At 42.9% G+C, this 144,179-nt stretch overlaps 1 protein-coding gene, 1 long non-coding RNA gene and 1 pseudogene across 6 annotated transcripts; 1 reads left to right on the forward strand and 2 right to left on the reverse strand.

Moving 5' to 3' along the window:
- Nucleotides 1-44,908: 44,908 nt before the first annotated feature.
- Nucleotides 44,909-46,579, reverse strand: LOC137219887 (uncharacterized). The gene is made up of 4 exons (XR_010941299.1): nucleotides 46,497-46,579; nucleotides 46,081-46,193; nucleotides 45,509-45,627; nucleotides 44,909-45,001 (listed from the first exon to the last, which is right to left on the reverse strand). It is a non-coding gene; the product is annotated as an uncharacterized lncRNA (long non-coding RNA).
- Nucleotides 46,580-56,617: 10,038 nt separating this feature from the next.
- LOC137219884 (membrane cofactor protein-like) lies at nucleotides 56,618-110,823 on the reverse strand. Of its 5 annotated transcripts, none has more exons than XM_067729114.1 (14): nucleotides 110,559-110,823; nucleotides 94,478-94,666; nucleotides 94,039-94,141; nucleotides 87,041-87,126; nucleotides 86,012-86,209; nucleotides 75,249-75,431; nucleotides 74,815-74,859; nucleotides 74,659-74,703; nucleotides 72,866-72,913; nucleotides 66,907-66,957; nucleotides 65,400-65,435; nucleotides 64,842-64,902; nucleotides 59,675-59,736; nucleotides 56,618-58,951 (listed from the first exon to the last, which is right to left on the reverse strand). In XM_067729114.1, the coding sequence occupies exons 1-13, from the start codon at nucleotides 110,677-110,679 to the stop codon at nucleotides 59,676-59,678; spliced, it is 1,227 nt and encodes a 408-aa protein (XP_067585215.1). In that variant the 5' UTR covers nucleotides 110,680-110,823; the 3' UTR covers nucleotides 56,618-58,951; nucleotide 59,675. The 5 variants fall into 5 exon arrangements, with proteins under 5 accessions (XP_067585215.1, XP_067585217.1, XP_067585214.1 ...); XM_067729116.1 differs by lacking the exon at nucleotides 59,675-59,736 and adding an exon at nucleotides 64,229-64,272; XM_067729113.1 differs by lacking the exon at nucleotides 59,675-59,736.
- On the forward strand, nucleotides 89,456-89,991 carry LOC137219018 (ubiquitin-ribosomal protein eL40 fusion protein-like; annotated as a pseudogene).
- Nucleotides 110,824-144,179: the final 33,356 nt, after the last annotated feature.

A 144,179-nucleotide genomic window follows, 5' to 3' on the forward strand; every position in this document is an offset into this window, starting at 1 on the left:
AGTTAAAAAACCCAGTATGGGCAGTACAGTGTTGCCATTTCTGCCTTTGTGTGTCATAGGTAAGTTCATTCATGGAGGGGTGAGGTTGGGGGGTGGTGAGGCCATGCCTTGTCCCAGGGGACAATGTTGATTGAACATTGGCCCTGTGCCAGGCTGGGTTAGATGCTGGCCAGCACCGGAAGGCACCGCTGGAGTGGAAGGGGAGAGCCCTTGCGCTCCTGCACCCGAGTGTAGCAGGGGACAGGCTCGGGGGTCTTGGGAGTAGCATTGTCCAAACCATATGGCGGGGAAGGGCTTGGTGGTTGCTGTGCAGGCTCTTCCACCCCTCTGCTGACGTCCCCCACTCATGGGATTTGGCTTTGTGGGAAGGTTAGTCTGTGACAGAGTTTTAAAAGTTCTTTCGAAAAGAAGAACCCCTCCTGTTTTCCCCAGAGAGGTGTTCAGACTGCAAGACCAGACACCTTAATGGGTGGTGAAATCAATCAATTTAGTGGGTTGGGACCAATGTGAAAAAAAAAAAAAAAAGACTGTAACAGAAAATATTAGATTGCATAGTATGTAGTAAAGATGAGTATGATTTCATGAAAGTCTCAGTCATATATATATATTTACAGATATATGTATCTGTATACACACAAGTGCACATGTATGTAAGTACCAGGCCACCAGGCCACCTTGTAAACTTTTTTTTGTTTTTTAAATTTTTTTTATTTATTTATTTTTGTCTGTGTTGGGTCTTCGTTTCTGTGCGAGGGCTTTCTCTAGTTGTGGTGAGCGGGGGCCATTCTTCATCGCGGTGCGCGGGCCTCTCACTGTCGCGGCCTCTCTTGTTGCAGAGCCCACGCTCCAGACGCGCAGGCTCAGTAGTTGTGGCTCACGGGCCTAGTTGCTCCGCAGCATGTGGGATCTTTACAGACCAGGGCTCGAACCCGTGTCCCGTGCACTGGCAGGCAGATTCTCAACCACTGCGCCACCAGGGAAGCCCCTAAACCTTCTTTCTTACTGTGGGTTAGGGTCCAGAAAGTTTGAGAAACAAGCACTGGAAGGATTTGTTTGCTCTTAGTGTAGAGCATGGGTTCCAGCCGCTTCCCCAGAGGCCATCTCTATGGAGACTTTTTTTTTAAGAGCAGCAGAGTCAGGCTGTCACAGCATGATCTGAGGTTGGTCTGTGGCTGCTTACCCACTCCTGCCCCCACTTCCCTGTGCCTGGTGTTTCCTGCTGTGGCGAACTGGGGAGAGAGGCCAGGCAGACCTCACCAGGGGTGGGAGCAGAGGTCGCCTCCCCTCCCAAGTCACCAGGTGTGACCCCCTGGAGTGCAGCATCTCCAGCCCCTTGCCTCTTCTCTGGCTTCTTGACTTGATTAGCTATTTCCATACCAAGGGCAGGGAGAGGAAGGCCATCCTGACTTATTACTTTGCCCCGTTGTTCTCTGTTTCTCAGGGGCATTGGGTGGGGAGGTTAGAGTTCACACTGTCTGGGGGGTGGATCCCTGGTAGGCTGAAGTGAGCCAGCTCCCCCCTCAGAATGACCACTTAACTCGGTAATTCTCTGGCTCCATCTTTCCCACAGAGGAGAGGAGCCTTTCTTGGATCGTAGTTGCTTCTTCCATCAACTGTGCTGACCGGCCTGCAGAGCGCTGACCCACTTGTGGTACCTCAAATAGAGGTTTAAATTAGGACCTTTAATCTGTAAGAGGCTTACAGCCTGTTGGGTGGCCAGCTGCTCTGGACTTCTCTGTGGGCAGAGCTGGGCTTGGCCAGGCTGTTGTTGGGTTGAGGGAATCATGGGGGTCGGTGGCTTCCTTGCAGGAGTGACCATATGTGTGGCCTCACTCATGGAGGCCTGGGAACAGCAGGAGTCCCAGGGAAGCAGAGTTGTTTGCCCAACACTCCTTTTGCTGTTGGCACTCACACAGTCCCTGGGAGTGGGTGGGTACCACCTCTGGCTATGGGACAGGGTGGTGGTCTGTCCTTGTAGTGATGGAGTGGAAAGCCCAGAATTCCATGGGCCTTGGGTGCTGGTGCTGCTGCTTCTGGGCACTGAGCCTGGCTCCTTGCCGAGGTGCAGTTAGCTCTGCTGGCTCAGTGTGTATTTCCATCCCACAGATGCCTATTAACCAAGAGCTGTGTGTCCAGTATGGTGCTGGGTGCCATAGGGGCACACAGAAACACGAGACTTGGGGCCTCCCCCAAATCGCTCCTTGTCTTTTTGAGGAGACCCGACTAGTACATATCAAAGCATTCATTTGTCCCACAGACACATACTTACTTGGCTGGTAGCTGTTCCCAGTAGCAAATTATAAAGTTCCAAAGTAATAGGCATGGGGGGAAGTTCTTTGGGAGGCCTGGGAAGGGAGAGAGCTATGGGGTAGTGAGAGCTGGGCCTGAGCGGTAGGATTTAGCAGGATGGGGAGAGGGGAGGTCGTTGAAGGTGGGAGGAACAGTGTGAACAGAGGCCAGGAGAGTGCGTGGTCTTCCACTAAGCGCAGGCTGCTGGAGCCTCTTCCTCCCCTCCCGCTTCTTGAAATAGTCCCAGTTTCAGTCCTAGAAACTTACTCCTTCAATAAAGTAGAGACAGATCTCAGGTTCCCTCTTTTTTCTCCTGTTTATCATTATAAAAACAGTAATGACTCCTGACGTTTATTGAGCGCTTACTGCATACCACTGTTCTGTGTGCTGTAGGTGGATTGTCTCGTTAAGTCTTCCCAGCAGTGCTCTGATATCACTGTTACATATTATTATGTGCATTTTACAGTTGATGAAACTGAGGCATAGAAAGGTTAAATGACTTGCCCACGGTCACATAGCAAGTTGGGTCAGAAGTCCACCTGAGGCAACCTGAAAGCAGAGGCCATGCTCTTAACCCGCTGGTTCCCAAACTTGTCTGAACATTGAAATCACCAGGGAATCTTATAAAATTTCCAAAGCCCCAACCAATTACGTTACATGCAGACCAGTTACATCACGGTCTGGGGGGCGGGGGGGTGGGGTGGGGAACTCTGATATGAATAGTTTTTGAAGTTTCCCAGGTGATTGTAATGTGCCAGGTTTAGAAACCACTGTCTTAACCTCTGAGTTTTAGGGCCTGTGAGTATTTGATTGAATACATTTTTATACTCAAGGCAGAGGGGCCTTCCCCCAGGCCTGTATCACCTACCATTTCATAGGGAGTAACTCCAGCTTCTTGTCTGAGGGAGCAGGACCCCTGTCACCCCACAGCATCTGGGACTCCCCAAGAGTGAAGCCTGGGTGGGCTGGAGTGGGCAGAGGGAGGATGGGTCGCTTGGCATCAGTGCCCGCTTCCCCCTCTGAGTGCCGCCTTGGGGCAGAGACTGCTTTCAGAGCCCTGGAGACCTCCGACCGTGGTTTCTCACGCCTTCTGCTCCCCTGGGCCCCTGAGTTCATCGGGGAAGGGAGAGGGTCACATGAGGGCACGTCGCTTCTCGACAAGTCTCGCTCCTCTCTGCCTGTCCCCGGGTGAACCTGAAATGGACACGAAGTGCAGAGTCCTTTGGGTGACTGGGAACAGCACTAAATTTAGCAAAACTAGCTGGTGGGTGGCCGGCCTGTAGTGAGCCAAACCCAGCCCCAAGTGGACTAGATTTTATAGTTGGCAATGCAGCCAGCGTAGTCTGTGCTTGGGCAAGTCTGTGGTGAACACGGGGGGATCTTTCCATTTCTAAGGCCCGGCAGCTTGTCTGCCATCCTGCAGGATCCCAGGCTCTGTCCCTGCGAGACTTGGGTCCACCCCCAACCCCGCTTGGGACTGGTCTTCCATCCTTCCCTCCCTCATGTGTCTGGAAGCTCCACTCCAGTACCTTGGCCTTGGCCTACACGCTCTTCTAGGCCTCTTGGCCTGCGTTGCCAGCCTTCATTCCCAAGGCCCTGGAGACCAGGACCTGAGCTTCGGTCAATTTTTCATAGGGTATCTGGCATCTTAGGACACTTTTCGGTCACGGTTGTTGAGTGGAGGTAAGGAAAGAGCTGGGCTGGTTAGTTGAACAAGGTTGTGAGGGACTGAGATGTATGTTCCTTCCTCCCAGAAGCTCAGTCAAGTACGTGGCACCAGAGTGAGTCACGATGTGGAGTGACTGTGGGTGGGCTTTGGTGCTCTTTGACGCTTGGGGCTCTCTTTGCTGGGCTCAGTCTTCTGCCCTGTTGTGGACAACGTCTGGGAGGACGTGGGTTTTGCGGAATTGGGGAGTGGAGGTCTGCTGGTGACAGAACATCTTCCCCTTCTGGGCCTCCTCCTCCCCCGTCTCAGATCTGACAGTGGCGGCTTGCCTGGCGGTGCCTCTGTTGCCTTAATGTCCTGAGAAATAATGAGCAGGCTACGTTTTCTCAGCCCTTTCCAAGGCGGACCATTACACTTTGGCCAGGGCTGGGGTCTTGTCTTTGTGACACGATTCGTGAGTAGAAGGCGGCGGTTCTCAGCCAGGGGCAGTCTTGCCTCCAGGGGACGTTTGGCAGCGTCCAGAGGCCAGGGATACAACGAAATACTGTATAACGTACAGGGCAGCCCTCCCCACAGCAAAGAATTATCCAGTCCTAAACGTTGATAGGGCCGAGGTTGAGAAACCCTGGTATAGGGGGACAGTCTTTTACAAATGGCCCTAAGAGGTCGTATCATCCAGATCCCTGCTTCCATTGGAAATGACTTGAGACCAGGAGCTATGTAGACATTGCCTTCCCCCTTTGCCCCCCGTCTCCCCCCCTCCTCAGCATGTACAGTGCCCTCTAACAATCGTGTTCAGGAGGTTGTTTCCAGGGAGTCTCTTCAACCGCGTCATGGCCCAGTTTCCCATAGAATCCCACTGTTAAGCACCCACGTGCTGCAGGTGGTCATCTGGGAGGCTTGGTGCAGCTGTATCCTTGGTGCACTTGCACGAGCTCTGAGATGAACTTCAGGCACACCAGGGAAGCCGTCCCATGCAGACGTCCCGTGTGAGTGATAGGAGTCTATCCTGGAGCTGTTTTCCTTCACTCTTCTATTGCTCTCCTTCGCTCTCTGCCTTGCAGAACCGAGTTCCACTTGCTAAAGTTCTCTTAAATGCAAGAAACACATACTCATTGCCCCGGAGAACATGATGTCGCTTCCCAGATAAAACATCCAATCTGTTGCCAGATACCTCAGCAGCCCAGTGATGGCTCATCTGCCAACACCATCCTCCTGTAGCTGGCAAGGCTGCCTTAAGGCCAGAACGGGGAAGTGAGACATCCCCCAACGTGAGGACCTCAGCTCACTCTACAGGATGCGGGGAGGGCAGCTGTGGGCGTATTCTAGAATACGCTGGCTTTTTACATTTCAGGACAAGCCTCAAGGTTCTTCCCATGTGACTTCACTGCCTGGACTCTTTAGTTGTGACGCCAGAGAGTGAAGGTATGATGTGGGGGAAGAAGTGGCGGAGGAGGTGGGAAGGGCAGAAGCCAAGGTAAGGCCAAGCAACCAGGGAGATGTACAGATGCTCTCCTGAGTGCATTTGACATTCTTGCCCCAGGTCGCTTCTCAGTGTTGTTCCCCTGCCCCTGACACAGTCCCTCAGTTTCCATGAGTTCGAGGGAGACCAGCATATTTTTGGATGGGCTCAAGCCAAACAGTGAGGAAAGTAATGCTGCTTAGTGGACTAAATACCAGTGATGTTGGAGTTACCTGCTTTTGGTTGTTGTTGTTTTGTTTGTTTAGAGTTTTCTGTCTCCTTTTGTTCATAGAAGTCACTTGGGGGATGGATTATCTGATAAATCCTAGTGTTCTGGGAGTTCACGTTCACGGCTTCCCTTATCCTCACGTGAAGGACTAAGGTGATGATTGTGGGCTCCAGATCCATGTTTTAGATTATTGCTGTCTGATCCAGCAGCCAGGACAGTCGAAACCAAAAGCCTCTGAAGTCCTGTTCAGCGATGGTAAACATTTGAAATGGATTGAACGGATGACTGTGTGTATGTTTAGAGGGTCACACCCCGTAGAGAAAGCACCTCCGGGTAAGCCCGGCTTGCTCATCCCAGCTGCAGGTCTGAGCACACCCAGGGTCACATCCTTTTATTCCATGATGGGCTGAGGTCACTTCCTTATGTACCCAGGGCTGCCCACACCCAGCCACCGTTTCCTGCACTGGGTCAGGGCGTGCACTTCACTCTCTTCATAACCTCTTTGGTGGCTTATCGTCACCTACCAGCCTCCTTTGGTCTCAGTCCCTGAGCGTCCTTTCAACTTAGTTACCACCTCTTGCTCTAGGTCCCGAGCATGGCTTTGAGTCTCTGGCTTCTGTGTGGACTTCCTGGCTCCTGGGCCCCGAGCTACCTCAGTGCTCCGGCAGCCACTGGACCCATAAGCCGTGGGTTGCTGATTTGGAGCCCAGCTCCAAAAATCAGTCTCAAAATCAAAATCCTCAGTCGTCTTGGTCTTCACTCCGTCAACCCTGGCCTCCACCACTTCTGTCTCATTAAAAAATCTCGTTTCTCATAAAAATTACTCCATATTTCAATATGCATCTGAAAAACCCAAATGCATTTTCAGACTCAAGTCTCAGCACATGAAGCTTGACAAATTAATTTGGAGTTTTGAAAACGTGTTTATTTAGTATGGTTTTGAAGTATTGTAGAGTAACGTTTCTGCCATTTATTACAAGGCAATAAATAGGAAAGTGATCAGAAACGTATACGTATCTTTTAGATTTCATGAGCAGAGATGGCAGGCACTGAAATCTGTTGGTGTTGGGGTGACCACCCATTTGGATAAAAGTCCATTGTCCTTAATTTTTTTTTCTCATTAGCTATTTTTTAAGGAAATTTTTAATTGACATGCAACACACATACAGAAAAGTGAGCGCATCCTAAGTATTAGGCACAAAGTGCCCCCAGCCTGTAACCCGCACCCACGTCAAGCAAAGGAGCAGAACGTACCCACCCCGTTCCAGAATATGCCTTGTGCTCCTTTCCAGCTGCTGACCATGCTTCTGAGGGTAACCACTGTTTTGACTGCTAAAATTACAGATGAGTTTTGCCTGCCTTTCAGCTTTATATATATATGGAATCACACAGTGTGTTCTCTCTTGTATTTGGCCTCTTTCACTCTTCATTTTATCTGTGATGTTCATCCTTGCAGTGTGCCGTTTTAGTTTCCTATTCTTGTGGCTGTATAGTATTCCGTTTTATTAATAGAACAGTTTATTATATGTTGTATGGTTGATGCATGTTTGGGCTGTGTGCAGAGTTTGGCTGTTTCAAACAGTGCTACTGTGACTATGTTTGAATATGTCTTTTGGTGAATGAATGTATGCACGGACACACATATGTCTGAGTGTATGTATGCATAATTTATGTGTGTATGTTTCTGTTGGGTATGTACCTAGGAGTGGAACTGCTAGATCATAGTTTTAGCAGATAGTGCCAAACATTGATGCCAGTTCTACTTCCACTAGCAAAGTTCTGGTTGCTCCATGCCCTTGCCAGTATTTGGCATTATCTCCTTTCTTCGTTGTACTCGTTCTAGTGGGTATGAAGTAATATTGTACTGGGGTCTGAATTTGCCCTTCCGTGATGCTGACCATTTGGGTATGCTCTTCTGTGAAGTGCCTGTTCAGGTCTTTTACTCGTTTTTCTATTGAATTGCCTCTCTTTTTCTTATCGGTTTGCAGGAAGCTGTTCATACATTGTTGAATATATGCATTGCACATATTTTCTCCCTTCCATAGCTTTTGATGTCCATACCTTTAGTGATATCCCCGAGGTTAATCCACATGAAAGCAGTAGGATTATATGTAATACTTTGCATGGGGATCTTTTATTCTTTGTTAGTGATATTGAAGTTGGGGCTGCATTCTTTCAGTACTTGTCTACAAAGGCACTATTGCGGTATTGGCTGTGTAGAATGGGACAGGGACTCTTGAAGTTCTTGGTGTATGTAGGTGTTGGCACCTTTGAGATCACATAAAAATTGTTCATATCCAAGTGCTTGCTGTGCTCCATATACTGTTCTAAGCTTTTACGTGGACAATCTCACTTATTCCTCATACATGCTTATCAGCTGTCACTCTTATTAGCCCCATTTTCAAGTGAGGAAACTGAGGCTCAGAGAGGTTTTGTAATTCCTGAAGGTCACATAACTGTGATTTTGGCTGCAAAACTCATGCTCTGTAATCAATTGTATTGCATAGAAAATTGCAGTTCCTAAAATCGGTGTTTTATTAGAATGCCTGGCATAGTGCCTGGCACATAATAAGTGCTCAGTAAATACCTGTTGAGTGAAAGGATTTGACAGTGGTGAGTTGGATGGTGTCTTCATTGAGTAGGGAAGTTTATTCTGGCAGTGGGGCATGTTGGTATGAGAAGCAGTTGTTTTCCATCCTGATGTGTCATCTCGTGATGATGTCACAAGTAGACATCATAGTGGACATTTGTGGAGTGAATGACTCAATCTCAGACAGGTTGTAAACCCTGCTTAGCAGAAGGGGTGCATTCAGAGGACGCTGCAGGGAGGGGCCCAGGGCCAAGGCAGGCATATGAGTAGGGGCCATGGTCATGGCCCAGGGAGAATGCAGAGTCCAGCTCGCAGCATCCTGATTGTACAGCCACAGGGTAGCCCAGTTTGTGGAAGCAGAATGGGGTCCAGTGTCAGCAGGCAAGGCTGTCCCAGTTACAGGCTGTCGGGTCAGAATAGGTCCCAGCAGCAGTGCAGGGCTGGCAGGCTCCAAAGTCCGGTAATCTAGAGTCACAAGGTTGCAAGCAGTAAAAGTTCAGGCAGGCAGGAAAGAGAGCCAAGGAGCGCTTGCAGGGAGCCATTTCCCCGGTCGACAGGTATTTGTTGCAGGGAGCCATTTCCTCCTGAATGAGGCCTTTCTTCTCAGGCCACTGAGGGCCTGTGAGGAATACATCAGACCTCAGGCCGGGCAGGGTGGGGTGACCCAGAGACCAGCCTGTGCTGGAGCCAGAAGGAGCTGTCATGAACGTCTTGTCAAACTCTTCATTTAACGGGCAAGGAAATTAAAGCCTAAGTGTGAGATTACTCAGAGCCAGGGGGAGAGCCAGCCTTGGAACCAGGCACTGCGAGTGTTTCCTGCTTCCTCATGTTTTCCATCAAAAATTAAGAGGTGGAAGGAAGAAGGACCATGGTGAAAGGCTTAAAGAAGAAAGATGGAGAGTCCTTGGATCTGGGGGGAGAAGGAGGAATCAAGCGGCTACAGTACAGAGCCTGGGCGAATGGCAGTTCCAGTGATGGGAAAGTGGGAAGGAAGCTGGCTGGATGATGATTGTGATCTCAAGTCTAGAATGTAAGTTCCAGGAAGACAGAGGTTTTTGCATTGTTATTGAAGCATAACATACAGAAAAGTACACAGAGAGCAAGGACCTTTTTTGTTCTATTTTTTTTATTGTGGAAAATACATATAAAATTTACCATCATAACCATTTTTAAGTGTACAGTTCATTGGTATTAAGTACATTCATATTCTTGTGCAACCATCACCACCATCAGAATGCTTTTCATCTTGCAAAATTGAAACTGTACCCGATAAAGAGTAACTCTCTATTCCCCCTTCCCCCAACCCCTGGCAGACACCCATCTACTTTCTACTACCCTAGGCACCTTATAAAGTGGAGTCATACAGTATTTGCCTTTTTGTGACTGGCGTATTTCACTTAACATAATGTCTTTAGGTTTATCCGTGCTACGGCATGTGTCAGAATTTCCTTCCTTTTAAAGGCTGAATAATATCCCATTGTATGGATAGACCACATTTCATTTATCCATTCATCTGTTGATGGACACTTGGGGCAAGAACTTTTATATGGGCCGCTTACCAGTGAATGGAGTAGATCCTGGCCTTAGTATGTGCTCAACAAATAATTGTTGAATGAATTTTAGTTATGTTGAACGTGAACTGACAGTGGGCTACCCAGGTGGGCTGTCCAACAGGTGTTCCAAGATGACTCAGGACCAAAGGTGAGGTGAGAGATGAGGCCAGCGGTAAGAAGGTGCTCCCAGGGCACCGGGGCCGAGATGGGAGCAGGGGCCTGGGCTCAGCACAGGTGGGAGTAGAGCAATGAAAGATGCAGGAAAGGTGGTCTCAGGGAAGTGCCCTGTACTTTAAAACAGGAGAGAGGTTTTAAGAAGGGGGTGCCGAGCACCGTCCGAGTCAAGAAGGATGGGGTCTGAGGAAGGAACGCTAGAGCTGACAAATAGTGATGGAGCCGAGATGAACTCGGCTCCTTGTTGGCCTTGGAACGAAGTTTCTGTCGCGTGGTGGTGGAGGTACAGGCCAGAACATGAGATAGGGGGAAACACATGTGAAATAGCCAGAGCTATTAAATGCTGGGCACTAGGAAAGGCACCAGGACTAGCAGCAGGTGAAGCAGCAGCAGAGAAAGGTGCATGAAGCACACACCGTTCTTAGGCTTCACGGAAGTCTTGAACTTGAGTGTGGCCTTGGAGTTGGCCTCTGTGCAATAAAGAGGAGAGAGAAGGGCATGCCAAGTAGATAAGCAATGAGAAAAAGAGCTTGGTGGAAAGAATGGGGACGTGCACGGGGACAACAAGGAAGCCAGATCGATGAGGCAGAGGATATGTGGGGGAACGTGGGAAATATGGTGGCACTTCTATCCTTTCCTCCCTTTTAAAGTTAATTAAGAGATGGCCATTGGGAAGCTTGAGTAATCTACGTCTAAACACTACATCTAGCGTAACTTAGCAGTCTCACTTACAATTACTGGACACCAATCCCCAGGACAACCCCGTTACCCTGTAAATGTAATAGAAGATTTTATTATGGACGCTGGTAGTTGTAAAGAATTGGTTGCATGTGACAGATACACCTGGCTCAAATATGAGTGTAGCTGTTTCCGAGTTGTGTACTGGAGAATCAGAGCCTCCATTCCGTGTAACTACTATTCACTAAGCTCCAGCTGACGGCCGTGCCTGATACTAGATGCTCAGATGTAAAGACAAAAAGGTTGAGATCTAAAAAGTAAGGCTTGAGCCTGAACTGTTGCTAGACTTAACCTGAGTCCTAAAGGCTTTCCTTTCCACAGAGCCTGGGGAGATGTTGAGCTGAAGGCTGAGAAAGTAGATGCCACATCTGCCGCCATCTCACTCTTCAGCAGTTCCACACAAATGCTGAGCCGCCACTGCTCTACCCTGGGGCCAGGCAAAAGCCTGTACTCTCATACAGAGCCCCCTCTGAAAATGCAGTTTGGTAAATTCTTATGTACACCCAAAAGGTTGCCCCAGATCTCAAGGAAATATTTAGAAATGCTTTTTAAAGGTAATATCCCAAATCCAGGATCCCTGGAAGCTATTTATCTCAAGGAAAATGCCTAGAGCATTCCCATAGGATATAAATGAAGGATCCAAGTGTGGGGGAACACATATCCTCTGTACAGGGTACCAGTCAGATGCCACCCCTGCCCCCTGCCCCCAGCACAGGAGCCAAGGCAGAGGGCTTGAGGCAGGAGAGGCCAGAGTCCTTACCTCTTTCTGAGTACCAGAGTTTTCCTGGCAGAGCTGGGAAGCACGAAGTATTCTCCCTACCTGCCTCCAGCTCTGAGTTGCTGAAAGGGAAACCAGGACCCTAAAGGAGGTTTTCGGATCTCTGCACGCTCGGCCTGCATTATCTGTGGCACCGCTGCTTACTCCAGCCCCATAGCAGGTTCCCTTAGCACCCAGCCTAGTCTGGCCTGACGTGGGTTTTAGGGAGCCTTATATACGTAAACAATAAAATAATAATGATAGCTAAATTTACTGTGCCCAGATGTGGTTCTGTTTTCTATGTATTAGCTCATTTAAACCTTATAGTGACTCTGTGGGACAATTGCTATGTTTGACAGATGAGGAAACTGAGTCACAGAGAGGCATGGTCTCTTTCCTGAAATCACTCAGCTAGTAACAGGTGGAGGTCTAAATTGAACCCGTGTGCCTCCAGAGCCTGTGCTCCTCAGGGAAGACGGCCCCTGTGGGATGTGTAGGAACCACCAGAGGTCAGAGCAGAGAGGTCAGCTGCTGACCAGTCAGACTCCGAGATCCGGTTTCTCCCTGTTGGAGCCGGCTGCCCCCGCTGCTTCAGGGACGGGACTGCCCTGTTGTATTACCCAAGTTTGCCAGGAGGATTAGCCTCTTCCTCGTGTCAAAACAAGCCAAGCAGGAAAAAAATCAACAAACAACTCATGACTTCCAGCAGAAAAAGCTCTGCAGCTTCTCCAGCAGGAGGGAGATCTCTGCTGCGGAGGCTCAAACGTCCCAGGTTACGTCCTAGCTGTAGGCGTGTGCCGAGAGGGACTGAGACCCTTGGTTTTACAGGTCGGTGCCCCGAGGCCCGGCCCACTTGGTGCTCAGTCCCTGCCAGCAGCTCTCCTCCTTGGCTCCCCGTCACGCTGCGTGAGATTTGCTGGTGTCCTGTCGCTGAGCCTGACTGGTTCTGTTTCCATGCTTTTCTGCACATCATTCCTTGCCCCTTGGGTTGCCTTTGCTCCTTCCATTTTTATTGGAAGTTTTAGATTCTTCAGAGCCCCCTTTAGCTTCTGCCTCCTCCGTGGAGCCTCTTTGCCTCCAGTGAATCCTGCCCCCTCCAGGTTCCTGTTGCATTTATTAACTCTTTTAATCACTGTGCTCCCCAATACTGCCTAGCGGTGGCTTCAAAAAATTTATGTGTGTATGACATTTGCATATTTGTGTATGCACACATCATGCATTTGCATACACATTTGCATGTATGTATATATATACATATTTCTTATTTATAAGGTGGGGGATGGTAATGCATGCCTTCCACAAGTAATATTTATTGAGTGCCTGCTATATTGCAGGCACTATTCTGGGCTCCAGGGATTTAGCAGTTTACAAAGCAGACAGAAGTCCCCTGTTCTCATGGAGCTGACACTCCAGCCAGTTTCAGGAAGAGCCCCCGCCCCCTCCAGAGTTGCTGGGAGAAGAGGAGGAGGCAGAGGGTCCCTGCTGATTGATCAGAAGTGGAACCACAACCTGGGTGGGACTGCAGCAGGATGGAGGCTGCTCTGGTGGCCTGCATGGGGCACAGGGACTCCCAGGGTGAGATTTCTGCCGTGAAAGAGAAGGAGGAGGAGGAAAGGCCGCCTGGGTTGCCCTGAAGGGGCAGCATATCTCTTTCCCCCTCCCCAGTCATAACCCGTGCCTGACCCTGAGGCTAAGCCCACTCCCAGCCCCTCACACAACCCCAGTGGGCAGGAGGGGCAGCACCAGGTGGAGGCACCCCGGTATCGGCTGCAGCCCCAGAGCCCTGTGCCTCACAGCTGTGCCACCTCCCCCGCCCCAGCCCTCCCGTGTGCTGGTGAAGGCTTACCTGGCACAGAGGCAGCCTGGCTGGCAGGGGCACATGGAGTCTTCCTGGCCACGCAAGGCCACTGAAAGAAGAGGTCATTCGACAGACCCCAGAGATCCCCCTCCCCAGCTTGTACCAGAGGCAGGACTCTGGAGTCACTGAGCCCCCAGCAGATCTGGGGTCAAGTTCCCCCACCTAGTGGCCTGGGGTAAATGTAGATGTTGAGTGGATTTGCCGTGGATTTGGGCTTCTCATCACCTCACGCTGTGACCATGGGCTATTGCTCATACATAACATCCCTTCCTGCTTTCTTCCTAGGATGAGGGAGGGCAACCTTGAGTGATGTTTTATCCCTCCATGCATCTCTTTTCCATGTGGGAAGTATCCGTTTCCAAGGTATCTCTTTGGGAAGTAGAGAGAGGGGGCCATGGCTGTGGCCATCCCTGCATTTGGCTCTACCCGTGGCTCTGGTCACCTCTGACTGCCCTGCTGGGCCTCAGAGCCCACACCAGCCTCTCTGCGAGGGGCAGGGTGATTTTGAGTAAGTTTTACTTGACCTTTGCTTTGATTCAATTCCCTCATCTATGATATGGGACTGGTAATAATTACACCTACCTCATGGAGTTATTGAAAGGATTAAATGAGCCTATAAATGAGCTTAAAATAGAGCCTGGCTCACGGTAAGTGCTCTCTATGTCTGTTAATCCTAGATTACTCACCACGTTTGTGAAGTGGTGGTGGGCTTGTTTGCTTAGCTCTGTGACCACGAGCTCCCTGTGGGCAGGACATGTCTTATGTGTTCCTGTAGTCTCAGTGCCTAGCCCACCCAGTGCCTGGCACATGGTAGGCATTCAGCAAACGTGTTAACAGTGACCTCTGGATTTGGGCCAAGGTGAAGGGCAGACTCAGCATATGTGGAGGCATACAGGAGGGAGGCCTATGGAAGGGCAATTAAGCAGGATCAGAGGTTGCAGAATGGGAGAGTGTGGAAACAGGTTGGGGGGGTGGATTGGGACCAGATGCGAGGGGGCCTGGAACGCTAGCAGAAAGCCACGGCAAGGCACTGGGGAACTGTGGAGGGTTTCAGAACAGGAGAGGGACATGCAGGTCCAGGATTTCAGGGAAGATCCTGGTAGAAGAATCTAGACTACACTGGAGGAGAGAGAGCCTGGAGCTAGCAGGGCGACCGGTTAGGAAGTGCTGGGGACACACGGCTGAGAGTCAACAAGGCATGTGGGCAGGCGGCATGCTATCTGCTCCCCTGCCCCGCCTGGCCCCTGGCGCCACGAGGAACCAGGCCAGCCTGTTGTGACCTTCGCCATCCAGCCCTGACTGTTCCAGCCCTGGTGCTTGTCTATTTGCAGCCTCCTCTCTCTGACACCTTGCGCAGGTTGCCAGGTTACGGCAGCCCGTGCTGCGCAAGTCCTCGTGCCCCAGCTCCGATGCCACTTGCGTCCCCCTCACTCTCCAGCCTCTGGATGTCGGTGTTTATTGTTTTAATCTTAAAGTGAGAAACAGTGAGGTTGCTGGAAATAGGCCATGTGCTTTTATTTGTTCTTCTAACCAAGGACAGGCATGTTTCCCAATCCCAGGAGCAGGACCTGGAGCCCAGGATGGAGATGCAGGCAGAGTGCAGAGGATTCACCAGGGAGGGCCGAGTGCTCTGGGGGTCTGGACCAGAAAGTGACTGTTTGATCCTGTGGCGGGAGCCTGTATCTGCCTGCTTGCTGGTCCCGGAACAGGTCCATCAGGGCAGATACTGCTGTTCAGAGCCACCATGGCAGGGCTGGGTCCCAGCCTGGCCGGCGGGAGGGCACAGGTCTTGGCCATTAAGGACACTGGCTTATCCTTGCGACCTGTGCCCTTGAATCTGGGCCACACTCTTATGAGGTGCTGGCTTGTGTAAGGAAGTTGCTTGTAGCCAACCTGTCTTAATAAGCATCTGCTGCATATCTGGTCTCCGCTGTAACAGCCACCTGGGAAGCCAGGGGACACCGCAGGCCTGCCTGGGCAGTGGAGTGCAGTGACAGTGCCCGCCATTTAATGAGCGTTTACTATGTGTTGGCCATTGCGCTGAGCACTCTGCATACATTATCTCATTTAACCCTGAGGATAACCACATGTCGCAGTTGTTATTAGCACTGTTTTTTGGATGAAGCAACTGAGACAAGAGGAGGTTAATTAACTTGCCCTGGGTCACACAGCCAGTAAATTCAAGTTTCCCTGAGTCAGAGCCCCTGTGGTCAGTCCTGATGCTCATGCGATGGGCACCTAGAACTCGGGACTTGTCGTTGGGAAGACCTAGGGTCAGTTTTTTGCTCTGCCTCTCCGTTACTGGCTGGACGATCTTGGCCAGCTGCCCTCACTTTTCTCATTTGTAAAGTGGGAATAACTATGTATACTTCACAAGGCTTCGAGGGGGGATAAAATGGCATAGTTTGTCATAAAACTTGTTTGTGCACAAGAAGGAGTTATACATACATTACACCTCATTAAATGAGTCGATAGTAAAAACTTAAAACTACTTACAGAAAAAGGTACATGTTCACGTGCCTTTTTTTTTTTTTTTTTTTAAGGAAATGTGGTTGGTCCCACCTTTGTCCCTGGAGTTGTCAAGCATGAAAATGGGGAGGAGTTCATCAGGGAAGGACAGAGTTCGGAGGAAGTCTCCTAAGAGGAGGATGTCACTAGCTTGCCTAGCACAGTGGTTGGGAGTCTGGTACTGGCCGCATACCCTGCACAGGCTCCTCAGCCCCTAACCTGTACAGTGGAGGTGATGGCCATCCCAGCTTCCAAGTGCCGTCGTGAGGACCGACTGAGCTGTGATACACGCATGGGGCCGGCACCAGGCCTGATGCGTGGTGAGTGATTAGTGGATATTGAGGTCCACGTTCATGATGAGGCGGATGCTGTTTGGACAGGTAAGGGGGAAGGGACGTCCTGGTTTGGGGGCTTAGCCTTATTTGAAGGCTCTCTTGAAGGGGCATGGGGAGCACACATGTCTGGTGGGAATGAGGACCTAGGCCCCAGAGCAACCTTGGGAGGAGGCCAGACCCTTGATAAGGGCTCTAAGGCAAATGGAGACTCTACTTCTCCTACCCTTCATGTCCCAAAGCTGGGGTCAGTGGGGGTCAGAGCTGTGGGGGAGGAGGTCACGGTCCTCCTGCAGGTGGTGGGGAGATGGCCATGTCCTAGAGGTCCGCTGGCCGGGTTCCAGCTTGGGTCTGAGCAGGTTACAAATCAGAGGGAGGAGGGATGCCTTCCGTGGTGTAGCTTGGCTTTGTCATCTTGGCCGAGGAACAAAGTTTATTCAGAAAGGGTTCCTGCCATTTTTAAACTTGTTACTTGGTTCTGTGTGTGAGAGAGTGAAAGGAGACGGGAGGGTAAGAGTTGGGGTCGGGGTGAGAGGGCGGTTAACGTTGGAAGTGACCCGCTGAGGCCCCTTTATCTCTTTCTTGCATGAAGGTGGTGTAGTAACTTTGGGTATAGCCTAAAGGTACGTAGTGGTCAGTCAGTATCTGGGCATTTTATGATTTAGAAAATGAGAGGTAAACACGGATATTTCAGGTATTTAGAAGTAGGCCCCAAAGAAGTTGTACTGTGTTTCCACTCTTGTGCTCACTTGTTTGTTCGGCCAGCAGACGGTTACTGGAAGTGGGTGTGCCATTCGTGGTGGCGTGAAGAGCTGTGAGAGGCAGTCCAGGTCCACAAGAAGCTTCCTTGCAGTCAGGCTGTTTTATAACTGTTCCCAAATCATGTTAGCTCTGGAATCTATTTTAGGAACTCCTTTGGTTATGAACCATATCTTATATTTAATTTTGATTCTCTTTCTCCTCCTGTCCTGGATTCAGTAGCCTCATCCACAAACACTGTGTCCCTGGCGTTACCATAGGTATTGGAAGTATTTAGAAGAATCAGAGATACTTGGTAGGAACGCGTTAACTAACGAGAGCTGCTGCCTAGAACGGCCTCCCAAGGACTTTAGGCCTTCTCTATGCAGTCACCACTTCCATGTCGCAGAGGACCCTGGAGCCCACCAGTATCTGTGAGATGCCTGGAGCTGGGCATCAAGGCAGAGGGCATTGCTCCCCTTTTCTTTGGTTGGTGAGTGTTCATAATAATAGTAGGAATTCCAGCCCACCCCAGGGGGCGCCTGAAGGTAGGTGAGGCTCTTGAGATCTTTCTGCCTACCTCTGAGGGCTGTGATGGCGCTCCTTTGCTTCTTTCTCTTCATTTGTTCCTGTATCTGGTGAGGATGGCGTTCTGCTCAGATCTACAGTGAGTAGCCATGGGGAGCTGTTAGAGTCTCTGGTCTTTGATTCTCTGGGAGAGGGTGGGTTTGACAGTGCCTTCCCACCTCTGAGATGAGGACAGCTGGATTCTGTCTCCTCCGTCCTCAGCATCGCGTGGGGCCACACCGAAAAGAAAACCTCATGACTGATCCCAAGGTCCAGAGTTGACACTGCACTGATTTCAGCCCAGGGCAAGCCACCGTTAGCATCTTCCGGCCAGAGGGTGTTTGTGAAAGCACAGGTCGGGTGTCCCTTTGACATTTGCTTGGGGATCCTTTCCAGAAGCTGGAGGAAGAGGAGTAGATTCATGTTTGACAAGTCTAGATCAAGGGAAGGACAGAGAAGCAGGAGCCTCGCAGGACCAGTGTGTGCAGGGAGGGGACTCGGACCAAGTGAACGCGTTTCCGGTGTGTTTGTCAGGGACTTAGGGTGGTAATGTTGACAGGGAGCATGATCAGCCAATCAACAAGCATAGATTGGGTGCCTCTGGGAGTTTCACATTGGAGAGAATGACAGAGAATTCTAAACCTGGCACAGGCCTTTGAAAAGTTCAGACTCTAGTGGGAGGCATAGATGAGCACACGTGACAAGGCATGACAGTGTATTATGAGGCCCCGGACTGTAACACAGGGTTACACGTGCTGTTGGCATTTGGAGAAGGGAGGACCATCATGGCCATCTATCCTGCCTGGGAAAGACTGGAGAATGACCACATCAGCAGTGTCAGCACACAGGGAGCAGTCAGGACGGGGCAGGGAGCTCTGGGGTCAGAGAACAGGGTTCTGTTCCCAGCTAAGGAAAGTTGCGCAGATGAGTGGACATAATATACGTGAAAGCATCTGGCTGAGTGTTTTTCGTGTAGAAATAATTCAGCAGAGGTTTGTTGATATATTCCTAAGATCACGACTGAGAGAGTCCCAAGGAAGATATCACAGCAAGGTTTAAAAACAGTGTAGGGGGTGAGGGTGGGAGTGGAGGGGCGGGGCAGCTGCACTGGTGGAGAAAGCAGGAGGGAGGGAGGGAGAGCTCCTGTGGGAAGAAGGTTCTGCTGGAGGTCAGTCTGCTGTCCCTCCTCCTCAGGCCACTTTTGGAGGGTTGTTCAGATCCCAATGAGAAGGAAAATGTCAAAGTAGAATGAGTGCAGAGGAGGGCTGCTGGCATATGAGGAATGGTTAAAGCACGGGCATATATACCCCAGAGAGGGGAAGATTTCAGCAGAACGAGTTTGCTGGGCAGAGTTTTGTGTATTGAAAGGACTGTGACGTGATGTGGGTGTCGGGCTTACTCTGCGGCAGTGACAGGGCAGCCGCTGTTGGTGCAGGGAGCTGGGTCATTGTCCCTCCCTTTGAGCTGCGAAGGACTCGAGGGAGGAAAGATGGGTGGCCCTCTGAGATAGTGAGCCCCTTCAGCGGTGCTCTTGGTGTTTACAGGTAAGCTGAATGGCCATGACGCAGGGATGCTAATAATAAAAAGTCATAATAGTTGCCACTTCCTGAATGCTTGTCGTGTAGCAGGCAGTGTGACCCAGGGCTTTACTTGTATGGACTCACCTAATCTCCTACAACACTGGGCAGGGGTATGAGTAGCTTCTTAGCCCTACTTTATAGATGAGAAAACTTAGCCTGAGAAATGAAGTAACCCACCCAAGGTCCCATACATTGGCCTCCAGCCCAAGGCCAGTCTCCTTGTATTGGTGAAAGGTGAGGCCGGATGACCTGTAGGGTGTCTTACAACACCAGGTTTCTAAGTCTCTATCTGGTGGGTCATCCCAGCCATTTGGATGGGGTTGGGCAGCTCTCTTGGGTCCAGGGCAGGAGTGGCGGTTACTGCTCTCCCGGTGACCTCACTGGGACTGGGAAGTCAGCAGGGGTATTCCGTTGGCTGTTAGGAACTGGCCTTGCCGGGGAAGTGGCTGGGGAGCCCCCAGGCTTATCTGAGCGTCCCAGCTCCTTGCATCCGGTGTCCTCTAACCCTCTGGTGACTCTGGGGTCTCGGAAGCACCAGTGGTCCTTTTTTGTGTCAGCTTCCCCAGAAGCTTCTTGACTGTGTCGTCAGCACACTCAGCCTGCAGGTGTCCCCCCACCCCCTTAGCTCTGTCACTGCAGAAGGGCACAGAGTGATGTCCAGGGGCCAAGACCTACCTTGTTTTGGGGGGCCAGAGTGGGATTAAGGAGCCAGCTGTCCTCCTACTGTCCTAGTTCTCCAGGCTCTGGCAACCGGGAAAGCCCTTGCTTCCATGGGCAGAGTTCCCCAAAGAGGGCCTAACACCAAGCCTGACACATAGTCAGCCCCAGGCATGTTTTTTTGGAATAACAAATGTTTAGGACTCACCTGCCTTCTCAGTGCTCACCCTAGGCCCTGAGGACTCTGGAGGTTTTAGAGGGAGGGCGTTGGAGGGTGGGCCGCGCCTGTCACTCCACATTCAATGGCACTGGGAGAAGCTTCTCAGCGTCATCCTTTGTGTTTTAAGGCTATTACTGTTTCTCTGCTTCGGGGGCAAGAACACTGACCTTCCAGGCCTGAACCAGATCCTAACCTGAGAATAACGGCTGCCCGCCAGTCCCAGAGGCCTTCAGAGAGCTGAACCTTCATGTGTTGTTCCAACACCTTCCCTCTGTAACTGAAACACTCACAGGACTGCCCTTTATCCCACGGTTCTGGTCATCATCCCCTCCCTACCCTTGAGCTCTCTGTATGCATAGGAGGTACTCACATCATCAAAAATTTTGTGGGACCTTACTTTTGTTAAGGCTTAATATTATGAAAATAATGTACAGTGCATCCCCAATATCGCCCCCAAATATGACATTAAATATTATGTTTTAGACTGCCCCAACCCCTCGCCCACCCAAGGCTCGTCAGATGAGAGCCTTGTCCCCACTCCAGCTCCTGACAAGGCCGGCGCTTTGCTGAAAGTCCAGACCTGTGCCCTGGCGTGCACGATGGCTCCGAGGTCTTTCCTGTCCCTCTCAGGCTGTGGGCAAGGTCATGGGCATGGGCATGCCCCCTGGGTGGGGGAGAAGGCAGTATGGAAGTTAAAGTGCAAGTCAGAGTTGTTTGGGGAACCCCCATCCTACTTGTGTTTGTGACAACTGCTCTCTAGTTCTGACTCAGCTGAGTGAAGCAATAGTTGGTACCGGGGCAGGAAAGAAACGCCATTTTTGAGACACGTGGCACTCATGTGGTCATGCAGAGGTCAGTACAGCCCCGTGAATCATCAGTTGCCCTGGTTCTCCGTACCCTAGATATGTCTGCTCCTGCTCAGCACTTCCCTCTTTGATCAAGAACCCCAGGGGCAGCAGTAACATCTAAGGGTCCTAGCCTGTGCCTGGAGGGCATCTGGCCAAGACCCCTCATTTCCCCAGCCGCATCTGGCCGGTGGCACAGACGGCAGGGTCCGCCGTGTAGGGATGGGGTAGAGCTCCTTTCAGTCCGACTCATGTGGCCCGGCCACACTCTGTCTCTCTGGAAATTATTTCCATCCGTTGACGGCCAGGATTTCAAGAACAGCCAGCCAAGAGTTGCATTGGGTTACTCCCTGAGTCCCAAGAAGACTTTGCCCCCTGCATTTCAGGCAACCCTAGGAGCTCCTCGTTCAGGGGCTTTGGCTAGTGGAATGACCATGTTTACTGAGCCCCAGCCCACTGTCAGAATAGTAGATGCCCGTCTCATTGCCAGCCTGCGTTTTGCCTGAGGCTGAGCCGTGAGCCCTCTGGGGCAGTAGCTTAGATTTAACGTTCAGTGGCCTAGGGTAAGGCAGACATTTTGGCCTTTTCCATTTTCCCGGGAGGTGGTGGGAGCCAGCTTGGGCAGGTCAGTTTGGAGCCTGGATTTTTGGCCTGAGAGGCAGACTGACTCAGTCTGCCCAGAAGAAAGTGTCTACTTATGAATAGAGCATACCGGTCACAATATCTCCCACCCTAGGCCTGACCTTCCCCCTAAACAAACGTGCCCCGTCACTACGCTGCCCTTGGCGTATTCCACACGGGAGTCTCTGTTGGTGCTGGGGCTCACTTCTGTTTGTTAAGGAGCTGACTTGGCCCTCACTCATCTTCTTTCACCCTGTAGTCAGGGGAGTCCTGTGTTCTCAGGGCCAGCGTCTGGCAGGCCACTTACTGTCTGCTGCCTGGTTCCAGCTCCCCGCCCGTGGCGGCATTCCGTGTCTGCATCTGCATCTCACCTCTGCCAGGACCTACCCTCCAGCACAGGCTGTCCCTAGCCCTTGTCTCTCGGATTTTCACTTGGCACGTGGTGCAGCATTGTGTCCTTGGAGTGTTTGTTTTCACTGCTGGGGCCTTGTTTCACTTCAGCTCAGCAACCTGGGCAGAAGTGCCGTGGTCCTCTGGGTTGGGAATTTGATGGGAAAAAGTCCTCTGGTTCTGGGGTAGTTGTTTCTGGAGACTGACGAGATGCGGTCTTTAAGGCTGTTAGACGGACCACATCATGGTCGTTATTGTTGATCGAAGCTATTAACGGCACGGTTCTTTCAGGAACCTTTTCCCCATGGATAACATCAGACGTCTAATCTACAAGTACCGTTTCTGACACCCCCCCCCGACTCAGCACATTTTCAGACTTTTTCTAATTATATATATTTATAGATTCTGTGTTTTTGTTTCTTCTTAAAGTTCCCTGAGATTAGAATTTCCTTACCAGGTAGTTAACTGTCCCAGCAATTCGGCTTTTACTTGGCACTCAAGCTTTTTCCTCGAAGCCCCTCCTCTGTCTTCAGCCTATCACCTCAACATACTCCACCTTGTCTTCTTGGTCTTGTCAGTATGAAGCGAGGTGTGGTCGTGCCTGATTAGTACTTGGTTGAAAGACTGAGATTGCCAGGTACTATAGGTCTCTTGAGGTGTTACTAGGCCTTTTCTTCCAGTGCCTGGTATGGTACCAACCACAAAAACATCATGGTCCATCATCACCATCATCATCATAGTGATACTGGTACCAGTTGAACATTAACTCTGTGTTGGGCATTGTGCTGAACGCTCCTGTATCTCATACCATCCTCACCAAGAAAACCCCTAGGAAGTATGGATGCAGCTGAAAATAGGAACTTAGGAAGGTCAAATAAGTGGTTCAAGTCTGTATAACTAGTAGAGGCTGTATTAGGATGCACATTCAAACCTGTCTCACTTTAGAGTCTGAGTTTTTCACCACTATCTGCATTATCCTCGTTTAGTCGTATGTCCTCACGAAATGTTTGTTGAATGGCAAGATTGTTCCCACAGTCTGGCTGGCCTCTGAGGTATCACTAACCATGATGAGGATAGCACCCAATATTTTTGAATACTTAGATTGCTAGGCTCTGTAATAATGTGATGTAAGTGATACGCATCAGGTTAATCTATGTAATCTGCAGAGCTCAGTGAGGACGATTTCCCCCGTTCTGCAGATTAGGAAACCGAGGCTCATAAAGGCTGAGTTAAGTTGCTCAAGATCACACAGCCAAAGAGTATATACGTTGGGATTTAGCTGCCAGTTATCTCTTGAACAGTGTGAGTCTGTTCTCTTGATCACTATGTTATTGTCTACAAAAAAAAAAAAAAGATTAATTTCTCCCTCTGTCCCTTTCTTCTTGCTGCCCCCTTCCTTAGCTTGGGATGCTTTTTCTCTGTCTGTTTCTTTTCATCCTACTCTTTCTGAGAGGCCCAGGCTGCGCTCAGACTATGTCTGAACGTTGCAAAATTAGTTATTCAATTTATATTTTCTTAAACTTTACTTGTAGACATATCCTCACGTTAAAACATCACCTGATTTAAGATTGGTGCTCCATACTGTAAGAGTAGACCTATTTGTCTATCTTATTTCTGACCAAAGGAATGGAACAGAGAGCCTAGTTATAGACCCGTGTATATCTGGACACCTGATTTATGACAAAGGGGGCACTGCTGGGCAGTAGGAAATGAACGGTCATTTTAATAATAAACAGTGCTGGGTCAGTTGGATGTCCACAAGGAAAGAAATAATCTTGACCACTACCTCACGTCATGCACAAAAATAAATTCCAGAGAGATCATCAATCTCAATGTGAAAGTTAAGACAAAATAAAACTTCATTTACAAGGTCACATAGAGTATCTTCATAACCTTGAGGTAGCCATACATTTTTTTAAAGAAGACACCAAGAGCACCAAAAATAAAGGAAAAGATTGATAAGTTGGATGACATTAAAATGAGGAACTTCTCATCATCAAAAGACATCAATAAGAGAGAGAAAAGGCAAGCAGAGTGGAAAGGATACATGTAATACCTACAACCGGCAAGTGGATTCGTATCCAGAGTACGTAAATAATGCAACAGACACGTAAGAAAAAGAGCCCCTCTCCCCCACAAAAATGGGCAAAAGAATATTCCGTAATTATAGACTGAGTTGTATACAGTTTTCTTCTCCCAATTCTAGGTTTTAACCAATTTGTCCTGGGTCATTGGCACAGCCTGGTGGCTGGCCTTGGGAACTGTCTAATCCCCTGGCTCATCTTGACATTTTCTTTTATGTCTGGACTGTGGACCCTTCATTTTGCATGTCCTGTGTCACTCAGCTGTTTTTCTGCCACAAGTGCCTCCTTTCTCATGAATACACAATACATCGGTCTCTTCCTCTTTTCCTTTGGCTTGTTAACTTTTGACCATCTATTTTAAGACTCTTTCTCTCCGGCTTCTTCTCCCTTACCATCCCTCCTGCCTCCACCCCACCCCTTTTTCGTTTCCCTTTTTGTCCCTCCTTGTTTAGCCTAAAGACTTGTCGTTGCAATGGTTATCCTAAAATATCTGAAAGCCTTTGGGGGGGGGGGGTAGGCTCGTACCGTGGGCTCCAGAGGCAGAGCGAAGACTTAAGCCGGGTAATTAGCTACCTTGAGAGTGATGTCATCTCAGTTATGTTCCATTGTCTGAGTCCTCCAAAGGTGGGCCGGGGTGGGGGGGCGGTGGTTACTGAATGAAGTAGAGGCTGGGCAGTGCCTTGGTCTTAGTGTTGTTTATGGAGGGCCCTATGCCTTGGATGGGCAGCTGGATTATGATAATCCTTTCCAATCTTATCAACAAAGCCCCAAATAGAGCCTTTGAGGATGCCCAGAGCAGCAACTCTCATCTGGGAGAGAGGGCCTGTGTATTGGAGTGATTCTTTTGTCCTTCTGGTGGGTCAGGATGGGGCACAAATACTAGCACTCTAATGGTTTCATTCATGGTTAAAAATAATTCCGAGGTACCCCTCCACCTGCAGCCCTCAACATGGGGCTGGTTGACAACCACTGACCTGAAGGGCAGGATTTCCCTTATTTCCTTCTGTGCCATTCTTTTCCTCCATTAGCAGCATCTGTGAGGTGAATCCTTTCGGTTATCTTCTTCTTTGTTTCTTTATTTTATTTAAATCCTCACTTGGGCAGTGCTTGTTCCTATAGCATATTTTGGACACATTACCACAGAGAAAACACAATGGAAACTCTGCAGGTATGTTTGGACTTCAAAAATTGGGGGAACAATGTTTAAAATTCAAGAGTTTAATGTAGTAAATGTAGATTTTTGCCTTCTCCTGAAAAATTGGACGATCTGGGTCTCTACTCCCAGATGGCCCCAAGCGGGCAGAGCAGGGGAGGGGCTTGTCCCTGCTCCTGACACACTCCCTCCCCGTGGCTTGCATCCTTTGCTACCTGCCGAGTCCCCCAAGGCATTGGGGTTTGTCTCTTCCTGAAGTGGGTAAAATAGGCTCTTGTGGGCTGGCCTGGGAACCCAACCAGTACGTTTAATATTGTTTCAGTGAGAAAATGAGTTCCGGCTTTTAAAGAGCAGACTTTGGAAACATCAGAGATGCTAATTTGGGAATGCTTGTAGGGTCCTCTCACAGAACCTGTATGTCTTGAGGTGATGGCCTGTGTCTTGTACTTCTTCTGCGCTGAATGTTGCCTTAGCATCTAGTAGGTACTTAATCAGTGATTTACCTCCTGGGGTTACCGAGTGCCCTTTGTCTGCTCCCTTCCAGGTGGTAAACAGAAACACCTTCTCCCTGTGGACCTGAACCTGTCAGTGCTGCCTGAGACCAGACCGCTGCCTGATTTATCTAGAACACCCACTCGAGCCCTTGATACTCGTGTGGAGTTTGAGATCAGTCCCCTGTACAGAGCTCCCTGTCTTGAGAGAAATGACTTCTTTCCTGATGAAAGATCCAGCCCGTGTTCAGGAGGCCCTAATGAGGAAATGGGAGGACAGAGAGGCTGCACTAAGCCTGCACTGTTGGCTGATGCCCGCCGAACTGGAGTTCGTGGCAATTCCAGAGTGCTTGCATTCCAAACCCAGGGCGAGGGCTGGGTAAAAGTCCAGCTCATCCCCTTTAAAGAAAAAAATTCTTCCTCTCTGACATTTCGAGGTTTTGACCCAGATCAGTCAGAGGCCACGGAGAGCTCGCAATGTCTGGAGAGTGTGTTTAGTTCCCGAGGCCTGGAGCTGCAGAGAAGCCGGAGTGAGCCAGTGACCTGCTGGGCTTGAGTTGAAGCCCTGCCTTTTCAAGTGTGCCCTGGCCCAGCCTCCCCAGACCTCACAGCGTGGACGGAAGGAGCCAGCACCTTCCCCTTACTCCAAAGTTATCTTTACCCCCTGAAATCAAACATCGCATGCAGCACCCTGTAAATCTGCTTCCTTGTAGGCTTGAGCGTGCTTGCTGAGTAAACATCCTCCCATGTTTTTGGAACTGAATCCATTTCTGCTTCCTGGTCATCCCATGTGGGTTTTTTCTGTTCTGGGTGCCATGCAGAATCAGGTTAATAGAAGGCAGACCTAGCGTTGGGCAGGGGCACCTAAAATGACAGTTTCAACCTTAGTAAATTGTAAGGAGAGTAACAGCGTCGTGGGAAGAAAGAGAAAAGACTTAGATGAAAAATGAAATGAAACAGAGCCTCCCAAACATAGTGCTGCCATAATGCTTTGCGAGTCAGAGTTGGTTCCTGCCGAGCCCTGAGACGGGGACCTTCCTTTGCATGGGCTCAAGCTCCGTTGTGCTGTGGTTGAACCACAGTCAGCCTCCGTCTGTAGGTTTTGTGGCTGCGTCTGGCCCTCCTGACCCTAACTTGCTCTTGCTCCGTCTCTCGTGACTTATTTGCCTCTTCTCTCTCACTTCCACCCACCCGTGACATCTCCATCGCCATGGCATTGAGCAGCCACGTCATTCACCAAGTTCACGGGGTGATGGGCCAACTCTGTGCTGAGCCCTACTTCCTTCTCGTTCTCCCTCCTGAAGCAGGAGGCTCCCTGGCAGAGCTCAAAGCCCTTTGTTTATTTGATCCTGGGCGTCTTGGATAAATCAGGAATGTCCTGACATGAACTTAGGCATGTTTTTCTTCCATGGAAAAGGAAACTACGGCAAATGGTATTTAAGTAGGCAGAGGACCATTCCGGGGGACTTGCGTTGGTACCATCAAGGCCACATTCCTTTGGTCATCAGACCAGTAGGTGACTTCGTTATTGGCATGCTCTACCCTGGAGCCCAGAAGGTGTGAATTTGAAGCACTTTCTCCCCTGCTGAGAGCTTGGCACAGATGCTCTGGACTTCTTTTAAAGCCATGGAGTACCATGGTTGTCTTCCAGGTGGTCTTCTTTCTGCTGAGCGAAACCTTGGCCCAGAGTAGTTGCTTGAAGAAGGCTGCTTGGGAATTGGGGTACAGGATAAGGTTGCTGCCTGGCCTCTCATTCTCAAGCCGTCTTGAAGTTGCAATGATCTCGATGTGTGATATGCTTTGAGTCAGCTGCCCCAGGACCTGAACACATCTCTCACTTCCGATCAGGGCTAGGCTCTTGTGGTACAACTGGTCGCCAGAAACCTTCGCGGGTCTGCGTTCTTTGGATGTGGCGTTGTGGGAACCCAAGACTTCCTGAGTCTGTCTAGGTATATGGGGTCCAGTGAGTTTAGCATCTGAGTTGTTCTGGAACTATTTCTGGGTCTGGGGGCAGGAAAATGTTGGGAGATACGTGCTTTGCTGCAGTGGAGACCTGTCAGTATCCAAAAACAAGCCCAGTCAGTCTCCAGAGCATTGGTGGGAACCCCCCCGCCTCCCTGTGAGAGTTTCCAGGTGTGAATGCCCATGTATTACCATGGCAGGGGCAGTGCAGGGTGGGCTGGCGGGTGCTCATCTCATTTGGCCACCTGCCCTGGAGAGAGGAAGCCAGTCGTCGGCCACTGCAGGTCCAGGCTTGGCTGCCGCGCTGTTTTGCTGCTTTTCATGTTGTCAGAGGATCTTCTTGGGAACAAATGACTCAGCAACCTGAATCTCTGGGACTGAGTAGCCTAAGTGCCTTTTGAGAAGTGATTGGACCTATCTGCACAGGCCCTAAAATTCTGAGCCCCGGAAGAGTGGAGATCCGGACTGGTTTTACTCTAGATTCTTCAGGCTGCCACTCAATTTGGTCTCTCCAATTCCTGCCCCAATAGAAGGAGCTCACTCATGGGGTAAGCAGGCAATGTTTTAATTATGCTTTTTGTCCTTAGAAAATTCCAGGAAGAAAAAAGATCCTGGTTTGTGGCCAAAAAAGCAGAAAACAACGAAAATCAGCTACGGCTGTAATTCTGGACTTGTCTGTGGCAGAAAGAGTTAATAGGACGGTGGTCTCAGGGTGGGGGCCATTATATTCTCGGGTCCAGGAGAAGCTCACATGGTTCAAGAAAAGATGACGCCACATTTAGTGTGGGACAGCCCTGTCTGGGTTCTGGGCGCTGTCACTCAAAGAGTTAAGCTAGTCTTATGGCTGGGGAGCCCTCAGGGAAGGCCTGAGCCTGCAGGGACCAGGCCCTCTATGCCCCAGAGCAGTGAGGTCTGGGGTAAAAGAGGGGCTGAGAAGTGTGGCCAGGAAAGCCGAGTGTAGGCCCAACTTTTTTTTTGCCTTGTTTGACCAGCCTTGGCACTGCCCTCTGGCTCTCCAGGGGAAAAGCTGCAGTTCTGCTCTTGCAACACAAGGAGCAGACTGGAGAATTTAGATCTGCGTCACAGAGCTCAGAGAGAGAGAGAGGAGAGAGGGGAGAGAGAGAGGGAGAGAGAGAGAGAGCGCGAGCGCTCCGTCGATAGGTCTGCTAGCAACAGCCGTGCTGCAGCAGAGAGAGAGAGAGAAATCAAGAAACAAGTCATAGCAACACCGGGCACCAGGTTCTGCCAGCTCACTTGCCAAGCGTTCAGAAATCTGTCAGGGGCCGGAGGCCTCTGGGTAGCCTAGGCTAAGGAGATGACACGCAAGGTGGCACGGGCGGTTCCCGCGGGGAGGAGGTAGGGTGGCCGTGGGGGGCAGGGGTGGGAGCAAGAGGTTTCGGGGCGATGGTGGAAGGTTTAATGGGACCAGTTTCTGGAACATTCGGGACTGCGGCACCTTATGGCCGACCGAGATTTGGGTCTGCGCAGGCGACGATGGGTGGTCCGATGGGCTTCAGGACTTGATGGCGTAACCCCCGTCTTCCCCCACGTACGTATTTGCTGGGATCGGGGGCGATGTCTCTGCGTATGTGGGTGCTCTGTCTTTCTCACCTTCTTTCTTGCTTTTTGCTATTTTTTTTTTTTTTCTGAGGGAGGGGTTTTTTCCACTTTAATTTCTTTTCCCTTAGTGTCAGCTGCTCAAGCCTGACCGAGGTAGAGGAAAGAGGAGCAGGCCGTCCCTGGCGTCCCACCTGACCTCCCAGCCTCTACCCCCATTTCCTTCTATCGGGCAGACAGACAGACAGACAGGCTGGTTTTCCAAGTTGTTTGGGTATCAGTGTCTGTCCGTCCGTATGGTTCTCAGGTAGAAGGTACGGAGTGAGGAGGAGAAGTGTTGAGAGGAAGGCGAGAGGGGCAGCTTTCTAGGGGTTGCCTTGTTGAAACATTCGGCCCTGGGAATCTGGGGCTGTTGGGGAGCAGGTGGGCAGGATGGGGCGTGGGCTGCGAGAAGTGGGGTAAAGCTGGTAGGTTTGTCACTGCGTAGTTGGGGAAAGTGGGGAATGGTGACGCAGTCACTGTTGGATCTTGTTAGGGGCTCTGGGGGGACAGGTAGTGAGGGTCCCAGGATCTGTAGGGCCAGCTGAGAGGGGTTGAGGATGAGCTGAGAAGGGAAGCTAGCATTTAGAGATTAAATGTCATCCTTTTGGCGTTGGAAAGTTGTTTACCTTGTGCTCTCTGTGTCTCCATGTTGGCACCCTTCCAGTTCACATGTGATGGCCTTCCTTGTACTGCTGCATCATTAACTAAGTGACTGAGCTGGCCTTCCATTGGCCAGGGGAGGGCTCTCACTCCAGACACTTCCTCTGATTGGTGGGTGGACCAATGGCAGGTGAAAACCTTTTTTTGATTGGCTGAGGGAAGGGTATCAAATCTGAATTTGCATTTCACTTGCTTAAAGGGGAGGGGGGGGGAGCCCAGCAGCTTTCTAAAATCTGTTTAGGGGTGTGCGTATGCTCCTGTGTCTGTGCCTGCTTCTGACTGACCAGTTGAAGCCTCTTCCTGTGCCTTTTTAACTTCATGCACTGTAAGGGAGAGGAGCTGAGGGCTCCCCAAACTTTTGTTTTGGAGGGGCAGGGGTTGGGAAGATGGGCACGCAGAGGGTTGACCAAACTGGAAGAAAATACTCGTTCTTTAGTGGGAATTTTCCGATCAGCCACACCTCAGCGTTGCGGCAAAATAAATCTTGGCTCCCCTGGAAACGCATGGGCAAGGTAGGGCAGAGCTGCTACTGCTGCTGTTGCCGCCACCCTGGGCTTCCTGCTGACTCCGGGCTCCTCCCCAGGGACAGGAGATTTGCATTGACGTCCCAGGCTGTCCAGAGCTGAGCCCATTATGGGAAGGACCTGCCTTCTGGAAGCTGCTGCTCCCCGGTGCTTGGAAAGGTGAGGACGGGAACCGACCCCAGGACGCTGCTCAGAAACTGCGTATTTGGTGGGATTTCCGGAAAGCCACGGGGCCGCAGGAGGCTTGGAGGTCCCAGGTTAGAAGGGTTTGTCATTCTGGGGAGTGAGGAGAGTAAGAGCAAAACTAGGGCAGCAGGCTGCTCGCCTCTGGTTGGGGGAGGAGGACTTGGAAAAATCAGGGTCCCAGCTCCCCGTCTGGTCCTTGTTGCAGCCCCCGTGTCTGTGGGGAGGGGGTTTCGGAGCCCTGCACCTTGCGCAGTGGCCCCCGCCCATGACTGCGCATCTGGGAGCGCAATGCGCCCTGGGTCTCTGGCCTAGGACAGCACCGCCCTTCTTATTACATAACGGAGGGCATGGCTGTGCCTTCTCGGCCCTTTCCTGCAACCCTATCTCCTGGCTCCCCAGGGCCCACAGAGCTGGGGAGGGTCTGGTGGGTGAGCGGTGAAAGGCTCCACTCCCTTGGAGGGCTAGCTCTTGTCCAGTCAGTGATAGGGCCTGGGTTTGAAGACAGAAATGGACTGCTGACCCCCATCTTGGGATATGAAACGCAGAATGTCCTTCTGAATGCCCTGTGTCACCTATGGCCCCCAGGACCTCTCAGGAGGATGGGATGATGCCCTTCTTTCCCTCTTATGCTTTCTGCGTTTTGAGAGGAAGTTTCTGAAGGGAAAGATGTGACAATTGTGAGAGTTAAGGGTTTGGGGGGGGCAGTTGGGAGGTGGTTGACAGTTCCCTCCCCTTGTCTCTGGCTTTCCCTTTCCCTGGGTGGGTTGATAATATTTTTGGACTCCTTTTTATCATAAGGCTGCCATTTTGGAGGCATTTCTGCTCGTCTCCGACATGGTGGCGTTGGTTTTTCTGGTCCTGCTGTGCCAGTTCCGCAGAGTGGGCGGGGGGCGGGGGCTATGACGGAGGCGGCGGCGGCGAGGGGGGTGCGGGGGGGCAGAAGCGCAGCAGAGGCGGGCACAGCGGTGGCTGCCGCAGTGAAGGTGGCCCCAGGGGTAAGACCGCCCAGTCCCACCCTCGGACACAGCCCTGGCTTTGCCAGAGCGTGGGCATTGCTCCCCGAAGGCCTGGGTCTCCCATGCCTTCATCGGCCTGAGGCTTAGAGCAGTCCGGGGAAAAGCCTTGTTTGGGGCGGGAGGGTGGAGGCAGAGATACGGCAGCTCATCTCAGACGTGTCGGACCTGTGGTTTGTGTTCCCCAAATAGGTTCTGTCTCTGGCAGTCTCCCCATGGAGACTGGGGGTGGGGTCCATGGCAGCTCTGAGGATTTGTTTGGATGGCCCTGCCTTTTTCCCGTTTCTTCCTCTCTGTTCCTTCGCACGCCCCCTGCCAGTGCCATGGATCCAGCTGTAGTCCTCCAGTGAGGCTCCCTGCTGCCCGTCCCTCTCCTCTCCAGGCCCTTCTGCGTGCAGTGGCCATCTTGTCTTTCTTGCTCAGAAATTTAAAATGGTTTCTCATGGTTTCCAGAAGGAGATTCCTTCCCTTTAGCAGTATGCTGGAGGCTGTCTGAAACTAGTCTCGTCTTAGCTTTCCTACACTCAGTCTCACCTCCCTGAGTTTCCCTAGGTGGACCACGTATTCCAGAGAAACCAGACGAGTTACTTTTTCTTGCTTTTTCTGTCTCTCTGTTCTCACTAGTGATACTCTCCACGCCTCCTCTCCACTGCACCCACCTGCGGCAGTCCCACCGTCTTCCGTGGACCTCTCCTGATTACCTTCAGAAGAAGCAGCCCTCCTCCCATCCGGCCAGACTCCCATACGCTCCATGCTTCTTTTGTGCTACTGTAGATGTGCTGTGGTTCTTCGTGTATAAGTCTTATGTCACCTATTAGATTGTGAGCCCCAGGAAGCTAGGGAAAAGAAGGGAAACATGTACCTGTGTGGTGCTTTCTGTTTGCCAGGTACCACATCCGTCTGGTTCACGGCGGTTATTTCGTTTATTTCTCACCTCAACCCTGCGAGGAGAGTCCCATGGCCGGTAAGTGTGTTGATCGTGATTAGAACCCTGGTCTGTCAAAGCCTTTGCATTTTTCTTCTCTCAGTCTTCAGTGTCTGCAGAATGCCGCATACGAGGTAGATCCCCAAAATGTGTCTATTTAAGGAGTTTTGTGAGTCCCTGATGTTCTGTGAGAGTTTGGGTGGCTCATCCTCCTGCGCCCAAGGTCTGGGTCACTTGGCTCTTCCATGCCACCCTCCCTGCTGCCTCATTAACTTTCTCCTCTTTCTTTGAGGCTAGGTTCACCCAAGACAATGGGGATTTTTTGTAGCTGAAATTGGTGGACTAACAAACCTCAGTTTTCCTGGTCTCCTTCCTCTCGAAAGAGGAGGCAGAGGTGGGATAGGTTGTAGCCTCTTCAGAGCAGGATAAGCTCCGGAATCCAGAGGTCAGTGGAGACCGTAGAAGCAGAGACATGGCGCTTGGGCAGACCTAGGTTTGCATCTTGACTCTGCCTCATCTTAGCTGGGTGGTTTTAGACAAGTTACTTGATTTTTCTAAGTCTCAGTGTTCTCGGTCAGTGAGATGGAGCCTCTATCCCTACTACACAGAAATGCCTAATATATTGCCAAGCAGATAGGTTCCCGAGAGAGAGTGATGCAGCTCCCTTCCCCCTGCCCAGTTGTCTAGTGGGGATTTAAGAAAGGAACATAGCAGGTGGCTCGAGAAGAACTGGGGGAGAAGGAAGCTTACGTGCATTCAGTGGTATCATAAGCAGGGGCAGGGGAGGAGGTAACCCGGCAGTCTGCACCTGAAGCCTGTGAGGTAGTGCCTTTCCCCCACCTGGAGTAAATACCCTCTTTTGCATTAGGAACTTTTGCATCAGGAAAACACCATGGAAACGCCATGAGCATTGGTGGTGGCGGAGTGAGGGTTAAACAGTGAGCCTTCCTGGGATCCTTTTGATGCCAGGTTAGTTTCCCTTCTTTCCAAACGCAGCAGTGGCTGCCTGCTTCCTGATGCTGTTGCATCCCATGGGAGGGGAGTCGGGCACCCTGAAGCCCCCTGTCACCAATTCCGGGGCTGCAGAGCAGAGAGTGACGACAGCCCGTGAGTCGTCAGCCGACGGCAGCGGGGACCCTGGTGACGGCTGCTTTGTTGTTTTTTTCCTCTTCGGATGATGACTCAGTGTGTCAGGAGCCTGGAGATGGAGCGCTCAGCCGAGTGGCCAGGACGTTCTGTCAACATGAAAGCAGCAAAAACAGTTTGTCGGGGCTCAGCGCTGACCCTGGGCTGGGGTCATTTTCAGGAAGGGCTTGGCACAAGAAAGACCACCGCCAGGCACGGGATTGGGGGTGACGTCGGATAACTCAATAGGACCCTATGGACCCTTGAATTTTAGAATCTGAAAAGAAAATCAGCTGTTCGTGTTTTATTAGATGAGCTTGGCAAACAGGATCACTTCTTGAACTCCTCTCACTGGTCCCCAACGAGAGACATCTTCCCAGGTTCAGAAAACCCTTTGGGATTTCTCGGTTGTGGCTTGTTGCCTTGGATGGAGGGCAGGTCCCTTCTAGGGGGCAGGGGTGGGCCTGGCAGTCCTAGTGCCCATTAGGGGATATGGAGTCGTAGGTTTCCTCTGCTGGCATCACGTGAAGGTGGTGGATCCACATCACAGGCCTTGAGCTGAAGACCAGCCCTTGGGCAGCCCACTTCAGCCTCTCCTTTCCTTATTATTTCAAATCAAAGTCTTACCTTCTCCCCTTCATCTTCCTCATTTCCTTCTTAGGCGCAGTAGTGGGCCTGAAGCCCTTGACCTTTGCGGCTGTGTGTGTGTCATCATGGCGGCTCAGGGTTCTAGACTTTTCTTGAATCTGCAGCATTGCGCTTTGTGCGCGTGACACCCCCCCGCTCCGCCCCGCCCACCCGGCCCCGCCCCACCAGGCCTTCTTCGGAGCAAGAGAGAACATGGGCCTCCATCGCCACTGAATCTCAGCCAAACCGTCATCCCCAGCATCTGGCCTCCCTCCTCTCCTCCCCCGCTTTCGGCCGGCGTCTGGGGTGGAGGAGCAAACAACTTGTGGGAGGAGATGGAGGGCCAGCCTGGCCTGGAGCTCTCTGCCTCCCTTCCTCGGGTGCCGTTTTTCAGCCTCACGCTTCCTGTGGATGGATGATGCCAGCACTGACATTTGTCGCCGAGCACCTCCTCTCCCCGAGGACTTCCCCGCGCGACTCTTTTGGGGTCTGGAAAGAGTGGCTCTGGGGCCTTGGGAGCCAGAGGGGACGGGGGACCCGGCCCAGGTCACAGCAGACTGTGAGACGGGCGAGGGGTGGGAGCTGGCCGACCCCACCCAAGCGCAAAGGCAGCCCCGGCCCCTTTGCGTCATGTCTTTTTCAGCCTGAGGAGAGAGCAACTTGACCTAAAAAAATTGTATATATGTGGGTGTTGGATCCTTTGTGTGTCTTTGTCCAGAAGCTGTGCATGTGATGAGAGCCTAGGTTCTGTACTTCAGAGAACTGTTGTCCTTCAGGTTTGTTTTCAGAAAGATGTGGCGGATGGGCCGTCCTTGATGAGACCGCGTGCCCGCTGGGACTGGCCTTCCTCCAGGATGCTGGGCCCGGCGTGGTGTTTCTTCTGTCAGTGGACGGTGAGCCGCAGCGGAGGGCCATGTCCGGGGGCCCAGAAGGGACCCTGATTGGGGCCTGCATGTGCATTGCTTGGTTGGCCCTGGGAACTGAGCCCACCTTTCGCTTCTTCCCCACAGAGAACTCAGAGGAGTTCAGCTCCATGGGTAGGTGACAAACTCCTGGAGACTCAGCTGACGATGGTGCTGGTGTGCAGAAGACAGTTGTCATCCTGTGGGATAAGTGTGTGCCCATTTGCATTTATTTGGAACAAAAAAAGGAGCTGCCTGGCAGCCTGGCTCTCTGCAGTAAGTATTTTTTTGCATTCTTTTATCCCTTCAAACGTCGGAAGTGGATAGATGTTTATTGAACCTAGCCAGCTGCTGTGCCTTCTGCATTCTTTCCTGCACACTGCCGCCCTTGGTCCTCCAGAAGAGAGGACTGGATCGATTTCCTCATCCTGCTGGAGAGCTGCAGAGAGGCTAGAACTCAGTGTTCAGCCCCCGCGCATCCCCCTCACATTCAGGAGGTGTCGATTCTCCCTAAAACAGAGAGCCAAAAGTCCGGGTCCCTCAGAGCAGAGTGTTCACGGGCTGAATGGAAGGGCCCTGCCTGGGCTCATTGCCCCCAGCAGGGAGGTGAGGCTCTCCGTTGGCTGGCTGGAGGAGCTGGGGGAGGGGGGTGGGCCTTGCCAGCATCTAGCATGGTTCTCTGCCAAGTTCTAGCTCCAGATCTCTAGGCCGCTAGGAACCTAGACTATATATAGCGTTGTGCTAAGCAGTTCTTATCAGACGTGTCTGCCCTCCCCTGCGGGAGAGGAGCGCTTCTATCAGGGAACCAGAACCTGGAAAGTGTGAGCCATCTCCATGGGGCCTTTTATACTGGGGAGGGTGTGTGTGTGCGCGCGCGTGCACACACGCGTGCATATGTGTATCTGTGTATATGTGTCTGTGTCTGGTTCAGGGCTGCCAAGCTTTCTCTCCTTCCCCCTATTTCACATGCTAGTAGATTCAGAATCTTGTGGAGGAGGGCGCTGATGTAGGCTGAGGGCCAGGAGGGGCTGGTGCTTCTCGAAGCTTCCTGGATCCTGGGTTTGGAGGAGAGGCTGGGCACGTGATGTGGCTGAAAGCACAGTGTGGCCTCCGGTGTGTCTTCCTGGTTTCCGGTTTGCCCTGCTTTGCCTGAGGATGTCTTTTGACCTCTCTCTTCCTTCTTTTGAACCTGCTGCCTTCCCTGCCTTCCTCCAGCCCTCCCTCGTCCTTTCTTGGATTTTCTTTGGGATATGTGAGGCAGACCCAGCTATGGGCATCCGGGAGCTTGTCTGTTCCCCACCCTCACCCTCGTTTGGGGCTTCCGGAAGTCTGGCTTGACCGGCACAAGGGGCCAGCTGTCCTCAGAGGAGCTGGTGGTGAACGAGCATGTCATGCTGGGAGGTATAGGGCAGAGTGGGCTGGGTCTTTGCCTCCTCCCTTCCAGAGGTGCTGTTGAGCCCCCAGTTTGTGTGGTTCTGTGACCACAAGTGCTGGTGGATGTGACGCCATCCCAGTCTCGTCGGTGAACCATCACCAGCCTGCTTATTGGAAACCAGGCGCAGCAAGGAAGATAGGATTCAACGCCCTCCTTCCCTGCCTCCCAGGTAAGTCAGGTGTGGGCCACCCGTTCCAGGCCCTCCCCTACCCCCTGCTCTTCCCACGAGGGCGTTTTCCTTATTCAGTGGAGAAGCCTCAAACTTCTCCATTCAGAATCTCCCAGACAATTGCTCCCTTCTTTCCATTCTCCTCTTCCTGGCTTTTCTGTGAATGGGGTTAGTAACCAGCGAAGGCTCGGGGGCAGGGCGGCCAGCCTAAGCGATCAGGCACTGGCCATGTGGGAGATGGCGGGGTGTGGTCGTTGGCAGAACAGTTGGGCCTCCCGCAGTAACTGACCAGCCGCTCTCCCTGACCCCCTACGAATAGCACGAGATTCTGAATGCTGATCCCTCAGAGGGGCTGCGAGCGCGCCTGGGAACTGGGTCTCTTCCTGTGTCGTCTGGACACCTTTAGCCTCGCTTAGTGCAGTGCTGTGGTCTGGAGCTTATAGACTGTGGGCTGGGCAGTGGACTTTGGGGCTCTTTCCGCCTACTTTGGGTTTTTCTTTTTTTCTTTGTTTTTTTTTTGTTTGTTTTCTTGAGTGAATAACTACTTTCCTCTAGGCCCTCATTACCTTTACTTAAAAAAAAAATCCTGGCTCAGTAAACCATTGCAAAGATCTCCAGGCAGTTTGACGTAGAAATGTTTCTTTCTCTGCGTCACCTGTTGCTGGTCACAGTAATAGCGATCGTGATTAAAAACGGTGAGGGCCTGCAGAACTGGGGAGGTCCGTCACATTACAGAGATGGTTCAGAAGGCAGACCGGAGGCAATGTGGCAGACATTACCAGGAAATCTTTCTCCTATCAAGTAGATTCCTGCCACATTCTGGGCCAATAGGCCTGGTTGGAATGAGCTGACAGCAGATTGTCTGGGGTCTAAAGATAAAAGGGATGGTGCTGGGTAATTTTATGACGCTCTCGGCTAATGTCAGGGGGCACCTGTGGGATGCCAGCTCCCTGCCGTTGCCTCGTGGACGCGGCTGTTGTTTCCTCCCCACTCCCCCCGCCCACCCCTACCCAGGAAAGTCTGATGTACCCTGCCTCCCAGCGTTTCGTCTTCTCCTCTTCCCATCTGAGATGAGTCTCTGAGTTGGCTGTGAGCAGCCTGAGATCCTCGCTGAGTGAGGAATCCAGGGCCGTTTGGAAGAGTCCGACGTCTCTTCCTTCAAGGAATTTGACAAGTCTCAGCCCCTCCAGCAGTAACGAAGGGAGGGATGGCTAGGGGTGTTGGACCTGGAACATGAATAAAGCAGACAGATCAGCCTTGGTGCAGCTGGGGAGATGAAGAGGAGCTGGCCAAGTCCCTCAAGATGTGTCAGCTAGAGTCTGGCCAGTGCTGGCTGTCAGGCTGGAGCCAGATGGAGCTGCTGGCCATGCTCGGGAGCCTTCGCTGTCCTGTGTGCAGTGCGTCCCCGGGCCTGGCTCCGGGTGACCGCTGGCTCCATTCACAGCCCTGCCCTCGGCAGGGTGGGGAAGTTGGTTTTGCTCCTTGAGGTGTAGTAGCCTCTGTGGCCTCTGGTGTTCCCAGAATTGGGGTTGGTGCTCGCCGACTGATTTTCCTACTTCTGTCCCTCACCTGGTTCTTACCTTCCTGTTCACCAGCCTGGCTTCTCCAGACCTGGAACGTTATGTGGCAGAAGCCAGGCTGGCAGAATAGCTGGCATCCGCTGAGAGGGGGGCCAGGCGCAGCTGGCACTCCTTTTCGACCTTTGAACCCCTGCAGTCTGGGAGCCAGGAGGCAGCGTGGGGCCTTTCCAGCTGGGGTCCGGCAGCGGTTAACAGAGCTGGTGGCGCGGGAGCCGTGGTGGTGTGGCTTGGCCAGGAGGCATGGGGGAGGGGCCCTGCCAGGGGACCCGATTGGTCAGCACCTTCCTATTCCATTGAATCCTGGTCTGGTCAGGGCTGTGAATTGTTTAATGCATATCTTAGCTCTATCCCCTGGCACGAGTGCCCCGGAGGCTGCAGCTGCAGCTTTAGAGAGGATCTGTACCTCATGCTGGTCACTTTTTTGGGCATGTTGCCTCCCTCTGAAATATGCGAGAGAGAGTGCCTTTTCCACTAGCCGGCTGTCTGTGGGAGGCCCTCATCTTGCATTGCTTTTCTGGGACTTGGAGTGTCTGTGAGGAAAGCAGAGACTGGGTTTGGTTCCTTGGTAGCTCCTTCCGCAGGAGCTGCTCGTGGGCTGATAAGGCCAGAGAACGCCTCCAGGCCCCGGGCCTTTGCGGAGCCTGATGCAATAGTGCGGAGCCTGGGCAGGGGAGTAGCAGGGGGACAAGGATGGAGAGAGCCATGCGGGGAGATGGTTGTACAGTGTCTGACCACAGGATCAAGGCCAGGAGGGGGTTGGAGGAGGTGTCCAGCATTCAGCCAGGGCTGCCTGCTGTGGCCTGAGTGAACACGTGTGTGCATGGAGCCCAGAGACAGGCATCAGAGCTCTTGGTCTCAGCATGCAGGCCAAGGAAAGGGAAACTGACCTTTGTCAGGGCCCCCTTTTGCTTATTTCATTTCATGCTCAGAACAACCATATGCAGTAGGTGTTACTTCCCTTTTACGGTTAAAGAACTGTGATTGTTCAGTGACTTAACCAAGGTCACACACTTGGTAGGTGGCACGACTGAGATTTAAACTCAGGCACTTCTGAGTCCAAAGCCTGTACTTTTTCTTCATCCTCTTAGGCTGAAGCCAGACATTTTTGGGAGCTAAGACCTTCAGAGGATAGGCAAATGATGTGACCCAGAGTGAAAGGCCAGATACCCGGGGGACTCTGCTGTCACAGGGAGGGCTGCATCACATCCCTTTTGAGGGAGGCAGGGCAGGGGCAGATACCCTTTGGTATCCGTGGATAGGCAGGCAAATACATTCCTTCTACAAATACGTCTTCAGTCTCTGCTGTATATATGCCAGGCATTGTGCTAGGTTCTAGGGATGCAGAATTCCACAAAACCGAGTTTATGCTCTTATGGAGTGTATATTCTAACGTGGGGAGAGATCATTAATAATAATAAATAGAATTTAAAAATAAAGTAGACATATATGGAAAAGAAGGACACTCCTACATAAGAAGAGGCATCCAGATGTTGGTCAAGGAGGGAATTTGAGAGACGGAAGGACCTCGGCCACCTGGGGAAGCCACATTGATTGAGCCTCCAAAGAGAACTGATACACAGACTAACCTCTCTCTTTTCCTAACAGCTGGGAAAATCCATCCAAGGTCCACAGAGCTCACAGGAACTTGGAGTGAGTCAGGAATCAAGGTGGCCGTAGCCTGTAGTTTGGTCACCAGCAGACTAGGATTTTCTCCATTAGCCATGGCTGCTCTTGACCTTCCGTCTCCCACCGTCACCAGGCGCCAGCTGGCATCTCCACCTCAGCCTGGTCACCGTGGCCACCTCTGGTCCACGCAGCACGGGGGGCCACTCGGCTTCAGTCTTTGCTGAGTCACTGGTAAAACATATGTCTGCAGGAGGCAGACTTCAGCTGAGCCTCTCCTGCCAGAACACGTGGTTGCGAGATTTCGCAGTAGGGAAGGGACAGGCAGAGGCTGAGGGAGGGGAGTCCCCTTGTATCAGATGCTTGGACGAGCTCTGTGTCTTGAGAGGTCGGTGGCTGGGGACGGGGGAGGGGACATTTCCTGTGTGCAACCTCTGGGCTCAGGACTTGTTTACATAGTAGGAGTGCAGTGGCTGCTGGGCCCAGGGTGAGTCGGGCCACGAGATTCTCCCTCTTTGGTGCCATGGTCCTTGCTGCCTGGCCCACCCTGACCATGGAGACTGCCACCTGCTGCCAGGGGGCCGTGTGGGTCTTGGTGGCGTGTGGTTGCGGGGGCCCGGGGAGCCTGTAGATGAGTCAGAGGCCTGGGTTCTGGCTCCCTTGGTAAAAACTCACTCACCCCCTTCACCTCTTTGGGCCTCGGTTTCATTATCTGTAAAATGAGAGGGTTGAATCAGAATCTTTTTGGAGATTCCTGCCAACGCCCATATGGGGGCTCCCTGGATGTTCATGGAGGTGTTTCTTAGCCCGAAACTCAGGATCTGCATCACAAGAGAGGGGTGGGACCTTGAAGACCCGTCTGAGAGCAGCTGTAATCGTGTTTTCTGAAGGGACACTGTCGGCATGAATTAGGGCGGGTGGGTGGAGACAGTTTCTGAAAGACCTTCAAAAGCAAGTGCGAAGGGTGAAGATGGCACGAAGGTGGCTGATGAGGACCCTCCAGGTGACCGAGGACGTGGACTCTGGCTCCCACCAAGAGGCTTGTCGAGATGGGCCGTGTGGGAGCTGCTGGGGGCTTGCTGTGCTGCAGGGGGTGACTTGACATGCCGTGCCCCAGGAAAGACGTACCATCCTTTCTGGCCCTAAATCCTGGAGAGAAAATAGGACTGCAGGGCCCTTGCGTCCTGTGCATTCCCTGAGACTTATCCTCAGGGTCTGTGCCCCTTTGCTGTCAGGAAGTTTCCCTTTATATTTAGCCTTCTTTTCTCATGTGGTTGTTTAAGCCCTTCTATTAAAAACAACAACAACAACAAAAAAAAAACGATAAAAAGACAAGAGAAAAGAAAACAAAAACAGAAATATCTCAGAGCTACCAGTTCCATTTTGGCTTTTTAGTCTTGAGTCATTCTTTAAAAGACACCAAAAATGAAACACATACAGCAAAGCCCAGGGTCCCAGGCCCTTCCGGGCTTTTGTGCAAAACCAGGCTGTGGCCAGGAGTGGCCAGGTCCTGGCCTCACTTCTCTTCTCCATGGCAGCCTCAGTCCCTGACGTCCACCATGTTTCCTGGGCTGCGTGGGTAGGAACCCTGAGGCGGAGGCACACATTGTGCAACCCGCTAGACAGAATGCAGAGCATTAAAAATAGCTGCATTTCTCCAAGATGCTGTCTGCTTGCCACTCTGCAGGACACTTACCTGGGATTCGTAACTCTGAGCCCAGCCTCCGCAGCTCCCAGGAGGGTGGTGTGAAGAGGGATTTGGGCTAGGATGCAGGCAGGAGAGGAATTGACTAGTAACCATTGTCTCACATGTGCCGTGCGATGTTTCACAGTTCTTTTCACGTTTGCGAGCTCTTTTGGCCTCACACAGCCCTGTGAGGGCAAGTGGGTGGTATTAGCCCTGTAGTTGATGACACTGAACCAGAGAGAATCCTGCCAGGGTCTAACTGCTTGTATCCGCTTAATTTGGGACACCCACCCAGGCCCCCTGACTCTGGTTGTCATTTCCTCGGGTTCTAGTTGTGGGACCCATGGAGCGGGGCAGGGGTCGGGGTGGGTCTTGGGCAGTTGACTTGATCTCTCTAGGTTTGGGGTCGCTTCTCTATATATTGAAGGGGCAGGAAACCTCAGAATATCTGGGTTCTCCCGTTCTCCGTTCTTTCAACTTCTTGGAGCTCTTGTGAAGACTGGCTTGCACTCCTTGGCTGGGAAGCCAGCCATGCGTCATGTGTTTCTGGTGAGGCTTCTTACATTTGGAAGCTTCTGGAATGTGCAGTGCTTCAGACAGTGCTGACATGTCTGTAAGGGCACTTGCTGTGTGTCCCTGTGGTCATGCTTCTGCTAAGTAGCTTTCTTAGAAATGAGGCCTCACTGTGGGGCCTTTGAGATTTTCCCATCGGATTTATAAGGTACACACGGAGCTTTGCCCAGGATGCACGCTGCGTGTACGTTACCTGTTCGTTAGCTACTTTTAGTGTACAGCACCTGCTGGAAGAATTGGCTGAGGTACCATGGTTAAGTAAGATACTGGACACGCTGGCTTCAGCTCGGATTGCGTGAATCACTATTGACTTGAAGAAGTAGCCCTTTCCCACGGAGAAGGTGGTCAGAGAATTCTTGGGGTCAGTGTTTTCTGAACATTGAGCACAGCCCTCACCCTTTAGAAGGAAAGCTGCGCGTCTTCTTGGCCATGAGGCCCCTCTGTGTGATCTTCCTTCAAATAGGCCACAACCTCTTCGAAGGGGAAAGAAGTGTTAATTTACAACACATTTAACCACGTGGCTTAGGCTTTATCCCGGGGTGTTCCCTGAAGAAGGACTGGGATTGGACGTTTGTCCATGTGTATCCCCCGAATGCAGCCTCGGCTTGTAGAGAAACCCCGTGAGGGCGAAGCTACCGGGGGATTGTTTCGGTGGATGCAGGCTTCAGTAACTTTACCTATGAAGATTTATCATATCAGACCCTGTTTGCCTGGAGGTTGGGAAAGAGGATGGCTGAACCTGTAGCAGGGAGGGTGGCTTAGGCTAGACTTTGGGAAGGACTGTGGCATCCCCTTTGCTGAGGGTTCCCAAGGAAAGATGAGGCTTCTTTATCTGAGAGGGGGAGACTGGAGGTCCTGGACAGGGGCTTTTGGGCCTGAGTCTGTGAACTCTGAGGCCACCCCAGAACAGCATGAGTGTGGGTGTCAGGATCCGGCGCAGGCTTCATCTTTCCTTTCTGCCTCTGAGGCACACCTGAGCCTGGGGCGGGGTCGGGGGGTGGGGGGGACGGACACATGAGCATTGTTTCTCCTTGCAGAGAGAACTCCTGCCACTGACCGTATAGGACTGATAATATTGGAAAATAAAAAAGGGAGAAAGGCACGTTGCCCCTTATCCCTGGCAGGAAAGAGCCCTGAGCTGCTCTAATCCTGATTTGTATCACTCCCCCCGCCCTCCTCCCCCAGTTCCTCCTAGCCCTAGGGATCTTTGATAGGCATCAGAGACGTGAAGGAGCACGGGCGCGCGCGCGTGCGAGAAAGAGAGAGAGGGGTGCGTGAGGCAGGGCCATGCATAGTTGTTGGAGAAAGGCAGGAGATGGAAGAGGAATATCTCAGGGCAGGTCCACAGCTCTGGGACCACCAGCATTGCCTGCTGTTCTAAAGGCACGGGTGTGTGTTGAAGTGAGCATACTACTTAGAGGTGACCAAAGTCCAGAGTCAACCAATTAATGTCTAAATGAGGGTTGTATTGAATACGGAGAATCATGTATCCTTTTGTATTGTTAGTGCCTGCAGATTTAGCATCGAAAGGCCTGCCAGGTCAGGAACCTTTCCCTGGTTCCCCCTCTTTATAAGATCATGCTTATTTTATATCAGCTTTCTATCTCCCTTCTTTTCTGTTTCTCATCCTCACTCACTCCTTAGGTATACGGGAATATTTGTCCATGCGTTAGTGTTACCACTTCCTTGGGGTCCAGTTCTTCCGGTGTCCCTGACATCATAGAATGTATTACTTTTATTTCACATGTGAACTCGGCACAGGCTCACTGCAGAGATGAACCGTTTCTGAAATGGGGCAGCTCCCCATCTGGTCCTGGAGAAGGTCATCCAAAGCCCTGAGGAGATGGGAATCCAGGGTCTCCTTGCCAGGACCAGCTCGGACGCATGTCGTGCTTCCTATCTGGGGTGGGAGTTGCTCAGGCATGAATCCCCCACCCCCCAGCCCTATTAGCTGTTTCTTCTTTTCAGCTTGAACCCTGAGTAGTGGCCTGGAAAGTCTGAGACCACATGTCACCTTGCTAGGTGAGGAGGGGGCAGAGAGAGAAGAGAGTGACAGGGACAGAGAGGAAGGGAACGTGGGCTCCTGGCCACTGGCCTCTCTCCAAGACAGGTGAAGTCTGTGTTCAGAAAGGAACTCATTTAATCTTTTGGCCCTAATAGCAGTTATTTGTGTTTTCTCTCCCTCTCTCTTTTCCCTCCCTCTCCCTAACCTCCCCCCCCCCCCGCCCCCGCCAGCCCGCCTCCAAAAGAATTTAATCTGCTGGACAACAAACAATACTGTTATAAAACTTTGAAAACAAGAGGGCGCGGCCTCCCTGACAAGGAGAAGGGCATGCCGGGTAATGGGCGAGGGAGCCTGCCAGGCCCGAGATGGAGCCAGGCAAGAGCCCAGTTGGCTGGGCACCTGGGTGCCCGCCCCTGCCCAGCCCACCAGCCGTGCCATCCCCAGTCCAGAGGGGAAGGAACCGAAACAAAAGTGGGGACAGCGGAGCTCTTGAAAAGGGGAAGTTGTACGTGTTCCCCTCTCCGATCTGATGGGAATGCACTAGACTGTGAAACTACCCCCTCCTCCCCCCTCCCTCCTCCCCCTCCTCTTCTTCCCTCCCTCCTCCCCCTCCACCTCCTCCCTCCTCCCCCTTGCTCCCTCCTCTCCCTCCTCCTCTCTCCCTCCTCCCCCTCCTCCTCCTTCCTCCCTTCTCCCCCTCCTCCCCTCCCCCTCCTCCCTCCCTCCTCCTCCTCCCTCCTCCCCCTCCTTCCCTCCTCCCCCCTCCTCCTCCCTCCCTCCCCTCCCTCCTCTTCCTGCCTCCTCCCACTATTCACTGTTCCAGGTCCTGAGACTGGTAGACAGAAGTCCTGATAACAGAATGAGGCTGGCATAGCCGTGAAGGTACAGCCACCAGCCTGGCCAGCTGCAGGGGAAGCAGGAGAGAAAGGTGCTCCAAGCTGGCTTTGGACTCCAGACCTACCCTCTGTCTGCCCAGCCTCCCGCCCCCCACCTAGGGAAGTGGAACCAGGTCATGGGCATGACCCGGTCCATGTGCTCTGCCAGGTGTGTGCCCAGGTACTGGGTAGAACCGCCACTTGGAGGTTAGTGGGTACGCCCCGGGCTTCCTGGTGCCTGCCGGGGCTGTGCTCCTGGGAGGATGTCTGACTTGGGGAGATGCTCTGCTCTCCTTCCAAGAGGAGTGGGGGCAGTACTGCAGAGGCTGGGCACGCCTCTGGAAAGGTTCCTGGGGACAGAAACGAGCCTCACCCAGCAGGCAGGCATGCGGTCCTCTAAATGGGGCTCCTGGCAGCATACTGTGCCTGCTAGTTACTCCTGGTGGCTGCAGGAGGGGGTGACCCAGCTCCTCCTTGGGAGGTGGGGAAGCTGGGCTCTGGGTGTCTCTCCCCCAACCTCCAGAGTTAGATTTCACCTGAGCCTGAAGTTTCACTTCTGAGTCCATCTTCACTGGGTCAAGTAGATGATTTGGGAGTGACAAGGGAGCAGTGTTGGTGGTTTTTCTTCAGATCTGCGTTGGCTTGGACCTGTGAACTGTGGTGGGCATTGCGTGTGTGTAATAGACCAAAGGCACACTTACTTTTCCTCTTGTGGAAAGCACCAGCTTCCCTGAAAGCAGTTCAGGGCTGTGCCCATCCTCTGCCCAGCCTAAGTCACTCTCTGGGAAACAGGGAGGCGTCCTTGATCCCATCTTCACGCCACCCCTCCTCCTCTCCTTCACTACCCACTGTCTCCTGCTACCCCCCAGGCCCCATGGCATCCCCAGGGCAGGATAGCCATGTGCATCCTCCCGGCCAGCCAGTCATCCCAATTAGGGCCTCCATGCCCTGTCCTGAGTCTGGGAGGTGGGGAGATTTCCAGACCCAAGTGGTGTTGAGGAAGGGACAGAGGCCTAGGAACACAGGCCTCCATACCCCTGCCCCAAGAGAAACCAGAGCTGCTGATGCTGGGCCCACACAAGCTGAGAACGTGGTGATTTTTTTTTACCTCAGGGGTCATCTGGGGGGGTTTAGTGGGTCTGGAGTATGTCATCCCACCTTGGGATCTAGGGCTTGTGAAGTGTGGTGGTTCCTGGATGCTGAGTCCTCATGGGGGCCAAGCTGCCAGAGAGAGAGAGGAAGAGAGAGCGAGCCAGTTCCACGTTCCCCTCCTCCACGGCCCCCTGGATATATACCTTTCATTTTATCACCCTTTCCTCTGATTCATTAACCACAGCTAGTTGGCAACAGGTCCCACCCTGACAGCTTAAGACAAAATGTCCAGGACACTGGGCCAGGGCTAGAGCTGAGAGTGACAGGAAGCTGGGCTGGGCCTCTCTGTTCAGACGTACAATGGTCTGGGACTAACTCAAGGGCAGACTGTTCCCCTTTTTCAAAAGGGCCTTTTCTAGGCCCCTCTCTCACCAACATGACTCTTCCTCACTCCCAGGAGCCCTGAAACCAGCATTCCCAGCGGCAGGAAGATGGATGATCTGGGCTCCACTTCCGGCGCTCCTCCCCCACTCTGGCTGGAACTTGCGTCAGTCATGTAAGTAGCTGTGACTCAGCACCCAGCTGGGTTGGGAGGGAGGGAGAAGCTGCTGCCTCGCAGGAACCTTCCCAAGCGTTCTGGATTTGAACACGCTGTGGTAGCGCAGAACAAGCCAGCAGCATTTGGTTCCTGGAGGCAAATATCTGTTTGTTCCGTGGGTTTGCTTACGGATTTCATAAACAAGGATTCCTCTCCTTCCTGTTTTCCTCCCGTATTATTTTTTGGGCACCGTGCTGGGCATAGGATTTTTAGCACTTTAAATGACACAGCATCATTTATAGAATGCAGTAGAAGCTCTCTCTGCAATCTCCAGGCTATTCTTTAAGCAACGGCCCATGAATTGTATTTAACACTCATGTTTTTGTTTGGCCTGTGCAGAGTTTCTGTTTCTTTTTTTTTTTTTTTTTTTTCAGCTGTATCGGATTCTGCATGCCTTTAGACTAAACACGGCCCCTCCGGGTCCCCACACTTCTGCTGCACACTGTCTGTGCTTCTCTGTCTTAAGTGTCCTGCCTGACCCCTCCATACATTTGAATGTGCAGTGACCAGTCTGCACCAGCCCCTCTGTTTTCGGATGAACATTCCGAGGCCTATTCCAGGAAAGTGCAGGCCCCAGTTCTCAGAGCCTGGCCGAGCAGGAATTAAAGCCACTGTGTTCTGATTCACTGTATGGTGACCTTTCCTCCACCCTCGGGTCCCTGCCCAGGCAGAGGAGTTTCGTAGGCACGAGGGGGTGGAAAAACCTCCAACTAGAATGTGGGCACAGACTGGACTGGGGCGGCATTGTGGCCCCCAAACCCTCTTCCTGTGCTGTGGCACCTCCCAGGGCTGACATACCCACTCCTCAGGGGCTGATTCTCCTTCCCGACAGCCCTCTAAGCCCTTCTCCACTGGTCAGCTTGCGTGGGGCCGCTAGGCTGAGGTGGGAGGATCCAGCGTCCCGCCTTTGATGACACAGCCCTTAGCAGGCTGGGGTTTTACCAGGCTGCCTTCTTCCAGATCAAGGAGGCCCTCGGGTTGGGTGCCAGGGAGAGCAAGCTGCTTCCAGCCGCATGAAATCACCTGGCTACTTGCAACTAGGGGACAAAATCAGCATCTGGTTTCAGGTAAGTGTGTCATTCATTGCTCGGCCGACTTCAAGAGAGAAGCCTGGTTCTGTTGGGAGGTCTGAGACCTCAGCAGACCCTTTTATCTGGTGGGATTGGAAGGGTGAAAGGTTTGGATACTAAGATGACTTTTATCCCCTCTACTCTTAGAGTGTTTACAGCAGTGCATTGCTAATGATTTCTTGTCTCTTCTTCCAGAGAACTGAGAGTATTTTAGAACTCGAGAGTTGGAGCCCAAACTCAGGTTCATATCCCTTAGTTCCCTCGGTGACAGTTGCTCCTCTGCTATGTGCATCCCCTCCTCTGCACTCAGAGCTGACGCTTCCTGGGTAGCAGGAGAGACATGGATTAATCACCCTCACGACTAGATGACCTGAGTGTGTTCTGAAGGACAGGAGCATGATGGTGTGAGAGGGGAGCTTAACCCAAAGCCAGGCTAGACTGGGGAACTTTCCTGCGGACGGGGTGGCCCAGCTGAGACCTGAAGGAGGACTTACTTGGCGGGGAGGGCAGTGACTGACGGTTGGTAGTTATGAGAGAGTAGATGCAGATTGTTCCAGAAAGAAGGAATAGCCTATGCAGAGGCCTTCTGATGGAGAAAGAGGCAGTCTGGATCACCGAAGGACTCCTGTGACGACACCTTAGGAACGGGTTTGTGGAGAGTGGCAGTTGGAAGTTACGAAGGAAGACGAGTTTGGCTGAAGTACAGAGCAGCAAAGCTGAGAATTAGCGAGTGTAGGTCTCCAAACCTCACGTTTTATAGGGTTCGTATTCTACGGGAATGACTATCATTAACGCTCAGTCGTGACCTTAAAGCCTTAGATACACCCCCCGCCCCCCCCCCCCCCCGCACACCGGCCTCCCCTCCGCTGTTGACTGCAGGTGTCCTTACTTAGAGCCCTGGCAGGCAGTACTGATCCCCAGCCCTGGCTCTCCCACCTGTGGCCGAGGCCACGCAGAGCCCCACCGGCTGCAGAGCCTAGTGCTGCCTGCTGTCAGGATCGCTCAGGCGTCCAGCACAGGTACTGCAGGGCAGTTCATCCCCAGCGTCTTCCCCTCCCACAGCCCTGCAGTGGAGACCACAGAGGCACCAGGGTGCTGGAGAACAAAGCAAGTATCGAAGCACCGGCTCCTTGCAGAACCAGGCGTGCTCTCATCTCCACCCAAGTTTAACATGTACAGTCAGTAATACCCCCCCCTTCTATGCAGAAATATTGCCTAGGACTACCCTCACCCTCAATCTTCCTCATAATTAAGTTCAAGAACAGAATGAGACGGTAGTCCAGCTACAGAACAGGAGGCAGTGGGCAGAAGAGTAGGAGCACAGACTTTGGAGTCAGAGCTGGAATCGACACCATTCACTAGTCATGGGACTGTGGACAAGTTTTTGAACCACACTGAGGATCAGTTTCTTCTGCAAAAAAGGGAATACTACCTACTCCGCAAGACTGTTGTGAGAATTCAAGAGCACAGCTTGGTGTTCAAATTTTATTTCCTTCTCTTCCCGAGAGCAGCACATGATGTTATGTCCAGGAGGCATAAAAAATCAAAGGGTTTATCTAGAGTCCTGAAGAATTGGTAGGGAACCGGAGAGATACAGATTCTTCTTTCTCTTGGTTATGGTATCAGAGGAAATACAGACATATTTTCTTAGCTTCAAACAACCAAAAAAGATGGTGCAATTAGGAGATGGGAAATCTAATTTGAACACCATTTGCAAACCTAATTTTCAGGCAGAATTTGAAAACAACACAAAACAAAACTCCATTCTTTTATTAGAGGATTATCTACTTAGTACAATTATAAGACACTAATCTTTGTGTGTCACAGTAGAGAATAAATAAGATTGGCAATTAACGGGGTCATATTTGAATGTCCTGACCACTCACCTGTGGCTGGGAAGGAGGAGCCCATGATCTACGTGACTAGGACACATGGAAGAGTTGCCCTGGCTCAGGTGAAACCCACCTTTGTGTAGTGTCTAGAGCCTCACAGGCAGAAAGGGTGCTTGTTTCCTGATGACGTGAGATAATATCGGAAAATGCTTTTCACACTGTGAAATAGTTTACAAAGCAGGGCAATACTAATGTAAATATTAACCCAGTTTAGTAACAGCTTTGGCTATTTTATTTCGTCATATATATAATAATATGTAGGGACTGGTTATGGAATTAAATAACAGAATTCATGAGTTTTGTATTGCGATTGTCTGTGTAAATTATCAGCTTTGACTTTCATGTTCTTTGAGCATCACTTTGTAACTCTTCTCTGTGCCTTTCTAATGGATCCATATATCATGTCCCGTCACAAGTGGAACTGCAAGAAGACACCTCTGCTCGGGGCAGAGGCTGGGTCTTCCGATCGCATCTCCCTTCTTTCTTCAGTGAGATCCTCTTCTTCTGGAAGCTGGTTTCACATGGTGGCTTAGATTTTTCCATCTTTGTATCTAGCACCATTTGAAATCAGTGTTTTAGGAGTAAGAATTGCAGCACAGCAGAAGGCCAACCGCAGAGGAGCTGCTGCTCGTGGGATCAGCTTCCCTCCTTCTGCCACCTGAGCCGGTTCAAGAAAGGAAGAACTTGAGAATCAAAGTACACTCTTGAGTGTGTTGGGTTGTGGAGGGGGACAGTGCAGGGATGGGGTTGTGTTCAATAGAAACTCAGAGGCTTGAGCAGAGCCAGAGGTTGTGATTGTCTTTCTGTTGACAGGGAGCGGCAACCCCTAGCAGTAGCCTGTTGGTAAGGCCTTTGAGCACATGCTTGGGCAATGCTGGTTGGGTACTTGATTGCAGTAGGCAAGGGCAGGGGTGTGTCCCAGAAGGACTATCTCATCACATCAGCACTGTCCACCTGCTCCTAGATGCCGTGAAACATTCAGCTGCAGTTGCCGAGCGGCTGAAATCAGACTTGCCACCTGCACTGTCAAGGTGCCGGACCCCACCGAGCACCACTGGACCCATCTCTTACACAGGCTGACCGATTTCTCCTGGTGTTCAGAGTCTGTTTTTGTCTAGCACCATTTGAAATCGGTTATGATGTAGGGGGAAAAGCAGCAGCCTCGAGGCCTCGTGCCAAGTCTGGTCAGCGACAGCCTGGGGCTTCCTGGAAGATGGATGCGCAGAGAGAGGGGGAGGAAGGTTATGCTTTTTCCTGCTAACTTCTTTAACTACATCTACAATACTTTATGCACGGGTAATAGATCAGTTAATGGATTTTTAGAAGCAAATCACTAAAATTTATCTGATGTCCTCGGTTTGCTGAAATGTGGTAGTGATGTAAACTATAAATTGGTTGCTGTTAAATTATCTTTCTGTCATGCATCCTGACCTTAATAAATGCTTTACTGTATACAATTTATCATGTCTTCGTTTTTCATAGATTATTTTCCATTCCTAATTGTATGATGATGATTAGTGGGGTTCTGAAAAGTTCATTTGCTGTGCAGATCTTACCTATTTCATAAAGAATTTGAAGTCGGTTACAGCAAACATATTAAAAATGTAGCCTATGAAGACAGGAATGAAATTCTATGAGGCAAGAAATAAAGTGAGAAAAAAGATTACAGAAGAGAGACACGTTGCAGACCTGGGCTGAAGGATGCTGCTTATTGAATGGGAAACTGACCTCGGTTGCCAGTGGGCTGCAGCCCTGGAGCCTCTGCAGTCAGTGTTCCCTCAGAAACATTGGCATACCTGAGCCTGGACTCACATGGCCCGCGGAGGAGCACTGATGAATTCAGCTGCATTATAAGAGATGCAGGAGTATTGCTACTTTTGGTTCTTAGTTTCTATCAACTCTTGAGGACAGAGTGCACCAGTTCTGTAAAGATATTCAGCAATGAGCCACATTTGACTTCACAGGGGATTCTTCAGGTAGGAGGGCTGTGTCCCCGATTGACCATTTTGCACAGGAGATGCAAGGCCAGCCCTGACCTACCTGCAGGACTTGTGTTTCACGCCAGTGGTTCTCCATAAGCGGTGGCATCTCAACCACCTGGGAAGCCTTTCTAAGTCCACCTCCTGCCAGTCTTCCCCCAGCTGGCTGTCCTGCCCAATCGGGTGGAGGTGGGACAGGTGAAGCATCTGTTGGGAAAACTTCCCCGTGAATGGGATGCATCCTTTCACTGCAGCTGCAGTGCTGTTTCAGGCTGTTGACTGGAGAATTCATGTTTTAATCCCCAGGATGTGGTGATGGGACCAGTTAAGACCCTGAATTGTTTTATTCACCTTTCTGCTGAGGTAGCTACAATAGACCTATGGGCATAACAGCTTTGGGTCAGTTGTAACAAACTGAACAACTTTTGATTCACCTACCGTGTCCCTAGTTCCAGCCTAGGTATCCCCAATAAAGCAAGTAACTCATGGATTCTGCCAGCAGGTTGCTGTGATTCCAGTCCCCAATAAGAAAGTGCCAAAAGATGGAGTTTAGCATCAAAGCACAAAAACAATGACTTGAGACATCTTCTCCATAAAAGTACTTCCTGGTGCTCCCATGAATGCTTAAATAGTGCTTGTGGCTGAGTCGTGAGATGCACAATGCACACCCCAAGTAATGAACATGCCCCTCATTTAGGATTATTTTGCTTTATTCATCTGGAGGCTGGCAGGTCTTTACCTAAAGTTGGCATCCCAGGGTGGTCTTTCTTTAGAAATTGCTAAGCAGAATGTTTCTTTCGGAGACATCTTGAGTCTGGTTTTTGAGGCCTTGCTTTCCACCCAGATGTAGAAAACGCTTTGTCGGGCGTGGAGCTCTCTTCCCTGAGCTTCGCTACACCTTCACTGTAAGCGTGTCAGTGGAGAGCGAGTTGGACTGAAGGCACCTCCAGCCTCATGCAAGTTGTACTGGCAAAGAATTCCCGCCTGTGGAACCAAGTGCTGGCGAATCTTAATAACTATGAGACAAGTCAAGTCTTTTTCCAGCTTAGGGTAAACAATGTGTTCAATCTCTAACCTGGTAAGTCTTCGTGTAAGATGTTGGCTCAGCCCTGCACTTTGAGAAGCTGGTATATAGTTTCATGGAGTTGCCTAGCAGACTGGTGTGTCTGCATCTGAGGGCAGTTTAAGAGTTTTCCTTGAACACGAGGAAAGCTATGTTTTGTGTTTATTCTAATGTGATACTGCTCCACCCACCTTCTGATTGCATTCACCCAAGGAGCCATTAGAATAGTGATTTTCAGATCCCACCCCTATAGGTTCTGGTTATACTGCTGTAGAAATGGGGTCTGGACATGTGTGTTCTGAAAGTTTCCCAGGGGATTCCACTGTGCAGTCAGGGTTGAGAGCGCCTCCTCTGGGTCTTGCTTCTACACAAAATGTGACCTGAGGACTCATGGTGTCGGTGTGTTAGTTTCTTGTGGCCACTTTCACAAGTTACAACAAACTTGGTGTCGTAGTCTCTTCGGGCTGCTATAACAAAACACTACAGACAAGGCAGCTTATAAAGAACAGATTTACTTCTCATGGTTTGGAGGCTGGGAAGGCCAAGATCGAGGTGCTGGCAGATTCAGTGCCTGGTGGGAGCCAGCTCTCTGGTTTGTAGACAGTGCCATGTAACTTCCTGGGGCAGGGGGGTGAAGGGATTTGGGATCTCTTTTTATCAGGACACTAATCTCATTCATGAAGGCTTCATGACCTAATCACTTCCCAGTGGCCCCACCTCCTAGTACGGTCACCTTCGGGTTAGGATTTTAAGGTAGGAATTTTGGTGGGACACAAACATTTACACAATAACTTGTCTAAAACAACACACCTGTATTCTTTTAGGTCTGGAGGTCAGAATCTGAAATTAAGTTATAGGCAGGGCCACACTCCCTCCGGATGCACTGTCAGAGCATCAGTTTCCTTGCCTTTTCCAGCTTCCAGAGCTGCATTCTCTGTCTTGTGGCCCCTTCTTGCATTCTCAAAGCCAGCACCATAACATGCTGCATCAGTGGTCACATTGCCTTCTGCTGTAGCCAAGGCTTCCTCTGCCTTCTTCTCCTGAGGATTAAATGTGATTACATTTAGGGCCCCACCTGGGGGGGATAATCTCCCCACCCAAAATCTCATCTGCAAAGACCCTTTGCAGACAAAGCCACATTCACAGGTTCCAGGTACTGCTTCCCCCTGGTATCTGAAAGTAGAATGTTCCTATGCAACCTTTCATAAGCAGATTTGGCATAAAGCACTGAAGCAAATGCCTGAGGGCATACCTTGCAAAGGGATGCACAAAATAAATGGAGATAAAGCACAGATACTTCTAGACCTATGGCAGCTTGATGCTGAGATGCTGAGTGTAGTTCCCAGGAAGGAGCGTGGGGGTGCCACTCTCACCTCCTGTGTGGGCTGCCTGTATAACAGCTCGCTGCAAAATAAATGCTGAATGATATTTTCGCTTTTCCCTTTTTTTTTCATAAAAGCAAAAATCCTCTTTGGATTTCTTTTGATTAATGAAAACAGGTACCAATGTAGGTCTTTTGTAAAAGCACAAAGTGGTATAAAGTGGATTTTAAAAAGTAGGGTGATACTTGTATTATGACTCCAGTATCTCTGGAGGCCCTTATACAGCCTCCACAAACCGCAGTATGTGGAACACATACAAATGCAGAACCTGGGGCCCCAGCTGAGGCCTACTGCTTCAAGAATCTGCATTTTAGCAAGATCATCGTGTGATTCACCTGCACACAAAAATTTGAGAAGTGTGGTTGTATGGGATCCTACCCAAGGATTCTCCAATAATTGAGTCCACGTCAAAGACAGATTGAAAGGAATATTTTCCCTTGGGTCCTTTTCAGGTGGCAGTGGGTGATCAGAAGACCAATCATTTTCCTGAACACCATGAATAGTGCTCATCTAAATGATAGTAGTCTCCAGAATTCTCAATGAAGCCACAAACCCTAAGCACCAGGATGCCAGATGTCCTGATTCTTTCTGCTAGTTCTGCACAAGGCCTGCCATCGTGTCATACGTACGTACCATAGTTGTTTCTAAAAGCTACATAAAGGTGGTGAACAATAGAAACTTAAGTGACTGCCTGGCAAATATGAGTTTTACTATCCTAAACAAGTTTTCTTGCGCTGATAAGTCAGGAATCAGGGTGGGTAGCTTTCTCAATGTGATGCATACTTAAGGCAATTTTGGTCACTTTCTGCTGGTATTTAAGCCGGAGGGAAGGAAAAATAGTTACTGACCGCAGACCCCAATATTATGCTCCTCCATATGTAAGCCATAAGGGACAGAGGTTAGCTCTTTTTCAAAAGTTAATTTCCTAGAAGGCAAGCAGAAAAGAGCTAGTTAATTAAAATGAAATTAAAAACGGTTTCTGGGACTCAGCAATGACTAAAATCTCTGAATAATGACAAAGTTTGAAAAACTAAGAAAGGCATGGTCAAATGCCCTAACAGTCCACAGGAGGGCAGCAGTGCTAATACTATAAAGGTACACCACTTCATTCTAGGGTAACCTTTTCTGGATGGATGATCCTGGAAATGATGAAAGCAATGCAGCATAGGAAAAAAAAAAATATATATATGTATACGCTCTCTCAATTTTGCATTGTTTCTGAGAGTCAATAGACTATGTTAAATCCTGCTCTTGAGTACAAATATATAAAATTTTTAATATGGAAAAATATTCATTCTTGGTTACAATATTGTCAGCAATTACTAAGTTTTAGAATACCAGAGTTGCCTATTTTCCTTAAACCTAGAACATTCTTAAACAATTTAAATTCAAATTCCTGCCTACCTCAGCTGTCTTCAGAATTCTTGTAGAGGACTTTTATTGTTAGTCACCTTAAAAGCTCTTCCTGTTTATTTTATGCCAATTTAAAAAATATACTATAGTCTCAAGTTAAAGACAAAATTTGATAAAATACATTCTTTAGTTATAGTCAAACTAATTTTCATCCAGTGTTGATATTAGAAAGATTGCTTTTTTGTTGTTTGTTTTTGTTTTGTTTTTAAACCACAGATAGCCTCTTTTGGTTAGGCAGGCAATAAGACCTTAATTCAAGTTTTAGATATTTTCTGATTTCTTTATAGGCTGAATTACAAAACCATGTAAGTATAAGCATTCACCTTATGTCTTTATAAGTTCATGTGTAGAAGTGGACTCTGAGACTGGAGGACCACTAATGCAGAGGTTCTCACACTTAGCTGCATATGAGAATTACTTGCCCAGGCCACGCCCCAGGTCAATGACATGACAAATTTTGGGGGCGTGGGACCCAGGCATCAGTAAAAGTCTCCAGGGGATTCCAGTGTGCAGCCGTGGTTCAGAAGCATGTTATGCTTTCATGGTTGGGACTTGGGTTTTTAATTAGCCACACCCATACATTAAAGTGATGTGGAAGATATGTCTTCTTCCACACACATAGATACAGATACTTGAATGTGGTGAACTCAAGGCCAGGAAATAATGAAGGCTGAGAGCTGGGCAGAATCAGGAAGTACTGCACAGAATGGGCTCTGTGAGCTGGGCCTTGGAAGAGGCCCAGGATCGGGTGGACAGGACCACAGGCGCTTCAGCCAATAGTGAACCAGGAATACAGCAGAGAGCACAGGATAGATGGTCTGGCTTGACTGACAGCAGGTTATCTGAAGTCTTGCAGAAAGAGAAGGCTTGGGAAGAAAAGTTGGGAATTAACTGTAGAAAGCTTTCAAGTATCTTTCATGAAATGGACTTTATGCTGTGGCTAACGGAGGTAGGACTGAGCACCTTTGAGCAGGGGAGGCACGTGACCCCTGGGGAGGGGAAAAGCTTGGACAGGCTTAAGTTAAGGCTCTGAGATGGGAGGGGCAGGAGTGGTGATTGTTGGAGGGGAATGCTTACAGAAGGTGGGCCCCATTAGAAGCGTACTCCGATTTGAGATAAAACACACTGGAAATAAATGCATTATCACAAATGAAACTTCTCCATAATGACGTTTTATTTTTTTAATAGATCTGAAGGTCCAATTCTCAAAATGCAGTTTTAAGAAAGCTTTAAATTAAAATACACTTTTCCCTCTCTCATTTAAATAAACATTTCTAGAGAAAAATGGTGTCCCCCTATATTTAATTGACAAATTATTTGACAAACAGAACATAATTTATATGTACACACATATTTCAATCTTACATATAAATAAATTAGAAAAACTAATTTTGAAGTGGAAACTATACTATGAAAGTCAATTTATTTTGGTAAGCATAATAATCCTTGGTTGAAAACACTTCTTTGAGGGTTTTAAAAATATGTACTATAGCCACCCCCTTGCTTCTAAGCAAGTGCTAGATTCTCAAAAATTATGTGGAAGAGGGTACAGCAAAACTTCAACTCTATATTTATCTCAGAATTCCTGAATTTATTCTCCTCAAATTTATCTTCCTAAAGTGCCTCACCAGAGACTACAAAGGGAAGGACCACTTACATGGCCTTACAAACATGTCCTTAGGGAGTAAAACAATATTTACTCCGGTTCACTCTTGATTCTTTATTCATCTATTTCTAAGGCAACGTTTCTTTGGCCCAGTTTGTGCTACTAACTATAAAAGTGTGAAACAAAACATGTAAAAATGTAATTGGAGTTAGAGAGACAGTCCCTCCTCTTTGGCCGCTGGCTTATTTGAAGGAGGCCCTGCCTGGTGTGAGGACAGAGAAGAGGGCTGGGATCTGTCCCACCTGAGCGTCAAGAGCTACCTGAGCTCATTCTTCTTTCCATCCCTTTGCATGACCTACAGCAAATCTACAAAGTTAAGTTTGCTTTTCTGAAATATGGGGCTTCATTTTTACTCTGCCCTTTACAGATGAGGTGAGACTCAGATTCTAATGCAACTTGAGGTTATCTGATGAATTTATTCCCTACAAAACTGCCTACATTCAGATGACATGTTTAAAGTAAGACATCTCTTTATTCAGGTGGGGAGAGAAAAACAGAATTTAGAGTGGATTCTAATTCTCTTAAAGAGTGGAATTCTTTTTAAGAAAACTACAAGTCCACAGTGTTCACTTTGTCCTGAGATGGCATTCCTGCTATGGGTGTTAGAAGCCCTCTAACTTTGTACAGAAGCATGCAACTGATGCTGAATTCTTCTTGATTTCTTAGACTGGTTTATTGTTATTAAAAGGGGTGAAGAACAAATGCCAGAAATAAACTTTATAGCATCTTTAAATCACCAAGAGGTTACAAATTTTTTAAAATAGTATTTTAACCTATTAACTGTAAGAGTATTTTCCGGTAATATTCTTAGTTAAGGAAATCAAACTTTTATAATAAACAATATATAATGCATATTTTGGGATTGTTGAAGAATGAATCTTAAGAGTTGGCAGTCATCTTTGAACAGAAAAGATTTCAAAATCACTTTCTTTACAAATGAAATGTAATGCCATTTTGAATTATAGTTCTCTGAGTTTGGAGATTTTATAGAAAAAATATTTCCCCACCTTAACACTAGTCGCGATACTGTGTTAAGTTGCCCTTATAAATACAAGCATTATTTAAGGAAAAACAAGCAAGATATTCAAACACAAATTCATACACATTTCAAAGAAGCATTAAATGATGGTGACTGTACTTCAGCCACATTAAAATGTTAGCCCTATAGCTTAACAGTTCCATTCCTGACAGTGTAAGAAACTAGCAAATAATTTTTATAGATTTTTTTTCAGTATTGAAATATAACTAACATATAACGCTGCATAAGTTTAAGGTGTACAGCATGATTTGATCATGTATATATTGCAAAATGATTACACGATAAATTTAGTTAACATCCATCACTTCATGTACCTACAAAAAAATTTTTTTCTTCCATGTGATTAGAAGTTTTAAGATCCACTTTCTTATTAGCAACTTGCCAAAATACAATACAGTGTTACTAACTGTAGTCACTACGCTGTACATTATATCCCAGTACGTTTTTATCTTATAATTGGAAGTTTATATTTTCTGACTGCCTTTACTCAACTGCCACCCCCAGCCCACCACCTCTGATGAAGGTAAATCTGATTTCTTTTTCTATAAGCTTGTTTTATTGGATTCCACATATAAGTGAGATCATACAGTACTTGTCTTTCTTTATATGACTTATTCACCCAGCATAATGCCCTCAAGGTCCATCTGTATTGTCTCAAATGGTAGGATTTCCTTCATTTTCATGGCTGAATGATACATGGGTTTGTGGAAACCATTTAGTCCATCTGCTCTGCTGGAGTGGTTGCCTTATTCTGGCAAGCGTTGTATATAGCAATACCTTCTTTCCTACGAAGCAAGGTTAGAAAATAGGGTCAGAGATGAACATAATTAAGTACATAAATTAAATTCCAGAAGCCCATTTAGAACATGGACAATTAAAAAAAAAACTATATACTAGTAAGAGTCACTGAACTAGGAATTAAATGATTCTTTTAAAATAATTCCAATGTTCAACCAGTCTCACTCTAGAAACCCTTCTTCTATTGCTGTATTATAGTTTTGATTCCCTCCATGACAAGAAATAGAGCAGTTGCATATACTTAGTAAATATTCCCTTATCTTAATTTAGAGCTAATGGGGAAGACTACAGAGAAACACACATTTTCCTAATATTGCAATTTAAAATCTAACTCTGAGATGAAACCTTTAAACAGCTAATGATTCCAGCAGCGTTCAAGATCAGTGAGGAATGCCTCGTTTACCCCTCACGGTCAAGGAAAATCATGTGTTCTGGTTGGAGAGTCTCCTAAGTAACTAAAACTCACATAACACTTTTTTTTTTGGTAACAACAGACATCTTTCTAAACTCTGTTATTCAAGTCCAGTGTTTTCCAAAGAAATATAATGCAAGTCACACAAGGTAATTTTGAATTTTCTAGAAGCCACATCAAAAAAAGGATAAGCAGGAAAAGTAGTTTTAACATATTTTACTTAACCCAATACCCATGGATGGTACATTCCTTTGCACTAAGTCTTTGAATCTGGTGTGTAGTGTGCACTCAAGCTCACCTTAAGTAGGATGAGCCACTTCTGACGTCCTCGGCAGCCACTCAGGGCTACTGACTCTGGAGCTGGAAAAAGCAGTTCCAGTCCCTGCTTAGGAAACTGACTACAATAGACAGACTACAACCAAATGGGGACCAGTTGGTTATTTACAGTATGCCTGCCCCAGCTAACACTTCGGGGTACCTACCCCATGTAGGAGCTAACGGTGTTAATTCTGGAGACGTTCACATTTCTCTTGTGGGGGAGGCATCACGATGAACCAGCACAATACTTGTTATAAAGCAGTTTCCACAGGACTATTCTGGAGAGTGATTCAATACTTAGGCCTATCCTGAATCCTCTAAGACCACTATATTTTACTATTTTGTGAGGTCAATACTTTCTTTTTCTGTAGTAGTGAAACGCTTTTCTTTAAGTAGAATTTTAAATAGAAATCCAATATATGAGAAGGATAAATAAGCATTAATATAAAATTTTTCTTTTTTTTTTCAGCAACACCCCTCAGGTTTCGGGATCTTGGTTACCCGACGAGGGACTGAACCCACGCCCCTTGCAATGGAAGCACGGAGTCCTAACTACTGGACCACCAGGGAAGTCCCTGCATTAATATAAACTTAAAGAAACATTAATTTGAAATAACAACAAAGCTATCTGAAGATTAAAATGTGAAAGTGAATTATTGTACTAATTACAGTTATGCCATATTACCTTCAGCATTCATTAAGTTAACTTCAAGTGTTTACAGACAACTTGAAGCTCACGGCCCATCTGAAAACTACTTTCCTGGTTGGCTTTAGCCTCAAAGGAATCCTAAGAGAACCAAGCAGATACATAGGGCTGGGTAGGCCCACAGTGCCATTCTAGTTGGTATGTTTTGTCTTCCCCTTTGCCCCTGTGATCAAAGTCACCACTTTGCTTTTACTAAGAAATTGCCCTTCTTATTGGCCGTTGTAGAATCTGCTCCCAAACTCATGACTGTAACCTAGGGTAGCGCCTCACATTATAAGTGGTGGGAAACATAACTCCTCTTTTCCTGGCCATGCAGACACACATTCTGGCACAAAAGGAGGAACTTCCAATTCATTTCATTCAGAGACAGAAGGTAGAGGGGGTTAAATGGCTTAAAGCAATGCATTTCATAATTTTCCAAAATCTGAGGGTTTTTTGTTGGTGGTGGTTTCTCTTTTATATGTTAAAAATATCCTGACCAAGGGAAACAGATAAATGCCTTTAAAGAATTAATATTTACAAGTGGAAATTGAAAATCCTTACAAAATTAAGTGAAATGTATTTTGGTTTCTGTCGAAAAACCAAAATGAACTTAAAATGAACACATTCTATGATTATTTCCCACTGGGCTAAAAAATTCCCCCAGCTTTGGATTCATAGCTGCTAGAAGGTAGAGGAGCTAGACAGTCTGATCAAAGGACGTGGGGGACGTTACTCTGTTGGCGCCTGTTATCAAAGCAAGAGCCTGTCAATGCACATTATTTTACATTAAAACAGGGAAGGTAGGAGAAAACATCAATAATCTAGCAAAGGGAACAGGAATCCAGGTGTCCTCTTGGATGTCTACTGCCCACTTATCTTAGTTCAGTTTATCAATATCTAAATATTCATTGAATATTTTTCAGAAGAAAGGACATCTCTGAAAAGAAACGCAACAGAAAGCAGATACCTTTTAATGATAAAAGCAAACCTTTCTCTCATCTCTTCTCAGAGAGAAATAAAATTTACTTGTCTGTGGCTTTCACCAGTTAGGTATGTGCTGAACAAAGGAAGGGAACAGGGATGAATAAAATAGTGACGTCAAACCAAAAGGAAGCAAGAGTGGCATAAAAATGGGATAAAATCAATGATGGAGGAGAAGGGAAGTAAAGCTGACAATTAGGTTCATAAATTATGGCTCTCCTGATTCTCACTAGGAACTTGAAACAGGAATTTGGTGCAAGAAGCTACTTTACCTTTGAAGTCTTACAGATCATCCAGCAGATATACAGATTCTAAATTTGTGTGCAATCTGTCTACCTCTGAAACCTCTTAGCCTGAAGTGAATAATGTAAACTCTCTTTCACAGAATAAGATTGTATGAGGAGAAATGGTCCTGGTCTCTAGCACCTTAGATTTTGAGGCAATACACAGAGCATGTATTAATTCCATGTAATACTGTCTCAGAAATCGATTTTATGACATACATTTTCAGATGGATCTTTTGCATCGAGGACAGTTTCTTCCTGTGGCACAATTGTTTTCACCTGAGGGAAGATCTCTGTAAAACTTATTATGACTTCCCATTTTTCTAGGATGGATCTAAATTTTGTAAATGTGCTCTCTCAACTGTTACAACATCTTTGTCATTTACTAGTTTTTGTCTAAAATTTTTTAAAGCCTTTGTTCAATGCTCAAGAATTTGAGAACCAGGTAGAAAAATGTTCAAGTTAATTTGACCATTCAAGTTTTTACCCATATCATTATACTCCCCACCACCTGAACTGGATTCACCATTTATATTATATCCAAAAAAGCTTCAGTAATATTAATTTAAGCAGACAGCTTAAAAATTACAGTTACTGGATCAGTCATTATTAATATAACATTAAAATATTTTAAAACTACAACAAATAATAAATATCCTTAATGGAAAAAAGAAAAAGTACTCAGTCACTGTTACTAAAATACATAAACTATTGCAATAATTCTAATGAACTTAAAAAACTCTCACTTATCCAGTGATGATTTAACCCGAGTAGAGAGAATCATGCATTTATGAAAAAAATATTCACAACAAATAATTGAAAACATTAATGTAAACAAAAGGTATCTGTTTTTTGGAACCACACAGTCAAAACATGCAAGACAGGACTCAAGCAATAGCAAAGGAGAGGGCAAGGGCTGTGGATTCCAAGGCTGGAAAGTTTGGTGGAAGAGTTAGTTAAGAAAGGAGACTGAAAGGGAAAAGGAAGGAGGGTGTAGATGGAGCCCATCAGACCAACTGGGATCCTATTCTATTCTTAGTTGAGAGCTAAGAAACAGGAAACTGTAACAGAGCACTTTAACCCTGTGGCCATATTTCATCAAAATTTAATCGTCTTAAAAATGACTACTTATACTATTTTCATGCTTTGGTATAAATATTGTAGCAGGGTAATTGTGTTCCCAAAATATCATAAATACAAGTTTATATCAAATCCATTTTGTATCAAGTTTTAAGAGCAAATTTGTGTTTTTTTGTTTTTGTTTTGGCCACGCCACGAAGCTTGCAGGTTCTTAGTTCCCCATCCAGGGATTGAACTCCAGCCCACGGCAGTGAAAGTGCTGAGTCCTATCCACTGGACTGCCAGGGAACTCCCATTAACAGCAATTCTGGATTATTGTGCCTGGTATCCTGCTTCCAGAGTTATCCCTAGGAATGGAGAAGCAACTGCCTACACTTTACAGTCTTGTAAAGTAGTTTCTAAAGCAACAAAAGCAATTGGGGTGGGGGGAAATATGGACATTAAGCAATGCAAAGGATATAATAAAAATATTTACCTTTTTAAAGGAAAGGCAAACTAAAGCTAGGTATTACTTCACATTCTTTTATAAAAGCATACACATAAATGAGGAGTCTTTAAAAAATCCAATAATCTTAAACAGGTAAAACATTCCCCAATAAGCTTGATGGTGTTTCTTCAAGTTAAAGAGCACAGGCACATCAGTAATGGTCTACACCCTGGTTTCTCAAAGTGTAGTCCAGGCCCAGCAGCATCATCACTTGGGAACGCATTAGAAATGGGATCTCAGATCTCTAATGCTACTGAAACTTTAACCTGGGGGATACGATGCTCAGATAATTGTTTGGCTTTCATTCACTGATAGCTAGAGAGAGTTTTTGGTTGATACTTGTTAGGGAACCTTATTTTGGTGTAGTGATGTTTTAAACAAAGAAGGGGAGTGAGGAGCAGAAAGCTATTTTGTTTTGCTTTCTTGAGAGGTTATTTCTAGATAAACCTTTTAGACTTGTCAAATATTTCACTGATAGTACTTCCTTCTCAGATTGCTGTGTACATGTAATTTTAAAAACATACTGCTGATAGAGAAATCAAATATGCATACTATGTGTTCTACAAATGTAACATTTAAAACTCAAATGAAGGCACTGTGGATATTTTTAAAAGATAACCAAGAAATATAAAAAAAGTTTTAGCTCTTTATGAGTGACGAATGTACTTTTATTAGGTAGTCCAAACCCTGTGATTAATATAAAAGGAATATATATCATAAAGCCATGAATACCAATTATTGTTAATTATTAGTTTGATTTCAAAGCTATTTCCAAAGCAATAGGGGGAAAAAAGTCAGAAATATCAAAGCACCTAATCTTGGTCTATGCTCCAGTTTTATTCTAAGTCTTTCATTAGATTTTAAATTATTTCATTAAAATTTAAGATGATGTTTAAAAATTCTATTCTCCTTAGAAGATATGTATTTGTGCCTTTTTTTTCAATTTTAAGTCCCCCCCCATTTCATTTTTATAGATAAAAAGACAGAGTTCATGAAGTGCCTTATAAATCTTACCCTCTCAGCAACTTTTAGTTTAACCCCATCAGTTTTACTGCAACCTAGTAAATTAAGAGAACATAAGAGGGAAATCAAATAGTGTTGCTTTAAATTCCCCAGTTTAACTTGTATGAATAACAAATCTAAAAGAAAGCAAAGTGGGTACCTGAATGAGCCATCTATGTAGCTTCTTACTACTACCTAAGTTATACAGACAACTGAAAACTTTCACCATAAAAATTACAGTGACTACAGCTGTCAAAGTCTCCACAGTGAACCATTTTATAATATTTAATCTTGGCCATTAGTCCAATCTAGGAAGTTGGGTACACCTAGGATAGAGAAAGCCCCAAAATGGTCCATGATTTACTACAGCACTTAAACCTCAAATCCCACAGAAATTTTTCTTACATCATAATTAGCTGAAGCAACCTGCACAGATTACTCTTGTTGCAATGATATTGAAAGCAGCTGAAAACATTTTTAGTAAAGAAATGTAATTCAGACAACACACTCATGCAGGTGCATTTTTTGAAAAAACAACATGCAATACAGACTACAAACAAAACGTGCACAAAACTATGTCAACTGTGAGAAGGACCAGTAACTTAAAAAACATGCTTCAATTTACCTTTTCTTCTCTTTGTGAAAACAGAAGTAGATGCTGCCGACAACTACTACAACGCCAAAAACTACAAGAAATCAGGAAACAAATGATATTTAACTGTGAAAAATCATTGCCAAGATTCAAAATCTAGCAGAAGAAATAAATGATGGTCAGATTTCCATGGCCAGAAAATGTTATCTTATTTAAGCACATATACATTTACATTCCATCTGGACTCTTCAGTATCAATCCAATTCTTTGCATTAAACAGTACAGAGTAAGTCAGAGAAGAGTCCTTGATTAATTGAGAAAATTACTCAAAGCATATTTGGGATGCAAACTCATATGAGTAATGATCTTGAAACAACTTGTATTATTTAGGGTTTGTTAGTAACTGGACATGTAGAATACAAAGGAATAGACAATAATACAAGGTAGTGTATTATATAAAAGGTCAGGTTTTTCCTGTTTTACTTAATTTCAAGCTATAAAGCCACAGAAATTGAAAAATCTTTTAAAAAACTATTGCACTTTTCAGAGTAATGTCTTGATTTAATTGGTATCAAAGTTTGGGATACGTACGTGCACCAATGACAATTGCAACAATGATTCCTGCACCTGAGAAAAAATGAAAACAGTTTGGGAGATAATTAAGTACCTAGGGGTCTCCAGGTAGCAGCTACATTTTAATATGATCAGATCATCTATAACTACAAAGAAAAAATTATCAATCTAGTTTTAGCATGACTGCTAGTGCTTTCAGGTTATTTTGATCACGGAACCCTTCTAATCACATTCCAGGGTTAGGACACACCTTGTGAAACTCCTAACAGGAACCTCACTTTTCACTGTTGTATGCTGTAGCTACCACACCAGGTTGTTTAGTAAAGGTAACTAGGACAATTAGAATTTACTAGAGGAAAATCATTTTAGAAACGTAGCAGCCCACTATAGTTCGTTTAGTTCAACATTCAGTCTTTTGTTACTTATGATTTTGTTGGAAATTTAACATATATTTTTTTCCCTAAGTGGGTCTGTAGAATAAGTCATAGAGTGCTATTAATCTATCATATAGATGTTATTTGCAGAGTCTTCACAAACAATACATCATTGTATCATCACAGCTCCTATTCCCCTTTCCCTCCAGATTAAGACATAGTCCTACAAGGAGATTTGATCTAAGAATGTAAAGGGAACACCAGGGAACATGGATAAAAACTATGCACAGAAACGTAAACATGCATTTTTGACTATCCAGAGAGCAATAAATAATACTACCAAATCTTAATTCTTAGAAATGTTTGTCAGTACCTCTGCTTCTTAACTGCCATTACTTTTGTTATCTATAACTCATAGCATAAAATGTCATGTTCGGCTCTGCTCTTTTTATTTCATAAATATTATCAAGTGTAAGCATCTTGAGATGGCATTGGATTCACTTGACACCGTGGCAAGTTTTCAGAGGGAAAACATAACAAGCCTAAAGTACATATTATAAATAGACTAACTTTACTAGTCTAAAGTAAAGTAATAGCTATTTTTCTTCATTTCCTTATCAGTAAATCTTTATATTTCATTTAACTGTCACAACTATACTTCATCAAGTTCTTTAACACATATGTGTGAACTATGTGAGCCAACATTAAGTGTGCTACCCCAGCTTGATATAGAAAAACTAACCCAACTAGTAGTACTTCAAGGCTTGTATATACAAGGTACCAGTAGAAAGAAAATTTATCTAAAAATTGCCATTACAAAGTAACACTATCACATGGGAAACAAGCTATGTTTTATATATATTAAACTACATGTAACCATATTATTTAAGAAAGTAAACTTATCATGCTAGGAAGCCTAAATTGGGGAACCTCTTAAAAACTGTATTACCCTCATGTGCCTATACATAGTACCACTTATATTTGTCATGGTATCTTCACCTTTAAGATTACTTAAAATGTACAATTACACATTGAACAATTATCACCAATTTGTGACATGTTGTCTCTTTTCTAACTACAGATAACGGTAATATTTCCATGTTGAAAACTAGGGCCTCATGATGCAGGGTTATTAACAACCAAAATAATACCTAAACTCTCAGCATCTTTAGGTGGTGGTTCATCACTGGGACTGGGATATCCTAGAAAAACGGAAAAAAATGGAAGTAAATAAAAGAAGAAGAAAAAACAATAAAGCTTAAAGTCCTCTAAATTCATAGGTTTTGATTTTTTGACTTTGTACAAAAACCCTTATAATTTTATTTTCCTTATATAAACTATATTAATGTTTCTCATTAAAAGTAGTATCAAAATATTATAAATTTATATTCAGTATCAAAGCATTCTTCTTCCTGTCCAGTAACATTTCCTGGGACAATATTCTGTGGTACAGCAAACAAATTTATCATTAGTGTATTGTCAGAATTATCCTATGGATTCACTGTGATTATACTTAAAACTAAAATTAAGAAAACAATCCCATTTACAATCAAATCAAAAAGAACAAAATACCAAGAAATAAGTAGGTAAAAGACCTATATTCAGAAAACTATAAGACACTGATGAAAGAAATTGAAGACAACACAGATGGAAAGATATACTGTGCTTGGATTGGAAGAATTAATATTGTTAAAATGACCATACACCTCAAGGTAATCTACAGATCCAATGCAATCCCTATCAAAATACTAGAAAAAAATAATTCTAAAATTTGTATGGAAACAAAAAGACCCCAAATAGCCAAAACAATCTTAAGAAAGAATAACAAAGCTAGAGGTATCACACATCCTGACTTAAAACTATGCTACAAAGCTAAAATAATCAAAACAGTATGGTTCTAGCACAAAAACAGACACATAGAACAATGGAACAGAAGAGAGAGCACAGAAGTAAACCCACTGCTATATGGAAAATTATCTACAACAATGGAGACAAGAAAACATAATGGGGAAGAGACAGCCTCTTCAATAAATGGTGTTGGGAAAATTGTACAGCAACATGAAAAAGAATCAAAATGAACTACTTGCTCATAAAATATACAAAAATAAACTCAAAATGGATTAAAGACTTAAATGTAAGACCTGAAAACATAGAACTTGTAGAAGAAAACATAGCAAATACCTTTTTTTTACTTTAACCTTAGCAATATTTTTTTGGATGTCTCCTCAGGCAAGGGAAACGAAAGTAAAAAACCAAATGGGACTACATCAAGCTAAAAAACTTGCACAGCAAAGAAAACTATCAACAAAATCAAAAGACCACCTATGAATAGAAGAAGATATTTGCAAACAATATATCTGACAAGGGGTTAATATCCAAAATATACAAAGAACACATACAACTCAACATCAAAACAAAACAAAGAACACAATTTAAAATTAGGTAGAAGACCTGAATAGACATTTTTCCAAAGAAGTCATACAGATTGCCAACAGGCACATGAAAGATACTCAACACCACTACTCATCAGGAAGTACAAATCAAAAGCACAATGATGTATCACCTCACACCTGTCAGAATGGCTATCATCAAAAAGACAACAAATAACAAATACCTGTAGGGATGTAGAGAAAAGGGAGCCTCTGTGTACTGTTAGTGGGAATGTAAATTGGTGCAGCCACTATTGAAAACAGTATGGAGATTCCTCAAAAACTTAAAAATGGAACTACCATACAAGCCAACACTGGGTATTTACCCTAAGAAAATGAAAACACTTATGTGAAAAGTATACACATCCCTATGTTCACTGGAACATTATTTACAATAGCCAAGATATGGAAGCAAACTAAGTGCCCATCCATAGATGAATGTTACTTTGTTAAAGTTTCCTTCTATTACAAATTGGATCCTAAATTGGTTTTAAGCCCTCCTGTACACACGCATTACATCTTCTTTATCCATATATATACACACACACACACACACACACACACACATTCACACATACAATGGAATAAAAAAAGAATGAAATCTTGCCAATTGCAACAACATGGATAGACCTAGAGGGTATTATAGTAAGTGAAGCAAGTCAGACAGAGAAAGACAAATACTATATGATTTCACTCATACGTGGAATCTAACAAAACAAGTAAACATAACTAAACAGAAACAGAGTCATACCTAGAACAAACAAGTGGCTGCCAGGAGGAGAGGATTCGAGGTACGGGGAGGAGAGAAATACATGAGGGAGATTAGGAAGTAAAAACTTTCAGTTACTAAATAAATGAGTCATGGGTATGAAATGTAAGGTATGGGGAATATAGTCAATAGTTATGTAATATCTTTGTATGGTGACAGATGGTAACTAGACTTACCATGGTGATCATTTTGAAATGTATGAAAATATTAACTATGTTGTATACCAGGAACTAACATAGTGCTGTAGATCAATTATACTTCAAAAACAAACAAACAAACAAACTCATAGAAAGAGATCAGATTTGTGGTTAACAGAGTCAGAGGGTAGGAGGAAAGGGGAATTGCATGAAGGCAGTCAAAAGGTGCAATCTTCCAGTTATAAGATAAATAAGTACTAGGGATGTAATGTACAACATGATAAATATAACTAACACTGCTGTATGTTATGTAAGAAAGTTGTTAAGAGAGTAAACTCTACGAGTTCTCATCACAAGGAAAAAAAATTTTTTCTATTTCCTCAATTTTGTATTATATAAGATGACGGATGTTCACTGAACTTACTGTGGTAATCATTTCATGATGTATGTAAGGCAAATCATTATGATGTACAATGTAAACTTTATACAGTGCCATATGTCAATTATATCTCAACAGAAAAAAAAAACTAAAAGGTACAGGAGGGCTTAAAAACAATTTAGAATCTGATTTGTAATAGAAGGAAACTTTAAAATAACAAAGACAATTTATAAAAAATCCATAGCTAACATCATATTCAATGGTGAAAAACTGAAAGTTTTTCCCTTAAGATAAGAAACAACCCAGGATGCCTGCATTCGCCATTTCTATTCAACATAACACTGGAAGTTCTAGACAGAGCAATTAGGCAAGTAAAAGAAAGAAAAAGCGCCCAAATTGGGTAAGAAGAAATAAATGATCTCTGTTCCAGATGACATGATCTTATAAAAGGACAACTCTAAAGATTACACACACACACACACACACCTGATATAACAAATAATTCAGCAAAGGTGGCTGCAGGCTACAAAATCAACAAACAAAAATCAGTTGCATTTCTATACATGAGCAATGAACAATACAAAAACGAAATTAAGGAAACAATTCCATTTACAACAGTATCAAAAAGAATAAAATACTTGGGAATAAACTAACCAAGGAAGTGCAACATTCATCCAGTGAAAACTACAAAACATTGCTGAAAAAAAATTAAAGACATAAATAAATGGAAAGACATCCTGTGTTCATGGATTGGAAGACTTAATATTATTAAGATGCTAATACTACACAAAGCAATCTACATATTAAATGCAACCCCTATCACCATCTTGAAAATCCATTTTGCAGAAATTGAAAAATCAAACCTATAATTCATATGGAATCAAGGAACTAGCAATAGCCAAGAAAAATCTTGAAAAAGAAGAGCAAAGTTGAGAGGGCTCATACTTCCTGGTTCCAAAACATACTAAAAAGCTACAATAATCAAAACAGAGTGGTACTGGCATAGAAAAAAACACACACACTAATGGAATAGAGTAGAAAGCCCAGAAATAAACCCTTGCTTATATGGTTAAATGACTGTCAACAGGGTGCTAAGAACATTCAATGGGGAAAAATGGGGAAAGGATAATCTCTTCAACAAATGTTTCTCGGAAAACAGATATCCACATGCAAAATAGTGAAGTTGGACACTTACATCATATACAAAAATTAATTCAAAAAGGATCATAGAACTAAACTTAAGAGCTAAAACTATAAGACGCTTAGAAAAAAACATAGAGGACAATCTTCATGATATTGGATCTGGCAATGATTTCTTAGATGTCACACGCAAAACACAGGCAACAAAAGAACAAATAGATAAACTGGACTTTACCAAAATTAAAAACCTTTGTGCTTCAAATGACACTACCAACAGAGTGAAAAGGCAATACACAGAATGGGAGAAAACATCTTCAAATAATGTATCTGATAAGAGATTAATATCCAAAATACATAATGAACTCCTAAAACTCAACAACAAAAAAACAATTCAAAAATAGGAAACGGACTTGAGTAGACATTTCTCCAAAGATCTATAAGAGACCAATAAGCACATGAAAAGATGATCAATTACTAATCATTAGGGAAATTAAAAAATAGAAAAGCACAATGAGATACTACTTTACATGTATAAGGATGGCTATTATCAAAAAACAGAAAAATAAGTGTTGACAAAGAGGTAGAGAAATTAGAACCTATGTGTATCACTGGTGAGAACGTAAAATGGTGCAGCCACTGAGGGAGACACTAAGTTTGTTCCTCAAAAAGGGAAACACAGAATTACCATACACCCCAATGTGTTATTCAGAATAGCCAAAAGGTGGAAACAACCCAAGTGGCTATCAACAAATGAATGGATAAACAAAATATGGTATATACAAATAATGCAATATTATTCAGCCATAAAAGGGAATACAGTTCTGCTACATGTTACAAGAGGGACAAACCCTGAAAACATCATGCTAAGTGAAATAAGTCAGAAGTGATTCTACTTCTTGACCTAGAATAGTCAAATTCATAGAGATAGAAAGTAGAATATTGGTTACCAGGGCTGAGGGGAGGGAGAATGGAGGGTTATTATTAAATGGATATAATCTTTCATTTTGAGATGATGAAAAAGTTGTGATGATAGCTAGTAGTGATGTACTTAATGCCACTGAAATGTACACTTAAAATGGTTGAAATAGTCAAAAAAAACTTTATCTAGAAAAATTAACATAGAAAATAGCCTGAAAATTTCTGAAAAGGATGTCTTCTGCCAGATATTAAAACATATTATGGTACTGCCGTCAAAAAATCGACTTACTGGGGGCACAGGAATGGACAGAGATCAAGGGAACAGAGAGAAGATTAGAACACCTATGACTTTATTTAATGTACGATAAAAACTGGCACTTCAAAACAGCTGTAGAGAAGACAACTTATTCAACAAATAGTTCTACTTAGCCCTTAGATGGGGTGGGTGGAATGGAGATGAACCTAATCTCATTCCACATACCATAATGAATTTCAGATAAAACAACGATTTAATGCAAATAATGCAATCAGGATGTATGGTTAAGATGTTTATATAATTTCAGCATGGGGAAGTCCTGAAGCTTTTATAAGAAGGATACACAGTCATAGCCATTAAGGAAAAGATCAGTACACCCAGCTACCTATAAATGTAAAATGCACATGTAAATGACCACTGATAGGAGAATAGTTAAATATGGTATATATTAAAGTCATCATTAAAAAGGATGGGAGTAAATCTAAAAAGAACCCCAATTCAAGACATTAAATGGAAAAAGTGAAAGCTTCAGAAAAATATGAACAGCATAATGCCATTTTTGGTTAAGAAAAAAGAAAAAATGCCAAAATATGTATAAGTACACATATAAAGATGTTGATGTACAGAAATAAAAAGATACCCTAAACTATTAAGTGATGATTCAGGAAATGGACTAGAGAAAGAGGAGGAGAAGTAATCTTTTACTCTCTATGCTTTCATAATGTTTGAAATTTTACAAACTCATATTCATATACTATTTATGTAATTAAAAGTTATAAAAAGCAATATATATACCCAATAATATAAAATTTTAAAACTGACTAGTAAATATAAGGCAAAAAAAAACAACCTAGAAAAAAAAGTTCATTTTAAACAGGCTTTGATGAATTCTGACAAATCAACAAGAAATATTTTAGAAACCAAATAGAAAAATGAAAAAAGGACATGAACAAATAACTGTAGATGAAAAAAGCTCAGCTTCATTGATAATTAAATAAATGCAAATTAATATGTGACATCATTTTTCACTCATCACCCTAAAAAGTTCTAAGCAATATATGTAGAATAAAGAACTCCTGCACCTGGATGACTTGACCCCAGAGTCGTAGTTGTATGAGTAGGCTTGGAATCTGGAAAAATAAATTTGATTCAATTCTCCAGCCTTATCAATACAAAATTATGGATTTACTTTTGATTTTTTAAAAAGATTATTTCTCAAATTGAATTATTTCCCCAAATGAAAAATACACATACTTCCTAAACTTTGCAATTCTACTTCTGTGAAGTTAACCTAAAATATATATTTACACAAGTACATACGAATGTATCCATAAGAATGTTCACTATGGGATGTTCACTATGGCTTTGTATTATATAATGGAAATCCTAGAAGTTAACTAATAATAAACCATAAAAATATGTGTTCAGAATAAAGATATGAAACTTAAAAAAAATACCATCCACATAGTACCTTATTACATAATTTGTATCCTTTTCTTTTCCACTTAGTATTTTGCCCACATTTTTTCATATTTGCATAATCACATCTACCTTATCACCATTATATGTCACTAATGATACTTTTCATGCTCTCTAACTGATGATAAAAAATGATTGACAGTCTCATGAGGAATTTTGATTTTTGATATTTAAAAAAAAAATCCCTGTAGTTTACCTTCTTTATAAAGTTGTCCTCACAATTCTCTCTTCTTCAAACACTAAACTGTATCAGTGTTTTATAAATCCTTTATAAAATGCTTATGGTCAACTCTTTCAAAAGAGCCTATCAACAAACATAGTATACCACAGTGCATAGTCCCAGTAGGACCATGTGAGTAAACATGGATGGGTCAATATCATCCACCAAAAAAAACATCTTTTTCCCACCAAAACTTCACAGCCCTCACCAAGGTACTCAAGGAGATTACTGGATACCAGGTTTACGGGAATTATAAAAAGGTGTTCTAATTACCATGTTAACATGAAAAATTCCCCTCAGTCCTTAAAATATTAGGACAATAAGAAGTAAACAAATTAAAAGCCAGTAGATGACATTTGTTTGAGTCATTAAACAATGGGACACTGGAACCTATAGAAATGTTGTTACTTTAGTGAGCAGAGCCACACTGGGACCCTGAGTGCAGTCTGCCCAGGCTAATGCTCTTCCTCTCTTCCTCTTGTCTCTTGCTTCTGCTGCAACCAAAGAGAAGAAGCCAGAGACAGCAGCCCTGAAATCAGGAAGATAATTCCTTCCACCATATCAAAATAGTCTCTCAAGTCTTAGGCAGAGCAGCTAATCAGTAGTCCCTGCAGAACCAAACTGGTCACGGTCTGGGAAAAGAAACATAGTCCTAGACCCAGGAGATACCCTGTAAAGGTGTCAACAGATCACTTTTAAAATGAATAAATTATCAATGTCGATGATACAGAAAACACACATGTTAAAAAACAGACGCCATGGACCTTCCTCTGCATTAATATTGAGTTATGCTGTAATGCATGCAAGCTACCTTTAAGAGCTTTCTAGATACTAGGCACTGTGCTAAGTGCTTTAAATGGATCCCATTTTAAATTTACTACCACTCAGTAAGGAAGGTTTTAAATCATCCACCAAAAAAACCATCTTTTAATCATTTTACATGTAAGTAAACATGCTTAAAGTTTACTTAACTTGCCACCTGCTTATATCTGCAGACTACTGCAAATAATTTTAAAGTCACTAAATGTAACAACTAAAATGGCTGTTAATATGTTCTTCTCCATTTCATTCCTAAAACTGATGAATGAGTGTAAATCATAGGAATTTAAAAGATTTTGAAAAAAATCACAAGGAATGTAAAGGATTTTGAAATATATAAGCAGGAAGTTACTAGACCTGAGTCACTGGAAATTGGAGGTTGGGAACTGGGAGGAGCTGACACTGGAAAACAAAAAAAATGTAGATTGGATCAAACACTTGCGAGTTACTGCTAGTATTTTCACCAAGAATCTGAAAGACTTTTGAAAAAATATATGCAGGTAGTTACTAAACCTGAGGCACTGGAAATTGTAGGCTGGGTACTAGGAGTAGTTGACTCTGGAAAACAAAATAATGTAGACTGAATAAAAAACTTGGGCATTATTATTTTCTTTTCATTAATATGAATTATGCCTTTCACTCTTATTTAGGTAAAACTTCCTATGCTTCAATTTACTCTGAAAAATGATTGCTATTCATTTTTACATGTAAAAAATGTCAAACAAGAGAAATTTATATACATGTGTGATGTACATGAAATGCTAAGACCCTATAATGACATCCAAAATCACAACAGCAGATTTCTTTGTAAATTTGAAGTCATACAACTATCACAGAAATGAATGCAAGACAGTTAAATATGAAAATTGTTTCTTTTCTATTATTCTGTATCATTGATATTTAATGTCAAAGAAAAAAAAAACAAAGGAAAATGACAATATTTATACCTTTAATACATGTTGGTATCTCAGGCTCCCAAGTACTGTTCGCACCACAGACAATTGTGTTGCTGCCATTAAGCTTAAAACCCTCAATGCATCTATATACAATCGTTGCTTTGTAGTAAAATTTTGTTCCACGTCCTGAGACTATCATTCCATTTTCAACGTATGGATAGGCACATTTGACCACTGAAAAATTGAGAAATTCCAGAGTTAATGGAAAGCTGCTTTCACATAGGACCAGAAAAACTAGTGCAAAGTAATAATTTCCAGTGGAAAGAAAGAGGAAAGGAATGAAAAGATGTTAATTGGAAAAAAAAAAAAAAAGACTGCGCATTTGAATTCCAGGGAACAGATCTGGAGTAGTCTAATAACCTTTTCCCACCTAAAACAGACTGTCATTATAGTTTATTTGCTTCCCTACATTTTCTTTCCATTATTGACAAGTTTTGAGAAAGGTCTGAGTACCAGACACAAATTCAGGGTAAGTTCAAAAGAAACTTTCAATGCTCTTTAGCTCTAGGATTTTTTTAAGATCATGCTGACACTAACTGCGGTACCCTGCTTTTTAAGAAAGGCAGCAAAAACTTTTCTTAGAAGGTAATATCTGAGCTCAAATTTAAAAGTTGAAAAGAAGCTAGCCATGCCAAGATATGAAAAAGAAAGTTCTCAGGTGACAACAACACAGAGGAACTGGGATGTTCAAGAAGTACAAAGGCCAGCGGAGTTAGGGGAGTGTTTTCCAAACATTCTGGACTGTAACCCAGAGATCAAGAAATACATTTTACATTGTAAACCAGTATATAAACAAACAGGCCTGAGATAATGTTAAAAGTTAATACTTAGCCCTCACACCAGTGTACTCTGATATTTCCCATTCTACTCTACTTCTTAAAAAGTAAAATACTCATCCTGACCCTCTAGGATTCACGATCCATTAATGGGTTTGGCAGAATTTGGGAAAAAACAAAATCAAGAAACACTGGGCTGGGCAGTGAGTTCAAGAGAATGTCTTATGAGATTAAATCTGAGTAATAGATGAGGGCCAGATAATACACTGCCTTTTAAACCAGAAGAGTGTCCTTTCTCCTTTCTTTTGGGTCTGAATTTCCATCAGGTATTATTTCTCTTCAGCCAGGAGAACTTCCTTATCAATTCTTATAGTCCAGGTTGGCTAATGACAAATTCTCTTAGCTTTTGTTTATCTGAAACTGTTTTTATTTCACCTTCAGTTCTGAAAGATTTCTCTTTGACAGAGAATTCTAGGCTAACTGTTTTTTCTTTCAGCACATTAGCAGAAACTATTGTCTTGTAGTTTCAACAGTTCCTTAACAAAAGTCAGCTGTCATGTCATTCTTACTTTGGGGTGAGGAGAGAGAGGATGTAATATGTTTGTGTTTTGTTTTTTGTTTTTCCCTCTCACTGGCTACTTTTTCTTTTGTTTTCAGTAGTTTTACCATGTTGTGTTTAGTTTAGTGGCAGTTTCTTGGTAAATTTTTGAAATTTATTCTGCTACGGTCAGTGAATTTCCCAGACCTGTGGGGTTGTTGTTTTGGATCAAATTTAGATAATTTTTGGCCAGTATTTATTGAAATTATTTTCTACATTTTTCTCTCTCCTCTCTTCTGAAACTCCAGTTACATGTATGTTTGACTCTTTGCTTTTTCTCCCAAATGTCTTTCTCTCTGTTTCTTATTTTAATCTTTCTTTTCAAATCATGGTGGATTTCTATTGCTCTGTCACTGATATTTTTCACTGTTGGGCCAATATGCTCTTAATTGTACCTAATGATTTTCTTCTAAGTTAGGTTTACTACTAGATAACAAAGTACATACAGTAAATCTCACCCTTTTAAGTGTACAGCTGTATTCGTTTTGACCAATTCAAATAACCATGTAATTACCTGCACAATAACAAAAGTTCCATTATCTCCAAATACTTCCTTATGCCACTTTGTAATCAACCCTCCCCAACTTTCGACCACCTTATCCAACCAGCCAACCACTAATCTGTTTTCTGTCCCTATAATGTTGCTTTTCCAGCATGTCATAATGGGATCACAGCCTCTGAGTATGGCTTATTTCACTTAGCATAATGCATTTGAGATTCATTCCTGCTGTTGCATGATTCAGGAGTTCATTTCTTTTTATTGCAGAGTATTACTCCATTGTATGGATGTGGTATAGGCTGCTCATCCATTACCAGATGAAGGACATGTGGGCTAATTCCAGTGTGGAATGATTATGACTAATGCTGCTGTGAATATTCTCATGCAGGTTTCTATATAAACATACCTTTTTACTTATGTTGCTGAGTTGTATGGTAAATGTATATTTAACCTTATAAGGAATTGCCAAATTGTGTTCCATAATGTTCATACCACTTTGCATTCTTACCAGCAATGTATTAGAGCTCCAATTGCTCCATATACTTGCCAGTTAATGGTATTGTTAGTTTTTAGGTTTTTTTTTAATTTCAGCCATTCTAATAGCTGTTTAGTGATACCTCACTATGGTATTAAATTCCATTCTGTAATTACTAATGATATCAAGCAACTTTTCATGTACTTTTTTGGCATACATATGTCTTCTTTGGTGAAACAAATCTATTCAAATATGTTGCCCATCTTAGAAAACATTGGGTTCTTTTCTTATTGTGTTTTGAGAGTTACTTATATATTGTATACAAGTCCCTTAGCAGATATGTATTTTGCAAATATTTTCTCCCAGTCTGTGGCTCATTTTATTCATTCTTTGAACAGTGTAGTTGAAGCAGAAGTTTTGAGTTTTTAATAAGTCCAATTAATATTTTTTCTTTAAAGAAGAAGGATCATGCTTTTAGCATTGATTTAAGAAATCTTTGGCTAAGGCAGAAATATTTTCTACGTTTTCTAGTAAAAGCCTTATGGTTTTAGGTTTTACATTTAAGTCTTTGGTTCATTGTAAGTAAATGTTTGTCTATGTTGCTAACATAGGTTGAGGTGCTTTCTTTTTTCTGTGCATAATGTATATCGAATTGAGCCTGTAAATTTACCATTTTTCCAATGAATTGTTTGTATATCTGTGATGAAATCAAGTGGACATATTTGAAAGGGTCTATTTCTGGATACTTATTCTGTTCCACTGCTCTACATGGCTATCCTTTCACCAATACCACACTGTCTTGATTATATTCCTTACAGCATGGTTTATAAGAAGTCTTGACATCAGGTAGAACAAGACATCTATAATTTTTTTTCAAATTTATATTGACTATTCTAGTTCTTTTATCTTTCTAAATAAATTGTAGAGCCTGTTTCTCAAGTTCTGCTGGGATTTTATGGGATTGTGTTGAATTTAAAGATCAATTACTGACATCTTTATTATATTGTGTCTTCTAATCCATGACCACTGAATTTTCTCTATGTATTAAGGTCTTCTTTAATTTCTTCTATAAGTGTTTAGTTGCTTTTACCATTTAAATATTTCACATACATTGCTAGATTTATATGCAAGTATTTCATGTTTTGGAGCTGGTATAAACAGTACTTGAAAATTTTCAATTTCTAATGGTGTTTTACTAGTTTATAGATATACCGTCGATTTCTGAATGTTGATCGTGTATCTTGCAACCTTGCTAAAACTTCAGCCATTCAAGTTTTCTACAAAAGCAATCGTCATAAGTGAATGAAGTCTATTTTATTTCTTACTCTCCAATATGTATGCCTTATTGTACTGTCTAGGAACTCCAATGCAATGCCGAATAGACATCCTTATCTTGTTCCACTTTAAGTAAAAATAAACTACTCTTTTACTATTAAGTATAATGTTAGCTGGGGAATTTTTTTTTTTTTTTTTTTTGCGGAGCACAGGCTCTGGACGCGCAGGCTCGGTGGCCATGGCTCACGGGCCCAGCTGCTCCGCGGCATGTGGGATCTTCCTGTACCGGGGCACGAACCCGTGCCCCCTGCATCGGCAGGCGGACTCTCAACCACTGTGCCACCAGGGAAGCCCCAGCTGGGGAACTTTTATAGGTGCCTTTTGTCAGCTTCAGGTAGTTCCCTTATATCCTTATTTGCTGAGTTTTATAATGAAAAGATGATAAATTCTGTCATATACTCTTTTTTCTTTTACATCTATTAAGGTGATCACGTGTGGTTTTATTTTGTTTTTGTTTTTTGGCACATGCTAGAAGATTTAATCTTTAAAATAAACATTAAGTTAGGCATTCTATTTGCAGGAGAAACTGACATTCAAAGAAGTTAAATAACTTACAGAGCTAATGGGAAGTGGAGACAGAATTGTCCAATATATTCAAGGGAAGGTTTGTCTAAGCAAATGGCTCTGGGCTCAAATAAGGGAGGATATGCAGCATACTCTAAGCTCTCATTAGTTCTCTTTTTTTTTTTAAATTTTATTTATTCATTTTTTTTATACAGCAGGTTCTAATTACTTATCTATTTTATACATATTAGTGTACACATGTCAATCCCAATCTCCCAATTCATCACACCACACCGCCCGCCTCCCCCCAACTTTTCCCCCTTTGTGTCCATACTTTTGTTTTTTACATCTGTGTTTCTATTTCTGCCTTGCAAACCAGTCCATCTGTACCATTTTTCTAGATTCCACATATATGCGTTAATATATGATATTTGTTTTTCTCTTTCTGACTTACTTCACTCTGTATGACAGTCTCTAGGTCCATCCACGTCTCTACAAATGACCCAACTTCACCCCTTTTTATGGCTGAGTAATATTCCACTGTATATATGTACCACCTCTTCTTTATCCATTCATCTGTTGATGGACATTTAGGTTGCTTCCATGACCTGGCTATTGTAAACAGTGCTGCAATGAACATCGGGGTGCATGTGTCTTTTTGGTTTTGCTTGAATTTTATTTTATTTTGTTTTTATACAGCAGGTTCTTATTAGTCATCAATTTTATACACATCAGTGTATACATGTCAATCCCAATCGCCCAATTCATCATACCTCCACCCCCACCCCCTGCTGCTTTCCCCCCTTTGTGTCCATACGTTTGTTCTCTAAATCTGTGTCTATTTCTGCCCTGCAAACCAGTTCATCTGTACCATTTTTCCAGGTTCCACATATATGCGTTAATATGTGATATGTTTTTCTCTTTCTGACTTACTTCACTCTGTATAACAGTCTCTAGATTCATCCACGTCTCTGCAAATGACCCCATTTCGTTCCTTTTTATGGCTGAGTAATATTTCATTGTATATATGTACCACATCTTCTTTATCCATTCATCTGTCAATGGACATTTAGGTTGCTTCCATGACCTGGCTATTGTAAATAGTGCTGCAATGAACATTGGGGTGCATGCGTCTTTTTGAATTAGGGTTTTCTCTGGGTATATGCTCAGTAGTGGGATTGCTGGGTCATATGGTAATTCTATTTTTAGCTTTTTAAGGAACCTCCATACTGTTCTCCATAGTGGCTGTATCAATTTACATTCCTACCAACAGTGCAAGAGGGTTCCCTTTTCTCCACACCCTCTCCAGCATTTGTTGTTTGTAGATTTTCTGATGATGACCATTCTAACTGGTGTGAGGTGATACCTCACTGCAGTTTTGATTTGCATTTCTCTAATAATTAGCAATGTTGAGCAGCTTTTCATGTGCCTTTTGTCCATCTGTATGTCTTCTTTGGAGAAATGTCTATTTAGGTCTCCTGCCCATTTTTTGATTGGGTTGTTTTTTTAATATTGAGCTGCATGAGCTGTTTATATATTTTGGGGATTAATACTTTGTCCGTTGATTCATCTGCAACTATTTCCTCCATTCTGAGGGTTGTCTTTTTGTCTTTTTTATAGTTTCCTTTGTTGTGCAAAAGCTTTTAACTTTCATTAGGTCCCATTTGTTTATTTTTGGTTTTATTTCCATTTCTCTAGGAGGTGGTCAAAAAAGATCTTGCTATGATTTATGTCAGAGTGTTCTTCCTATGTTTTCCTCTAAGAGTTTTATAGTGCCTGGTCATACATTTAGGCCTTTAATCCATTTTGAGTTTATTTTGTGTACGTTAGGGAGTGTTCTAATTTCATTGTTTTACATGTAGGTGGCCAGTTTTCCTAGCATCACTTATTGAAGAGACTGTCTTTTCTCCGTTGTATATCCTTGCCTCCTTTGTCATAGATTAGCTGACCATAGATGTGTGAGTTTATCTCAGGGCTTTCTATCCTGTTCCATTGATCTATACTTCTGTTTTTTATGCCAGTACCATATTGTCTTGATTACTATAACTTTGTAGTATACTCTGAAGTCAGGGAGTCTGATTCCTCCAGGTCCATTTTTTTCCCTCAAGATTGCTTCGGCTATTCAGGGACTTTTGTTTCTCCATACAAATTTTAAGCTTTTTTGTTCTAGTTCTCTAAAAAATGTCATTGGTAATTTGATAGGGATTGCATTGAATCTGTAGATGGCTTTCAGTAGTATAGTCATTTTCACAATTTGATTCTTCCAATCCAAGAACTTGGTGTATCTCTCCATCTGTGTCACCTTTGATTTCTTTCATCAGTGTCTTATAGTTTTCTGAGTACAGGTCTTTTACCTCCTTAGGTAGGTTTATTCCTAGTTATTTTATTCTTTTTGTTGCACATGTGAATGGAATTGTTTCCTTAATTTCTCTTTCTGATCTTTCGTTGTTCGTGTATAGGAATGCAAGAGTGTTTTTTTTTTTCTTCTTCAAAGTTTCTTGATATGGTAAATTGCACTGATTAATTTTCAAATTTGAATCGTCCATGAACTCATGGAATAAATCCTACTTAATTACGATGTATTATTTTTTATAGGCAAGGATTTGATTTATTAATATTTTAAGAAGTTTTAGTTCTATGCCCATTTTGGATATTGTCTGTAATTTTCTTGCAATGTTTCTGTCTGGTTTTGGTATCAGAGCAATGCTGTCCTCATGAAATGAGTTAAGAAGTATTCCTATCTCTTTAGTTTTCTTGAAAACTTTGTGTAGGGCTACTACTATTTATTCCTTAAATGTTTGGTATAATTCCCCAGTGAGGACATGGGCCTGCAGTACACTTCATGAGAAGGTTTTTTATAATTTTTTATTGAAGTATAGGTGATTTACAATATTGTGTTAGTTTCAGGTATACAGCATAGTGATTTGTTGTTTGGTTATTCTTTAGATTATATTCCATTACAGGTTATTACAAGATATTGGATACAATTCCCTGTGCTATATAGCAAATACTTGTTGCTTTTTTATTTTACGTATAGTAGTTTGTATCTGTTAATCCCATGCCCCTAATTTGTTGCCCCCCTCCTTTTTCCCTTTGGTAATCATAAGTTTGTTTTCTACATCTGTGAGTCTGTTTCTGTTTTGTATATAGAATCATTTGTATTATTTTTTTTGATTCCACATACAGCTGATATCATATAGTATTTGTCTTTCTGTCTTACTTACTTCACTAAGCATAAAATTCTCTATGTCCATCCATGTTGCTAAAATGTAACTATTTTATTCTTTTTTTAACGCTAAGTAATATGCCAATACACACACATACAGACACACAGACACACAGACACACAGACACACAGACACACACACACACACACACACACACACACACAAAACATCTTCTTAATCCAATCACCTGTTGATGGGTACCTGGGTTACTTCTATGTCTTGGCTATTGTAAATAGTGTTGCTATGAACATTGGGAGTGCATGTTCCTTTTTGAATTAGAGTTTTCGCTTTTTCCAGACATATACCCAGGAGTGGGATTACTGGATCATAGCTCTATTTTTAGTTTTTTAAGTAACCTCCAGACTGTCTTCTTTACTGGCTGCATCACTTTACATTCCCACCAACAGTGCAAGAGGGTGCCCTTTTCTCCACACCCTCTCCAACATTTATTATTTATAGACTTTTTGATGACAGCCATTCTGACCAGTGGTAACACCTTGTGGTTTGGATTTGCACTTCTCTAATAATTAGTGATGTTGAGCATCTTTTCATATACACGTAGGCAATCTGTATGTCTTCTTTAGAGAAACGTCTATTTAGGTCTTCTACCCATTTTTTGATTGTATTGTTTGTTTTTTTAATATTGAGTTGTATGAGCTGTTTGTGTACTCTGGATATTAACCTCTTGTCATTTGCATCATTTGCAAATATTTTCTCTCATTCCATAGGTTGTCTTTTGGTTTTGTTGATGGTTTCCTTTGCTGTGCAGAAGCTTTTAAGTTTGATTAGGTCCCATTTGTTTACTCTTGCTTTTGTTTCTTTTGCCTTGGGAAGCTGACCTAAGAAAATATTGCTACAACTTTTGTCAGAGTGTTTTGCCTGTGTTTTACGGTGTCATGTCTTACATTTAGGCCTTTACACAATTTGAGTTTATTTTTGTATATGGTGTGAGGGAATGTTCTAATTTCATTGTATTACATGTAGCTGTCCAGCTTTCATAAGACCATTTGTTGAAGAGACTGTCTTTTCTCCATTGTATATTCTTGCCTCCTTTGTTGTAGATTAATCGACCATAGGTGCATGGGTTTATTTCTGGGTTCTCTACTCTGTTCCATTGAACTACAATGGAGTAGGTTCTCTACTCCATTGATCTACATGTCTGTTTTTGTGCCAATACCATGCTGCTTTGATTACTGTACCTCTGTAGTATAGTCTAAAGTCAAGGAAGGGTTATATCTTGAGCTTTCTTCTGTTTTCTCAGTATTGCTTTGGCACTTCTGGCTCTTTTATGGTTCCATATAAATTTTAGGATTATTTGTTCTAGTTCTGTGAACAATGTCACAGGTATTTTTATAAGCATTGCATTAAATCTGTAGATTGGTTTGGGTAGTATGGCCATTTTAGCAATATTAATTCTTCCAATCCAAGAGCACAGTATATTTTTTCCATTTCTCTGAATCATGTTCAGATTCCTTTATCAATGTTTTATAGTTTTCAGTGTATAGGTCTTTCACTTCATTGGTTAAGTCTATTCCTAGGTTCTTTTGTTTGTTTTTAGATGCAATTTTAAATGGAATTTTTTTTTTAACTTATTCTTTCTGACATTTCATTATTAGGGTAAAGAAACACAACAGATTTCTGTATATTCATCGTGTATTCTCTTACCTTGCTGAATTCATATATTAGTTCCAATAGTTTTTTATAGAGTAGCATTCTCTATATAGAGTATTATGTCATCTGTAAATAGTGACAGTTTTACTTACTCCTTTCTATTTTGGATAGCTTTTATTTTTTTTTCTTTTCTGACTTCCAACACTATGTTGAATAGAAGTCATGAGAGTGGGCATACTTGTCTTGCTCCTGAATTTCAGGAAGGCTTTCAGCTTCTGACCTTTGAGTATTATGTTGGCTGTGGGTTTGTCATAAATCACCTTTATTATGTTGAGGTATGTTCCTGCTATACCCACCTCCATGAAGGTTTTTATCATGAATGGATGTTGAATTTTGTCAAATGCTATTTATGCATTTGACAAAATTTCCTTCTGCACAAGGATGGTTCAACATACAGAAATCAATCAATGTGATATACCACAATAACAAAAGGAAAGACAAAATCTACATGCAAGAAGGTTTAAGTTGTCAAATTTACAGGCATAAAGTTGTTTGTTTTATTCCCTTACTGTTCTTTAAATGTCTGCAGTATATGTGGTGACCTCCTCTTTTTCACTCTTGATACTGGTTATTTGTATCTTCTGTTTTCCTGTCAAACTACCTATAGGTTTATCCAATTTATCAATCTTCTCCAAGAAGCAGGTATTGATTTGATTCTCTCTATATTATTTCTCTTTTCAATATCATTGATTTTTTTCTCTGTCTTTATTATTTCCTATTGGGGTTTAAGTTGCTCTTTTTTTTTAGTTCCTTATGGTAGAAGTTCAGATTATTGATTTGAGACTTTTCTTTTTCCAATATAAGTATTTCATGGTTTAAATATCCTTCTAAGCAATGCTTTTGCTGTATCCCACAAGTTCTGATATTTTGATATGCTGTGTTTCATTTTTATTATATTCGAAGCACTTTCTAATTTCCCTTGTTAGTACTTTGTCTTTGATTCATTTATTAGTTGTAAGTGTCTGCATAATTTTCAAATATTTGGGGATATTCTAGATTTATGTTTTGATTTCTACATCCATCCCAGTTTGATCAGATAATGTACTCTAAATGATTTCAATTATTTGAAATTTGTTAAAAATTATCTTATTGCCTAGAATATGGTATTAGAGAATGTTCCATGTTCACTTGAGAAGAGTAAATATTTTGCTATTATTCAGTGGACCCTTTCTTTCAAGAGTAAAAATCCCTCCAGTGTCTCCCTGCTTCTGATCATGCTCTAATGCCTTAAACATTGTTTTTAAGTAAGATTTGCCCAGAGTTTATAAATCATATCTGTGAGACAATTAATCTTTTACAATTTACACTATGATTTCCTGTAGCCAAAACTGTCAGACTTCTTGTAATACAAGATAACACTTTCTTATGTTTAAGAAAGTGTGTGTTGAATTTTTTGATGCTTTTCATGGAAAAAAAGTCCTAACTCATGCATATACACAGTAGTTTACAATGTATAAATTGGAATGCCAAGAACCTGTGGGGTGAGAGGGGGGAAGCTCTACAAGTAGAAGTATTTTATACTTGATTTGACCGATATTAAATTAAATTAGAAACCAATTAAATAGGAGGATCAAGCACATATGGCTGTTTTTACTGTAAGTAAAACAATTTACAAAGCGTTTCTACAGTATTTACAAATTAAGAAGGAAATAAATGGAAATATTATTACCTTTACACTGAGGAGGGTCACTACTCCATTTGTCATTTCCAATACAAACAAGCTTGCTCTCTCCAACAAGTGAATATTGATCTGTTCCATTTGAAGCATCACAACTATAAGTTACTACTTCATTGTATTCAAATATATCCTTGTGGCTATTTGTGTATTTTCCATTTAGAATTTTTTCAGGTGGTTTACACAAAATCTCTTAGAAAGGGAAAAAAATAAGACATAAAAGGAAAGGTAAAAGATTAAACAGCAATTAGTAAAGATATATGAATTGCCTTCAATAAATTAACATATGATTTCTACAAGCTAGTTGTGAATCCAATATCCATTTAGAAGGTTTCTATGAGAAAATGTATTATCCTAAATTCAAACTATTAATTTAGAAGTGAATTATTTAAAATAAAACTAATTTTCTTAAATAACTACATTAAAAATCTATATGAAACATATTTATTTATCTGCAAGGCCATACTAAGTTTTGTTCTCATCATAAGAGATGTTGACAATTTAATGGTATGATATAATTATGATTAAAAACAGAACTCAGTGCTGGTTGAGAAACACTTCATAATTTATAAATATATCTATTCACTAAATCAGTTCTTCACATTGATACCAAGTATTATTGTCATTTTTCACTTTCATCCTTACAAGTGTATGGTGAAATTTTCCAGAGGCTATAAATTGTGTGATTTTGCAAGACACTGAATCCAGATGTCTTCCTTTAAGCCAGATATTGAAGAAATTTGCAAAAATGTAAAACAATGCCACCATTTGTTTTGGAAATTTTTGATTTTTCATAGAAGTATGTTGTATATACTAACAGGTATTGTGCTTGCTCTTCTTAAAAATGAATAATAATTATTTTAAAAACTTTTCAGTTTTAATTCCAATATAATAATAGCAAAAGATATAACCCACATAAAGAAAAGTTCATTGGTATCTATGTTAATTTAAAAGCATAAAGGGGTCCTGAGGCCCAAAGTTTGAGAACTGCTCCTCTATATTCTAAAGAGAGAATATACTTACTTTCACACGTTGGAGGATTATCACTCCAGTCCACAGTACTTCCAGAAATGTCACAGTATAGAATACTTGGTCCAATTAAGAAATAACTAAATGAGAAAAGAAAAGTTACTATGTTCTTTAGTAGTTACAAGATGGACATAATAGTGAAAACAATTTTATATGGTTGTCTTCCTGCACTATAGTAATTTGAGGGAGAAGTTCCTTAAACAAAATATAATGTAAGTGCTAACTAAATATGCAACTTAATTAAATAGAGTTTCTGCATGTGAACACACATTGGCCCACAGAAAAATGTCTAAATGACTCTGTCATGTTGTCAGTGTAGCCCCTCCGCTATCTCTGGCAAATGCATCACACGTTCACTTCTCTACCCTTTTGCTCACACCATTCTGCTCAGTAAGGACTGAGCAGACAGGTCAGGCCCTAGAGCTTGCCTGCCTGGATTCAAGTTCCAGCTCTAAGACTGACTTATTTGAGCTTGGGCAAGCCCCTTAGGCAAGGTTCTCTTGCTCAGTTTCCTCATCTATGAAAAGGGGGGTAACACTACATACCTCATAGGACTGTTCTGAGGATTGGATGAGTTAGCATCTGGCACGTAGTGAGTACTAGGTAAGTTTTAGCTTTTTTAAACATTCTTTAGATAATATTCTTTAGATTCTTTATTAATATTCAGAATACAGGCATACCTCATCTTACTGCTCTTCACTTTATTAAGTTTTTAACAAACTGAAGGTGTGTGGCAACCCTGCATCAAACAAGTCTATTTGTGCCATTTTCCCCAAAACGTTTGCTCACTTCATGTCTCTGTGTCACATTTTGGTAAATCTCACATATTTCAAACTTTATTCCTATTATTATACTTGTTATAGTGATCTGTGATCAATGTCTTTAATGTTACTACTATGCCTCTGAGGCTCAGATTATGGTTAGCATTTTTCTGGTAATATAGTAGTTTTAAATTAAGGTATATACATTTTTTTAGACATAATTCTATTGCACACTTACCAGACTACAGTATAGTATAAATGTATGTAAAAAACTCATTTGATTTGCTTTATTGCAGTGGTGTGTAAAGGAACCTGCGATATCTCCAAGATATGCCTGTATCTTTCTAGTAGTAGTTCAGGAATACTACTCAATGAAGTATTCTCCAATTATTTAAATTCATAATACACTCTTCTCCTTCTGGACTCTCACTGTAACGATCATGAATGATTCTATCTATTTGGTGCTTTTCATTTACTATTTTGCTCTGATGCCTCTCTATATATTCTGTTTCTCAAGAGGGCTACAACTTCCTTGATTCTACATCTTAAACTTTTGGTGCCTAGTAGCCTCTTCTAAATGTTCCAGCGGAACATTCACTGGATATTCTGCTATTTTTACTTAATCAAGTTAAAAATACTCAGTGTAACTGCCTGTACCCACTTCCAGAGGACTTTTCCCTAAAGGCTAATTCATTGATTCTAGATTATAATGCATTAGGAGAGGATTCTGGGATGATGGCAAAATAAGTGGCAACAGAAATCTGTCTCCACACCTTGATGATGACACTGACAGAATCTGCCTGATATCACTATTTTGGAAGTCTAGAATCTGTCCATGGCTTGCAATTACTAGGAGAAGACTTAGGTAAATTAACTTGCTTTGAGTCAATTTTAGCTCTTAGCACAGTGGCAGCTACCTATCCCCCCCCACCCAGCTGGCATCTGTACACGTGTTGCTAGAGCAGCTTATAAGTAGCCTGTGGGAGCTAGGGTGGGCAAAAAGGAATCTGCCCTCCAAGTATCAGGGATTTGTGTTCTTATCACTGCTGCTTCTGATCACAGAGAAGCAGAAAAAGAGGTGGGCAGCCTTTGTTGTTGTCACACCTCCCCCAACTTTTTCAAGCTCCTTCAACACTGGACAAATGATATCCAAGGGATTTAAAATCCAGCATCCTTTGCCCCTCCCCTTCACTTTTACTTTTTTTCCACTAACAGGAGCCAGACATTAAACACTAGGACATTCAAAAATAACTGCCATGTGGAAAAAAATTAGAAAATGATTCCGCCTGCCCAGAGAAAGGCTCAGAAAAAACCTGAGATGACCTTCAAGTTTATATGTCAGGCTGCTCCTCAGCACAGAGACACCATACAACAATCAAAAAACCAAACCAAAACAAAACAAAAAAAACCATAAAACAGTAAGCTCTAGGTAGTGGGCAGAATCTGATTTCCAGAGTTACCACATTATTAGATTCAAATATTGATTCAACAAAAAAGTTGTAAGGCATACAAAGAAACGGGAAAGGAAAAGTATGGCTCATACAGTGGAAAAATACATGAACAGAATTTTTTTCTGAAGGAGACCTCATGACAAATCTATCAAAGACTTTAAATGTCTTGTGAAGGCACTCTCAATGGAAATTAACGGATGCCAGTTCTGCCACCCCATTTTTCTTCAGTGAAGCAGCCAAACAGCAGACACAGAGAAGCCAATGAAGAAGCCAAACAGCAGACCTTTGTGAAGACCCTGACGGGCAAGACCATCACTCTTGAGGTCAAACTCAGTGTCACCACTGAGAATGTCAAAGCCAAAATCAAAGACACTGAGGACATCCTGCCTCACCAACAGAGTCTGATTTTTGCAGACAAACAGCTGAGGATGGCCGTACTCTCTCAGACTATAATATCCAGAAAGAATCCACCCTACACTTGGTGCTTCACCTGCAGGGTGGTATCATCAAGTCTTCCCTCTGCCAGCTTTCCCAGAAGTACAACTGCAACAAAATGATCTGCTGCAGGTGTTATGCTCACCTGCACACCAGTGCTGTCAACGGCCACAAGAAGAAGTGTGGCCAAACCAACAACCTGTGCCCCAAGAAGAAGGTCAGGTACATCCTCTCCACTGGCTCTTCTTTTGCCCACAGGGTTGCCCCCTGCCTAAGCCCTGCCCTGGAGCCTCAGTAAAATTTGAAAGAAATAACTGGGATAAAGATGCACAAAGAACTAAAGGAAGAAATGTAGAAAGTCAAGAGAACAATATGTGAACAAAATGGAAATATCAATAGGAGCTAGAAAAGCTAAAAAGAATCCAAAAGTAAATTCTGGAGTTGAAAAGTACATTAATGGAAATGAAAAAGTCACTGGAAGAATTAAAGGCATATTTGAGAAGAAAAAAGAATTAGTGAAATTGAGATAGGGTAGTGGAAATTATTGACTCTAAGAAACAGAAAGAAAAAAGATTGAAGAAAAGTGAACAAAGCCTAAGGGATCTGTGGGACACCAACAAATACACTGTGGGACTCTCAGAAGGAGAAGATAGAGCAAAAGGGACAGAGAGAATACTTGAAGAAGTAATGGCTGAAAACTTCCCAAATTTGATAAAAGAAACAAATATGCCAAAAGCTTAAAATTCTCCAAAAGCTTAAAATTCTCCAAAAGCTTAAAATTCTGAGTGCAGGTCTCTTTGTATTCATCTTACTAAGATACATGATAATCAGACTTTCAAAGGACAAAGAATGCTGAAAGCTGCATGAGAGAAGTGAATCATCACATACAAGGGATACTAATTAAGATTTGTCATTAGAAACTCAGAGACCAGAAGACCGTGGATTGATACAAAGTGCTAAAAGAAAAAAAGTCCTCTGTTTTCTTATTTATCTTCTGTCTAGTTGTTCTATCCATTATTGTGAGCGAGGTCTTGCAGTCTCCAACTATTATGTCGAAATGCTTATTATGTAGAAATGCATATTTCTCCCTTCAATTCTGTCATTGTTTGTTTTGGTTTGGTTTGGTTTTTTTGGCCGCCCTGTGAGGCTTGTGGGATCTTAGTTCCCCAACCAGGGATTGAACCCGCGCCCCCTACAGTAGAAGTGCAGAGTCCTAACCACTGGACCGCCAGGGAATTCCCATGTACAATGTTCAATGTAAAATAATTCCCATGGTAACCACAAACAATATAACTATAGAATATACACAAAAGGAAATGAGAAAGGAATTTAAACATTTCACTACAAAAATCAACTACACACTAAAGAAAACAATAATGCAGGAAATGAGGGACTAGAAAAAAGCTATAAAGCATATAGAAAACAAGTAGCACAATGATAGAAATAAATCCCTCCTCGTCAATAATTATATTAAGTGTAGATGGAATAAACTCTCCAATCAAAAGACAGAGATTGGCAGAATGGATAAAAACACATGATCCAACTATATGTTGTCTACAAGAGACTCACTTGACATTCAAAGACACAAATGCGGTGAAAATGAAAGGCTGGAAAAAGATATTTCTCACAAATAGTAACCAAAAGACAGTAGAGTAGCTATACTAAAATCTGACAAAATAGACTTTAAATGAAAAAGGTTACAAGAAACAAAGAAGTAAATTTTATATTAATAAGGATTCAGTACTGAAGATATAACAATTATCAACATTTATGTACCTAATGACAGGCTATCAAAATATATGAAGCAAAAAATGACAGAATTGAAAGGAGAAATATGCATTTCTACATAATAAGCATTTCTACATAATAGTTGGAGACTGCAATACCTCGCTCACAATAATGAATAGAACAACTAGACAGAAGATAAATAAGGAAACAGAGGACTTCAACAGCACAGTAAAACAACCTGATCTCACAGATATATACAAAGCATTCTACCCAACAACAACAGAATACACAGTCTTTTCAAGAGCATGTGGGACTTTTCCAGGATAGACCATATGTTAGGTGACAAATTAATGTTATTCAAAACATAATTATTTAATAAATAATTAATAATATAATTGTTTTATGCCACAAATTAATATTAATAATAGATTTTAAAAGCCAGATATCATAAAAAGTATATTCTCTGACCACAATAGGATGAATTTAAAAATCAACATCAAAAGGAAAACTGGAAAATTCATAAAATTATGAAAATTAAACAATATGCTTTTGAACAACCAATGGCTCAAAGAAGAAATCAGGGCAATTAGAACATACTTTGACATGAATGGAAATGAAAACATAACATACTAAAACTTATGGGATTCGGCAAGAGCAGTGCTAAGGGGGAAATTTATAGCTATAAATGTTTACGTTAAGAAACGATAGCTCTGAAAAAACAAACTAAGTGTACAATTTAAGGAACCAGAAAAAGATAAACCCAAAGTTAGCAGAAGGAAGCAAATAATAAAGATTAGAACAGACATAAACAACAACAACAAAAAGAGCGAAACAAGAGAGAATATCAATGAAACTAAAAGTTGGTTCTTCAAAAAATGCGACAAAAGTGACAAACCCTTAGATTGACTAAAACAAAGAGATTAGACTCAAATTACTAAAATCAGAAATGAAAGCAGGAACATCACTATAGATTTGACAGAAAAAAAACTATTATGAGAGTACTATGAACAATTTTATGCCACAAATGGATAAACTAGATATAATGGACAAATTCCTAGAAACACAAAACCTACCAAGAGTTAATTACAAAAACAGATAATCTGAATAGATCTGTAACTAGTAAGGAGATTGAATCAGTAATCAAAATTCTCCCAATTAAGAAAAATCCTGGATCTGATGGTTTCATTGGTGATTTCTACCAAACATTTAAAGAAGTAATACCAATCCTTCTCAAACTTTTCCAAAAACCTGAAAAGGAGGGAAGTCTTCCAAACCCATTCTGAGACAAGCATTACGGTGATAGCAAAATTCAATAAAGGTACTACAAGAAAAGAAAGCTAGAGACCACTATCCCTTAAGAACACTGATGCAAACAACCTCAACACAATACTAGCAAACAATTTAGCAGCATTTTAAAAGGATTAAACATCATGACCAAGTGGGAATTATTCCTAGAATGCAAGAGATGGCTCAACACATAAAAATCAATCAATGTAATATGCAACATCAAAAGAATGAAAGGGAAAAAAAACCACATGGTCACCTCAATTGAGGCAGAAAAAGCATTTGATAAAATTCAGTATTTTTCATAAGAAAAATACTTAACAAACTAGAAACAGAAGGAAACTGCCTTAAGATAATAAACTCCATACATGAAAATCCAACAGCAAACATCATGCTCAGTGGTTAAAATCTGGAACAGATCAGAACAGGCATGAACAACTGCTTTTACCACTTTTATTCAACGTGGTACTAGAAGTTCTAGTCAGAGCAATTAAGCAAGAAAAAGAAATATAGTTCTAACTTGGAAAGAAAGAAGTAAAATTATCACGGTTCGCAGAGGATATGATCTTCTACATAAAAAACCCTAAAGATTACACACACACACACACACACACACACACACACACAGTAAAAACTAATAAATAAACTCAGTAAACTACCAGGATACATAGACAATATTTAAAAACCAGTTGTGTTTCCATAGCATATTACATTTACCTTTTAAATTCACATTTTTTATAAATGTTGAGTATCCCTAACATATGCTATTAAAAGAGCCCTGTAAAACAAAGACTATTATTAAATCCTCAGTACCACTTTTTGAGATGCTTCACTCCTTTGTAGTAGTTTTAAAAATAAGGTTTTCCAATTAAGAGATCTTGATCAACATTATTGTCTAAGCTTACCAGGTCACTTTTGTTCTTGTGACATCTTACAGATTACTTTGATATAAGAATATCTTCAGTTGGCAACTCTACCCCCCAGTTCCATAAACCTATTTCACCTCTGAGAACTGACCATTTTAAATAGGGTGCATTGTGTTGTCAAGGATAAAGTCACCATGATTAACACATTTTTAATGCTTATGAGAGGTTTATTAATACATATACTAAGTATTACAGAATTTTACTTTCCTTCAATTTAAATTTCTTTCTACTAGTTACACATCTTTTCAGTCTCCATAAAAAGCCCAAGAGTTATTTGGCTACAGTACAACTTGTCACACAGAAAGCAAAATTAAATCAACTTTGTGGGAATGTTTAAGAAGAGAGGCAAAATGAAAATGGATTTAGTAACATATAACATTATTTCCTCTAAGGAGCATCCTACTTACCCAACATTACAAACATAATGAGCCTCTGAGCCAAACAGAATACTTCCATTTGGGTAGTCTACTTGGCCATTTGTGGGATCCCCTAGGTTAGGACACTGTTTTCCTAAAAGGAAAATTTCAAATTCGTTGTTTTATACCAGTTTCAAAACAGATTTGAATCAAATTCAATATTCTACATTGCTCACTTGAATTCATGGGAATATTATTATCTTTTATTATTTGCTTTCTTTAACTATTATAACATCAAAGAAGATTCACATTTACCCAGGCAACCAATTGTGGAAAAAAATGTTCCCTGGAGAGTTTTCAAAGCCTGAATGCACTGCTGTCTAAAACCTACCCATTTCAGTCGTAAAATATGAACCCTAAAATGTGTGAAAAATCTCTAGAGCAATAAAAAAGTTTTTTGAATTAAAAAAAAAAAGTTTTGTTTACTTACTTGTACAGGCCTCCTGGAGAAGTGACCACATACCATCATCCTGACAAACAGCAGAGGTAGGAACAGGAGGACGCTTGGGCTGGTAACCTGGGCGACATTCATACTGTACACTCTCCCCAGGGCTATAACTGGGTTTAGGGACACCCAGGAGCCGCATAGATTCATACCTTGGTGGCTCACCACAGGCATCTAGGTATAAGAGAATAAGAGCATAAAAATATTTTATCTCATTCACCAGCCAGGGACTGTGGCCTGGCATCAGGTAGGTAGTACAGAATAAATGGAAAGGTTCTCAGCAAGATTTTAAATGACTGTCCCATGCTTTTACCCAACTGGTGGTGTATGTGCCTTACTTACATTAAATAACAACCTATTAACTTTTGGTTTGTTAGGGAATAAGATGAATTTTTATTCAAGAGTAAATTAAAGAGATAGCATCAATGTTTTTAGTTTTGAAATATAAATACATTTTAAGTATGTATCCTTCCCCACTTTTTTCTAAATTCATTTCAAAACTCACCTCTCCTCTAAGAAGTCTCCTACAGTATACAGCACTCTGTTCAGATTACTCTTCCATAGTTTGAAACACAAGCATATGATCACTTGTCATTTCAGGCTCAGTTTCCTCTCAGAAGGCAAGGTCCTAGAGGGCAGTGATCATATGCCTTCTTTCTCTACTACACTCTGTACTCAGTTGGTACTCAAGACATGCTATGGTAAGAGATCAATATAAAATATGCCTTGTAAGATTCATAAATCAAAATAATTATGGACCGAAGTATTTCAAAAAATAATACTCAGTTTCATTTGTTTCCTATTAGTGAATTGAGCATTTTAAAAGTGGTGAATAGACACCATGTAAATATCAAAATGTACTATCTGAAAAGCATTACATGAAAAAACAACTTGCTCTCTTTGACATTACTTTAAATATAATTTAACTTTCCTTCACAGATCAACGGATTGCTCATTCCTCAGAAGCTCCCTGAGGTAGCTGTTTGGGTTGTTTATCCAATATATTCCAACAGTAAAGCTATTATATTGTTATGCTTTTATAATTTTGTACTTCTGGGATTTTTTGGGGGGGTGTTGAGGGAAGGAGTTTTTTACTCCCTAGAATAATGTCATTTCTACCTCAGCAAGCCCTCTTGCTTTATTTTTTTTGCTTTTTTTTTTTTTTTTTGCGGTACGCGGGCCTCTCACTGCTGTGGCCTCTCCCGTTGCGGAGCACAGGCTCCGGACACAAAGGCTCAGCGGCCATGGCTCACGGGCCCAGCCTCTCCACGGCATGTGGGATCCTCCCGGACCGGGGCACGAACCCGTGTCCCCCACATTGGCAGGCGGACTCTCAACACCTGCGCCACCAGGGAAGCCCCCTCTTGCTTTTAACTATCTGGGCACTTGATAACCTAACAAATCTGTTAGAAAAATTATGTAAAACAATGTGATGGAGACATATTAAGTCCTAAAGGACTAAAGGAATTCAGAGGCCTCTCTTATAAAGTTAAGAACCTAAGGAGGAGATGGGTGCGAGCCACGGTTATCAGCGCGGACCCCAGAGACGGGCATGAGACGCTAAGGCTGCTGCTGCCGCCACCAAGAAGCCTGTGTGCAAGCACAGGTCACTACACCTCCCCTCCCGGGAGCCTGTGCAGCCCGCCACTGCCAGGGTCCCGGCATCCAGGAACAACTTCCCCGGGAGAACGCACGGTGCGCCTCAGGCTGGTGCAATGTCACGCTGGCCTCTGCCGCCGCAGGCTCACCTCACATTCCATACCCCTTCCTCCCCCTACGCCAGCCTGAGTGAGCCAGAGCCCCCCAATCAGCTGCTACTTTAACCCCGTCCTGGCTGAGCAAAGAACAGACGCCCTCAGGCGACCTACACGCAGAGGTGGGGCCAAATCCAAAACTAAACCCCAGGAGCTGTGCGAACAAAGAAGAGAAAGGGAAATTTCTCCCAGCAGCCTCAGGAACAGCGGATTAAATCTCCATAATCAGCTTGATGTACCCTGCACCTCTGAAATACCTGAATAGACAATGAATCATACCAAAATTAAGGCGGTGGACTTTGGGAGCAACTGTAGACTTGGGGTTTGCTTTCTGCATCTAATTTGTTTCTGGTTTTATGTTTATCTTAGTTTAGTATTTAGAGTTTATTATCATTGGTAGATTTGTTTATACATTTGGTTGCTCTCTTCCCTTTATAAAAATATATAGATATATATTTTTTCTTCATTTTTATCTTTTTCTGAGTGTGTATGTGTATGCTTCTTTGTGTGATTTTGTCTATGTAGCTTTGCTTTCACAATTTGTCCTAGGGTTGTGTTTGTCCATTTTTTTTTTTTTTTTTAGTATAGTTTCTAGAACTTGTTATCATTGGTGGATTAGTTTTTTGATTTGGTTGCTCTCTTCTTTCTTTCTTTCTTTTATTACTTTAACAATTCTTTAAATTTTTAATAATTTTATTTTCTATTTTAATAACTTTATTTTACTTATTTATTTCTTTTTTCCTCCCTTTTCTTCTGAGTTGTGTGGCTGACAGGGTCTTGGTGCTCCAGGCGGGTGTCAGGCCTGTGCCTCTGAGGTGAGAGAGCCAAGTTCAGGACACTGATCCACCAGAGACCTCCGGCGCAAAGTAATATCAAACAGTGAAAGATCTCCCAGAGATGTCCAACTCAACCCTAAGACCCAGCTCCACTCAATCACCAGCAAGCTACAGTGCTGCACACCATATGCCAACCAACTAACAAGACAGCAACACAACCCCACCCTTAGCACAGAGGCTGCCTAAAATCATAATAAGGTGACAGACACCCCAAATCACACCACTGGACGTGGTCCTACCCACCAGAAAGACAAGATCCAGCCTCATCGACCAGAACACAGGCACTAGTCCCCTCCACGAGGAAGCCTACACAACCCACTGAATCAACCTCACCCACTGGGGTCAGACACCAAAAACAATGGGAACTACGAACCTGCAGCCTGTGAAAAGGAGACCCCAAACACAGTAAGTTAAGCAAAATGAGAAAACAGAGAAACACAGCAGATGAAGGAGCAAGGTAAAAACCCACCAGACCAAACAAATGAAGAGGAAATAGGTAGTCTACCTGGAAAAGAATTCAGAGTAATGATAGTAAAGATGACTCAAAATCTTGGAAACAGAATGGAGAAAATCCAAGAAACGTTTAACAAGGACCTAGAAGAACTAAAGAGCAAACAGACAATAATGAAAAACACAATGAAATTAAAAATTCTCTAGAACGAATCAATAGCAGAATAACTGAGGCAGAAGAACCGATAATTGACCTGGAAGACAAAATAGTGGAAATAACTACTACAGAGGAGAATAAAGAAAAAAGAATGAAAAGAATTGAGGACAGTCTTAAAGACCTCTGGGACAACTTTAAATGCACCAACATTCGAATTATAGGGGTCCCAGAAGAAGAAGAGAGAAAGAAAGGGACTGAGAAAACATTTGAAGAGATTATAGTTAAAAACTTCCTTAATATGGTGAAAGGAAATGGTCAATCAAGCCCAGGAAGTGCAGAGTCCCATACAGGATAAATCCAAGGAGAAGCATGCCAAGACACGTATTAATCAAACTATGAAAAATTACATACAAAGAAAAAATATTAAAAGCAGCAAGGGAAAAATAACAAATAACATACAAGGGAATCCCCATAAGGTTAACAGCTGATCTTCCAGCAGAAACTCTGTAAGCCAGAAGGGAGTGGCAGGATATATTTAAAGTGATGAAAGGGAAGAACCTACAACCAAGATTACTCTATCCAGCAAGGATCTCATTCAGGTTCGATGTAGAAATGAAAACCTTTACAGACAAGCAAAAGCTATGAGAATTCAGCACCATAAACCAGCTTTACAACAAATGCTAAAGGAACTTCTCTAGGCAGGAAACACAAGAGAAGGAAAAGAACTACAATAACAAACGAAAACAATTAAGAAAATGGTAATAGGAACAGACATATGGATAATTACCTTAAATGTAAATGGATTAAATGCTCCAACCAAAACAAAGCCTGGCTGAATGGATACAAAAACAAGACCCATATATATGCTGTCTACAAGAGACCCACTTCAGACCTAGGGACACATAGAGACTGAAAGTGAGGGGATGGAAAAAGATATTTCATGCAAATGGATATCCAAAGAAAGCTGTAGTAGCAATTCTCATGTCAGACAAAATAGACTTTAAAATATAGAATGTTATAAAAGACAAGGAAGAACACTACATAAAGATCAAGGGATCAATCCAAGAAGATATAACAATCGTAAATATTCATGCACCCAACATAGGAGCACCTCAGTATATAAGACAAATGCTAATAGCCATAAATGGGGAAATCGAGAGTAACACAATCATAGTAGGGGACTTTAACACCCCACTTTCACCAATGGACAGATCATCCAAAATGAAAATGAATAATGAAACACAGGCTTTAAATGATACATTACACAAGATGGGTTTCATTGATTATTTTTGGACATTCCATCCAAAAACAACAAAATACACTTTCTTCTCAAGTGTTCCTGGAACATTCTCCAGGATAGATCATATCTTGGGTCACAAATCAAGCCTTGGTAAATTTAAGAAAATTGAAATCATATCAAGTATCTTTTCTGACCACAACGTTATGAGACTAGATATCAATTTTAGGAAAAAAAATCTGTAAAAAATACAAGCACATGGAGGCTAAACAATATACTACTAACCAATCACTGAAGAAATCAAAGAGGAAATCAAAAAATACTTAGAAAAAAATCTCAATGAAAACACGACGACCCAAAACCTATGGGATGCAGCAAAAGCAGTGCTAAGAAGGAAGTTTATAGCAATACAATCCGACCTCAAGAAACAAGAAACATCTCAAATAAACAACCTGACCTTACACGTAAAGCAATTAGAGAAAGAAGAACAAAAAACCCCCAAAGTTAGCAGAAGGAAAGAAATCATAAAGATCAGATCAGAAATAAATGAAAAAGAAATGAAGGAAACAATAGCAAACATCAATAAAACTAAAGGCTGGTTCTCTGAGAAGATAAACAAAATTGATAAACCATTAGAGAGACTCACCAAAAAAAAAAAAGGGAGAAGTCTCAAATCAATATAATTAGAAATGAAACAGGAGAAGTAACAACTGACACGGCAGAAATACAAAGGATCATGAGAGATTACTACAAGCAACTATATGCCAATAAAATGGACAACCTGGAAGAAATGGACAAATTCTTAGATAAGCACAACCTTCCGAGACTGAACCAGGAAGAAACAGAAAATATAAACAGACCAATCACAAGCACTGAAATTGAGAAGGTGAGTAAAAATCTTCCAATAAACAAAAGCCCAGGACCTGGGCTTCCCTGGTGGCACAGTGGTTGAGAGTCCGCCTGCCAATGCAGGGGACACGGGTTCATGACCCAGTCCGGGAAGATCCCACATGCCACAGAGCAGCTGGGCCCATGAGCCATGGCCGCTGAGCCTGCGCATCCGGAGCCTGTGCTCCACAACTGGAGAGGCCATAACAATGAGAGGCCCGTGTACTGCAAAAAGAAAAAACAAAAACAAACAAACAAAAAAGCCCAGGACCAGATGGCTTCACAGGCGAATTCTATCAAACATTTAGAGACGAGCTAACATCTATCCTTCTAAAACTCTTCCAAAATGTAGCAGAGGGAGGAACACTCCCAAACTCATTCTACCAAGCCACCATCACCCTGATACCAAAACCAGACAAACATGTCACAAAGAAAGAAAACTACAGGCCAATATCACTGATGAACATAGATGAAAATATCCTCAACAAAATACTAGCAAACAGAATCCAACAGCACATTAAAAGGATCCTACACCATGATCAATTGGGGTTGATCCCAAGAATGCAAGGATTCTTCAATATACGCAAATCAATCAATGTGATAAACCATATTAACAAATTGAAGGAGAAAAACCATATGATCATGTCAATAGATGCAGAGAAAGCTTTCAACAAAATTCAACACCCATTTATGATAAAAACCCTGCAGAAAGTAGGCATAGAGGGAACTTACCTCAACATAATGAAGGTCATATAGGACACACCCACAGCCAACATCGTTCTCAATGGTGAAAAACTGAAACCATTTCCACTAAGATCAGGAACAAGACAAGGTTGCCAATTCTCACCACTATTATTCAACATAGTTTTGGAAGTTTTAGCCACAGCAATCAGAGACGAAAAAGAAATATAAGGAATTCAAATCAGAAAAGAAGTAAAGCTGTCACTGTTCTCAGATAACACTATACATAGAGAATCCTAAAGATGCCACGACAAAATTACTAGAGCTAATCGATGAATTTGGTAAAGTAGCAGGATACAAAATTAATGCACAGAAATATCTGGCATTTCTATACATTAGTGATGAAAAATCTGGAAGAGAAATTAAGTAAACACTCCCATTTACCATTGCAACATAAAGAATAAAATACCTAGGAATAAACCTACCTAAGGAGACAAAAGACCTGTATGCAGAAAACTACAAGACACTGATGAAAGAAATTAAAGATGATACAAACAGATGAAGAGATATACAATATTCTTGGATTGGAAGAATCAACATTGTGAAAATGACTCTACTACCCAAAGCAATCTACAGATTCAATGCAACCCCTATCAAACTACCAATGGCATTTTTCACAGAAGTAGAACAAAAGATTACACAATTTGGATGGAAACACAAAAGACCCCAAATAGCCAAAGCAATCTTGAGAACGAAAAACGAGCTGGAGGAATCTGGCTTCTGGACTTCAGACTATACTACAAAGCTACAGTAATCAAGACAGTATGGTACTGGCACAAAAACAGAAATATAGATCAATGGAACAGGATAGAAAGCCCAGAGATAAACCCATGCACATATGGTCACCTTATCTTTGATAAAGGAGGCAAGACTATACAATGGAGAAAAGACACCCTCTTCAATAAGTGGTGCTGGGAAAACTGGACAGCTACATGGAGAAGAATGAAATTAGATCACTTCCTAACACCATACACAAAAATAAACACAAAATGGATTAAAGTCCTAAATGTAAGGCCACACACTATAAAACTTTTAGAGGAAAACATAGGCAGAACACTCTATGACATAAATCACAGCAAGATCCTTTTTGACCCACCTCCTAGAGTAAAGAAAATAAAAACAAAAATAGACAAATGGGACCTAATTAAACTTAAAAGCTTTTCCACAGCAAAGGAAACTATAAACAAGATGAAAAGACAACCGTAAGAATGGGAGAAAATATTTGCAAACGAAGCAACTGGCAAAGGTTTAATCTCCAAAATTTACAAGCAGCTCATGCAGCTCAATATCAAAAAAACAAACAACCCAATCCAAAAATGGGCAGAAGACCTAAACAGACATTTCTCCAAAGAAGATATACAGATCGCCAACAAACACATGATAGGATGCTCAATGTCACTAATCATTAGAGAAATGCAAACCAAAACTACAATGAGGTATCACCTCACACCAGTCAGAAAGGCCATCATCAAAAAATCTACAAACAATAAATGCTGGAGAGGGTGTGGAAAAAAGGGAACACTCTTGCACTGTTGGCGGGAATGTAAATTGATACAGCCACTATGGAGAACAGTATGGAGTTTCCTTAAAAAACTAAAATTAGAACTACCATACGACCCAGCAATCCCACTACTAGGCATATACCCTGAGAAAACCATAATTCAAAAAGAGTCATGTACCACATGTTCATTTCAGCTCTATTTACAGTAGCCAGGACATGGAAGCAACCTAAGTGCCCATCAACATATGAATGGATAAAGAAGATGTGGCACATATATACAATGGAATATTACTCAGCCATAAAAAGAAACGAAATTGAGTTACTTGTAGTGAGCTGGATGGACCTAGAGACTGTCATACAGAGTGAAGTAAGTCAGAAAGAGAAAAACAAATACCGTATGCTAACACATATATATGGAATGTAAAGAAAAAAAAATGGTTCTGAAGAACCTAGGGACAGGACAGGAATAAAGACGCAGATGTAGAGAATGGCTTTGAGGACATGGGGAGGGGGAAGGGTAAGCTGGGACAAAGTGAGAGTGCTACAGGGACATATATACGCTACCAAATGTAAAACAGATAGCTAGTGGGAAGCAGCCGCATAGCACAGGGAGATCAGCTTGGTGCTTTGTGACCATCTAGAGGGGTGGGATAGGGAGGGTGGGAGGGAGACACAAGAGGGAGGAGATATGGGGATATATGTATATGTACAGCTGATTCACTTTGTTATAAAGCAGAAAGTAACACACCACTGTAAAACAATTATACTCTAATAAAGTTGTTAAAAAAATAAAAAGAACCTAAGGAGAAAGAAGAGAGACCTATTCTGGTCCCTGAGGAACTTTTTCTTTCTTACTCCCTGGATCTTGGTCTTCAGATTGAAACTGGTCAAGAGAGAAGTCTAAACAAGTGAAATATTTTACATCTTATTCTAAATTCTAAACTCCTCTCTCAATACACTGTCCAACATTTCGTTTACGTCATGTGCTGAAATTGTTTCAGCATTTAGCAAATGTTTTGAACATTTCCACTGTGCTGATCTTGTTACATGAATGCTCCTCAATCAACTGCCCAAAACAAGGCAAAAGCAAAAAACAAACAAAGAGCCATAGTTATTAAAAGCATTTTTTTAAAAGATTAGTAAAGAGTTGAATTTTATTAATAACATTAAATTTACTGAATACCCTGAGCCATACATTCTCATTTTACAATAGGAAATAATGGGCTAGAAATGCTATATAATTCCATTTTAGATAAAAACACGTATCATTCTAGAATATCCTGGAAGCACCAAGAAAAAAATCAAGTAACAGCATGCATGTGATTAAATTACACAAGTGTTCTTTGTTTTATGTATTCAATTTCAGTAACTGTCTTTTTTTAAAATAAATTGATTTACTTTATTTATTATTTTTATTTTTGGCTGTTTTTGGTGTTCAGGGCTGTGCGCAGGCTTTCTCTAGTTGCGGCGAGTGGGGGCTACTCTTCGTTGCAGTGGGCAGGCTTCTCACTGCGGTGACTTCTCTTGTCACAGAGCACAGGCTCTAAGCGCACTGGCTTCAGTAGTTGTGGCACGTGGGCTCAGTAGCTGTGGGTCACAGGCTCTAGAGCTCAGGCTCAGTAGTTGTGGCGCAGGGGCTTAGTTGCTCCGCGGCACGTGGGATCTTCCTGGACCAGGGCTCAAACACATGCCCCCTGCAGTAGCAGACAGATTCTTAACCACTGCGCCAACAGGGAAGCCCTCAGTAACTATCTTGAAGGCATAAAAGAAGAGAGAATTCCTAATATGACTCTCACATACAGTGCTGTGTATGGAAAAAGAAATGTCAACTGGATGGTTCAATCTATTCGACTAACTTGCAGTATTTCTTCCCAATAACATGCATCGCGAAAGACATGCCTTCAACAATGTGCAGTTTAGAACATTTGCTTTGGCCATCAGTTGATTACAAGCTTTATATACTGTAATAACTGGGTCTAATATCATACTTGTTTTATAATCAAATATCTTCTTCTCTTGCTCAGAATACTGAATTCTTTTTTCCTATGAGGATTTTCAAACTAAACATTCCAAGCATCAGAAAAATAGTATATGGACTGAGTTTTTTTCTAGAGAATTTAAAATGTAATTGTTATTAGGCTGCAATGCTACACTTTAATAACAGATGCCATTATATCATATGATAGGCTGCATTCAGAAAATTCCCCAATTTTCCAGATGAGTTTCAGGAAGGTGAAATAGTCCCTAATATGGATCAAGAAAACTGTTCACCTTCTGTACACTTACAAAAATTATGCAAGCACTCTCTACCTGCTTGCAAAAAATAAAAATAACTCTCTGACGTAAGCACACACCCACACCCCTGCCCAGGTGGTACCTTTAGAAAATCATGGTCTCTGACCCAAACCGGAACCTCAATGAAACCTGACGAAACTTCCCCTTTTCTCACTCTACACAACCTATTTTCAAATTTTATTTAATTTCTCATGTTCCACTCATTTCTAGGCCTATAAAAAAATCACATAAATCATGTTCGAAGTCATTAAGTAGCCTCCCTCTTGGTAAATTCACCCTAACACTCTCTCCCGCAGTAATTTTAATTACCCTGTCTATAACATCTGGAGCTATTGTTCATTCTCTCTTTGCTCTCTTGTGCCTAAAAAGCTCTTTTCCTTGGTTTCCAGGTAGCAAACCAGCCTGGTTTTCAGCCTGTCCTCTGGCTGCTCTTCCTTCTCTGTCTGATTGCATAATGTGATGTTCCTCATGAGTTATTCTACGAGCTCCCCTTATTTTCATTCTGCAAATCCCCCCAGGTCAGAATGTATACTCTCATGACATCATTACAACTGATGAGAGCTGCCTCCCAAATCCCTCTCTCCATCGTAGATCTTAGCTGGGGTACCAAGTCTATGTGTTCAACTGCCTCCCCACAGCTCCACTTGGAATGTGTCACACTATCTCAAATAACATAATGAAGCCAGCAAACAAGATACATGTTTTCCACAACTGAAATGCCTGTTCCCTCTCTCCGTTTCCACCTTTACTTCTAATTCAAGCCACTATCATTTCTTATCTGGATTGCTACAAGAGTTTCTGAATAGGTCTCCTTACTGGTCTTGCCACCTTTCATTCAGTTCATTTTCACACTGCCACCAGAGTAATACTGATATGATACTAGGACCAAGGCCCTTCCAAGTCAGATATGTTTCAACAGCTCCCTGTTTCCCTCATGATAATGTCTAAGGTTCCTTGACATGGCTAACAGAGCTTTAATATCTGCTCACTCTTGCATACTCTTCTAAGCCACATTCAATTCCACTAGTAGTGCCCATTAAATTACTCAACTTACTTTAGCACTCTAGACCTCCTTGCATCATATTACTTCAGCTTTGACCAGAGACCCTGCCATTCCTCCCACCTACTCATCCTTCAGTTTCATCTTAGATGCCACTCCTTCCTGGAGGCTCCTAACATTTCTCACCCAAAAAATTCAGTTAAATGTCCTCATGAGCCCCAATTTATTTCTTTCATAGCAATTTTCATACTGTAATTGTTCATTGTTTGTACTCCCTAGGAGACTGTAACCTTCTTGAGGACCATGTCTCATTCTTCACTGCATTTCTAGTTCCTGACGCCAGAGCTGAAGGGGCACTGTTATCAGTTCTATAAACTCTTGGATCAAAATTCAAATTCTTTATACTGTTCAGCCAACCTGTTCCAGAGATATCTGCAAATCATCATTTTTCTTTGCTTTTGTATGCCTTTCCTCAAATTTTTTCCATTGCTTTAGTTACAGATGTTTCCCTTTATCAGAGTTTTTTTTTAATGTCAAAATACTTGTGCTTTATTTATTTGAACCCATTCTCCAATACTGCTATGACTAGAAATGGCATTTTAACATTCTCAAAGGAGAACTCCAAATCCTGTTGGTTACATTTTTTTCCTAAAGTATGGTATGAAAGATCCCAGAACTTGTTTCTAACAACAAAAGAAATGATATTAATTATCTTGGAAATAGCACATTTAAGCACTACCTGTACCAACTATATTTTAAGTCCTTTTAAACTAACTTACTCTTCATACACATCCTATGAGTTACGTACTATTTCACCCTCTTTAAGATGAGCAATCTGAGCCATGAAGTAACTTGCTTAAGAATACATTCCCAGAAGGTACCAGACCCAGGAGTGAAGCCAGGCAGCCTAGTTCTACTGCCAACACCATTTCCCATCACTGTCTCTAACCTGGAACCCTTGCATGGTTACACCAATACACTCTGTCTGCAATTTAGTCCTCAAGAAATGGTCTTATACTGAGCCTAGGGAAATTAAAGCAACCTTAGTTTAGATTTGCATTCTGCTAAGTCAAGGTGCCCAAAAACAACAGGTGATTTTTATTACGATGGTTGTTCATTGCTACCTATCCTGTTCTTTTCACAATTATTCACTCTGTGATCTATAGCGCTGCCTTCCTCTTGCCTCCTTTGCTCTACTGCTGCCACACAGGGTAACTAGGCAGTCCATGACTGCCCTGAGCCATGCCACATCTCTGAGCCTTTGCTCACAATGCTCCCTCTGCTCTGAACACCCTTCCTCCTGCTCAGGAGCAACTCCTGTTCAACTCTTGTCTTCTTTAACTTAATCCACTCAACATCTCCTCTGGGAAGTACTTTCTGATTCTCCTGGGGAGGCAGTGACCAGTCCCCTTCTCTTGGACTCACTCTCCTCTGCACGGATCTCTCAGCTCACCAGTGGACTCCATCCATCCATGTGGCCACAACACCTCACACAGTATGTCCCTCATAGCTGCTATTCAAAAAACTTTGGTTCTCAAAGAACCACTGCTGTTAAACAGAAACCAATGGTAAAGAATATAGTATAATGAATCTAATATTGAAAATAATCATCTTAAAGCATTATGCACTGGAGAAATATTTGACCACTTAATTTCTTTTGTCTCATATCTCCCAGTATATGTAACCTAGCAACTGACCAGATAAGGACTGTTCTCCCTACACTGTAATATGTAGAGTAAGAAACTAAGAAACTACTGTGTAAGCACTTATTGATCTTGGCTTCTTTCATTAGGAAGAAAGAAAAGACCTAAAACAGTCAGAAGAAACCACCCATAAAAGGAAATTGTAGGTTTTGTTCCAAAAAGCAGACCCATTCTGGAGGAATGAGACTGGTCCCTTCTGTGATCCCCTACCATTTGGCAACTACCTCTGAGATGGCAAGCCTCCCAAGCACATACTGCCCACTTACAAAACCTTCTCCTCATGAGCTGCTTCAGTGAAATATTTATTTTATCCACATACTTTCCCTGCCAGTATAGTAAGTTCGCATTTGTACCTCATCTATGTTTCCCACCTATCCTGATTTTACCTTTCAGCCTTAAAACCTCACCTTGTTTTTCCTCCATTTCTAGTTTTGTTACCTTCCACAATACGTGCTATTCATTTTATTTATCTATTTTCCTCTATTTTATTTTTTAAATTTTTATTTTATTTTCATTTATTTTTGGCTGCATTGGGTCTTTGTTGCTGCGAGCGGGCTTTCTCTAGTTGCAGAGAGCAGAAGCTACTCTTCGTAGTGGTGGGCGGGCTTCTCATTGCGTTGGCTTCTCTTGCTGAGGAGCACAGCCTCTAGGTGCACGGGCTTCCGTAGTTGTGGCACGCGGGCTCAGTAGTTGTAGCTCGCGGGCTCTAGAGCGCAGGCTCAGTAGTTTTGGCACACAGGCTTAGTTGCTCCGTGGCATGTGGGATCTTCCCAGACCAGGGATTGAACCCGTGTCCCAGATTCTTAACCACTGCGCCACCAGGGAAATCCCTCTATTTTCCTCTATTTTACTTTTTTTTTTTTTTTTTTTTGGTACGTGGGCCTCTCACTGTTGTGGCCTCTCCCGTTGCGGAGCACAGGCTCCGGACGCGCAGGCTCAGCGGCCATGGCTCACAGGCCCAGCTGCTCCATGGCATGTGGGATCTTCCCGGACCGGGGCACGAACCCGCGTCCCCTGAATCGGCAGGTGGACTCTCAACCACTGCGCCACCAGGGAAGCCCTCCTCTATTTTAAATAGTTCTCATCATATCCTTCAACATCTAGCTTTAAGCCTATTCTAAACATTATTATTCTTTAAAAATTTCCTTTTAATTTCTTGTTAGTACTGCTGTTCCATCCCCACACCTCTCTGGCATAGAAATAAACTTTTAAAATGATCCGTAATAAGCAAGACGAGTATGGTGAGACCTGAGGATTCTACTATCAGGAGAAGATAGATTGACCCCCAGTTGCTCCTTCCTTAGCTTTTTAGGCACCAAAGAAAGGCCATCCTAAGCATGGCTCTCTTGCTTCCTCCACGCAAGAGAAGTTTTTCCTGGGTTCTAAGCCCCAGCCGAATGTTACCTTTAATTTTCTGGTACTTGAGAGTTATACAAGAGTGTTGACACTTAGGCAACCACAAGTGTGACAAGACAGCCAAGATCTCTGCATTCTAGTAAGGAAAGAACAGAAAACAGTTTGGGAGAGTGACTACCAGTTAGTGGGGTAATTGAGCTGGAACATGTGTGTCTACTGGAAATAGTGGGTCAGAGACGGTCCCTCTGAGAAGGTAATATCACAAGTGAATTTGAAGAATAAGAAGGAGCCAAACTATGCTAGAGGCAGGAGAATGTCCCAAGACCAAGGGAACAGCATGTACAGAAGGCAAAGTGGCAGAGTTTGGCTTGTTCAATGAACAGAAAAGTCTTCCCTTCCACCAGTCATTTGTTAAATGCTGTCAGAGAATCATGCTCCTTTCCTCCTGGGTACTTCTCTTGGGTTATAACATATTCATTAGTATTATGTTTTGGCTACTGCCTACCACTCCCAATAAATTGTAGCAAATATTTGATTTCCTAATGTGTGCCTGGCACTTGGGGGTAGAGCAGTGAGCAAAACACAGTCCCTGCATATATTCATGTGTGTAGGCAGACAGACAAATAGTGAAATAAGGATCATGAAAATAGGAATGGTGTGTTATTGCTCACCAGTGCATCCTCAGGACCAGTACAGGACCTGGCATATAGAAGGCAAGTATTTGTTGAATGAATGCTGCTAATGAAACCGTATATGTAATAGGATCCTAAAAATAACTTGGGCATGAAAACATATGTACATATAAAGACAAAAGGAAACCTACCAAAGTATTAAAAATGGTTGTTTTATACAATAAGCATGCCTTTTTTTAGAATATATGTACTTCAAAGTGCTTTCTGTGGGGCTTCCTTGGTGGCGCAGTGGTTGAGAGTCCGCCTGCCGATGCAGGGGACACGGGTTCGTGCCCCGGTCCGGGAAGATCTCACATGCCAGGCTGCGCCCGTGAGCCATGGCCGCTGAGCCTGCGCGTCCGGAGCCTGTTGCTCCGCAACGGGAGAGGCCACAGCAGTGAGAGGCCCGCGTATTGCAAAAAAAAAAAAAAAAAAAAAAAAGTGCTTTCTGTGAAACATGAAACAAACCTAGTGGTTGGGCCTTCAGGTTTAGTTTATGAGCTATAGGAGAAAACCAGACTACCACCATTTCTGGTTCACTTCTTAGGATACTCATTTTTCGGTAGATTTGGCTACCAGTGTTTTTTAGGTTGCTTCGGATAGCCCCTCAAACATGACCCAACCTTCAGAAAGAAGGAAAGCAATGCCAAAAAGCCATTCGGTAATAGAACTGAATATTGTCTATTGGATGAGAACAGGAAGATAACTCTATTGCAAAGAAAAAAAAAAAAAAAAGAAGAACCTGCAAATCAATATCAATACGATCTCGAGTACCAAGTTTCCTGTTAACTTTATTTACAAAAAGCACCTTGCCCGCTTTCAAACCCTCTAAATCCCAGGCTCCCAGAGCCTGCTCTCACCGGAGTGCTACAGGCACAACATCTGCTCCGCAGGCCCACTTAAAGCAAGCAGTAAGCTTCCTTGTCCCACACTCGGCTCGGCAGCGCTGGCCACACACTTGCGTACACCTGGGCTCCCCTAACCACGCCCAGCAGGGCACAAGGCGTCATCCCGCCCAGGGAACACAGGGCAAACTCTCTCCACGAGCACAGCACCAGCCTAGCAACATCCCCAGGCACCTGGGCAACTCAAGAGCAAGTCGTCACCACCAGCCCCGGCTTGGCGCTCCCTTATCCACCTGATCAGTCCCGGAAACACCCTGCAAGCTTTTGCTAGAGACCCAGCTTGGCCCCGGGTAAACCCCAGCCACGCCACCAAGCAAGCCTTCTCTTCGGCCACTACGTGGTCACCACCCCCCGGGGTCCCCACACAGTACGAGCCGGGGACAGTCTGGCCACGCCTTCTACCCTAACTCCTTACGACCCTGGGTGGACTCAGCCCCGCGCCTCCGCCCCGAGCCACCAAGCAAAGCTCCCCCGACCCTCGGCTCCAGCGGGCCTGCCCCGCGACCCGGCCTGCCTCACCCCCCACCCGCTCCAGTTCGCCGCCTGTGCGGACACCTTCTCCAGGCTCCTACCGGAGGATATGGGAAGCAGGAGCAGTAGCGCCACCAAAAGAATCCCAACGAAGCACCTAGAAGAAAATGGACTCTCGGAGCGGTAGGGGGATGCCTTGCGAGAGGAGCAAGGCGCCGTCATTTTCGGGAGATCAGCGAGAAACCTGAAACAGCTCAGCAGAGATCTTTCTGAGTCCAGTTACCAGAGCCAAGAATCCGCACAGTCACAAACCGTCAAACGCGGTCTCGTAGCTGGGCGTGGCCTGGGCCGTACCCAGGGCGGAAGTGACTCTATGGACGGGCCTGCCGGGCCAATAGGCGGGCTGTAAGGCGGGGCTTCGGTGTTGGGGGTGGCCCTTAGGCCTGGAGAGGCGGGGCGTGGCGCTTGCCTAAGTCTAAGAGTCCTTGCGCGCGGGCCGCTCTACGCCTCACTCTTAGACCCTGGCTGTACCTGGCTCCTCCTTCTTCGGACCTACACGGAAGTACAGCTGCGGTTTGCGAGAAATGGCTTGTTCACCGCCTGTTCGTAAAGACTGTTACCACCCTATGCAGGAAGGGCGGAAAGGAAGCAAGCGTTGGCGAGGTCAGCATTGTCAGTTTTCCGGAACGCTAGATTAAAGAATAAAACGCATCGAGCTGAAGACAGAAACCTAGAGCCCAGGCAGTGAGTCACTGTGGGGCAGACACCCCTCAGGACTCCAGTCTGGACCTGGGGCAATCCAGACTGTCCGGATACCTGGGCCCTTGCTCAATCTTTGGCATTAGTCAGGCATAATTCGGGGCAATAGTTGAGATTTCCGTGGTTGAGCCTCTGCTACTGAAGCCTCTCATGGCCTGATAGATTTGAAAAACATGGAAGGTTTGGCTGTTGCTCTCCCAACTGCTAAAGTCAATTAGTCTCACCTGTATTCCCAGGAGAGCACCCCTGGGACGGTAAATTATTAAACAACACCGGGCCACTAGCATATTGGGCCTCAACTCTACGGTCTTGCCTTCGAACGACTAAATGTTTTATTGAAGATGACATATACATGCATGAAAAGGGTAAGGACAAGGGTGCATTAAGTGCCATATTTCTGGAAGCAATGAATGTCGTTAGAGTTGGGATGGGTAGGAATTGATGAGTGACAACTTTTCTGGTGAACCAATCTCTCAATGCTGGAAAATTAAGAATGAGTAAGATTTATTTGTAGAGTTGTGAGTAAACCTGTATGACTAGTAAAAGGAAAGGAAAGTAACATGACCAGTATTAAACAGCAAACAAAGGAGCTGACATTCTCTTCGTATTAGCTAGCAAAGAATAAAAAAGTCAACCACTGTGTAAACATATTGGGGATGGGGTGGGGTGGGGGGAAGCACCCTCAAAGTTTTAGTTTACATAACTTTCTCATGCGTTACAATTTTAAATGGACATGACTTTTAAACTGCTAGTTTCATTTAGAGTTTATCCCAAAGATATCATCAGAGCTGGGAGCAAAGATGTATAATTTTGAACAAAATATAAACTCTTAAATGTCTAGCAGAAGTATGAGTTTTTGACAGGCAGCTTTATGGAATGAATTTCTATGAAGCAAGCAGTGTAAAAAAAAATATGAGAAACTATGGTATATTCGTAAGTAGAAAAAGCAAACTCCAAATCGGTGTGTGCCTTTTGTCATTACTTTTATTAAAACAAAATAGTATATTGATACACTTAAAAAGAGATTAGTTGGAAATAGTCAAAATTAACTAACAGTTCATAGGCTTATCTATATTTCATTTTTGTGTGGTTTTTTTCTGTATTGACCTTTGTTACATTTGGAATCAGATAAACATTTTTTTAAAAAGGCAGCCTGTATATCACCTGCTCTTTTGTTCATAGAATGGTGGGAATAGAACCTGTGTCACATAGGGTTAAGGTATGAGAGGATGGTAAGGAAATGGAAGCTCTTTGTGTAAACCTCAAATGCATCTTCTGCAATTATAGAACTTTATATATATTTAAACAACTTTATACCTGAGATGCACTAAAGGTTTTCTGGGTTCAACAAACTATGGAATTTCCGTTTCCTCCCAGACCAACACAATGTTTGGATTCTTGTATCTAGCATACAAGATACTAAGTGTGGAGGTGATGTATAAAATAAACACCTTAGTGTCTTGGATTATAAAATCCAGACACTCCATGATGACAATTAAAGGAGGTACAATTAAGGAGACAGTGAATAGAAAACTTAATGAGGGGGACTTATCATTTCTGTTATTTCTTATAGTTATAAAACAGTGATATAACAGAAATGTTCTGTGGTTCAATGTTGGCACTTAAAATGGATATATTTATGTTCTCTGTAACTATTGGTACATAATGTTATATGTCACTTATATCTGAATAAAGTTCAAAAAAACTTTCCCATCTATTTCTAGTCTTGGAAGTAAGTTTTTATTTCTCATGAGAAAATTTAAAAGGGAAAAAAATATGACTAGCGTTTGGTTTACTAGTTACAAATGCTAGATTAGATTCAAGAACTGGGGCTTTACTGGAATTTTATTTCAACCAGTGAAATTTCTATACCTGTGTTTCATCAAGCCATTCTTAATATAATTGAAGACTTTCACATAGATTTCTTTAACTTACTTTGATTCGACCCAACTGAGGCTCCATTTGAAAGACTTTGAGCCTTATTCCCTATTTTTCTGGACTAGCTCCATGGGGCAGGGATAGTTTTCTTGCTGTATCTCCAGTGCTGAGACAGTTCTAGACCTATACCAGGTACATAACAAATACCCGTTAAGTACTGAATGAAATAAATGGGCATTGCTGTCAAGTGCATATAACATGTCTCTGCCAATCCTCCCCAGCATGGATTTACCAAATGCTGGAAAAGTTCTGAGAAGTTTTGATTTTAATAATGTTAGGTACTGGGAACAAGCAGAATTTGTCTCTGAAAGGATTTGTCTACAACTGTCTGCAGAGAAAACTTTCCTAAATCAGGCATGGCAAGCTGACCTATGAAGTGGATCTACTGTCTAACCCTTAGCCTTGAGATCATTTTAGTGACTGAGTTCAAAGGGGGAATATGGACTGTGAACTTCCTAAGGTGCTGAAAGGAATAGAACTCAAGAGTCAAGGCTTTGAGTGAAGTAGGGGCTTAAACACTAGTGGTTCCTCCAACTCCCCCTAAAGATTTTGTAAAACTGCCAACAGGAAAATAAGAAGAGAATGGAGAATATGGCTGTAGACCAGGTTTTGAGCTATGTAGTAGCTCTCCTGTAAGCTTTAGGAATGGCGGTAAGGTGGAGGGAGGTGTCTGTGGATGTCATTAACCCGAGGGGGACTTCATTAAATAAAACAATGCTAGACGATCCTTTGCCTCCTAAATTGGTATATTTACATTTTGCTTTTCAGAGGTGAGGGTAGCAGCATGAAGGGGCCTGTGAATGCTCTCAGAAGAGGCTTTCACTTGTCATGGTGCTTTACAGGTTAGGTGTTTGTGAAAACCTGAAAGAGAATGGCTAAACAGGATAGTTAAGCCACCTTTTTGAGGCTGGTCCTGGGAGCTCTGCCACCTCTACTCTCACCTGGTAGGCACCTGCCAGCAAATTGACCTTCTTACTTGGCTGTTACCTCAAGAGCATTACTGTGGTGCCACATCCAACACAGGGATTCTGAACCCAGTCAAGTACAGAAAGGAGGGCATTTCTCATAAGGATCACATATTCATTTTGTTTCCTCTTGGCTTTTCAAGGCTATAAAAAGTCAAACAAAACAAAACGAAATTAGAATGTTAGCACTAGGAATAGCTTTGGAGACCGGTTGTTCCAGTCCCTGCTTTTCAGATGAAAAATGTAAGGCCAGGGGTGAAAAGAATTGCTCAATAATACAAGTTAGCTATATAATATTTTAAACATCATTAATATATACACTATTTCCCATAGATAACTGATGTGATAGGAAAAAAATCTCACAGATATCTTGTAATTAAAAAGTCACAGGCATCAGATATTTGTTAATTATATTGCTCAGTGACCTACCTACTCCATTACCGGAAAAAACAAAACACATTTTTTCTTGTGATGGAGAATTTTAATTCTAAGAAAGGCCTATTTCCAAGCATTTAATTGCTACTTCCTTTTTTTTTCTAATTGGGGTTTAGTTGCTTGACAATTTTGTGTTAGTTTCTGCTGTACAACGAAGTGAATCTGCTATATGTATACATATATCGCCTCCCTCTTGGGCCTCCCTCCACCCCGCCCCATCCCACCCATCTAGGTCACCCCAGAGCACCGAGCTGAGCTCCCTGCACTATACAGCACGTTCCCACTAGCTATCTGTTTTACATATGGTAGTGTATATGTGTCAAGCCCAATCTCCCAATTCATCCCACCCTCCCTTCCGCCAACTGTGTCCACACATCCCTTCTCTATGACTGCATTTCTATTCCTGCCCTGCAAATAGGTTCATCTGTACCATTTTTCTAGATTCCACATATATGTGTTAATATATGATATTTGTTTTTCTGTTTCTGACTTACTTCCCTCTGTATGACTAGGTCCATCCACATCCCTACAAATGACCCAATTTTGTTCCTTTTTATGTCTGAGTAATATTCTATTGTATATATTTACCACATCTTCTTTACCTATTCATCTGCCGATGGGCATTTAGGTTGCTTCCATGTCCTGGCTATTGTAAATAGTGCTGCAGTGAACATTGTGGTGTATGACTCTTTTTGAATTATGGTTTTCTCAAGATATATGCCCAGTAGTGGGATTGCTGGGTCATATGGTAGTTCTATTTTTAGTTTTTTAAGGAACCTCCATACTGTTCTCCATAGTGGCTGTATCAATTTACATTCCCACCAACAGTGCAAGAGGGTTCCCTTTTCTCCACACCCTCTCCAGCATTTATTGTTTGTAGATTTTCTGATGATGGCCACTCTGATGGGTGTGAGGTGATACCTCATTGCAGTTTTGACTTGCATTTCTCTAATAATTAGTGATGTTGAGCATCTTTTCATGTGCTCTTGGCCATCCGTATCTCTTCTTTGGAGAAATGTCAATTTAAGTCTCCTGCCCAGTTTTTGATGGGGTTGTTTGTTTTTTTGATATTGAGTTGCATGAGCTGTTTGTATGTTTTGGAGATTAATCACTTGTAAGTTGCTTCATTTGCAAATATTTTCTCCCATTCTGAGGGTTGTCTTTTCGTCTTGTTTATGGTTTTCTTTGCTGTGCAAAGGATTTTAAGTTTCATTAGGTCCCATTTGTTTATTTTTGTTTTTATTTTCATTACTCTAGGAGGTGGGTCAAAAAAAAGTCTTGCTGTGATTTATGTCAAAGGGTGTTCTGCCTATGTTTTCCTCTAAGAGTTTTATAGTGTCTGGTCTTACATTTAGATCTTTAATCCGTTTTGAGTTTATTTTTGAGTATGGTGTTAGGGAGTGTTCTGATTTCATTCTTTTACATGTAGTTTTTCAGTTTTCCCAGCACCACTTATTGAAGAGACTGTCTTTTCCCCATTGTATATTCTTGCCTCCTTTGTCGTGGATTAGGTGACCATAAGTGCATCAGTTTATCTCTGGGCTTTCTATCCTGTTCCACTGAGCTATATTTCTATTTTTGTGCCAGTACCATACTGCCTTGATTATTGTAGCTTTGTAGTATAGTCCAAAGTCAGGGAACCTGATTCCTCCAGCTCCCTTTTTCTTTCTCAAGATTGCTTTGGCTATTCGGGGTCTTTTCCTTTAAAAATTTCTTCTCCAGAAACCCAAGAAATAATGCAGATAATAGTAGAGGTTCAACTAAACAAAACCATTGAGCATCTTTTCATATATTCGTGGGCTATTTGCTTTTCTTTCTTGAGTGACCTGGGTGTATGTCCTTTACCCATACTTTGGGAAGTTGGGGGAGGGTTGGTCTTTGAATTTTTAACTCTCTAAAGAAGCCAGTTACCCTTCATTTGTGATAGAGGTTGCAATTTTTTTGTCACAGTTTGTCAGTTGACTTTGCTTATGCTGTTTTTTGTTTTTCTGTATTGAGTAATTTAAAATTGAAATTCAGGTTGATGTCCAGCTCACTCTTTATATTTATAGAAGTATATATGGCAGAATACACTCTAAAAGCAACTATTAAAACCCAGAATTACACAGAAGTTAGCAGTAGTCATATGCGAATCTATTGTTAAATATTCAGAAATATTCTGATATTTTCTAGAGATCGTTAGCAAGGCTCATAATATCATAAATTTTTTAAATATTTATTTATTTTGGCTGCGTCGGGTCTTAGTTGCGGTACACGGCATTTCTCTAGCTGTTGCGTGCAGGTTTTCTCTTCTCTAGTTGTGGTGCACAGGCTCCAGGGCCTGTGGGCTCTGTAGTTTGTGGCATGCAGTCTCTCTAGTTGAGGCGCATGAGCTCAGTAGTTGTGGTGCGTAGGCTTAGTTGCCCTGCAGCGTGTGGGATCTTAGTTCCCTGACCAGGGATCGAACCCACATCCCCTGCATTGTAAGGTGGATTCTTTACCACTGGACCACCAGGGAAGTCCCCCAAATAAATTTTTGATCTATAAAGATGTGAACCAGTTGAGACTCCAGGGCCACTTATTTAGAAAGTATCAATACATGTTTATTAATTTGATAAATTCTTAAAAATCATGCTTTCTTAGTTAATTAAATTTATTCTGAATCCATAAAAAATAATCTAGGTTCTTTTGTAATAAAAATTATTCTTTTATTTAAATTTTAGTGTTTTTTATATAGAACATAGTACAAAGTACTTTTGAACTAGAGCTTAGGAAATATTAATTTCCTTATTTTGTTCCAGATATTTCCCTTGACCCCTCTCTCTGTAATCATTTAATGCCTTTTACTAAACAGAAATTATTTTTTTTCTAGAGAAAGTGAAAACTGTTATGGCATACATTTTACCACAGTCTATCTATAAGGATTGGGTTCTGCTCTATAAAAGCAAAAGAAGGTATTTTAAAAAGAAAGATATCTGTGTGTATAAAGAAATATACTTGAAGAAAGATTAGCAGAAAATGAATTGAAATATTAACAGTGGTTATCACTAGGTAATATATATATATATATATATATATATATATATATATATATATATATATATATTTTTTTTTTTTGTGGTACGCGGGCCTCTCACTCTTGTGGCCTCTCCCATTGTGGAGCAGAGGCTCCAGATGCGCAGGCTAAGCGGCCATGGCTCACGGGCCCAGCTGCTCCGCGGCATGTGGGATCCCGGACTGGGGCACGAACCCATGTCCCCTGCATTGGCAGGCGGACTCTCAACCACTGCACCACCAGGGAAGCCCTAGGTAATATATTTTTATGTGACTGATCAGTTTTTCATATCTTCCTCCTGCATTTTCCAAATTCTCCTCAATGAGCCTATTCCATATTATATATATTTGACAATAAGAACGAAAAATGACAAACATGTAAACAGAAATCCTGGGTGACATTTCTTTAAGTAATTGAGACTACTTATAAATCCTAAGTGTAGTTTTCCCCTGACTAGATAATGTGTGCTTTCAGCACAAGAGAGGAGAGTGAAGGGGTGACCGTAATCCAAGCTAAGAAGAGGGTGCTTCAGTAGGTACTGGGAGAGCTTCAGCATCTTCAAGTGCACATGTTTGCATCTCTGTGGAGTCACTTAAAAGATTTTATGAGTCTCAGATCTTATTCTGTTGAAATGAATTGGCTCTTTTCCCATCAACATTTTAATTCGAGATGTTCTCTAGCTTTATAGTACTTTGTCAAGGAAGGACACTGAAATAACAAAATATTTTTATTTAGATGACAGCATGGCCGACAACTGGGCTACCCAGAATTTATATGCTGATAATCATGATGCAAGCATTACACATAAATTACAAGTTCAAAGGAAGTGCTTATTGCCTTCTGTGGTGGTTGCTATTTTGGGCACAAGAAAGTATGGCATAAATGGAGGCACTGAGTAGATAAGAGAGGGTAATGAGTAACTTGACATTTTCACATTGCTTCTTTTGTTCTCAGAGTTGAGCAACTAAATAAAAAGAGCCCCATTCCAGAACACATACAGGTCCCTCTTAATACAAAAAAATATTTCCTGAGTTTCTTTTTTCTGAATGATGATGTTGTTAGAGGAAATAAACAAGAGCTGGTAGTTTGGAGGAGGGTCAGCTTCAGATAGCACGTCCTCCTCCCCTACTCATAGTCAGGATTGAAAGAAGTTATTGCATAATACAAGATATCAGAATGTTCCCTTGGCCATGCTGAAGCCTCTCCTGTTTCATAAGACCAGGAACACTGTCCTTCCACCAGTGGACAAACCCCTAATGAGGCCTGTCAGTTTACCTGACACCCCTAGTTACTACTGATTCCTCATCATTGTTCTCCTTCTACCTCACAAGATTTCCCAACATCATGTGTTACCTGCATCATATTTGAACATTGTCATGGCCTTCAAAACACAGCTGTGTCTTTGGAGTCTGCTTCTTTAATTTTATTGCCCTCTCTGCTCCTGCACCTGGCCTGGGTTCACAGGTGTTAAGCTTGGTACAGACTCTGACTCCTTGTCTACCATATGTTGCCACAAGTGATTAACCTTGATCCTTTGGTAGTCAGTGATCAAAACTGCAAGCTTAGGGACTTCCCTGGTGGCACAGTGGTTAAGAATCTGCCTCTCAGATTCTTAGCAGGAGACGTGGGTTCGATCCCTGGTCCGGGAAGATCCCACATGCCGCAGAGCAACTAAACCCGTGCGCCACAACTACTGAGCCTGTGCTCTAGAGCCTGCGAGCCACAACTACTGAGCCCACGTGCCACAACTACTGAAGCCTGCGTGCCTAGAGCCCGTGCTCCACAGCAAGAGAAGCCACCACAATGAGAAGCCCACGCACCACACAAAGAGTAGCCCCGGCTCAGTGCAACTAGAGAAAGCGTGCATGCAGCAACAAAGACCCAACGCAGCCAAAAATAAATAAATAAATTTATTTTTAAAAAAATTGCAAGCTTAAAAGGAAACATTTGAGACAATTCATTAAGGACTTCCTACCTTTTTATTAAAAGGTGGTCAGTAGTCAACATGCACAATTTGAGATGCACCTTGATGTAAAAGAATGTTTCCAAAAAGTTGAGGATGAATGAAATTTTGGTAAGCTCATTCTCAAATACTTACTGTATACTTCTCATTTGATTAAATCTATACTCAGAAATGTGGGGACAGTTTAAAAAGTGGTCATTACCCATAAGTTAATTTAGTATGGGAGAGAAAACATGTAAGCACAAAGTTTGGTACATTATAGTTGACTACTGAGTGTTACAAGAATGAATGCATTAGCAAGTGAATGACTGTAATAGAGTTAATAGGTAAAAAACAAGACATGAAATGTCAGATACTATGGGATGTGTTTAGATAGAGCTTGGGGGAAATGATGGGAGAAGTGGTTGTCATTTGGTGAAAAAAAAAGTATACCATCAATATAATCTCAAGGTATAACGTTGCAAATGTAAAATATTATGAAAGAAGCTTAAAAACACTAACCACTGGACGGAGGCTCTTATAGGCAATTTTAATATTCTTTATATTTTTCTGTGTTTTATATGTTTTCAATAGTGAACACACATTACTTTTAAAGAAACTAGATTATTTTAAAATGGTATAGAAACGAAGTGCTGTGAGTTCCAAAGAAAAACATCACTTTGGATTGGAGTTGTTTGGGAGAGCTTCTTGGGTGAGTGAATTCTGAGCTAGGTTAATGCAACTTAGATGGGAAGAAAGGTGAAACGTGTTTTAGACAGGTAACCTGGCAGGAATGAAACCAAATAAAATGATATTTTAAGCACTCTTATGGACTATTTTTTAAATGAACTCTTGAAAAGACAACCATTGTGTCTGCTGTTTATATTTGGAGGCAACATGGCTGGCCATGGAACAGTTTTGCACAACTTTTCCATCCCAGTACCCCAATAGCAAAGAAAAGGTACGCATCACCCATGAGCCTTGGAGGCCTTAAAGCAGCCCTGAAAGTACAATATTCTCTATCTTATTCATCTTAAAATATCCTGCCTTATTTGTCTTCTGTTCTCTTACATATGTATTTGTGTTAATATAATGCTATTTTCCATTTGAACTATTGGAATAACATTAGGAAAAATGTTCTAGGAAGCCTTGCCATTTTTATCTCATGACTTCTATATCCTATTGGTATACCAGCCAAGCAGCCCCAGGGCATATGCAAATGCCCATTGGAGGAGCATCACGCTAGATGATCATTAAAGCTTCAAAAAATAAATTACCAATTCTGAATTTTTTAAAAGCAATGCACATTTCATTTACTTACATTAACAGTCATGAAAAACAAGCTGTTTGACAGAAGCAAAGTGAGTAGAAGCAAGATAATAAACATAGGGCTTTGCAAATTCATTTCTATTTAGGAGAAAATTGACCTTATCCTGTATATTTTTGTTTAGAAAAATTTGAATTGCATATAACTTAATTAACTATAAAATGGCTCTCCCACTTCCTTACTTTTTCCTGTGGCCCCTTCCACTGTTCTCTATAAAATTTATAACTTCTGACATGTATGTAGATATAAAATGCCAGATTTAGATTAATGCACATGGATAAGGGAAAGAAGTAGGTCAGAAACAAAAGAAATTTACTAAAAAATGTGATGATTTTGCTTCTGCTTCTACAGGAATGGCCTAATACCTTTCTAGTGCTTTTGGTGGTGGTGTTTCTGAAAATGCCCTAAGGATATTATGGATAGGAAATTTTAGAACTCCTGGCCATAGCCGGAGTAAGCAAGGACCAGGTGAATGACTCTGTATGAAAAACTGAAGTTTTGAATTTACAAGAAAACCTTGAGCTGAAATGAGGCACCCTGAGATTGCAGTAAAGATTTGAAGGGATGAGTGTCTAATGGGAGAGAGGCCTGAGAAAAGGGTGGAAAGCAAAACTTAAAGGGGGACCAGCCTGTGAGAAAATCCTCACCGTCTGATGTAGTTCAGGGGTCAGCAAACTCGTCCATTAACGGGCCAGTAGTAAATATTTGGCTTTGTGTGCCATGCAGTCTCTGGGTCTCTGTGGCATGCACTCAAGTGTGCTGTTGTAATATGAAAGAGTCATAGACATTAAGTAAGGAATCGGTGTGCCTGTGTTCCAGTATAACTATTTACGAAACAGCTATGTTTGGTTCAGTGACTTCTACTATTCAGTCTAGGTTGTGTGCCACTTTTGGCTGTAGCATAATTTTCCTTTTCACCCTAAACCTTATGCAAACAGCTACATGTTTATTACACAACAGCTTGGGTAAGACTACTTTATTTACTTATTTTGACCAATGGCAACTGTATTAGGGTTCTCCAGAGAAAACTGAAGCAATAGGATATCTACATATAGAGAGAGAGATTTCTTTTAAGCAATTGGCTCATGAGGTTGTTGGGCAGACAAGTCTGAAATCTGCGGGGCAGAACAGAAGGCTGGGGATTCAGGTTAGAGATGATATTGCAGTCTTGAGTCTGAACTCCACCAGGCAAGACACGCAGGCTGGAAACTAGGCAAAGTTTCCATGTTGCAGTCTTGGGGCTCAATTCCTTCTTCTGGGAGAAGCCTTAGTCTTTGCTTTGAAAAAGACAGTGCCTGTACACAGCCCTGACAGAGTCACCACCCCAAATCACTAGAAGAAACAATAATCCAAAAACAACAGCAACAACAAAGGCAATTCCACCTCCTGAAGTACATTCCAACTTCTTTGATACCAGTGATCCAACTAGTGAAGTACCATATTCAAATTCTGTTTCCACTTTCAACATTTGAGTTGTTGAAAAAAATTTTAATTCAGTACGTGTATTAGGTACTTGCTATTTTCTTGATTTGTTTGCTGATTTTGAGGATGAACACCATTGCCTTCTTGGGTAATGCAGCGAGCCTTTCCAGAGAGCGGCCTTAATAGTTTTGAACTACGCATAATACTAATGAAAACTTAAGGCTTTATCTGACTGTGGACAAGAAGGTTTTTTGTATAGAAATGGGAGTGGATTAGAGGCAGAAACAAAGAGGCAGGGATAAATGGGCTCTGTGGAACAGCCTAACAATATTGTTTCTCAGTGATCAGTGCCTGACTTATCTTGTTTAACATTTGTCACAAATTATTGATGTAGTAAATACACAGTAAAATATCAAATATGCTGATAATAGTGTTTTTTTCACTAGTGAAATGTCAAGCCAGTGAGGTTAAATCACAAAGAATTTGCAAGTCTGTGCAAACAAACGGGAAAGTTTTCACAAAACCTTAATATGGACAGATACCCTTACAGAAATACTGTAATTTTCTTATAGGCTAATAACTCAGAATGGAGTGAAAGAGGAGAGATTGCATACTGTTCTCCACTGTTCTCTGGTTCAGTCTACCAGAAAGCTAATACAAATCCAATGAAATAGAGGGAAGAAAAAAAGGAATATTGAAAGAAAAAAAGGAATTATTTCAGCTTTGTACTATACAGTTCTGGATACGGAATTTCAATGACACAAAATCAGATTCAGAAATGGGCAAGGAAAATCATAGCCTTTATCCCCTGTAATTCATTGAGTGTCTGGTTTATTGTTGTCTCTTCCTCCACTAGAATGCAAGTTCCTTCCAGGCAGAGAAGGGACTTCTGCATTCTGATTATTTAAGCTTAGAACTTCCTTTTCTAATTATAGTTATACATTATTTCTAAGATGAAAATAAATGGCATTTTGTTATCCCAAGGTGTGAATCAGGCCAAAAATGAAAGTTTTTAAAATGTTTTGAAATTTTCATAAATTACACCTAATACGTTTCATTGTGAGTTGCTTGTCATCCCAAGAAGTGAATCAAGCAAAAAATAAACGTTTTTAAAATGTTTTGAAATTTTGATAAATTACACACAATAGGTTTTATTATGAGTTGCTTACATGTCTGGGAGGTTTGCTCCCTGACCTTTAAGATTAAAGGGACCATGATCTTTTCCCCTGCCACCATCTGGTTTGCCATTGGTCAGAGAGAGAATGCTCCTGCCATGGACATTACACATTTATGGAACGTGGAAGAAAAACAACAGGCAGGCTTTAAGAGATGGAATACGTGAAGAAATGGTGTGTGATCTAAGATTGTTTAGATCAGACAAGGTAATGATTTCTAAAGAAATATATTTTTATGAAATGGTTATTGAATCTTATTTATGCTTGTGGATGACTAATATGAGCATATGATCTTAAATTACCTGGGTGAAATAAATCAATAGTTAGACTTGGGAATTTGACCCTTCAGTTGATGAGCAAGGTATAGGAATGAGGAATGAAGTAGTTGGAAGGGAGGAGGTGAGAGGATCATTTATCTCTAAGAGAAAGAGAGAGTCATTTGCCCTAGATTGTATTAACTTCAGACTGGTACAGAAATAGAAAGTTAAAAGTCTTAACTACTTTAATTCAGCCTTAATTTTTCTAAAGCCTAAAATTTTAAAAGCCTCATTCATCATAGTGGTATTAAATGAGGAACTTTAAGGGGAAAAGCTTATTGGCACAAGGACTTTTGCTAACGTAAAGCATCGGGCTACTTTCATTTTCTTTTTGTAGTGAAGAAGAGCAAAGTATATTTACATGTCAAGCCAGAATATAGAGGACGTTAGTTAGGAAGGATAAAGATTTAACTTAAATTTAAATCTCTACCAATTATTCTATCTTGAAATTGAGTTCCTGACTAGATTGTTTGTAAGAAGTTCTGCTGTGATATTCTTTATTAAAAGTTTATATTGGCATCCTCTGTGAACTATCAAAACTTCAATTTCTGTAAAGCTTCCCTAGGAGACTGCATGTGCTGAGCATGTTTGCTATAGAAAACTGTTAATTTGAAGTTAAAAATTTTCTCATGGTTATAGAGTTTGCCCATCAAGCTTATAAAATTGATCTCATTGACTTTGACCTCACTGATTTTGTTATAATTAAATCAACTAGTGCAAAAACTTATATATGTTCTCTTCCCAGTGAAAATGTTTATTTAGTAAATGGTGTTTAGAAAAGATTTATTATTTATTTAATACCCAAAGCAAAACATCAACTATTTCACACTGGCAGCCTGGGTATATATGCCAGTGAGACACACTATCTAACTTTTAGTGCCCTGATAGGGTCTTTGTACAGAGGTCAGAATCTGAAGTGTCTCAGTAAGACTGAGATACCAACGTTCTCATCAACACCTTTGGAAAAATCCCTTACACCTACTTTTTCTTTTGTAAAACTCGAGTCCTTAAAATTTTAAACTTTTTTTTAAAGTACTTTTAATGTCATATATATTTATTTTAATGTAAATACTTCTCTATCCACAATGTGTGTCAAGGGTCTTTATAAGAATGACTGCGTCTGTTTATGTAGGTTTTTGTTTTTGTTCTTTTGAGGCTTTCTCTTACCTCTCTTTGGCTCACAAGAAGAGGCAAGTACAGTTTTAAACATTTTCTAGGAGATTATGGCTGTACTTAACCTTTTTTGTGTGCTGTAGAATTATCCAACAGGAAACAATGATGGGCAAAATAAAGAAGATCATAACAAAGAACATGTCTAGGCAGCAAAAGAGGTAACTGAATGCATGGAAAATATAACCCGCAGGTTGTTTTTTTTTAATTGAAGTATAGTTGATTTACAATGTTGTATTTCTTTCTGGTGTACAGCAAAGGGATTCAGTTTTATATATATATATATATATATATATACACACACACATATACATACATACACACACACACATATATATATATATTTTTTCTTATTCTTTTCTGTTATGGTATATTACAGGATATTGAATATAGTTCCCTGTGCTACACAGTAGGACCTTGTTGTTTATCCATTCTCTATATAATAGTTTGTGTCTGCTAGTCTCAAACTCCCAATCCAACATTCCCCCACCCCCACTCCCCCTTGGCAACCACAAGTCTGTTCTCTATGTCTGTGATTCTGTTTCTGGTTCATAGATAAGTTCATTTATGTCATATTTTAAGTGATATAAGTGATATCATATAGTATTTGTTTTTTTTCTTTCTGACTTACTTCACTTAGTATGATAATCTCTAGTTGCATCCATGTTGCTGCAAATGGCATTATTCTTTTTTATGGCTGAGTAATATTCCATTGTGTATGTATACCACATCTTTTTTTTTTTTTAACATCTTTATTGGGGTATAATTGCTTTAAAATGGTGTGTTAGTTTCTGCTTTATAACAAAGTGAATCAGTTATACATATACATATGTTCCCATATCTCTTCCCTCTTGCATCTCCCTCCCTCCCACCCTCCCTATCCCACCTCTCCAGGCAGTCACAAAGCACCGAGCTGATATCCCTGTGCTATGTGGCTGCTTCCCACTAGCTATCTACCTTACGTTTGTTAGTGTATGTATGTCCATGCCTCTCTCTCGCTTTGTCACAGCTCACCCTTCTCTCTCCCCATATCCTCAAGTCTGTTCTCCAGTAGGTCTGTGTCTGTATTCCTGTCTTACCCCTACGTTCTTCATGACTGTTTTTTTTTTCTTAAATTCCATATATATGTGTTAGCATACGGTATTTGTCTTTCTCTTTCTGACTTACTTCACTCTGTATGACAGACTCTAGGTCTATCCACCTCATTACAAATAGCTCAATTTAGTTTCTTTTTATGGCTGAGTAATATTCCATTGTATATATGTGCCACATCTTCTTTATCCATTCATCTGTCGATGACATTTAGGTTGTTTCCATGTCTTGGCTATTGTAAATAGTGCTGCTATGAACATAGGGCATGCGTGTATCTTTTTGAATTATTGTTTCGTCTGGGTATATGTCCAGGATTGGGATGGTTGGATCATATAGTAACTCTATTTTTTGAGGAACCTCCATACTGTTCTCCATAGTGGCTGCACCAATATACATTCCCATTAACAGTGTAGGAGGGTTCCCTTTTCTCCACACCCTCTCCAGCATTTGTTATTTGTAGACTTTTTAATGGTGGTCATCCTGACTGGTGTGAGGTGGTACCTCACTGGAGTTTTGATTTGCATTTCTCTAATGATTAGCAATGCTTGAGGATCTTTTCATGTGCCTATTGGCCATCTGTATGTCTTCTTTGGAGAAATGTCTATTTAGGTCTTCTGCCCATTTTTCGATTGAGTTGTTTGTTTTTTTGATGTTGAGTTGTATGAGCTGTTTGTATATTTTGGAAATTAAGCCCTTGTTGGTCACATCATTTGCAAGTATTTTCTCCTAGTCCATAGGTTGTCTTTTTGTTTTGTTTATGGTTTCGTTTGCTGTACAAAAGCTTATAAGTTTGATTAGGTCCCATTTGTTTATTTTGGCTTTTATTTCCATTGCCTTAGGAGCTGGCCTAAGAAAACATTAGTGTGATTTATGTCAGAGAATGCTTTGCCGACGTTCTCTTATAGGAGTTTTAGGGGGTCATGGCGTATATTTTAACCTGTAGGGGATGTTTTTGTTTTTGTTTTTTTTTGCTGCGTTGGGTCTACGTCGCTGCGTGTAGGCTCCCTCTAGTTGCAGCAAGTGGGGGCCAGTCCCCATCGCAGTGCACGGGCCTCTCATTGCAGTGGCCTCTCTTGCTGCAGAGCACAGGCTCCAGGCGCATGGGCCTTAGCAGTTGCAGCACACAGGCTCAGCAGTTGTGGCCCGAGGGCTCCAGAGCACAGGCCCAGTAGTTGTGGCTCCTGGGCTTAGTTGCTCCGGGGCATGTGGGATCTTCCTGGACCAGGGCTTGAACCCACATTCCCTGCATTGGTAGGTGGGCTTTCAATGACTGCGCCACCAGGGAAGTCCCTAACCTGCAGGCTTTAAATTCTATCTTAATATATAGTCCCACTAGAGATTGCCAATGAGTTTTTAAAATTTAACTACATAACACATCATTGTAAAGCAACTACACTCCAATAGAGATGTTAAAAAAAAAATGTAACTACAAATTCTGCTACTAAAAACACCCCCCACAGGCTTATCTTTAAGAACTCCCCTCTGCTCCTGGTTTAATCTAGCATATTAGTCTTATTACCACAGGGTTACAGGTAAGCTGTGAGAGAGCAGTTTGTGACCTTTGTCCAACAGCAGCCTTTCAACAGGTGGGTGGGAGCAAGCACTGGAGCTCCTCTGCTCAGCTCGCCATGACCCTGCATGTCTCTTGTGTGAGGCGCAAGGCACGAGCTACTCTATGCAGCAGACTCTACTGATTCTCTTAGAAACTCTACCACAAAACTATTCCTCTCACATAGGCAGATCACAGAAATGGGCTTAGAAAACTGGTCTTTGTGGCTTTCAATTTGCGCAAACGGGCACAATTACCATCCTGAAGGCCATTCCTAGGTTATAAAACAAAGAGCAAGTTGTCTTCTCCAAACACATTAAAATAGGAAGAACGATTCAGTTTTTATAATGGTTCAAAGATAGTATAGAAACTTTGATAAAAGGCACTCACTCTATATGCATATAAGGATACCAGTTTTGCTACACTATGGCCTGAATTCATTATTCTTTTCTTTCTAATTAAAATTGCAGTCTAGGATATTTTGATCTCTCTTTTTACATTTCATTTATTATAAGTGGATACTTACTGTTAAAGATGCTAGGTTTCCTTGGCAAACTCTTCATAAAACTTACCAACTATGAGATTATCACTTGTGTCTAAAAGGAAGCAAAAGCCATAAAAAACGTCAGTCTGGCACACAATATGATCAAACAGGAACTCTCAGTCAGTTATAATTCAGCCTGATTTTTTTTCAATACATAGTCTTATTTTTTTCTGATATAAAAAGCTTTTTATGATATAAAAAGCCATTGGTTTTACTCACACAATCTCATTTTGTGTACTCAGAGAAGTCTGTTTTTTTCTTTTTAATGTAATATTTTTTGTCATAAAAATAATATAACTACAGCAGCAGATTTATAAAACAGAGCAAAAGAAAAATATCATCCATAATCCTACCACCCTGAAATGTTGTGGTACATTCCTTTCTGGTAAATTTTTCCATGCATTTAAAGTTTACACAGTGATACAATAGGAATGAATATCATGACAGAGGCAAAGTAATATAAACTTTTCTAGTGAACGTATCATAGTGTAGTCCGATTTCTATTGTAGAGTTAAGCTGTTTCAAGTTTTATTTGTAATGAAATCCTTGATAAAAATGCACGAAATGTTTTTGTATTTTACATTATTTCATTAGATTGGATTTCTAGGAGGGCTAATTGGCATGAGTATTTGTGTTACTGTCTACATACATTGCATACCTGTTTTTCATAGGGTTTTTGCCAATTATAATTGTACCTTCAACATATGAGGATATCAGTTTCATCACATTTTGCTTTTTATTGGGGGTCACATAAGAACCTTCTGTTGCTGACAATTTAATGGGCAAAGAAATGGTACCTTGTTTTCTTCTGCAGTTCTTTCAGTTTTAGTGAGGTTAAACAATTTCCCCATATTTATGTGCCAGCATAAACATATATGTGCACCCTTTCTCCCAACCCCACATTCTAAGATATTTTCTGCACTTCCCTGCGCCCCTTTCAGTGTTGTGTTTTGTTGATCTGTAGAGAAGAAACACCATTTACCTCAGAAATGTCATGGAGACTTTGATGAACTAGACGATTCAGATGGTAAGGGCGTAGTAGAAGACAGATAGGCCAACTTTAGCTGGAGCTTTTGAGAGAGAGTCTGAGAGGGAGAGAGAGAAGCAAGGTTTTAGGAAAGCAGTTGCTTTAAGGAATGGAACCCTGGGGGATATAAATGGGTAAAGTGGATTTTAGGACATTTTCATGAGCATCACATAGTGTAATCTTTCTTTGAGCCTCTTTGAGAGATTCCAATAAAGTTGTCTCTTAGTTTTTACATTATTTCTGGAGTTGAATTTATTTAGCTGTCAAGCAGTACTGTGCTGTTAGTTTTGGAGCCAGCACAGTTAAATGTTCGGTAGAATTTACATGTGAAGCCATCTGGTCCTGGCCTTTGTTTGTTGGGAGTTTTTAAATTTAAATTACTGATTCAATTTCATCACTGGTAATTGGTCTGTTCATATTTTGTATTTCTTCAAGGTTCAGTCTTGGGAGATTATACATTTCTAGGAATTTGTCCATTTCTTCTAGGTTGTCTACTTTATTGGCATGTAGTAGTCTCTTATTATCCTTTGTATTTCTGTGATGTCAGTTGTAACTTCTCCTTTTTCATTTCTGATTTTATTGATTTGGGCCCTCTCCCTTTTTTTCTTGATAAGTCTGCGTAAAGGTTTATCAATTTTGTTTATCTTTTCAGAGGACCAGCTCTTTGTTTCATTGATGTTTTCTGTTGTCTTTTTAGTTTTTATTTCATTTATTTCTCCTCTGATCTTTATGATTTCTTTCCTTCTCCTAACTTTGGGTTTTGTTCTGTTCTTTTTCTTGCTATTTAGGTGTAAGATTCGGTTGTTTATTTGAAATTTTTCATGCTTCCTGAGGTAAGCTCATATTGCTATACTTCCCTCCTACAACTACTTTTGCTGTGTCCCACAAATTTTAGATTGTTGTGTTTTTATTTTCATTTGTCCCCACATATTTTTTAAATTTCTTCTTTGATTTCTTCAGTGGTCCATTGGCTGTTTAGTGGCATATTGTTTAGCCTCCTTTTGTTTGTGTTTCTGCAGTTTTTCTGTTGTAGTTGATTTCTGGTCTCATAGCATTATTGTTGGAAATGATGCTTGATTTGATTTCACTTTTCTTAAATTTACCATGGTTTGTTTTGCAGTCTAGCATGTGATCTATCCTGGAGACTGTTCCATGTGCACTTGAAAAGAATGTGTATTATGCTTTTTGGATGGAATATTCTGTATATATTAAGTCCACCTGGTATAATGGGTCACTTAGGCCAGTGTTTCCTTATTGATTTTCTGTCTGGATGATCTGTCCATTGATGTAAATGGGGTGTTAATGTCCCCTATTATTATTGTGTTGCTGTTGATTTCTCCTCTTATGTCTGTTAATATTTGCTTTATGTATTTAGGTGCTCCTAAATCTATGTTGGATGCATATATATTTACAGTTGTTATATCTTCTTAGATTGACCCCTTGATCTTTATGTAAAGTCCTTCTTTATCTCTTTGTTTTAAAGTCTATTTTGTCTGATATAAGCATTGCTACCCTGACTTTCTTTTGATTTCCATTTGGAGGGAATACTTTTTTCCATATCCTAAGTTTCAGTCTTTGTGAATCTTTAGATCTGAAGTGAGTCTTTTGTAGGCAATATATATATGGGTCTTGTTTTTGTATCCGTTCAACCAGTCTATAACATTTGACTGGAGCATTTAAGCCATTTACATTTGAAGTAGTTATGGGTAGGTATGTACTTATTGTCATTTTATTAATTGTTTGGGGGTTGTTATTGTAGTTCTTTTTCATCCCTTTCTTTTTCTTTGATCTCTTCTCTTGTGATTTGATGACTGTCTTTGGTGTTATGTTTGGATTCCTTTCTCTTTTTTGTGTGTGTATCTATTTTTGGTTTGTGGTTACCGTATGATTCATATATAGCAATCTGTATATATTTATATGATTATTTAAAGTTGCTGATGCATTTTAACAACTCTGCATTTGTATTTTCCTCCTCTTATCATTACTGGTTTTGACCTTGTATTTTACATCTACTTGTTTTGCGTAGCTCTTAACTGATTATTGTGGATACAGATAATTTTACTCCTTTTTGTCTTTTAACTTTCATACTAGCTTTGTATGTGGTTAATTTACTTCCTTTACTCTATATTCGCCTTTACCAATGAGCTTTTTCCTTTCACAATTTTCATGTTTCTAGTAGTGGCCCCTTGTTTTTCACTTGGAGAAGTTTCTTTAATATTTTTGTAAAGCAGGTTTGGTGGTACTAAAGCTTTAACTTACCTGTAAAACTTTTGATCTCTCCATCAAATCTCAGTGAAACCCTTCCCAGGTTGAGTCTTCTTGGTTGTAGGTTTTTCCCTTTCATCACTCTAAATATATCATGATTCTCCCTTCTGGCCTGCAGAGTTTCTGCTGAAAAGCCAGCTGATAGTCTTATGGGAGTTCCTTGTACTCAATGTGTTGCTTTTTCCTTGCTGCTTTTAATCTCTCTTTACCTCTAATTTTTGCCATTTTAATTACAGTGCTTCTTGGTGTGGTCCTCTTTGGGTCAATCCTGCTTCGGACTCCCTATGATTCCTGGATTTGGATGTCTATTTCTGTTCCCAGGTTAGGGAAGTTTTCAGCTATTATGCCTTCAAATATGTTTACTGCCCCTTTCTCTCTCTCTTCTCTTTTCGGGACTTCTATAAGTGAATGTTAGTATGTTTTATGTTGTCCCAGAGTTGTCCTAAACTGTCCTCATTTCTTTTTATTCTTTTTCCTTTTTTCTGCTCAGCATTAGTGATTTCCGCTAGCCTGTCTTTCATTTCACTGGTCCGTTCCTCTGTATCATTTAATCTACTATTGATTCCTTCTAGTGTAATTTTCATTTCAGTTATTGTGTTTTTCATGTCTGGTTCTTCCTATTTTATACCTCTTGTTAAAAGCATCTAACTTCTTGTGCTATTTATCCATTCTTCTCTGGAGTTCTTTATCATTGTTACAGTCATTACTTTGAACTCTTTCTTGGGTAGATTGCCTATCTCCACTTCATTTAGTTCTTTTCCTGGGGTTTTATCTTGTTTCTTTGTGTGGGACACATGGCTCTCTAGCCTCATTTTTGCCTAATTTGCTGACTTTATTTCTATGTATCTGGTAGGTTGTTTAAGTTTCCTAATATTGGAGAAGTGGCCTTTTATTGGAGACATCTTATGTGTTCCTGTAGCACACTCCTCTCTGGTCACCAGAGCTTATATGCTCTAGGGCTGCCCCTTATGTGAGCTGCATGAGTCCTTCTTTTGTGGTGGACTGACTACTGTGGGTGGCCTGGTAGTCATGGCTGGCCCCCAGTTCAGTTTGTTGCCAGGCCCTGCCTTGTGTGGAGGCTGTTAGCCACTGGTTTATGGGGCTAGGTTATGACTTGGCTGGCTTTGCAGTGGGTCCCAGGTCTAGTGCTGGCTCACTGGTAGAACTGGCAGAGCTGGTTGGGTTCCAGGGTGGGTGGTTGCAGGGTTGGGGTTCCCGGATCTACTGTTGGGCTTCTGGTGGGTGGGACTGATTCCTGACATGGCTGGCTGCAGGTCCTGTGGTGTCCCAAAGCGAGTGCTGGCCCACTGGTGAATGGGGCTGGATCCTGGGGTGGCTGGCTAAAGTGACTAAGGTGTCTCATAACTGCTGATGCCATGATGGTGGGTGGGTCCAGGGCCCATGTGTTCCCAAGACTAGTGCTGACTCACTGGTGAGTGGACCCATTTCCTGGGGACTCTGGCTAGAGCACCCTGGGAATCCCGAAGCTTGTTATAGCTCGCTGGTGCATAGGGCTGGAATCCAGGGCCATTGGCTGAGGGTCACATAGTGTCCCAGAGCTGGAGCTGGCCTGTTGCTGGGCTGAGCCAGAGCCTGGGCAGTTTTGGGACTGTTGCCAGCCTGCTGGTACATTGGCTGGGTCCTTACAAGGAAGGCTGTGGGCTGTGGTGGACCTGGGACCAGTGGCTGGTGGGTGGGGGTGGGGCCCAGGAGATCCTGGAACTGGTACCTGCCCACCAGTAGGTCCAGTAGGTGAAACCAGGTCCTGGGGTTAGTGCCAGCCTACTGGTGTGCAGAACTGGGATCTGTGGTCTCTGACTGTGGTCCCAGAGCTGGTGTTGAACTGCTGGTAGGTGGGGCCAGGTCCTTACACAGCTGCCTGTGGGATCTGGGTTGTCCTGAAGCTTGTGTTGACTAGCTGGTGAGTGGGGCCAGATCCACTGAGGTTGGCTGAGAGGCTCAAAGTGTTTCAGAGCTGATGCTGGCCTGCTGGTGGGTGGGGCTGGAGCCCAGTGGTTCCTGGGGCAGGTGCCAGCCTGTTGATGGGTAGGCTGTGTCCTGACATGGCAGGCTGTGGACCTGCAGTTGTTATAGGGCTGGTGTCCACCCACTGGTGGGTGAGGCTGGGTCCTAGGGTCTCTGGCCACAAGGACCCTGGGAGTCCCAAGTCTAGTGACTACACCATGTGTGGTGCTGGGTCCTGGGCCCTCTGCCATACAGGGCTGTGTCCAGGGTTATCTTTGGATTTAGGAGGTCTTAAGGCAGCCTGCTGGTGGGTAGAGCTGTGCTCAGTACTGGTGCCTACAGGCTGGTGAGTAGGTGCAGGCTTGGGTCCTGAGGCTAAAAAGCTAATGGGGGGAATTCCAAAATGGCGCTTGCCAGCACCAATATCCACATGATAGAAGGAGCTCCCCAAAATGGCTGCCGCCAGTGTCTTTGTCCTCAGGATGAGCTCCAGTTGCTTCCTACCTCTCTGGGAGACTCTCCAAGATCAGTACGTGGGTCACCCAGGCTCCTTTCAAAATACTGCTTCTGCTCTGGGTCCTGGAGCATGTGAGACTTTGTGTGCACCTTTAAGAGTGGAGTCTCTATTTCCTAGAGTCCCACTGGCCTTCAAAGCCAAACATTCTGGGTGCTCACTCTCCTGGCACAGGACCCCCAGGCTGGGGAGCTCAATGTGGGGCTCAGACCCCTCACTCCTTGGAGAGAACCTGTGCAATTGTAGTTACTCTTCCATTTGTGGGAGTCACCACGCAGGGGTATGGGTCTTCGATTTACCTTGACTCTGCCCCTCCTAGCCATCTTGTTGTGATGCCTTCTTTATATCTTTAGTTGTAGAAGCTCTTTTCTAGTAGGTTCTGGTCATCCTCATCAATTAGTTTCTCTGTAAATAGTTATAATTTTGATGTCCCGTGAGAAGAGGTAAGCTCAGGGTCTTCCTACTCTGCCATCTCCTATACTCAGTAACATCATCAGTTCTGAAGTAAATTACTGACATCAACATGTGCTTTTTGCTCTACGCACCCATCTATCTAGTATAAGGACAACTCAGTAGAGATGGCATGACAGACTATTTCTTTGGCATTTGTTTTCAGTGCCTTGAAAATATTCCCTGTAAAATCTGGCCTTTACTTATTCTCTCTGCTCCCACCTCTCCTCACCATCCCACCCTCCTCACTCCAGAGGGAAGGGTCATCAGAATACCACCAACTGGGACAGACTGTAGCACATCTAAAACATCTGTTATTCATCCTGCAGGTAATTTTGCCTCTGACATTCATAACAAAGCTATATCACAAGCAAAAATGATTGTCACTATAGAAACATGGAGGTTTCATCTAGATACACTGATCCTTCTGGATCGTGGGGAAATGTGCACTGACCAGTAGGACCAGAAAGTTCACAGTGAGGGGCGGCGCTGCTCCAAACCCCATCCCTTGACTGTCACTTGTGCAGTGGGTGGTGCTGTCCCCAGTGAGGCTGAAGGTCATCTCTCTGTCTTGGAGGGGGAGGTCACATTTGTAAGATAAAGTTGCCCTCAGTATCCACATGGGATTGGTTCCAGAATCCCCAGGGATTCCAAAGTCCATGGATGCTCAAGTCCCTTATATAAAGTGGCTTAACGTAGTATTTGCATATAACCTAAGTACCCCCTCCTGTATACTTTAAGTCATCTCTAGATTACTTATAATAGGTAATACAATGTAAATACCATGTAAATAGTTGCTAGCATGGGGAAAATTTAAGTTTTACTTTTCAGTAAAAAAAGTTAGTTGAATCCTCAGTTGATTAAATCCACGGATGCAGACCTGTAGATACAGTTGGTCCACTGTACTTCTTTTCCATAGGGAATGTCTCCAGATGAGGGCCTCAGTACATCAAACAATGATTGACTCCTCGTATCTGGACTCTTAACTGTGTGTTTATGTTTCTCCAAAGTTTACCTAACTTATTTTCAGCTTTTTGTGTTTCAGGAAGGTCAAGTTTACTGTATATATGAATTTTATACATATCGAGTGTTCTTAAAAGTTCCATCATAATCCCATAAGATGTCCAAATAGATTTCCAGCAAAGTACTTTAATGAAATCCAAAATAAAACATTTTCTAATCATCAGGAAGGGATTTTAAAAATCTTGCCTTGCTTTAGTAAACAGAGTAGGATACATCAGTAATGTCTTCGTATATAAAATATTTTTAACTATATTAATTTCTGAGTCTTTGGTATGTTTTGTTTAAACAAGTCATTCGGAAATTTAAGGCACTTCACCTCAACATTTCAAATATTGACTCACCTCCCTGAACCATACTAATTTATCATATAAATCTGTTTTTGTTCTCTATAGCACATCCCTTTTTTTTTTGGCTGTGTTGGGTCTTCGTTGCTTCATGCAGGCTTTCTCTAGTTGTGGTGAGTGGGGGCTACTCTTCATTGTGGTGCACAGGCTTCTCATTGTGGTGGCTTCTCTTGTTGCAGAGGAAGGGGTCTAGTTGCATGGGCTTCAGTAGTTGCGGCTTGTGGGCTCAGTAGTTGTGACTTGTGGGCTCTAGAGCACAGGCTCAGTAGTTGTGGCGCACGGCTTAGTTGCTCCGCAGCACGTGGGATGTTCCAGGACCAGGGCTCGAACCTGTGTCCCCTGCATTGGCAGGCAGATTGTTAACCACTGAGCAACCTGGGAAGTCCCATAGCACATCACTTTTTAACATACTATTTTATATATTCTATTTTTCATTTGTTTACTGACTTATTTTCCTGTTTATTGTCTGCCTCCCCAAATAGAAAATGAACTCCATGAGAGCAGGGATAAGACTTTCCTATTCAGCACACCCCCTACATGGAAAGTCCTGGCACATGGGAAGCCTTCCTCATAAATACTATGGACTAAATGAGAGGCTGAAAAAATAGTTCACCTATGTGAGGGATAAAAGGACATAAAAATTTAAGAGAGATTAGTCCTCAGTGATGAAACTTAAAAAGTAAATAAATTTTGGCATACCTTTATGTCATCTACTTTCTCCCCACATATTCCCCACAAAATTCAACACCAACATTAAACTAGTTACTTACAGATTAGTAACATGAACACATGATGTATAAGACCTGCCAGACCTTGTAAAAATTCTTACAACAAAGAAGTATCTTACCAGTAATTTAGCTAAATAAAGATCCAGACAACAGGTGATTCCATGAGGTGAAACACACTAGGAAAAATATAAGAGGATATATCCAGGCTGCAGAATTATTTGTACTTATGTTCACACACAGTAATACTGCTCTTCAAGGGGTTTTCATTCCAACTAAGACACAATGGCTGGCAGAGCTGTCTTTTAATCAGAACCTAAGGAAATAAAGGGTAGCAAATAGGTGAGCAATTCCCATTTCTCCCTTCATCTCTTCACTGATAGATGCTCAGCTTTTTCACTTCAGCCTAAATACCATTTGTTTCTTAGGTTCAGAACAAGGCAGAAGTCTCAGTTCATTAAGGACTTGCATTCGGTAGCTGGCAGAAGTTCAGAAGCCAAATTATTCTAAAGTATCACGGTGTCCTGTGACAGACAAAGTAATCAGAACTTGTACGCTTAATAGTCAAACAGACATAGCCCAGTGTCACCTCAGAAGTCCCTGAACGCAGAGCTGGACTCTCCCCAGTGCCCTAGACCCACTCTGCATTTCTCACTGACAGTCCTCTGACGTTCCTCTTATCCTCATTAGTAGGTCATGAGCAAGATTGGCTCCCGACTTGGGGAAGCAAAGCAGGGAACATTGGGAAAGAGAACCGACATTGTTCTTCTTGCCACCAGAGCTGTAATGGCCAGAAGGGGCTCACAGAGGTCTCTGCCACTGAAATGCCCAGATTATTATTAGATCCTATGGTCCTTATGAAATCTGCTCATCATTATTGGGTGGCAGACTTTGTAAATATCAAAGATTCCTTGGAAATTGTTTAGAGTAACTACTATATTACCCAGTCTTGTTACCTCTCACAGACATTGCATTCTACTGAGAGTACCAGATCCACATGAACAGTTAATAATACTTCCTGAAACAATAACATTGGCCATTATGATCCCAAAGACCAAGATATTACAGATGCAAAGATATATGATTGAATTAACTCTTATCCATACAGTATTACAAATTCCACTCTTGATTGGTTTTTTATTTTCCTGAAACAACCTTTGCCTGATCTATCACGTTGCAAACAATTTTTGTCTTACATGTCAAGCCTTTTACTAGCAGATTTTCCTAGAAAGTTACATTTTCCTGCCTCCAAACAACTATTTCCCCATTTACTTCAAGTTCTAACCATGAATTCAAGATCACTGTCTATATTTATGTTTGTATTTGACACTGAATTACATATGCCATTTTCTCATCTCCTTCATAGTGATGCTCCCGAGTCGTGACACTTATTTCAAAACTGCCCAGCAGTTAGTCCTCCGGGTACTTCTATTCCATAGGTCAGCTTCCCTTTGTGGATTAACCCCTGAACCCAAGAGAGTCACTATCCATCACAGAGTCCCTGGTCTCTCTTTTAGGGTCCCTCAGTCCCTCATCACAAAAAAGCATGCTTTTATCACAAGTTGGAAATTAAGTGGAAAGAGCACACGTCCATTAGGGAGGGGGTTCAGGAAGTCAGCACAAGATTTCACTAGGAAAAAAACCACAGGAGTGAGATGTCCATGTGAGGGACAAAGAAATTGATCCTCAGACCAGATAAGAATATAGGCACCTGCACATCTGGGAGCTGCCAGGCTCCAGTCTCCCTGGGGTGTACAGGGCAGGGAAACAAGCCCCTCTGAGATCATATCTGGGCTCACAGCTGTAGAACACTTCCGCCCAGCGGAAAAGTCATCCTTGTGGCTTGGGGCGTGCTTACCATGCAGGATTTCTGGTGGTGGTTGACAAACTGAGGAAAGAACAGCAAAGTACCTGTTAGTTATGAGGAAATATCTTCTGCTATATCCTGTGCTTGCCAGGGAGCTTAAAAATCCTACTTAGAGAGTGTGGATTTTAAAAGATGTGCTAGTTCAGTACCCACTTTTTACTGGTAAGCAAACTAAGGCCACAGGGCAGAGCTGTGAGTAGAATAAATGTTTCTTCAACGCCTTGTCTGTGTTTTTTCTACTAAAACATTCCTAAGACTACAAGCAGAATGTTCCTTTGCTTTCCAGGACTGGCCATCCAGTACAGAGCTGTGAGTGCTGGTGGCTAGTTCCATTCTTACACTTCCTAGAAAGCTCTCCTTTCTGGCCTCAACAAGGGATACCTTTGCCCAAGTGTCATCCAACAGACCCCTCACCTAGCTTACAGTACAGTTAGTCACCCATCCCCCTGCATCTTTTCTCCCAACTCCTCCTCCAGAACTATAAGCCTCTGCTTGGTCCCTATGTGCCAGCCTGGATTCTTCCCATTCCACTGCTAAGCCAGCCATTTCAGCATAAGAAGACGAGAGAAGCCGTCAAGAACAAAATCCCCATAAAAGTAAAAAGCTATAGACTTAGAGAATATATTGTGTAGAGCATATTGTGACTCAGATTTTGGCTGCCTCCATTCGCAGCCCAATTGGTGTGTTCTCAGGGCATCAGAACACATTTGAGCCTCAATCTGAACGATATACAATGTATTAAAAATTAATAAGAAGTAGGTTCTATTTCAAGATGGAAACATACAAAGTCCTGAACTCACCTCTTCCCATGGACACACTTGAGTCTACGGCTACGTATGGAACAATTTCCTCTTTAAACCTTTGAAGGCCTGGCTGAGTGAGAACTACACATTGTCCAAACAAGATGTAAATGACATCGAGGTGGGTAGCAGAACCTGGGAAACTATCTCACCATAAACCCTATCCCACCATGATGTCCCACAACCAGGAGGGAACTCTGAACCCAGAGATTCTCCCTGAAGAGCAAGGGTTTCAGACCCCGCACCAGATATTCTAACTTTGGGGACATACACTTGAGAGAGAAACCCCTAAACATCTGGCCTTGAAAACCAATGGGATCACTTCCCAAGACCCACAAGATGATAACGATCTGAGAGACCACTCTTAAAGGGCTCCTGCCCAGACTTGCCCACCCCAGGGCCCAGCTCAGAGGCAGCCAATAGTGCTCAGACATAAAGTGAAAGAGGCTCATCTGCTTAGATTAAAGCCTTGGCCTGAGGGGGAAGCATCTTATTTAACACACATTTGGAGCCTGCTCAAACACTTGGGGACATAGACTGGTACATGCCATTTTCACGCTCTTCTATTGTCATGCTTCAGAGCACTGCTGTCTCCTGGAGGGGAACTTTTGCATGTGTCTAGTGCCCCAATTTTTTGTGGCTTCTTCCTAGTGGACACCTCTTTATCCATGGCTCTGGGTACCAGGGGACCTTGTATTCCTGTTGCCATGATTCTTTAATAATTGGTATCACCCAGAAAGGATCTCATACCACTCTCTGGTGCCCCAAATTTTTTTTTTTTTTTTTTTTTTTTTGCGGTATGCGGGCCTCTCACTGTTGTGGCCTCTCCCATTGCGGAGCACAGGCTCCGGATGCGCAGGCTCAGCGGCCATGGTGCACGGGCCCAGCCGCTCCATGGCATGCGGGATCTTCCTGGACCGGGGCACGAACCCGTGTCCCCCGCATCGGCAGGCGGACTCTCAACCACTGCGCCACCAGGGAAGCCCGCCCCAATTTTTTAGACTGCTGCCAGGGGGCACTTCTACATCACCTGGCTCTGGGGGCCAGTGGGTATCACAGGACTGTAACCAATGGAGAGAGAGTTTTTAAACAGCTATCATCCCCTGGGCATGGCAAGAGGAAACAGGCTCAGGAGCTTGGTTTTCCTGTGAAGGTTTTTTAACTGATCATCCTGACTGCAGCCTGAGGGGTGGGCTTCTGATTAGGCAGGATCTTGGGGCTTACTGTAATCTTTTCCAGAGAACTTAGAGGCTGGGCACTATCTTCATGGTCACCCTCTGCCACGCTCCAGTGCACCAGTGTCTCCTGGAGGGTAGCTTTATGTGTGACTGGTGCCGTGGTTTTTGTCTAGAGCCCCAGTTTTTGTTGCTGCTTCCCAGGGGATGCCCCTTGATGGCCTGGCTCTGATGGCTGGGGGTCTTGCATCCTGGGTCCCACAGCACTGTGGCAATTGGAGAGATGGTTCTGGCAGGCTACCACTCCCAAAGCACTGCACAGACAGTGGATTGGGGCACACTCCCCAGCCCTCTGTGCCTGTCCTGGAGCTCTGGTCTGAGCAACAGTCTTCAGGTTCGGCACATATTTAGTGGCCTATGGAGCTGCTCTCAGGGAATATAGGCCGTATACATCATCTTGGCGCTCCCCTTCTGCCTTGCTTCAGCTGACCGGTATCACCCAGAACAGAGCTTATACATTCATCGGGAGCACCAATTTCTGTGACAGCTACTCAGGGGACACCTCCAGTTGGCCTGGCACTGGTGAACAGTGGAACTTATGCTTGTGGTACCACAGGACTGTATGTATTTGCATACTCTTAAAAGCTGATGCCTGACAGTCTGGTTTCCAGTCGGCCTGAATCTAGGTGCTGAGATCCTTCCCTTTGGGTCACTGACATGTCTTGGTACATCCTTAACTACTGAGAACTATTCAAAATATAATAGATATTCTGGCCAAGCACAGAGTTTTGACAGACAATGAGGGGCTGAGGCAGAGTTGAACGAGGTTTATTTCCTACATGAAACTACTCCTTCAATACTGAGAGAGGTGGTTGTTTCATCTGCTGTTAAGAATCAAAACCGAGAGTCAAACAAAATGAAGAAACAGAGGAATATATTCAAATGAAAGAACAAGAGGAAACCTCAGGAAATAATGAAATTGAGGTAAGTTATTTACCTGATAAAGAATTCAAAGTAATGGCCATAAAGATGCTCACCAAACTGGGGAGAAGAATGGATGAACCTATTGAGAACACCAACAAAGAGACGGAAAATACAAGAAAGTACAAAATAGAAGCCACAGAGCTAAAGAATACAATAACTGATCTGAAGACTACAATAGAAGGACTCAACCACAGACTGGATGAAGCAAAGAAAGAATCAGTGTGTTGGAAGACAGGGCAGTGGAACTCACTCAAACAGTGCAACAAAAAGAAAAAAGCATTTTAAAATGCTTTTCTTTTAGTCTTGCAAGAAATGTTAAAAGGAATTCTTCAAGCTGAAAGAAAGGGAGCTAATTAGTAATAAGAACATGAATGAAAGGATAAATCTCATTGGAAAGGTAAATAAATAGTGAAGGTAGTGAGTTAACCACTTATAAATCTTGTATGAAGTTTAAGAGATAAAATTAGTAAAAACAACTATGATTACAACAATTACTCAAAGAATACTCAAGATAAGAAGACGTAAAATGTGCCATCAAAAACATAAATTGTGGGAGGAGAGAGTAAAAATGCTGAGTTTAACAATGGGATCAAACTTAAGTTGTTATCAGCTTATAATAAACTATTACAGAAATAAGTTGTTATACATAAGCTTCATGATAACCACAAAACAAACACCTATAGTAAATACACAAAAGATAGACAGGAAATTTAAGGATACCACTAAAGAAAGTCATCAAACCACAAAGAAAGATATACCTGGGATAAAAGAGAGAGTGGTAAACAATAACTTAATTAAAAAAAAATTTTTTAAGATAAGTTTTTTAGAGCAGTTTAGGCTTAGAGCACAATTGGAGGGAATGTTCAGAGATTCCTCATATACCTGCTGTCCCTCTAAAATAGTCTCCCCGATTATCAATATCCCTTACCAGGGAGTTACATTTGTTATAATTGATGAACCTACAATGACACATCATAATCACTCAAAGTTATAGTTTACATGAGGGTTCACTCTTGGTTTGCAAATTTTATGGGTTTTGACAAATATATAATGACATGTATCCATCATTATGGTATCATGCAGAGTACTTTCATTTCCCTAAAATTTCTCAGTGGTCTGTATATTAATCCCACCTCCTACCCAACCCCTGGCAATCACTGATGTTTTCATCGTCTCCATAGTTTTGCCTTTTCTAGAATTAAATTTTTTAACTATGAATGATTTTACTATGAATTTAAATAACAAATAAAAAGAATCAAATGACTTCCTAAAATACAGCTAATTAAAATACTATTCTTGTAATATTTGATAGTTATCAGACACGTTGTTTACATAGTTGAAACTTAGTTGTGTGTGATTGGGTTCTGTACATAATAATTATTTTGTGTAAAAACATCTATGTATTACCATGGTTTACATATTTATGATTTTAAGTGGATGATCTCTGAGATTTTACCATAGATTATTATTACTGCTGGAGAATTTTTTTCTATTGATTATTTAATAACAGCAGGATAAATATACTACCTCTGGCACTACTCAAAAGAAAACAGAAAAAAATATAAAAGAGAAGCCATAAGAAATGAAATAACCAGAATCAAGGGTAATAAAATTATAATGAAAACTTTTCTATCATAACATAATAAATTTAAAATATTGGTATAACTTACTACATGTATGTTCACCTGAACATATGTAACCAAGGAGATGGGTTTAAGATGGCAGAGTAGAAGGACGTGAAGTCACTCCCTCTTGTGAAAACACTGGAATCACAACTAACTGCTGAACAATCATCAACAGGAAGACACTGGAACTCACCAAAAAAGATACCCCACATCCAAAGACAAAGGAGAAGGCAAAATGAAATGGTAGCAGGGGTGTAATCACAATAAAATCAAATCCCATAACTGCTGGGTTGGTGACTCACAAACTGGAGAACAATTATACCACAGAAGTCTGGCGACTGGAGTGAAGTTTCTGAGCCCCATGTAAGACTTCACAACTTGGGTGTCCGGCAACAGGGGGAGGAATCCCCAGAGAATCAGACTTTGAATGCTAGTGGGATTTGATTGCAGGACTTTGACAGGACTGGGGGAAACAGAGACTCCACTCTTGGAGGGCACACACAAAGTAGTATGCTCATCAGGACCCAGGGGGAAGGAGAGTGACCCCATAGGAGACTGAACGAGACCTACCTACTAGCGGTGGAGGGCCTCCTGCAGAGACAGGGGGTGGCTGTGACTCACTGCAGGGACAAGGACACGGGCAGCAGAAGTTCTGGGAAGTACACCTGGTCATGAGCCCTCCCAGAGTCAGCAATTAGCCTGACCAGAGAGCCTGTAGGCTCCAGTGCTGGGTCGCCTCAGGCCAAACAACTAACAGGAAGGGAACTCAGCCCCACCCATCAGCAGACAAGCAGATTAAAGTTTTACTGAGCTCTGCCCAGCAGAACAACACCCAGCTCTACCAACCACAAGTCCCTCCCAAGAGGAAGCTTGCACAAGCCTCTTAGATAACCTAATCCACCAGAGGGAAGAGAGCTGAAGCAGGAAGAACTACAATTCTGCAGCCTGTGGAACGAAAAACACATTCACAGAAAGATAGACAAAATGAAAATGGAGAGGGCTATGCACCAGATGAAGTAACAAGATAAAACCCCAGAAGAACAACTAAATGAACTGGAGATAGGAAACCATCCAGAAAAACAATTCAGAATAATGATAGTGGAGATGATCCAGGACCTCGGAAAAAGAACGGAGGCAAAGAGCGAGAAGATGCAAGAAATGTTTAACAAAGACCTAGAAGAATTAAGGAAAAAAACAAACAGATGAACAATACAATATCGGAAATGAAAAATGTATGAGAAGGAATCAATACCAGAATAACTGAAGCAAAAGTATGGATAAGTGACCTG

The sequence above is a fragment of the Pseudorca crassidens genome, chromosome 2 (assembly GCF_039906515.1).
Source record: "Pseudorca crassidens isolate mPseCra1 chromosome 2, mPseCra1.hap1, whole genome shotgun sequence".
Taxonomy (NCBI): domain Eukaryota; kingdom Metazoa; phylum Chordata; class Mammalia; order Artiodactyla; family Delphinidae; genus Pseudorca; species Pseudorca crassidens.

Bases quoted from the DNA above. Each gene is read 5' to 3' on its own strand.
- LOC137219884 (XM_067729113.1), bottom strand. From the start codon at position 110,679: ATGACGGCGCCTTGCTCCTCTCGCAAGGCATCCCCCTACCGCTCCGAG. The intron at 94,142-94,477 runs GTAAGTAAACAA...TTTTCCTTTTAG, and splicing joins TCTCCAGGAGGCCTGTACAA to GAAAACAGTGTCCTAACCTA. The intron at 64,903-65,399 runs GTACGTATCCCA...GATTTCTTGTAG, and splicing joins TGCAATTGTCATTGGTGCAC to TTTTTGGCGTTGTAGTAGTT.